This window comes from Anser anser (assembly GCF_964211835.1).
Source record: "Anser anser genome assembly, chromosome: 2".
NCBI lineage: Eukaryota > Metazoa > Chordata > Aves > Anseriformes > Anatidae > Anser > Anser anser.
In genome coordinates this window covers 128,695,587-128,811,083 of record NC_139721.1, presented here as the reverse complement: position 1 = coordinate 128,811,083, position 115,497 = coordinate 128,695,587, and the positions used below count along the sequence as shown (strand labels likewise).

The 115,497-nt window shown below is 43.6% G+C and overlaps 1 protein-coding gene and 1 long non-coding RNA gene across 3 annotated transcripts; one reads left to right on the top strand and one right to left on the bottom strand.

Annotated features, from left to right (window-relative positions):
• Nucleotides 1–2,498: 2,498 nt before the first annotated feature.
• On the bottom strand, nt 2,499–113,942 carry IGF2BP3 (insulin like growth factor 2 mRNA binding protein 3). Of its 2 annotated transcripts, XM_083825971.1 has the most exons (16): nt 113,607–113,942; nt 112,895–113,116; nt 111,867–111,927; nt 90,185–90,233; nt 47,061–47,112; nt 46,905–46,968; nt 37,831–38,115; nt 35,263–35,397; nt 34,581–34,703; nt 32,099–32,234; nt 30,235–30,366; nt 15,051–15,170; nt 10,949–11,023; nt 7,453–7,584; nt 6,041–6,154; nt 2,499–5,107 (listed from the first exon to the last, which is right to left on the bottom strand). In XM_083825971.1, exons 2-16 carry the CDS (start codon nt 113,067–113,069, stop codon nt 5,006–5,008), a joined length of 1,755 nt encoding a protein of 584 aa, XP_083682097.1. In that variant the 5' UTR covers nt 113,070–113,116; nt 113,607–113,942; the 3' UTR covers nt 2,499–5,005. The 2 variants fall into 2 exon arrangements, with proteins under 2 accessions (XP_083682097.1, XP_083682098.1); XM_083825972.1 differs by lacking the exon at nt 113,607–113,942 and having other exon boundaries at nt 112,895–113,249.
• LOC310895120 lies at nt 47,126–67,702 on the top strand. The gene is made up of 2 exons (XR_014580467.1): nt 47,126–58,433; nt 58,671–67,702. It is a non-coding gene; the product is annotated as an uncharacterized lncRNA (long non-coding RNA).
• Nucleotides 113,943–115,497: the final 1,555 nt, after the last annotated feature.

The window sequence follows — 115,497 nt, the reverse complement described above, 5'->3', positions numbered from 1 at the left end:
GTGGATGCTGAGGGTAGTCACCTTTTACCCCATAGCCTGCTACGCAGCAGCTGCTGGTTGCAGTGCTCAGAGAAAGTTTTTTGGTTTTGTTTTTGTTTATTTTTTGGGGGGGGGGGGGGGGGGGGGTTGGGGGTGGACTAGGCTTTGTTTGTAAACAAAGAACATCCTCTGCCTCATTTCAGCCTGGTTATGTTACCCTCCTGTATCCGGCCTCTTCCTTCAGGAAAAACTGCCTCTGAATTCATCTGCTTTCTGATAGAAGGCAGCAGATAGTTCTCCAAATTAAACAAGGAACACTTATTAATGCAGTTAAACAACGCAGATGAAACACATTTGACCACAAATTAAAGGTGGTTGCAGTAAACTTGCCTGCAAAAGCTTTGCAAAACACTTCACTATACTTTACAATAAGTAACCTACAGAGAGGAAAGATAACATTGTCTCTCCTATAGAGAGACAGGTTCTGTATCTGGCATTACCTCCCAGAAGAGATGTGGACCATTCCCCGAAATCATTTACCTCTTGCTGCTGCTACTGAAGATATGCACTGCTGGATGAGTAGAGGCAGATGCGGCATTACAGCATCATGCCATTATACGTACCTACTATACCTTACGTTTAGTAACCAGAACTACACGCAGCATACTGTCTCTCAAAGAGAATGGTAACAACAGGAGAGTCTAGAAAAGAACAGTAAAGGGTAGGGAATGGCTGCTGTGGGAACGGACAAGGACTTTTTTTTGTGTCTGTCATCCCTTTCCAACTGTAAAAGTCAAAATGAGACAACAAGCACTGAACTATATGAAGAGTGTAACTGAATTTACTGTCAAAGCATATTGTGAAAACGAGTTAGTTGAAACAGTCACTGGTTGCTATTAATCAGAATTTCCAGCTCAGGAAAAGCACTTCCTCACCCCTCACTTAGAAGAAACTCCCATAATTTGTACCACCCTACTGCAGTGCCCCAGCCAGGTTACCAGCCAGACTTGCTGAGGACCTTGGAATTAACAGAGATGGTCTGGCTGGTCACCACTGTGCAACACTAAGCCCATTTGGAAAGAGAAACAGTTGGGGCGGTTCAGCTCCATGGAGTTGAGTTCAGCTCCATGAAGTTGCGTCTTGTGTAAAATTATTTTAAAAATTGAAGTAGTTGGTCCAGGGAAGCTATAGATTCATCATTCAGTCCTCTTGGAAAGGTGCATGCAGGATCTCTTGATGATGGGATGAACAGGAGAAAGAAGTTCCAATGCGAAACTTGTCATATTACAAGATTTCCTGTGCTGCATTTGAGTAACTTGAGTATCAAGCAGTGTTTGCGTCCATAAATTGAGCTAACATCTGTTACAGCCCAGCTTGAGTGCTTACCCCATGATTTCTTACATTCATTTAAAAATCCCGTGCCCTAGTACCACATTGAGACTGTGTTGTCCTGCACAGCATACATGCTTCATTTAACGGAAGCTAACACAAAGAGCGCATGCCTTTGAAATAGCAGCTTAAGAATAAAAGCTTTGGAAGGTTAGAAGCGAATAAAAGCATCATGATTAAGCAAATGCTTAAGAACAGTCAGGGGTTGAGCTATCACAAATGCACCAGCGATACAGAGGAAGGCTCAACTTATGTTGCTCAAAGGACAGGGATGCCAGTTCTGAGAAGGTTTCTCAATATCAGCATGGGAAAATGAGCTGGAGCACCCTGTGAAGTGCAGAACCATACAGCGTGTCATCAACTATACATCATTCCTTCAACTCCCTCCTTTCAATGGTCAGTCCCTTTCAGTGAGCTGTGAGGACAAGTAGGAGGGTGCAAGAGTTGGGAAAACAAGCCTGGTTTTTCATTCCACTTTAAATGGTAGTTATATTATTGGTGAACACAACCCCGGTTCCCCAAATCCCTCCAACTCTGCCTAAAGCATTCACAGTTATGTATCTAAATCAAGAGGAGATGCCACCTCCCTGGCAGCTGGGGGGTGTTTGAGGGTGGTAGGAGCAAGATGCAAGTTACCGCATTTGCTCACTGTGGCTGGTTCTGCCTATCCACGCTCCTAAGGCCATGTTCCTTCCACAGCTGCACCACACGGAGCACCAAAGTAAAGACTGCGTCAAAAGCAGCCAAAAGCTTTTGACTACAATTCAGATCTCGCTTCAAACCTGTTAAACGATTCCTTCACGTTTGCCCTTGATCACGACTTGAGCACACGTTCCTTCCAGAGCAACCCAGCCCAACTCGTCTGCACGAGACAAGCCGTGAGCTAAGGATTGTTGTACAGACCGCGTATTGTTGGTATATGAAAAGGAGAAGACGAATTACAAGCCACAGAAGTCACTGCTTGTACTGGAAAGCGCAGACATCGTAACCTGGCTGCTGGATGCCTGTGGGTGACTGTTCATTCCTCCTCGGTTATTACTACAGACAGAAAACCAACCTGATCAAAGCACCACAAATACTTAGCGCAGTCAGTCATTATGCCTCATTAGTTTAAGAAAACACCACACAACTTTATCTGATGATAGGAGTTAAACTCTTTATTCCATTCAGAGGCATCTGGCAAGTGGAGCTGCATTGGGGGGCACATTACAGATGAAAAATGATCCATACCTTGTGGATATTGAAATCATTTACAGTATTTACTTTCTAGCTATTCCCAAATACTCCAAATTACCAAGTCTCAATTGAAAAGAAAAACATGATTTACCATACTAAGTCTAGAAATTTAAGAGATATGACAGTATTTAAATCAGTAGATGTAAATGCAGCGCCTATTTGTAAAGTAATTTTTTATGGAAAATAATGAAGTCAAATCCTTCTCAAATGTTAAGAAAGGAATGTCAGACTGACTTAAGCCTCAACAAAAATTAAAATGCTATGACTTTTCATACTTCAGTAATTTTAAATTCATTGTAAGAAAAAAAAATTATCCTAAAGGCTAGATGAAGGTCACTGTCAAAAAAGGAAAAGAAATTCATTTTTCTTTGCTAAATCTACAACATAAGTTTGTGGTTTTTAAACCAATTAGTAAGGAAGAGATGCAGGAAAAACACTTCAGACCATTTTCAAAATTATCTAATCTGTACAACAATGATCTTTGGGAAAATTATCTAGTCTATGTAGTAATGCCTCTATTTCAACATGAACCTAAGAGGTAGATAACAAAATGATGAAACAAATGTTTTTGCTCGTTGTGCCCCTCAAATCAGTGCAGCATGGTGATTCTGATCATCTCATGCACAAAAAACATCACAAAAAAAGGTTCAGAGGTAATAGCATGGCTCTGTCGACCACACACATACAGGCGCGCACGCGCACACACACACACACAGCAGTCTTTATGCACCATGTGTTGCCACATTTTTTTTTTTAAACTGAGGTAGACTGAAGTTTATTGTAGAAACTTGAATGTGTCACTATTACCACAATCATCATTCAAATTACATTCGGAAATTAAAAAATTTGGTAACTTTCCTGTTATCCCTGCCTTTTGACATTTTTTTCCTCTAATGGTTGGTTGCAGAACGTGCATAAATCCTGCTGCATCTATTATAAGCCAGGCTAGAGAGGTTGTTGTTTTGTTTGTTTTTTTTTTTCTTGTAATAGTTTTCAAAACCTTCAAAGTGGCTTAGTGTGGCCCATAACAGCGGCTGGATATGTAAACTTAGCCTTTCATTATCTTTCAACGTGATCAAACACTGTTTGACCTTCCCCCATCGTGGTAACTGAAAGCAGTATGATGTGATCTGCAGACAGCAGAGACCCCCGCGGCCTCAAATACGCTCTAGCAGATCGAGTGTTCTATCAAACTGAAGATGAAGCTTGCTCTTTGAACAAAATGGCAAAGTCCAAATGGGCTGCAAATGGTTAAATGTAGCATTATTAGGTAGTGATGGTCAAAGGCACAAAGGGTTCATGCATTCAATCAAGTAGCACAAAAAAAAATTCAGCCTCTTGCAGCCTTCTAAATTTTTCCCCCAACCCCAGCCTCTTGCCATCACTTCCTTGTCCTGTTCCCAAAAAAGTACCGTCACAAACTTTTTCATCCCATCTTAAAAGAAAACTAAACGGCATTGCTGCTATCAGAATGTTGGCATCATTCACTATCTTTTGAACATTCACTGAATTTTTTTTTAAACAAATGATGGTGTTGAAGCCCTCAGAAAATCTGAGGCTATGTTTTTTTTACCCACCTTACTCCCATCAGCCAGCAGCTAGAAGTGCTCTACTATATTTTCCCCGATAAGTCTGTAGTACTCCTGGCTGGTGGCTGATCAAATTTTAATTTTTTTTAAAAAAATAAAATGCTCAAGAACTATTAGCTTTATAAAGTATACAAAATACCAAAAAAAAGCAAAAAAGGAACAATTTCTCATTGAGGTACTAAATGCCTGAGGTAGTTTAGTAAAATGCATATTTATCTTTTTATGCCCTGGCCAACACCATTCAACACTTCCCTTAGGTTATTCATGGCAGTGTTATGTAAAAATGCAACCAAATTCTTTTTAAAAAATGCCACTTGTTTCAACGTTGGGACTAACACTTAAACTCTTGTCGATACCCTTGCTCTAACCCTAGCCCACCCACAATCCCACCCTCCAAATGTGTTTCTTCTTTTACAACTGGACCTATGAGAGCAATGCCTTTTCTTTTTTTCCTTTTTTCTTTTTTTTTTAACCAGTGAACTCAGAAGAGAAAGCTTCATTAAACCAAGTTCTAAAATTGTTGGGGAATAATAAGAACAATAAAAAAGACTAACGAGTTTATGTTAAATTGTGAGAATAGAACAAAAGGGAAGTGAAGGGGTCCTTATTTTAAAGCTGGGTTTCAAAAGTTTGAGAGAGCCTAAAGAATACATTCTCAGAGACAGCGTTCAACGGTTGCCTGGTCCTCGAACAGGTGATTGGCTTGGTGGATCTTCTGCATATAACTTCAACAGGTGCTCACCACCCGTCTCTCTGTTGCACAGTCTGTCTTTGGTCTGGCATCTGTCTCTGATGGGCCATTTCCTAAACCTTTATTTCCGTCTTGGCTGAGGCTGTCCGCTTTGCAATGTTTTTTGCTGTTGCTGCTGCCTTCTTACCTGAGCCAGTATTTCCTGAATTTTTCTCTGAGCAAGCTGAAGGATATAAAGAAGAAACAACGCATGATGATGCTATGCTGCTTATAACAGACTCTGTAGATGCTACTGGGATACAGAAAACATGGAATAACTAAGTCCCTACTACTCACTGATTACTCACTAGATAAAATACACTCTGGTTAGTCATAATGTAGTCCCAAAGCACAACTTATTTTAAACTTCTCTACTTTTTCCACCTGCAACAACTACCTGCACAGTCAGTTTTTCCATCTGTAATATACAAAGCATGAGCATAGGAAGATGACTACCAACAAGACTAACTGAAGTTTCAGCCTAATTTAATTTTATTCCCTGGAGATAGTATTTTTTATTTATAGGAACCGCTGCTTCACTGGAGAGCGAACTAATTTTTCCATACACAGATTCCAGGAGGTTTTACGTTTTACAGAACTCACCAGCCTTCCCCATCTCATTTCTAAACTACAAGGCACCTGCAGCAACATGACAAAGGAATCAATCTGAACTACAAGTTCGGTGACGGAAGGAGTCTTGTAATCCTTTTCTTTATGGCATTAAATCAACAGATCAGGAGACATGGACAGATGGTACATATATGTGCATTTCTTGCCAGGTTCTACGAGATGGCTTACACCCCTCTTTCATCTGCACCTTCAGTCCCATCACAACCTGGGTTTTCTTTTGCTTTGAAAGTTTTAACAGTGCCAGAGCCTAAACACGTCAATAGGACACTTGAAAGAAGATTGTTTTATGTATTTGAGAGCACAAAATTGCTATAAATCTTTCTCATAGGCACGAGGAAAATTTGTTCAGCAAGGCAACTAGAGAAGCCTGGCAAGCAGTGCTTTCTGTATCCTGAACAAGTGTCTTCCATCCCTTGGCTCTGCACACGGACAGAGAAGACAGACCATGGAAACAACAGGGCAATGTAGACATAATTTCCAGTCCTACCTGGCATGCATAGAAGTGACCAGTTATTTTCACAACCACCTGATCATTTTCATCAGGTGTCTGGTCACGAGGGACTACAACTTCTGCACTTGTCAAGTTTTGAAGCTCATTTACCTATAAATAGATAGAAGAAGTCAGATAATCTTGAACCACCAAATATCCCACAACATGCCAACCTCAAACATGCTGCAGGCCATAGAAACATCCTCTAAATTTTGCCTAAAAAAAGAAACCCACTACAGAAAGCATCTTCATGCAGCAGTGTACTTTGCAAGATGAGCCTCGTCTCTCTAACATAAATTAGCACCAAGTTCTCTGGGTTTGTAGAAGTGCTTTAGAGACCAAATACAACACACAGAAGGTGTTAAATACACCACTTAAAAAAGCAGATAGATGCCACAGTGTTTGCAGTTGAGTTTACAAGTCTAAGGTCAGAAAACTCGTATAATGTATAATGTAAGGAAGAACCAATGTAGAAATATTTATAAAAAACAGCTTCCACAAGATGGAGAACGATAAACAGAACAATGAGAAGCATCCAAACTATTTTCAGTAGCCCATCAGCTTCTGTATTGTCCGATTTACACTCCTTTTGTTTTAGAAATGCATAGCATTATATAATCCAAAAGTAATTCTGCACAGCCAATTTTTCTAAGATTTTAATCCTTTAATCTCTTACTACTGCGAGTAATAAGGAAGTCCATGTTGCCTCCTGACACACAACTTCAAGACCCCATTGTACTCGACGATAGCGACCCAAGACTGAACCGTTTCTTTGCTAATATCAACTAGCTCCTGATTAACAAGCATATGGAAAATATGGGAGTACCAGCACGCTTGCAGGGCTGAAGATCTCAGTTGTATTATTTTATGCAACAAACTGATCTGAAGGGATGCCATTAGTTAAGACAGAGCAAATCACTTTCTTTGTTGTTTTTGTCATATTGAACATGTCCTAATTTTCTACCACTTCACAAGTTACGCTTTCACTCATTTCAGGACAGAAATGCCACCTTTGCACACACTGGATTTGATTTGATTTAAATCAAATGAGGTCAGTAACTATTTCCCCCAGATTTGACACAAGGTAAGGTTCAAAGAAAGTGGTCTTAAGTGGGAATATAATGGAAGAAAGTGGGAATATAATGGAAGAACAACATTTCTATTAATAAAAGCCCTACAGATCTGACTGCAACTTTTTTTTCCACTTTTTAAATTAAATACATCATTCTGTGAGATTGTCTTGAGACAATAGAAAGCTTAACAAATACAACAAAGAAAATAACACCAGCTTTAACGTAACTTCAAAGGATTAGTTATTAGTTAGCTAAATCTTTAAAGTCTTATGTGTATGTATACAATGAAATAAGAAACATAACTGATTAACACTACGTTTTATTCTAGCTACTTACTGTTTTGCCTCCTTTACCAATAACTCTACCAGCAGCATAGGATGGCACTTTTATATGAGCCTCAAGTTTCACTTCTTCTTTAGGTCCAAAGAAATTTTCTTCTTTAAGTTTTCCATAGATTCTCCCTTGAGCCTGCAGAAGTGTTTCCAGTTAAAGAATGCGCTTACTGAAATCTAGTTAACTTCAAAGAAATTCTACAGAAAGCAGCGTTTTCAATGCACAACCCCAACAAGCCATTTTCCCCAATAAATGCAATAGCTAGCAATAGCTACTTTCCTAAAGTATGTCTTTGTACCAAACTAGGAAGCAGTGCTGTACAACCTTAAAAATTGCATGACAAACCAGTGAATCAAAGAACGATTTTAAAAAGATCATTATTACTCTATTTTTCAGTAGAAATGTTGCTTTTAAAATAGGCTATTACATCTCTATAGAGGTAAAGAGTAGTAGAGAGAAGAACCGTCTGGCTGATGCTTTTTTATTACACCCAGAAGCACAGAATGCAGTTAATTGGCTCAGAAACCCCCCCCCCCCTTTTTTTTTTAAGAGATGCTAAACTAAAAAAAAAAAGTCATGGGACAAAGACTTCACTTACAGCAAGCTGCTTAGTTTTACACTCAATTACAACATATTGTTTAAAAAAAAAAAAAACAAATAAATCAGCTAGCTCGATCTTCTGAAGTGGAAAATTAAAGCTGTCTAGATCTAAATGGCACCATGGGAACAGGATCACTCCAGCCTGCACACAGTTGCCTTTTCTGGGGAATATGCAAGTGCCAGGTACCAAGAAGGATGTCCACTGAGACTAAGCCACTGAATCTCGCTGATCTTTAAAAGGCATTTATTTCCTCATTGCCTGCCATTCATCAGTGAATTCCTGAGAAGTGACAACCGGAGTTTCGTCTCTGCATATCCTAGAAGCACCGAAAGATGAATTCTATTGAGGTACTGAAGAGAGATGCTCTGCGAAGAGCAGAAACCTGTGGTCACAAAGTCTTCCCAGTTCAAGTTATTTTTCTCCTCCTTTAAATGAGACCCACCAGCCCTGTCACTGCACACCCCCTAAGTGCAGCCACCATCCAGGCTGGCCAAGAATGCAGTGGAACACAAAGTTCAAGAAGACCATGTGAATGGATAATTAGGTTCAGTAGTGTTCAGTAGTGGCAGCTTACCTTATCTCACATCCTCAAGCCTAGTCAAGTTCACTCTATTCTAGAATAGGCAAGATGAAAGACATTTTGTGACCTCGGATCTGAAAGTACTTGGTATTTTTGTAGGTCTGACTCCATGTAAACAGTTTGGAAAAAAAACTATAATGTATAGCTTTGGCCTAGGTGGGAGATACACTATGGGAAAGAAGGCACACGTGCATTACTGCTGAATGATAGAACAAGGTGGGATGTTGTTTTTAGAAAGATTTGCGGTGTTAGAAATATATTTAATGTCTTCTCGCTGTTGAAAGAGTCTTTAAAGAAAGGAAACAACTGGGTTGGCAAGTCCTTTGCAGTAAAACAGTGGCTGAAATATGTTGTCTACACTCGATTCCACTTCCGCTGCACATGTCCCACATCCAAAGCAACGAGATCCCCTCTGAATGTTGGCATCTGGGCATGCCTAAACTCTAGGGAGTACTGCAGCAGAGGCTGTAAACAGCAGCATATTCTCACCCTTCTTCCAGCTCCCTCGCTAATAAATAGTCCCGCATACCACAACGTCCTCAGGCTACTGCAGCTGAGGAAGAAAGGGGTGCAGCCACTGCAGCTACCACTGACATGAATCACAGAACAGAACACAATGTAGTAGGGAAAGGATGCCAAACTCACAGGCTCTGCGCTGACACGGCCTCTCCGAGAGCTGGTTACTACTCATCTGAGCAGCAACCATTCCCTCTTCAAATTGCTGTGCGCCCAGACTGCATTCTTGTTGTGTAACAAGAGTCTGTGCTCAGAGATGGAGAAGACACACGGAGCTGAAGGACAGCAGTGCTGAAGCTTGGGCCTGGCCTGGCCTCCTTCAGGTTAACAGTGGTGATAAAAGAAAGGACTGAACTCCGCCTATCCCCAGCAAGAGGGCATTGCTCAAAGAGTAGTAAAGAGCTATGGGGGCTGGAGTGATGGAAGACCTAAGGGATAGTCCCTCACCTTCTCAAGGCCAGCATTCTCAGGATCACTGGATAGTACAGTGATCTACACATGCAAGCAGAAGCCTACGTGTAGAGAAGTAACTGATGCTTAATTGGATGTGGTTTTAGCCCAAGCAGGGGGTGCAGAGAAGGGAGACTTTCTGCAAAGGGTCCAGGCTGGGGAGAAAAGTTGGCAGAAGAGCCCTGTGGTACTCCAAGCCAACATTGTGGAGGAAGCCTACGGACAAGCCTTTGCCTACATGAAAGTCAGGATAAGGGGCACCCAAATCTACTTGGGACTGCTACTCAAGGGTTGGCTGATATCTGACAGAAAAGGTACTCAAAATTCCAACCTTGTGCTGATCCCAGGTCATGAAAATGCTTCATATGTGGAGAAAGCCATGTGACCAAGCCTACATGTTCACAGAAAACCTCCAGGAGGCAGAGCGTCTAAGTTATGCTTTGCACTCACTAGCTTTTCAAATCTGTGTGGAAGAAACTGAGCAACAATCCCAAATGCATCCAGATCACTATTACGCCTGTAAAATACCTGCCCTGATATTTCTCCAAAACTCCTGAAGGCATTCATGAAACTGATTCTAGATATGCCTGAAGTTTGTGTACCTTCTTCCTGCAAGATGCCCTGAAGCAAAAATACAAAGCCAAAAACAAGAACAGGCAAGAGAGCAATGCCAGGACATGAACTCTCAGGTGACTTCCTACCTGCTCTGGGCCTCATCTGCGATGAGGCTGGGCTGCTGCACTGAGCCATCTGCACCACTCTTACCGTGGTCAACTCCTTTTGGCGGTAACTAGATTTAGCCCTTGGCACTTAAGGCAGAAGGCCACTCCACAACTCAATTTGAACACAAATGGGATAATAGTCTTGGAGTATCTCCGTGCAACTGTAGTGTAAATACAATTACAACCCTTGCCTTTATCTGCAGAGCCACCCAAAAAGCACTTTCCAGTCAGCATGCAACAGTAACCTGGGGAGACTCAGTCTCATCTTGTTATAACAATTAAATACACTGCACTATCGCAGGTATTAAGACAGGCTAGAACGACTCAACTGTTGCACTCTTAGCTAAAAATGGAGAATCAGGAATGCAGTATGGTCATACTGACACTCTAGACTTGATTTTAACTTGCATGAAACTGCTGCCAGTTTGCAGATGACCAGAACATAGCCCCTGATGGTACTCATATATTCATGAGTATGCATTTCATATGCATTTCAGCAAAAGGAAAGCAAAAAGAGAAGATTGACTAAATTTCTGAATACACTTCAGTTTGAACTGAGCAGTTAGATTTCGCTATTGTCCCTTGCAGCACAAAGGCCACTACAGATTGACAAGTTTTTATATGGTATACCTTAAACTGAGCTTCTGGAGGTCCAGTGATGATAACCATTCTCAGCTTGGCATCTGGTCCTTCAGCAGGGGCAATCTGGAATGGATAAACATAGCTTTTGGTAGCTGTCTTTTGAAGGAATCATTTAAAGCCACCTCCTCCCCATTTCAGTCTCACATTCTGTTCAAGAGCGAAAAGTTATTCATTACTGCAGCAGCATTACACTTCAGTCATGACGGGTTTGTTCTCTTTAAAGTGCATTAATTAGCTGTAATGAAATGTGGAGAAATTGGCTAAACCATAAGCAAGCTTACTCCTGAAAATTAAAGGCATAACTACTTGTCCGCATATGGCAAAATCCCACAAGCAATTTTCATGTGGCTGTGAGGGATGCAAAACATGTAGCCTTCAAAAAGAAAAGTATGGTTAATAGGCTGAGATTCTTATCCTTGCCTGCTAACTTAAATAGTCTAATGAGTTTTGCTCATTAGCAGAAGTTTGCATCTGTCCCCCTGAGAGCAGAAGATCACTTTACTGTTGTAACTAATCAGGTCCAAAACATTCCTCCGCACTGGACAATGAGTTCACAGTTTCCAAGGGTTTTCTATCTCCAGACATTTGTGTGACCCAAATAAAAATTAAGCTCCACCAGAGCTGAGACAGAGACGCCTGCAGGGCCTTTAGCAGTTCATGTCACCACAAAAGTAAGATTTCTGTGGGTGTTGTTCTCAGACTCCATTGACATTAAATAATTCAAACTAGCCTCTGACATTCTGGATGAATCTTTTGTTTATCACAACTGACATTTCCATTGTTGCGTCTAGTATTACAGAGCTGCTGTTGAATGGGCAATATTTTAAACACTACAGGATTTCATCTTAGCTGTTGGCATGGGGATGTTATTCATATTTAACAGCTGTAGTTTATTTCAGACAAATTACCAGTCACCATGCATCATTTTCACTAAAGAATTTTGCTAACCAAAGTTTATATAATTATTCATATTGTATCCTAAGATGGAGAATATATTACATGCTAGTTATCTGGTTTGCATATTTATTTTTCATACCATTTCTGCATTGCAATCGGCTATAGCTAAAAATACACGTTCACTTTACAACAGTACATTTACTAAAACACCAAGATGGGGCATTGCGGTAAGGGCAAGCACAGGATAAATACATTCACTCTTTGGAACGCAGGAATTTTACAGGGGTAAAATTTTAAGGCACATTTGGAGTCAGCTGACTGAGCAGAGCTTCGCCTACCAATTTCCTTTCCAGTAAGATGGATGTTATAGTTTGCCTTTCAGTTAACTCATTTTTTCTTACTGAAAGTCTGCTTCTTCATTGAAATTTTAGGAAAAAAGTTTTCCATCAAGTCTTCATTATATCTTTGCATCTTATGCATATTTAAGCGTTCTGGGACATTTCTTGCTTTGCTCTCCTCTTGGGATGGCCTGTTCTCCACAGCTGGAGCAACACCTTGCCGAGGGCTATGAGAGAAGCACGTACCTACCGACTGGAGCATTTCCAAGTCTGAAGGGACAATCTAAGAGCCTTCAGTGTTAATTCTGTCTGCTTTTGGGAGGAGAAGCTATATACGTACAATTATTATTCAAGTGGTAAGTTTTTAACTTCTGAGAGAACACTTTTACATTCCTAACTTGGGGGGAGTCTTCCATATGTTGAGTTACAACCAGACACCTTCATACACCCAAAATCAGCAGCGCCCATCCCAGCTCCTTCAAAGACAGGAAGGGGAACTGAGGGAATTATTTTATAAGCAAGGAGATGCCAGTGTTCCCAAAAGGTCCCAGCACTCCGCTGTGAGGTGGAGAACCTCTGCCTGGCTCTAAATAATTCTGTCTACACAAGGCCCATGCCAAGCCTGCGCCACCAAGCAGCAGCCCCTGACACAGGAACACAACCCAAGGCCATCAGCAGCCGCGTGCGCCTCTGAAGCACTGGGCTGGCCACAGCCTTACGCAGAGCCCCTGTGCATCTGCAGTTTATTTCGTCTTATTTTGTGGCTAACTAGTTTCATCAGATCTACAAAGCTCAGCACGAGCACGAAGAAAATGCATGCGGATGTAAAATGTTTTCATATGTAACTATCTCCAGCACCACTCAAAACAAGCTCAGAGCATCGTGCACACACAGCCTTACTTCCTCCATAAACCACGATTACTCGTTTGGAAAGTTAAAAGTTACTCCAGCAGCACTCCCTCAAGCTCTTCACTAAAAGCACAGATTCCTGGCTTCATGATTTATTATTTTGCTCAGAAGATACGATAAAGGGCAGGCGGTCAGCACAAAGGAAGTTTAGAAGTTTCAAGTCAGTTTGTACTAGCTGTCACATTTGACACTTGTTTTCCCACAAAAACAAGAGTGCTGCTCCATGTTGTTTGGTCAGATCACAGTTGAAATTGTGCTTTTATTCTAATTGATGGTCTTAAACGAAGCCCGCAACTTCCAGATTTAGCAAGCATATCCTGTATCCATGCAGTTCTTTTAAGGCTTGATCCTACTTCCACAAAAATCTTCCTCACCTTACTGTTTATTGAAGGAACAAAAGACCGGAGCTTTAACAAGCTTAATTTCAACTAATGCAGGTACATTAAGCACATTGGGTAGATGGGGTGCCAGCTAGTAAAAGCAGCCTGAGGCCACCGTTAGCCAGATGTGTGAGAAATGCAGGGAACTCCCTTTCCATTAAACTGTCTTCCAAGAACCAACTAACGAACTAGTTTGGACTGGCTCTCAGATGTCCAGGTTATTCTGCATTTCTCCTCACCTGGCAGTACCCTTCCAAGTACCACTTCATCTTTAGATACAAACCAGAGAGGGAGAGGGAGGGAAGAAATCCACATTGTGATACATCACACCTCCGTGCAAGACAGATTCCATGAAGAACCACCAACACCTTGCACTTCCTTCCATTCCATCTTCCCCACTAAAAACATGACTATTAGTGCTCTTCTAACGTAAACCGCCCAGGCAGTATAACAGAAATTTAGTGTACTGCTTAATATCAACTCTGGGGTTCCTTAAACATTTTGCCCTGCACACTTAGATGAACACCTTCCAGGAGAAGCCAAGCCTCACTGGCTTCACCAAGCTTAACTCAGCATAACCAGCTCCTGCCCCTGAACTCCAGCAGATCCCTGCTCCATAGCACTCACTGAAGAGGCCATGTCTCCTGAGCAAAAAGGAGAAGACGCTTGTTCAATTTGTGCAGGAAAACTTCAATCTAACAGCAGATAAAGCTACAAACGGCACTGTAGAACACTGAATAGCTTAGGCCAAGACGTTATCTTTGCAGCACAGAATAGCAAAACTGGCCATTTTTCAAGAAAAAAAGCTCCAGCACCTAGAAAAGCTACCTGTAGTTACAATGGTATTACTAGCAGAAACCCAAGGCCTTCCTACAACTCCCCTACAACTGCCGCTGTTACTAACCCCTACAGACAGAGGAATCAAGGATTTCAGCAAACTGGTTCAAATTCAAACTTATGCTTCCACGATGTCAGCCTCCGCAAACCGTCTTGTTCTCCTCCCCACTGAGGTGGCTGACACACAAGCAGGCCGATGTTAAAAAGCAGGGCGCCAAGGTAATCGCGCTGCTGAAATGCGAGCTGAGCCAGGAGCTCAGGCTAAAGCAGAGGTTTTAACACACAAGTGCTTCACCATGGAGCCACCAGAGGCTGACAGCCCTGCCCGGTCCATCCAGAGCCAAGTGAGAGTGGTCACAGCAGCAGGAGACGTCACCTGTGCAGTTGTTTTTAGGAGGGGAGTTTACCTCACCAATTTTCACTTTACCAAAAGCAAGAAGAAAGCCTTTAAGCACCGCATCATTAAGACTTAAGTCTGTTTCTAAGAAATCGAGACCACCAAAGTAGCTTTCTTTGCAGCTTATATTTCACACCTCAGGAGACGTTTGAAAACATGCTTCTAATTATCTTGTCTCAAGGAAGATTAAAAGATGATTTATAAACAAATGTACCATTTATCACATCACATTCTAAGCACAGAGTGGGGGAGGACATTCACAAAAACATGGCTTGTACAAACTTGCTGGAAGTGTCGTGGGGAATAGACAAAGTTAGTCAGTGTAATAATACCTTAATAGATGCGCCTGCAAAACGAGAAAGTTGTTTGATGTGCTGTCCCTGCTTGCCAATAATAGCTCCAACTGCCAAGGCTGGGATGAACAGATGAACAGTCTCAGACTCGGGCTGTTGCTGTGGGGAAAAAGGAAATATGCAGTGAATGTTTTTGAACATTATGAATCAGACTGACAGGAAAACTGGTATGGAACAAGCATGCATGGAAATGAGGGAGCGATCTTATGATGCCCTCTGAAGTCTGAATATTAAGGGTCTGCCTTTTTTCTGGAAATCATTGAATTCACAGAACATGAAAGAACAGTTTGAGCCAAAAGAGGATTCTTCCATCTTTTATAAAATAATTGCAATTTTCATGCCTAGAAGTTCTTCTAAAAACCATTGAGTCTTTGCTTCTTCACGAGGCATTCGTTCTTACCTGTCACTGTCTTGATGCGTTTCCACATGCAAGACTCTGCAGATGAGGCTGCCACAAGTGAACGGGCTACAGTCAGAGCAGCCAAACTCTTTCTAGTTTTCCTAGCTTTTTTTTTTTTTTAATTTTAGATTGTGCTGAGGGCTGCACAAAAAGCCTCAGAGTTACATACATGCTACAATTTCCTTTGTGTGGGAGTAATCTGGAATGATAGCCAGCGTGAAAATTGCCAGTGGTTCCTCCTGTGTAATATTATGCAACAGCCGGGGTCCTGGCGGCGGGCCCGAAGCAGGCCAGTAAATTAAAGGCGAGATGAGGCGTTTGTACGAGTGAGAGGGCCCAAGCGCTGCGCCCACTGGAGACCAGGCACCACCGCGGTTTTCTATGGCTTTCAAGCAGACGCCCCAGCTGGAGAACACAATCTAACACTCGAGCTCCTCTTTACGTGCTGCATAGCAATGATCAGACCGCAGGGCTACATATGCCACGCTAAACCGTAACTATTTTACCAGCCTCAGAAGCAGCTTCTGAAGAGCTCGTCTCGGGCTAGCGGAGCACCTCCGAGTACCCACTACACTGCAGTACCATTAATCCATCCACTTACGTCAGGATTACTTCTCAAAAGCACTTCACACAAGCCCTTTCTGTGAACTAGAAGGCATTTAAGACCTCTATTGGAAAAAAAATACCTTCCTCTGAGTCGCCCTCGCATGCAGTTTCTGAATTTGTTGCGCCTTCATCCTTGCAGGAGGGCCAGCGAGCCCTCTTCCTGCAGGGGTCTTCGAGGGAAAGACCTTCACCTTCACACCTCCACCCTCGGTGCCTGCCCCACAGCCCAGCCCCAGCGCCCGCCAGCAGACCACGGGGACCAACCCCGCTCGCTCTGCTCTCCTGTGCATCGTGGTAAGGAGACAGGCCCACGTGCAGAGCCTCACCAAAGCAGCCTTTGCTGCAATACTTTAAGAAATAGACACCCTATATGCAACACAGCACAAAAAGCCTCTAATTTTGCTCTAATCCAACAACCACCACCACCTATTGCTACTTTAATTTAAGTGTCTCAGGAACTTCTTGCAAGGGGAAGCAAAGTCCCAGCGCGTTAACCGTAAACAAATCAGAACGAAATGCTTGTTTCCAAGTTTTACCGCTTTCTTTCGGTAAACACAAGTCAACCATAACCTCAGGGGAAAAAATTCCAGGCACAGCTCCACAGACCAGGTGAAGAAACCCCAAAATAGGATATTTAGCATAGAAACGCACTCTGCCAGTCGCTTTAGGTGATTGCAACCGTTACACAACTCACCCCGTGTTTCCACACGTACGAGACAGCAGCATTCACAGGCAGCTCGCACTGATCTCAGCCCACGTTTTGCCTGGACACAGGATCCAGCCCTCCACAGCCAGCCTCCCCACTCCTCCCCGCGATTTGGGGCCAGCAGGATTGCGGCTCCGGCTGATTTGTGGTGCCGGCGGAGGCTCCCTGACCTGAATAACCACAGAGCCACACAAATGGCAGTCCTGGAGCAAGGGAGGACGCAAGAGTAACTAGGTCGGGGCATGGGAAAAGGTGGAGCAGCCCTTTTAATCTGCCTAAAGAAAGGTTTAAAGTGATCTCAAAAACTACGCCCTGAAACTACGTATTTGTAATGAAAGATAGCAGTCATTTCGGTATAGATGTTAAACCGCTTTCCAGCAGATTACTCATTTTCTCCTCTTATTACTACCAACATCCTGTGAGTGTACTCAGAGTAAATCCTTTTACATCTTCATCGTGAATCCAGCAAGATTTCCAGTAATTTGGAAACACTACCGTGGATGCTTGGCTGATGTCATCGCTTTGGAAAAGTTTCTGAAGGGATACAAATTGGTGAGACATTTGTTTGTTCCAGTTCTGTTGCAAGGACCCACACTACCTGCACTGGGTGTAGGCGCAATGACTCTTTCCAGCCAAGCCCAGACAGCTTAACAGAGCTTAGTTGCTCTCTGCAGTGACCACTACCTTCAGTTATCCCCACACCAGGAGTGTGCAGGAGTCCTCTGCCAAATTTTTCTTCCCCACATGCAGATCCAGCCCCCCCTCTTCCAGCTACACTTTAAGCTAACTCATACAACGCTGCTACAGATCAAACGTGCGGCTCGAGCTGGTTGTCAAGAAGTTGCACAGCTTGTACCTCAATCCACCTCCAGACATCTCTCTCCCATACAAACAAAGCAAACTTCATTACTTTTGTTTGCAGATATTTCCTGCCTTCCCTCTGTTGCCCATCTGCCTGCAGCAGCGTTTTCCCCTCTTCTTCCCAAAGCTTGATTTCCAGCCGCTCTCTTGGCTAGGTTCAATTCACCACTGGAATTCCTTTCTGCTGCCTCACCCTTAAACATGAAACATGGGCAACAAAGGCAATGAAAGACAGAAGACATACACGTGCCTTCCCAACCCTACAGCCAGCTCACTGCAGTTCTCTCTCCCCATCCATCCTTATAATTTTGACTGGCTGATATTTATTTATGCATTGTGAGTGAGGTTCCTTAACGTTACAACTCCATTTTGGTGTAATAGAGATATATGTTTATAAGGGAAGGGAGGAGAATTTGTCCATACTGAGCTGATTGCATATCGTCATTTTTCATATTCTTGTTTGCAGAAGTACATTGACACATGTGTAACCAAATTCATTTCCAGTATAATATAGGATTTAGAGAAATTATGTCCATTTCCTCACCCACACCAATTTTTAACCACTCAAAAGAAATACTGTTTGATTTGTTTTAAAGCAGGAACATCAAAAAAGACAGGTCTTCTTTTTTTCTTCTGGCAGAAATCAAGTATAGCAAAGACTTCAAGAGCAAATAAATTGAACTTGGAGTTATGATAGTCTGTTCACATCCTTACCCACAATAATTTAAAAATAATTTTATATTTACTGGAAGACTGTCTTCCAAAAGAAACACATCAAAACATAATGCAATGACTGCACCACCCATCAATCTCACAGATGCTTCTGGTGAGCTTAGGAGGGGAAAAAAGTCAACTATAATTTAATCTTCTCCATGCCATGCCACATAAGTCATGTAGCTTTCCAGGAACTTCTAGCATGAGTTATATCAGAAATAGATTCCTAGATCTTAAACATATGTTAGAGGCACTAAATTTAGGAAACTCATTTCCAAATGTGTCCAATCTGAGCTTCACATTCACTCCCATAACAAGGCCAAAAGCAGCTTCCTTAAACGTATAGTTAAAATTTAAGGACTAAAATGCATATATTTTGGAGAATAATCATCCATTTGGACTCTGGAGAGCACCCCGCAGTTCATCTTACAGTTTTCTTTCTGAAAGAAGCGTGCTACTAAAAAGACCATTTCCAAGCTATTGGGGTAGGGAGAAAGATGCTTTATCAGGTCGTGTTTGTTGTGCTTTAACAAGAGCTGTAGCACTGTAAGATAAATTCGCTGTAAATATTAGTGAACCTATCATTTCGCCAGGTTTACAGCCTCCTTAGAGAAGGATGAATCATTTTTTTTCCAGAATTTAAAAACTTCTTAAAGATAGTCAGCTTATGATAGGTCTTCATCTTTTTTAATTTGAAAGGCCTTAACTGTATGGTTATAAACCTAAATGTTTTTCAGTTTAAAGATTAAAGTAGCATGCACTGTTGAAGTTGTGAAGTTCATTAATCATGAAATTGTCAGTAGTACTCATCAACTAGTTTTTGACACCAGTAAGGTCTCCTGCATGTGGAGAGTTCTTTGTACTCTGTTTCCCAGTTAACTTCATTTTCCACCCACATAACAAAATAGTTTGTTCAAGACCAGCCCTGGGAACTGACTTCACATAAAAACGTAGAAAAACAACTTTAAAAGTATGAATCTAAGCTCTCCAAGACATATATGGCCCGTATGTCCACCTTAACTTCTAAGTGCCTTTGAGGTCTGTGGTGCACAGAAGAGCTCTTTTGCCCCAGCAATATTTGTTAGATGGGCTCAGTACTAGTTGTTTCCTACCTGTAAATAGGTACAAATAATATAAAACAAGCATGGGGGGATTGTCTTTGTTTTGCTCGTTCCTGCTACCTGATGGAAGCTCAGCTGTTGATCGAATAGCTTACGTTCGGTTTGACCTGCATACTTCTGGGTGGTGGGGCAGGAAGCCTGTGCACACCTGAGAGAGATTTTGTCTCAGATAGGCAGGGCACACAGACTCTGCCAGAAGGTTTGCTCAGATGGAGAATTTCGCTTCTTAGAATAAAAAAAGAACAACTCCGGAAACTGAGATTTCTCAGTTCTAAGAAACAGATTCTTGAAGAGCATGCTGACCAGAAACAATTAATTTGGTTCATAAACAGCTGCTAATACTTGCTTTTTTTCTACAAAAATCAGCATGCTTTAAACAAAAACAGACTTAATAAGCATTTTTCATCCATATCCAGCACGTTTAACTAATGAAAACAATTTTAAATGCCATTTTTGTTCATTAATTGGATTCCAATTTCCATCCAAATGAAGTTCTAATTTTCATCAGTCTAAAAAATTAATCAAGCAAATAAGAAAAGCACCATTCATTTAAAAAAACACACAGAAAATAGAGCAAATATATTAACAAAAGCAAACTAACCTGAATATTTGTTTAAACAAAGATTCACTATGTGAACAAAAGGTAGCTGTGGTGCTACAGGCTACACTAAGGCTTTCAGAAAGGTAACTGAAGTACTGATGTAAAATGAAATAAGTCAGCTTAAATCAGATTTCCTACTTGCTCATTTAAATCATGATTGAAGACAGTAATCTAATACATAGATGTAAGTTAGTCCTCACTGCTGGATGAAGCTAAGCAACTCCTGCATACCAGTAACTAACATCTTAGACTAGCCCAACTCTTTTTCCCCTAGCAGATTGGATGCGTTTCCTTCCAGACCTCCTACAAGTCCGCAAACACCAGCCCCAGCCCTCTGCTATCTGTCCCTAGTGTAACAGACCACACCAACTTTTTTTTTTTTAAATTTCTATTTAAATTCCCACCTCCTTCCAAGACTTAGCTTAATCTGATCCTAAACCCTGTAAGACCTGCTGCTTGCCTGGAGCCCCTGCGCTGCGGGCACCATAGGATGGTCCCTTCCCTCCACCCAGACTCTACAGCCCTAGAGAAGATTTTTCCAGGAGAAGCACTTCTCTGCTACCATTCCCTAACACATTAGAGTTTACTCAGAGCAACCTGGCTCAGCACAGAATGGTTATTTTTGTTTCCAGAGCCTCTGCTGGGGTGAGGTTATTCCCTTCACTAGGATATCTCCCATGCCCCTCAGTGTGAGGTCTATCACTCCTCACCACAGCTAGAAGCTGAAGACTCCCAGCCAAGCAAATCTGCAGATTCATTCTTCTTCCTGCACCTTCCTGAACTGCTTGCACACTTAGAAAGATCTGTACAGCCCCAAAGGTTTCCTGTGGGATAAGCTTATCTTGACTTTCTTCTGCCAAGGCCCAGTGCATCAGTCCTGCAAACTGTGCATGAAAAGGAAAGCATTTCCCTTACCTGCTACATCTGAAGAAGCAGCATTTGTCATCTTCTCACACTTGCATAACAGCCAAAGTGTGGACAGGCAAGAACAAACACTCAAAAATCAGAGATGATTCTTCAGATGGATGGTAGTAGGGAAAAGTAGGACCCAGATCAACGAGATTTTGGGACTGTGCATTACATCTGGGGATTGGTCTTGGCTTTTGACATTGTCTTTGTGTCTTAAATGGAGTTTTGCCCCCTGTTCTTCCCCAAGATGAACCATGAACCCCTCTCTTGCTTTCAGCTGAAGCTGCTGATATGTTAGTCCTCAGCCAGTATGGGTGTGTTGCCACCCTTCGAAGGGCTAGTGAGGGGAAATGGGTTTTATTTTATGTCCCTCATGTTAACTTGAGCACTAATCTCAGTCTTTTTCTACAAGCCTGCCAAACAGCATGATTTTTTTCCCAGTCATCTTTTTAAGCGTCTCCACAGACCCCTTGCTCCATCAAACGTATGTGGTTGGTAAATCCATTGCAACATTTGGGATAAGGCTGTAAATCTTTAAAATATTGTACCCACTGAAGTAAATAGGATTTTGTGCCAGACATCAGTGGGAGCAGAATCAGATCACTGTTTTCTAAGCCTGTTATGCATTCCCAGTACATGTTTTCATTTACTCTAAATGTGCTGCAAATGAATTACCTTCGGATGAGGCATTTATTTTAAGTCACAAAGTCATGTTATCCATTTCTAGCCAGCATCAGTTTTTAGCTGTGAGGGAAATAAGAACTATTTTAAGACTGCATGAAACAGTTTCAGCCAATGTTTGTCTACCATCTAGCAGAGTGGGTTATTGCTTTTGCTGGTCTTTGTTGTTGTTTTCAAATGCTAAACAAATCCACTCAGTAAAGGAAAAGACACTAGAAGATAACTGCTTTAAGAAGTTCTCATTTGCCATCCCCCCTTCCCAACTGCCACAATCAGCAAGACCAAGATTGCAGTGATTCACTTGGTCTTCAAATACCTTAAGCTTTGTCAGGAAGCGATGCCCCATTTTCTTCAGATCCCCTACCAGATCCAAAGCCAAAGTTTAAACCATGTTTTGGCAATGCCTTGTGAAGAATTATTCTGGCCTACAGCTGCACTAAGCATTCTTATTTAGTTAGTAATAAAAGTTTGCAGAAAGGGGAAAACCAACATTAAGCCAAGTATCCCTGAAGACATTCCAGTAAGAATCAATGCATTAATATAAAACTAGCTTTCAGCACTGGTGAAAGAAGTCCTACTGTATTCATTTTCTGATACTAACACTAAAACTAAGCCCTCGTTAGAAACAAAAGGCTCATTAAGAAAACCTTAAAATCGTGCTAGATATGCCAAATCTGACCCAAAGCTTTATAACACCCTTGAAAATACCTTTTGGGTCACCATTTCACACATCAGTTGAAGTGGTGCTGCCAGTTTAAGTTAACAAACTGAAGCCCAAGCTTCCTCACTCCCCAAGCTTCCTGCATTTGTTTAGAAGAGATTAAAGCTTGTGCTGCAATTCTAAAACCTTTGCCATATTGCCTGCAGTCAGAAGGTGATGGAAAGTTCTCACCACTGAATTCATTCTGTAAAGAGCTAGCAAAACACGATTTAGAAGAAGTAATGCACATTTTTGGCTTAGCTTTGGACACCCTGCATTATCACCCACTTTCCCCATCCACACCCAGTACTGCCACCACCCACCCATGGCTGCATCTTCCCATGAGCTCCAAACTGGTGCAAGGAGTGGTATGAGATGTCTCCAGCTACAACAAGGCACTCCCCCAGCAGCTTCACCACCACAATTGCAGCAATTATCTCCTACTGTGGCCAGGAGTTCATGACACCACCTTTTTCCACTGCCCAGATCAATACAACACACTGTATTGGGTATCGACTCCCTCTTGCCCCCATGGGCATTACTGCTTCATCGCAGACCAAGCTGGTTATTGCGCACTAGCCATACCCTAAAATATTCAAGATTATTTTAAGAGTAGCCTCTTAGTAGTACTCACTCCACTTCTTGGCTCTGAACTTGAGTGCTTTTCATCACCATGATCTTCTACCTGGCAAGCCAAGGGGATCTCCTCATACTACTAGAAGTCACTAACACAACTACACTTATCAGAAGTGTTTCCAATATGGAAACCTAGCCAGGAACAGGGAGGATAGCAATCACAAAAGCACAGAGGGAACATTTTCTGGCAGGCTGGTTATAAGGCATTTCACAAGCAGGAACAGGTCTGACATATTTCTGAACACGGCATGAACTCTGTTTTTGCAAAATCTGATTGGCCGCTACGCCAAAAAAAGCAATCTGCTACCTTTTGTTCTGAACAGATAGCCAAAACCAAAAATCAGCACAAGGAACAGATTCTGAAACTACATAAGAGGGAATTTTGCTGGTCATTCACAAGCAGAAAATATAGGTATTCAGTGCTATAACACCACACAGCCACGAAAACAAAAGCGATGTTTATGTATAAAAGCACTTCCACTGCAAAACTCGTGGCTGTGACACACCAGCCACACGGACGCTGCAGACTCCTCAAAGGTACGCATGAAATCAATGCCTTTAAAAGATACAGGTACCCTTCGTTCCTGCTTCATAAAGACAGTGCTGTCAGAAGCCTTAGAAGCTGCAGGGAAAACAGGTTGTGAAGACACAGGGAGGTCACTTGTTTTTCCATCACGTTTAACAAACAAGAGATGGAGCCAGCTACACCAGAATGAGGACTTGACCTATTTTTGGTTTTGGCCTGAAGGAGCTCAGCACATTGTAGTAACAAAGCATTATTTGGTACCTTAAGGAATTAAACTTCTCATTTAGCTTAATATTCAGAAGATGCTGAGCCTGTTAATTAGAGTTCGGGTTAGAGTTTAGGAGCCCGAGATGTTCACAAATACAACAGAAATCTTCCCACCACAAGAATATGGGAGCAGGGCACCAGCACAAACTCTCATCTCTGGTCCCAGGGAACTACAAAGAAGAATACAAGTATCCAAAACTGCAGGGAGGAAGGTACCATATTTGTTTTAAAAATAGTGCATTCCTGGTTAGCCAGCGACACCATTTGCATTACGACAACCTCAGACCCGTACAAAGAGCTATTAAGAATAGCTGAAGACTTCAACACCTTGGAAAACATGCCTGCCATCAACTTGACAGATTTTTGTACATCGTACGGTGCCAGCTGCATTTCTGCTCCCCACCATTCCCCTCGCTGGGGACCATTCCATCTCCAGAGGCAGAATAGTTTTTGATTGCTCCAGACGAGGGCCCCTGCCAACACAGCATGGCAGGACAGGAAACTTGTAGGCAGGGGGAGGACCAACCATTTTCTCTATGGATAGAACAATCCCACAACATTATGCAACCTGGAGCAAGTTTTTTAGGTGTCAAAGAAGTTTTGTTCATAAATTTAGAAAAGTAAGCAGGAAAGGCGTAGTCAAGGCACCAAGGTTACAATCTCAAAAAGAAGTCTGATGGGCTAGCAGCCCTCTTCTGTTTTGAGACAGCGCTGTTGTCCTATAGTGCCCTCCTCAATATTGTGTGTGCTGCACATGCATGGTTTTCATTTCACTGATATAAAACCATTTTGTAAAAACACTGCCAAATCCTCCTTCATCCCCCCTCAAAACCACATCCTCTTTTGGCTGGAGGACAGCTCCTTACAAAATCATCTACTGGTTAACAAGCTCACCAAATGAGGGCAAAGCCACTTAGACTACACAAATTATAGATGTACATACATTACTACCCCAGGGTAGTTTAGACAAAACAGTTGCACAAGCTAATCCTATCAAACCCAGACATCCAAAGGAGCCCAACTCCACCAAGAAAGAGTCAAAGTACCTGGAAACATAGGACAGTTTTTCCTCTTCCTTGTCTCTCTCATCTATGCTCAGGGCATCAAATGACGGCCCTCAATGAAGCAATTTTTCATTTTAAATTACTTTTCTTTCCTGCCAAAAGCACAATACAGTTATTTCTTCTCACATCTATGCGATATAGAAGAACTCTTCTTTATTATTTCTGAAAATTACTGGAGAATAAAGAAGGAATCTGTCTTGAACACAACATCTTCTAAGAAGAAAGTTTTCCATTGGCATGTTCCTCACCTGCAACAAAAAGCCTTAAAAGATAGCGAAAAAGGAAAGCAACCCGTCAAGCCTAGCTGCACAGGATGATTCTTCATCATTGGAGAAAGGTGGTTTGATTTTGTTTTGTTTCCTGTAGGAAACTGCTTTTTTTTTTCTCCCCCCTCCCCCAGAAGTCTCTATGCATATCCCACAACCTAAAAATTAACCATGAGGCTAAAGAAAAGGTTAGAAGAATGCATTTTGAGGGTAGAGCTCCAAGAAGCTACCATCGGTGTGCAAGACTACCAGTACAGAAAGCAGCTCCTCACCTCAGCTAATTCTCACAGAGCAGAAATCCAGCTGATTCCTACAGGAACTTTTAGAACCAACTGGCATGGCCTCCTCTTGAGGAGGAAAGCTGTCTCCTCCTCACCTTTTGATGCATTTTGGTACATCTACCAGGTGACAGAGAACCTTTAACAGGAGCATTACTTCTACCTCACTGTTTCAGAACATTCAAGGACAGGACGAACTCTCAACAGGTTAGCCCTCCCTCCCCATCCCTTGGGATGCCAACTTTCAGACCCAAAGGCTACAAAAAAAACGCAGTCAGATGTACAATTAAGCACAGAATTTCAATTTTAAGAGAAAGGGTGCAACCCACTTAACCCCAGCAGATTAGCCAAGTGTATTTAATTGAATGACTGTACATAGTTGGACTTCAAGACAAGGATTTCTTGTTTGGTTGATGCTTTAAACGCTTCAGCTTCACACAAGAACAAACTTTTATTCTTGAGAAACAAGCACGTTCATATCTTCCCCAAAGTTCAGAAGACAAACAGAAAGTTCATCACAACAGCTTTGAGCAGTACAACGCTGTCTGAAGCGGTTTGTCTGGGATACTTCCCAAACGTTTTTCTTGGTAACGTAACTCCTGGAAAACGTAAGCATGGGCGTACTCACTTTTACAGAATCTTAGTTTCCTCCTCACACAAAACCCAATTCTTTGTGCTGATGCTCAGCTTGTGACATGTCTACAAGTGACAGGAGGCGGACTACCAGAACTATTTGCAGTTGTGTCCAAACTGCGGCACACAAGCATTTAAGTGCAGAGCTAAGGAGAGAGATTTAAGGGTAAACAAAGCGGTGGTTCTTCAGACCCAACAGCAGCTGGACAAGACAACTACAAACAGGAACAGAAAGGCCACCAGTCCTTAGTATGGTCACACAAGGGTACCCATTCATCAAGAAAGCCATTAGTGATATCATATCAGGATTGTAAGAGTAAAATCATGTCAATTTACAAGCACCAAGAATTTTTACCTCAATATTCTCAACCAACTGATACATTTCTCAACTCCTACATTTTCCTCCAATCTTAAAATGTTTCAACAATTCCTACACGTTCTGCTTCGCCTGTCGTTTAGGAGGACAGAGAAAGCACACAGATCTTGGATTTTTGCAAGAAACAAAAATTCATAATAATAGAAATATGCAATGCTATTGCATCCCGTTCAAATGACTACACGAAATGAGTGCTTTAAACAGGCAAACAGAGCCCGGACTTTGCAATATAAAGAATTGTTGCTAGTGATAAGCAAATAACAAATAAACCTAATGGTTATCTGGCACTAGACCTGGTGCTCAGACACCATTAGCCACGTGCACCAGCCACGTGCCTGCACATGTGTGTTTACACCCAAACAGACAGATACCAAGGACAGCCTGTGCCTTCCTGTATGCACTCTACTGCCAGGACAAAGGGTAAAGCAACAACCAGCTTCTTAGTGAGACAGAAGCTACATCTGGTACCCTAAATTAGATAAGGCTGTAATAAGACTCCGATGCTATCCACCAGCATGAGTCACTGTGGAAACGGCCCCTAGAGAATAAGGCTTTTTGGGTCAGGTGGAAATTGCTCTCATGAACATGGCTCAGGCCAAAGAGCTAAATCCAATGCAGATAACGAACATCTCCTGTGTCCGATACTGGGCTGTTCCCGAAGCAGGTGGAGAAAGGTGTTCCCACTCTTATTGAGTATGTATTGAAGTTTTGCATGGAGAGATGGAGAGGAAGAAGCACCACCACAGCTCACAACAGCACAACCAGACCTACCAAACTACTCAGTTCCAAGCTCTTGAAAACTTGATTTTAGGAATACTTAGCCATGGCTGTGTAGTGGGGAGTTCAGACTTGTCACTCTAAGCTCTGGCAGAGGAACAAAACCCAAACCTGTTTGCTATGCGGATTTTTCTCTTTCCACCCGTGTAAAAAAGCAACAACAGGAATATGACAGACGCTTGTTTTGATAATTAAGATGACACCTCAGTTTCTTTGGGAGTCAAGTCCTACACAAATTCACAGCAACACCTTGTACCTAGAAAATACTACATCTGAAGGATGAACTGCATATGGAAACTTCTGTAGATGCCCCAAACCCACCCACCTACCTCATCTCCTCATCTGACCTACGGAAGAGACACTTGCAAGTCTATCTCCACAATAAGGTGAAGAAAACCTTTGCTAAAACAAGGAACTTGCTAACAAATAGTTTATAGGCAAACGGACATGAAGTCTCCCTCTGGTTTCTTTGTTACTGTTTCTAAGACCTTCTTTCCCTGAAGTCATTTTTTTAAACCTTTTTTTTTTTTTTAATTTTAATCTATTATTTGCTCTCCTAGATCCCCCTCTGTGGTTACCTTTAGCCTTTCAAGTTTTTTCCACTTTTCTAAATATAGCCATCCCTTTTCACTTGTTCTTTTTTTCTTCTACATGCCCCCAATACTGTATTTAAACAGTATTAAAAATATATTTTAAAAGTAAAATATATTACTGAAGGAAGTTAGAGGAGAAAAATCAGAAATTAACAGAAGCTAACCTCACACACAAGATTTAAGAGCCTTTGTGGAACAAAAAATAAAAAATGAAAGTTTTGTTTTTCAAAAGCATCCATTAAAAAAAGTAAAAAAGAGAAACCTCATCATTTTCCTTGTTTTCCTGTCCCCAGAGAGGGAGAGGTACTCCAAAATCAATCAGAGGGGCTGGCTTGCCAAAGCTCACAGCACTACCTACTCTTTGCCAGATAAGGTAAGATACAAGTAAAGAAAGTTGCAATAGTTTCAACTGTTCTTGCATTTGTGTTCCAGAAACTCTTTGCTTCAGGTTCAGGGGCTGTCTTGGTACCAGACCCAAGATCCCAAAAGCCATCGGAACTCATTCTTCATATTTGTGAGTTTATCCCTCAGATATACAGACTACCTGGAAAAAGAGCTTGTTCAAAGGATCGAGCCGATAGCAGGAACAGGAGCCAGAGAGAGTTCAGACAGCAAGGTCCATCCAGCTCCAAACTCTCTACATTTTCTACAAAATAACACTTGTTTCTTGGTGACCTTTTCCAGATGGTGCCACTATCCTATTTCCAAAAACCCAAAAACTTCCAGATATCCTAGCAGGCCAACAAAGGTGCATCTGTGGGGGAGAGTGACCTACTAACAGAGGGACAGACATGCATAAGACTGAAATTGCCAAATTCAACACCGTTTGGGTGCATATTCAAAGCAAAAGCAAGAAAGAATCATGACAATAGAAAGAGTGGGGAAAAAATGAAAACAAAACAAGTGAGGAACAAAACCATATGCTTACACTATGAATCTCTCAAGAACTGTAAAGCAGTTTGCAAATTTGAAGAAACAAGAAAAAACTACACTCTTCATTACCAGCAAAGCAAAGAAAGTTATATACTGTTAACAAATCATCTTTAGTTCCTCTTAAATAGAAGAAATTGAGGCATTCCATTACAACAACAGATGGCATTTTACACAATACAATGAAGCCAAAACCTGAGGTCTTTAGTTAGTTTAGTCTACCACTAATTAAACTGGAAAGGAACTGTGGGGAGGGAAAAATTGTTTGTCATACACAGAGGCACTGCTATTAGCAGTAAGCTAACTGGGTATAAACATATTTTTGTTGTGGTTCTCATTGGAACCTTTTCCTGATAAAGCCACTATTATACTGAACATAGTTTATAATACATTCATATCACCCAAGCTGTTCATTCCCACAAACAATGCTGCAAGTGTGGAATTTTCTCTGTTCCTTTCAGTGACATTTTCTTGGCTTCTTCCTCTGGGAAAAATATTTAGGCAACAACTTCCCTTTAGTGCAATTTATGTAGGCCCACTTGAGTAGTTTGACGAAGTTCAGTGTGCTGTGCTGCATTTTCACTGTTCTGGTTCATGGGGTCTCAGACCTAGCTCTCTAGATGTTACTGTTGAGCAAAGAGGAGGGCAAAGTCAGCCACATCAGGGTTTGTAAAGCTCCAGCATCCACTTGTTAAGCATTCAATTTGAGAACTCATCTTAAACCAAGTTACTAACAACAACCACCACCAGAAAAAAAAGTTGAAAAATCTCCTCCTCCATGTCAGTTGTCTTTTCTTGAATAGCAAGCAGAGCACCTTCTCTTTCCAGAAAGGCTCTGGCACTCTGATACGAGAAATTCTCTTCTGTTCCATAGCAAAAACAACTCATTTATGACTACTGAGCAGCACTGGATTTGAATAAGATTCTACTGGGCCTTTTCACTTATTTCTTAGAGAACAACATGGCAAGTAAATCACAGATTTCTGGAGATTAATCCATGTAATTTAAATCCTATGTAGTTAGGAGTACTTCATTTCAACAGGACTTGTACCTTTATAAAACTACTACAATCAAACATCTTTACTACATACAGATCCCTGCTTCATGACTCATTTTCTACCTTCCAGGTGAGCAGAAATACAATTGCAGATTAGCATTTTGTTACTTGCAAACTTCCAGCAACTTTTAAATTTCATTTCATACCTGACTTCTTTGTGTAATAATTCAAGTTCTCTAGAAAACAGAATCTAATACATTTCCAAAAACACTGTTTGCTGGTTTCACTGAGCATTTCACTAAATGAACGATGAATGCCTGTTGTCAAACAGCAGCTACATGGAATATTTCTGGCATATAAAGTAAGCAGGAAGACAAATACTTAAAAAATGACAGAATGTAGCTACTAATACACTGTTCCTGGATCTTCGAGGTAACTTGACAACAGCAAATTTGAATGGCAGTATTGTACAGACTAACATCACTACCCACTAACCACCCGAAATCAGAGACTTGCCTTACCCCAAATGGTGGATATGAAGCAGCAGCAGCAGCGGAGGCAACGCTCACTGCGGGAGGTGGTATTCCTGAAGAAGAAGGTGGGAACAGACCCAAGGCATTCAGATTTAATCCAGGAATTAAATGTGCTTGAAGCTGCAATGGCAGAAGAGTTACTTTAGATTTACAGTTCCAGTTAAGTTTAATCAAAATGCTAGTCGACAGACTTTTTGACATAGTTAAGTTTTAAGTTTAATAAAAATGCTAGTTGACATAGACTTTTTAGAAGATGTCAGTATGTTCTTTAAAGTTTTTTCCATCTCCATTACCCCAAGGACTCAGCTTCAAACTCATTTCCCAGACACATGCACAGAGCAATAATGTTGAAAACATGACTTTACTAGGAGAGGCAGCTGAGTCACTTGCTACAACTTAATCAAGTGAAATATATAACAAGCTTCGTAGCAAGAAATTCGGGCAATAGTATCATTTACTTTCAGAGTGAACAAAATTACCAGAGAAAATCACTTTGACTCTATACTAAAAATACACCCAGTCCTGTATAGTCAGAGAAGTCTTATGCACTAGCCCCATTTTCTCATATATCCTACACTATAACCTCATCTTTCCTCCCTGCATGCAGAAGATCTTCCCTCCATGCTTGCAGAAGATGAAGATCCCACCAGTGCTTGCTGGGAAAGCATCAGCTTTGAAGTTTTTTTCAGTACCATTTTTGACTCTGCCAAATTATTGCCTAGTAATATAACTATGCTTTAGAAAGACTTCAGCTAGAGACTGACACCATCTCACGACATCAAGATAGCCCAGGTATGAGACATCAACAAAACACCTCAACACTTGACCAACTACCCTACTAACCACAACTAATTCAACTTGAAATCCATCCAGTAATTGAAGTAGTTTTCTGCTTACCACACCTTTGCTCAGTAGCAGAGCAGAAATCACTATATGAAGCAAAAATGCAGCACAATAAAAATTTTGTACTTGTGTCTATTTTGATTCCTGCCTTTGCACAGCATGGGAAAAAGAAAAGTGGGGAGAATATTCTCTCTCTCCACCCAGTAGTGAAGCCATAAGGAAGAGTCATTTCTAGAAAATGACACTACTGTAAAGTTGAAAAATATTTTCAGCCTGATCCTAGCCCATAAGATTTGGTTACAATAACACACAGGAAGCTTTTCATGGCTTACCAACAACTGCAGTTGTTTCCCAATATGCATTAGTAATACTTTGGCAAACTAACGCGGTGTGGTTTACTTGTTTTTTGTTTTTTAATACAGACAGTTATTCAAAGATGATTGATTTTCTCATATATATCAAGAAAAATCTTAATATAGCCTTCTTAAATTAAACAACTGAAAGCAGCAGAGATCCATCTCCTGTACACTATGCTTTTAAAATCAAGAGACTAGGAATCATGACTTTAAGAAACATACAATATAGCACAAACCACATCAGCAAACACATTCCTTTTAAGGCTTCTGCAACAAGAAAACATGAAATCCTCATCCATTTCCTCAATCTAAATGAATTTCTCAGTTTTCCTACTCAAACCAAACCGGCAGAGGAAGCCTGCATATAAAAATTATAATTTAAAGAAAGAAAACATACCCAAGCCCAATGAGCAAATGCAAGAAGAAACAGAGCAGTTGCAAGGGAGAAATTCTGATTCAATATTAGAAATCTTCCCCAGAGAGACTATGGACTGTACCCATGGAGATGTCCCAAAGGGAATAAGACACTACACCAGTTCATTTAGCTTTGAAACAAACCCTGGACTGAGCAACAGCCATATTGGGACAGATGACCTCCAGAGGTCCATCACAACCATCTGTGGTTCTAGCTCCCGTGCCACAAGGCAACTCACGTTCATAGCAGCAATGTCATTTTCATAGGACTCCCTGATTTTCTTCATAATTTCTTCCTCGGCCTTGGCACAAGTTTCGATACTGCCTTTAACTGTAATGGTCCTTTCCGGATTATAGAGTGTCAAGTCCTGCAACCTACAGAGGAAACAGAAGCACGATTAATGAGCAAACAGCAGAAGGTCATCAAGGTTTATCAGTTGTGTGTGACGACATCCAAACGTGTCGAGTTTGCCCTCCAGACAGCATAGTATCAGTTCACAACATGGTTCAGACAATTCTCAGAGAATCTGGAGAAACTCTACCCTCCCAGCAAACCCAACAAAAGTCACCACAGCGAGGTTTGGCTTCACATGCTTGCGATGCACCAAGGTGCAACATGAAATGGAAAATAGCAGACACTGGTAGAACATGAGCTAAAGAGCAGTGGAATACTGCTCAGCTCTGTAAGAGGGCTTCAGGTACTTTAGACATCCCAGAAACAGACTAAGAAACTTTTGTTCCTTAAGAACAACAGTGGTTTCCTGAAGGAAGAAGGGGGAAAAGCCCAACTCCCAGTGAAACTGCTGGAGAGCCTCCAAATCCTCACAAAGGGAGAACAAAATGCTGTGTGCAAGTCGCCATTTGCTGTGAAACACCAGTAACTGCCCACAGAAATGGAATGGTTACAGCATTAAGCTCCAGTACTTCGGTAAGCAACTTAAGCTGGGCCATTCTGATAAAATGGAAGATGGCTGGGAAGTTATGCCCGTGTACTGCAAAACAGTGAGCTGAGGAAGCAGTGAGAAATTTAAAAAAGTCAGAGCAGAACGCAGGAAAAGTAAGGAAGCTGATGATAGGGCAGAGACAGAAGCATGCCAGGCTCTCTTGCACAGCAGACAGCATGGCAACCTACGCATCTGCATCAAGCAGCAGCAAGCACAAGATGCAGCCACAAAGCAATCCTTCAGTTTCCAGTGTGAGCACCGAGTTACTGCCTCAGGGAGGAAAGTGGTGGGCAACACCCCCAAATAACAGGAAACTTTCCCAAACCAGCTGCCTTACTTTAACTTTATTGACAAGCTTACCCAAAGCCTAAATGAAGAGAGATCAGGAGAAAGACTAATTAGATGAAACAGAACCGATGGGCATACATGCTCTCTTTTAGGTACTGATAAACCCAGGTGGCTTCATGGAGCTATATTATCTTAATCTTTTTGCTAAGCCTAAAGTCCAAGATTTTAATGCACGTAAGCCATTAAGGAATACTATTAATTTCACAAGTTAAGTGTTTACAGACTATGTTATTTGTATCATCAGAATAAGGAGAAGTTTGTCTCATGGAATGAAGACCATTATCTTGTTTACCCTGTATATTTATTTTCCCTTTAAGAAACAGCACTAACAGCCTGCGTACTGTTTTCAAAAGTATTGGCATAAATATTTTGTTTAAGTGAGCATGCCAGCCTTACAAAACCTGTTCTTGAGAAACACTTGACATTTTGGTGCTTTTTCTCCAGTTGATTTCTCTCTTTTCTTTAGATTAATTCTGTAAAGTTTACATACCTTCAAGGAAGACCTCAAGTTCTGTCACCTGATTTTGAATTACCTCTTTTTGATGCATCTCATTCACTCCTAACTTCTTTGCTTTCATTTGAGCTGTTTCCTGAAGCAAACCCCCCTCCCTGCCCCCCTGCCCCAACATTTCTTCACAATCTTTTTGTTACAGCCTATAAACCTTATTCTCTCTCTTCTGGCTAAAGCTCAAGTCCAGGGTACTCAAATGCCTGGAAGTTCATGCCAGATCATTCATTATTCAGCATAGGAGGTTCTCTGAAGATATTACTTCAGGGTAAAACTACTATCAGCAGCCAAACTTCTACAGAGATGTTGATCTAATCAGTGATTTCCCTCCACTGACTTGCAGACACAAACATTTTCCCGTTAGGGTGAAAATTCCTGTTTTATCTCAGCTAAATTTAAACAGATCTGTTACCTTCACAAACTCACAGACCATAATCTATTATTTTGATGCATACTAGTCAACATACAACGTTCAGCTGCTAGTAGCCACACAGAGAGGGACAGAATTACTAGCACAAATACTCTTAAGCATTCATGTGCTTTCCCTTTTGTCCAAAAATCTGATCTATACCAGAAACTAAAACACCAGTAGTCTCACAAACAGCCCAGAACTACTCAAGGCTTATGGTTTATAAAACACTCTTCTTTGCATATAGCATGATATGTTAAAAACCACTTAAAATATAGTCTAAAGAGCCCATGTTATTTTTAGATTTGCTCTTGACTGAATCTACAATGAAGAATCACTGTTTACATTCAATGTATCTCGTCTTAAGCAACTGTTTAACCCACATCATGGAAGGGGCTCCAGGAGGTTGTCATCTCAGCCTTCAAAAAGCAACATTTCTGTAAAAACAAGGTACATAAACGTACCACAGCAGTGAAACATCTCATCAAAAGATTAGACCACTGAAAACTTACGGAGATATCGTGATTTTAGTATCTGTGTCCTGCTCAATTTTCTTCAGGTTTCTTCCTTCTTTGCCAATAAGTCGGCCAACAAAGTTGTTATGTGCCAATATCTTCAGGGGAATTTCTTCTGTACTGTAATAGAGGTTACACCCAGTGAGACTTTTGGAGAAAAGACTGCAAGCTTTTATGCATAAAATGTATTTTCATAGAAACGTATACCAATCCCATTCACTTGCACGTTTACACTAGATGCAGAGGAGTCCAAGTGCGATGCTATTTCAACAATATCGTCTAAAGTTTCATTGCAACATATCTGCTAAATAAAAGTCATACTGAAGGAGCAAGAGCTCCTGGGAAGGAAACAATATATCTTAAGGTTTTGAGGGAGATAACTCATTATGCTTGCTCTGATTAAAAGTTACTAGTTTCTCAAGAAACTTCACAGTATTTGCTCTAGTTCACCTCAAAATCACAACCACTGAATAGCTAGAAACATAGAAGGTATTGGAGCTAATTAAACAAGTAGACTGCCCCTGAAAGGTAAAAGACAACTTTTCTACTTAAGTATGGATAATGGCAACAGAGGAAAGCTTCACTACTTAATAGATTTCAAAGACTCTTCTTTACATGGAGTCAACAAGAATTCAGAATTAATTTTTAGTGCCTTCACAATGAAATGCCATTTACTCACAATTTAGTATCTTGAGCTTCCTTTTGCATGATCTCCATAATAATTTTACAAGCTGTTGAGCAGCCTTCAGGAGTTGAGTGGATGGTAATTGGTTTCTCAGCAGCACCTGCATTCTCTTTACGATGAATATCAATTCTTGAAAGAAAGAAAAACACTAACTGTAACCACGTTTTTTATGGTAAGCTTGCATATTTCCAACTCTCATAGAACTAATTAATTTTGAGCTAACAATGACTACACATTTAAGTGGTTTCATTTCAAAAAGAGATACAATTACTTAAACATCCCCTAAATATTATTTTTTTGTGTTATAAAGAGGCTTCCCTTTCCTGACTTTACCAGTTAAACCTCATCTATGTGGACACTGGGATTTTTGTTCCTTGGACTGCAAGACATTCAGAGGATACATTAGATAGACGATCTGAAACAAACCACTGAAGAGAACATTTCATCAAGATATCCCAAAGCTCTGGATGTTTATCTCCAGTCTCCTCGCTCCATTAATAGTGACTGTGCATCTAGAGTATAACAAAACTTTGTATGACTTTGTTTTTTCACGACATCAGCAGCAGGGCCTCCTAACACTTCTCTGCTAACAAAGTGGCATAGTAGTGCTTGCATTCATCATAAAAATTACTTGCTATGTGTTTTAAGCCTAAAATTTGTCCTGCGATTACCTTTCCTCCAACTCCACTCTCTACCACCCTAAAACTAGAAGCCTTAACCCACAGCAGTTTACATAGCTGTAGGACTAAAAATTCATCACAACCTGCAGCAAGACAATGCCTTGGATGCTGTTTGCGCTTTGCCAATAATTACAGGTCACATACTATTTCTACCGTTTCTGTTTTTGGCTTTCTTCCCTCTCTTTCCCCCCCAGATCACAGCTGTTTCCAAATTTAAGAAACAACCATGCTGCTCTTCAATAAACTTCTATATTTTTCCAGTTCTGATACTGAAAATTCATTTTGTTTCATGATGCAGCATTTTGAGGAGCCCATGGCAATCCTTGCTGCAACTAGAAGTAGACAACCTTTCTTTTCTTAATCCCCCAAACAAGAAAAACATCGTTCTTGAAGTCACATATCCTTCAAGTTAGTCGTCTGCTATTGTTTCTGCTCTATCCAGCCTTCTTTTAAAAGATAAGAGCTTTCCTTATGCCAAACTTCTAATTCATGTGCTATAAAAAACCTGGAAGCTTTAGATATCACCTGAAAATTGGTTGCCCATAGGCAAACTACAACCGAGTCTTGTTAGGACACCACAAATCTCTTAAATCTGTGTTGTTAAACACAGCAAAGGGTCTCCTGGGATACAACATGCTAATAAGAGGTTGGAAGTAGCATCAAGATAATCCAGAGCTCAGTGGGCAGGGGGGTCTGTTTGTTTTGTTTTACTCCTAAATGCACCATTTTCCACCCTGTGCTCTTAAGGGAATCCTAGAAGAGTTCCTTGAATGCGATCCCTACCTCCCCCTGCATCTGCGCTTATTTCTTCCTTGTGGGCAGGGATTTAACACACTGAAAACAATCTCCTTCAGCGTCTCCAGACCCTAGTGCTCTAAGCTTCTTAGGTCACTTAGTAGCTCGCTTTCTGCCTTCCATGCATTTCCTTAATCTGTGTTTTGGTGTGGTCTGCAATTTGATAGCAGTGAATGTATTCACTCCTATGTACTTCTGGTGAGGTGCAAGGAGGGGGAGAGACAAAGGCTCTTTTTTTTTTTATGCCCTCCCCCTCTTTTATTGAAAACATATTTAAATCCTATGAATGCCCCGAATTAAACTGCAGCTAGTATAAGCACTTACAGACTTGGTATGTCACCACAGTAACTGTACATTCCACAGACCAAGATATTACAGCTTTCAGGTTCAACTTCCATGCCCGGAGCCTTATCACTATATCTATTAAGCAACTCTGGCATCAAGTACTATCCTACAAATACTACCTAATTTCATTCAAAAACAGCAAGTCAGTTGGTATTTGAACATGTATCAGGGGCAGAATACAGTTCTTAAATCTTGCAGAAGATTTCCTAGTCACAGTGATTTTCATTTGTTGTAAAGTTTTACGTGTTTCTGGAGTGACTCCTTGCCACCCCAGTACAGAAAGCAATGCTGCTCACCCAAGCTGGAAAGCAAGGTGGAATACCAAAATTTGGTCTCCAAAGATGACGCTTCTGAGGAAACAGAAGCCTTCCAAAGGATATAACAGCATTATGGGAAGAGTGGGAGACAGATTTCTCCCTGTAATCAAGACCGTTTTCATAGCACAAATTTATAGAGGGTTATGGCTCAAATATTCCACTTTTTTTTGAAAAAGGAAAAAAACATTACTGCCAGTGTCTCCTAGCACAATTAACTTTGCACAATTTACTCCACCTCGAAAAAGTGCTGTTATATCTGTAAGGCTTTCTTCAAAAGTATCAAGACAAACACAAGCCAGAGCACAACGCACACAAAATACATTCTTACCCCACAGAAGAGAAACACAATTCACTTTTCCCTTTACACAATAGAAAAGGGCACAAAATTAAAGCTTAGAATGACATTTTTTTACAAGGTAACCTACTTGGACTGCGTCTGCTTTGTGATGTTTCTGATGGTTGCTCCTTCTTTCCCGATGATGGCTCCTACGAACTGCGTGGGAACCAGCATCCGCAGAGGGACGTCCGACTGTGGCTTCTGCCGCGTGGTGGCACCGGGAGACCCCTGCCGCGGAGGGCCCCTCTGCCCGAATCCACGTCTCCCCTGGGGATGCTGCTGCGGAGGTTGCTGGGCTGCCATTTCATCGGGGATATATGCGACTTTCAAGGAATAGTTTTCAAGCTGAAACCCGTTCAGTTTTTCTATTGCTCTGTTTGTTTACAAAGGGGAGGAGAGAGAGAGAAGGGAAAAAAACAGTCACATGTGGGACCTTATAAAAGGAGAAGTCACTCAGGTGTAGACTTGTGCACTTACTAAATCACACGACAAAGCTAAAAAGCTACTTCCTAGAAGAAAGGTTACATTCAAGAGTCTTTAGTCAAGATTTAGATTACACAGCTTTTTTTTTTTTTTTAAGTCACCATATTAAGAACTACAAGTTAGTTCTTGCTTGCTCTGGGCTTCTGTGCTCTTTAAACATTTCGCTGGTACAACCCTATCAGCAAAACCTCACAGGAGACAGAGCTTATACACTCAAAAGCATTCTTTTGCCTGATTTAATTTAAATCAGTTTCCCAAATAGAATTAAAGCTGCACCAGAGGGAAAACTTTTTCACTGCTATCACAGCACCTTCATTAGGGTTTTTGCCAGCACAGCTATTTGGCCGGATTTTTTTTTCCCTTCGATAACTGACATAGCTATGACACAAAAGAAAGGGAAGACAGCTTGTGCTTCATTCTCAGCAGGAAAGAAAGCGCTCAAAGCCAATAATGGCACTTGAAACATCACTTAGAGGACCACTGGAACACCTCGCAACTTAGTGGCCACGTTGCAGGCAGGATTAAAAGTTAACCAGCAAATTAAAGCACCAGTTAAGCTCTTGATGGATGCAAAGGCATTCCGAGACATTTACATGGTGTTTCAAGTTCTGCTGCCCTTCGAGGCAGAGCAGGGCCCCCTTCTGCTGAATATCAAAGAGGCATTTCACCCAAAGGCACACAACGTGCCCACACCGTGATCCATCACGCTGAAGAGCAATCCGGTGCTCTCCCCTCAGCCTCTCCACACCTGCTGAGCTCACAAAAAAACATGATGCTCCCTCCCCACGCCATCCCACTGCATTGGGTGATGTTGGGGAGCGTGGCTTCAGCTTCACACAACGCTCTGGTACCCAACTTCTGGGCAGCACCCGCTGAAAAGTAGCCCCTGCCCCGTTACAGCATTGAGGTTGTGATGATAGCACTGATGGGGGAAAGGAAGAAGGGGCATGGTCTGACAGCAGCCGTTTCAACGGAGCAAGGAGGCCCCAGGCTCACAACTCAGCCTGACCGGCAGGTCCTCCTCCTCTCCGCAGACGGAGCACGACTCTGGGGTTAAAAGTGACAGATTCCTGAAAGCTCGAAGATCTTCCACTCAAACACAAGGGAAAGCGTCACTAAAAGTAAAGACCCAGGCAACAGCAGGAATAACTAAGCTACTTGCAGCATGCTCATAAGGTATTAGCACAAAATTCATGCTTTTTGTCTGATGGACATTCTGAGTTTCAATCCAGAAGACATATTACTCACATTATCAGCAACCCGATACACCGATATCACCGAAACACGCATTGATTTGGGGTAGTTTATGAATGCCAGGCTTAAGAAGTTTACTGAGAGATTTTGTTTAAAGGCTTCATTTAAATTAAAAACACCCGGGGGAGGGCAGGAGGTTTCCATTTCATATTAAAGAACCCACCAACATTTTTTTTTTTTTTAAAAAAAAAGCTCATAATAACCGTATGCTCTGGAGCAAGGCCTTTGAAATGCCGAAACCTAATCCGGTCTCTCCCCTCACACACATTTGCATGTAGTTACAGCCAGTTTGCCACCCGCTGCCCTCTGCAACAGCTTCACCCCTGCCGCAGAGATAAGTGGGCGATGCTCGCCACCCACCTATGTTTTCAAGGGGAGGCAGCAGAGTACTGCTCATCTCCTGGGCGTCCTGGCCCTGCGGTCTCATACCGCTGCTGGAGGGGAGAAGTAGCCTTGTTCATCAGAAAGGGTATAGGGGTACTGAGCCTCAGCTGCAAAAAAGAGGACAGCCTACCCCTTCACCTCGCAGGGAATAGCCCCGCGTCTGTGAAATACTCCAGCAGGGCAGTAAAGAGTTTATAGAAGTAGTTCTCATCTTTGGAGCAGCGTTTAATAAGGGCTGATAATAAATAAGGCTGAAGGCAACCCCACTGAACAACAAGGAAAGCCAAGTATTGAATAACTGATTGCTGCTCATTAAATACTTGTGTTCACCAAATGAGACAGGTCCTTCTGGGACAGGACGGAAGGGTAATTGCTCCCACGATGGGAGAATCTCCTACAGCACGTGGCAAAATAGAGCTGCATTAAAATTTGCTGAGCCTATTTCAAAGGTGACATTTCTCAACTTTTACTGCATGGACTTTGGAGAGCATTTTATTATGCAAAATGCTGTGTTCACAAGAGCAGTAAGGGACCGTGAGCAGCACAGCTCATGGATCTTGCCGTCCTATGGATTTGCCTCTCAGGTTTGAGCTGCACGGAGTTGCAGTGCCCAAAAAGCATTTTCTGGGGAAGGGGTCTGGAGGCTTTCCCTTTCATGTAACCTGAAAATAACTTTTTTGGTTGCAAACGTCTTCAACCTCTTTCTCAGTTAAGTCTTACTGAAATGAGTCTTTCTGAAATCAGCCAAGAAGCTGAAGAGCTACTGGAGAGGAGCACGGCACCATCACGCAGTGCAGTTGCACAAGCCCTGTTTGTTTTTGGAAACAAACCTCAAGATGTTGGAGAGATGAGCACCAGCCTTTTTGCCAACATGCTGGTGGTAGGCTCCAGATTGACGTGCATCCCAGCTCATTCCCTTCCACGCATTCATTTGACAAGTTCAGACACTGCTGCTTTCCCAAAACGCTTCGAGCTTACCTGGCTTTAAAACATCTTCGACCAGAATCCCAGCACTAACACAAACTCTTACATGAAATCAGCGCAAGAGACTTCTCATTCTTCTTCAGAAGTGGCAGGAGAGGAAAAGACTAGGCTTTTTGTTTGCAGCCAAGCCACATACATAGGTTTCACAACAGATATTATAAAGCAACAACTAACATATACCACACTTCTCCTGGAAAGTTTTCCTGGAAAAAAGGTTGCAATTTGTCTACTTAGAAACAATTTCTAAATTGTCGAATGATTCTATATGACTACAAGTGCCTTAAATTCAAAGCAAACTGAAAAAAGGTCATTTTCCACTTCAGGAAATCAATCATGTTAGCAGCGAACAATCCCTGGCTACCAAAACCATATGATGACAGGGAAAATTAATTCCAATATTGAACAAGTTGGTTTTGAGTAAGTATTTGAAAGCAAGCATGCTTTAAAGTTCACTTCTCTAGCTTTATATTAGAGGTTAGCATCTAGAGATACTACAATGATATCACTTGTTTAACTAGCCTAGATATTTATAGAGAAAACCTTAAACTAATGAATTCATCCTCTGAGTCACAGTTCTCCCCATTTTACAGGCTGACTTGTTTTATAATCCGAGTCGATCAAGTGACAAGCAGCCAGAAGAGTCAGAAAACACTGCTCTCCCAGCCGTGCGTGGAACTGAGGTTCCCAGGAAGTGTCTCGCTCTCAGCTCTGAGTCACGCACACAGAAGCGAACGCAGCGATGACTGATTGTCAGTAATGCAGGCACAAAACAATGCCCACAGCTGCTGAGAGGTCACTTGGAGTTTTGAGCCTGGCCTTCAATTTTCTAACATTTGACAGTTTCCACTAGGTTCTTAATATGCTGTCATAGCACCTTTATTTAACCGTGCTGAACTTTTTTGTGGCCTAAAACAAGGCTATAATCAGGTAAGATTGCACTCTCTTCAGCAGTCCTTCAGCACCAGAACCACGATAAAATTTCAGAGACAAAGTACCGCTTCAGGAAAGAGAAGGATGAAATAGAAAAACTGGGAGATGAGCGATTAAGAGCCACCGTCTAGATTCAAAATTCCTGAAAAAAACTGATCAATGGATTTAAGCCACAGGGTCCCTAAGCTTGCTCTGGTGCCAGCATCATGGAAAAAAAAACCATCAGCGCTTGCCATCAGGAGAGCCATCTCCACTCCCTGTGAAAGAGGGAGCCTCAGAGGAAAGCAAGGGATTCTTCATGCCACCAGTGGCACCTGCTTGAGTGAAAGCTACAGGAGATCAACACACCATGCCTACCAGCCTTTTTGCAGTCCCCCAAGAAACACATTAAATTCAGCTCCTTTTGTCAAACAAATCCTCGCATAGGCTGACCACCTCAGAGACTTAAATCCAAGCCACAGCAACACAGCCACTGCTTTTCAGCAAAGACCTCTGCCTTCCCAAACAGAGCTGGGCATCTCCTCCACAACCACAGTTACAAAGGTCTCACAGGTTACCCATGTCATTACCGGTACCCAGTCTTTTAAAAGGCCTAAAAGCCTTCAAGTGACTCCATGATGGCAGAGATAGAGAAAACTTCCTCATTAAGAGGTAAACCCTCCTATCGCCCAACGTTTTTTTAATTAATATTTAGAAGGAAAAGGAAAATGTTTACATTTCATATGCCAGCAAGAGCTGGTAGACAGGAATCTCGGCGTAGTTCAGAAAATATTCCATAAAACAAAACTTAAAGACTGCAGTAACCACTGCCTGTGCTCTGTTAAACTGTACAGGAGCCTGGCTTATGGTCAGGTAAGTCCTATTCAGAGGAAGATCTCTGCAAGAACTAAACCTTCAAATAAATATTTTGTAAATTAGTCAGCTGAGTTTTTTCCCCCTCATCAAAATTACATCTCACTGCTGTCCTCTTATGAGCTTCCTATGAGAAGATACTTGCTCAGCCTTCTTCTCCCTTCTGATGCTAGCAGAGGTTAAATATCCTAAATAAATGAATACAGTAAGAGCACCAAGTCTTGTGCAGGAAATCATTCATCCATTGATAGCGTGATCACACTAAGCACTAGATGGAGAACATATTTCACTCCCACATGCAGCTTGTACATACACCATCTTTCATTTTTCCTCCCTAAACAGATATATTTGCATACCGAGAAGACAGATTTACATGGTAATTTTTCCTTGGCATAAAGATTTTTTTCTCACATTAAGTAAAAATATAGTTTTCATTAGTATTATTTGTGAAAATAAAAACAAAGCAAAAGACAAATCTAAGCTTATAATCATACACTACTCCAAATTTTCAGTCTTATCGTTCCTATGGCAACGTTAGTCCTGACCCATGATGGAATATAAAAGTATTAGTTATGTGAACTCTCATTCATTTGTCAAGGATACGTGTGGTGTGCACACAGCTTTGTGCCTCATTGAAAGGGTAAAAAAAATTGTTTTTGTATATATTCTAATTAAAAGGTGATCGCTAGCATCTTATAGTAATATATCCACCTGTATCTGCAATGACACAGATCCCGAGCTCCTCACGTTGCAGCCAGCAGCTAAAACACACCATCAGTTACGAGATGCAACCAGACATACCTCATTCCTGAGCTACAAAAAAAGATTAAAAAATGGACATCCAGCCCCATTCTAAAACCATAGGCACCACCTCCACAGGCACGAAGCCAACTTTGCACAAAACAACTTCCAAAACCCTGAGTAGAGCTGAATCCCATAGCACGCACTAGATGCCTACACACTACGTTTTGGGGAGGGAAAGAGGAGGCAGTGTGACTATGAAGCCAACAGCCACAAGGACATGGCCAACCCATCCTGGATCAACAAGGGGAGAGGAGGGGGTCCCCTTCGGTGAGCAGGTCCCAAGCCACCTCAACATCTACACGGCACTGGTTGTGCGTTCAGCCTCAACTAAACACGCTGGGCTCTGCCACTCACCCTCTCACCCAAATATTCCAAAATCCATTGCAATGGTCAGTAACTGCATGTGCAAGAGCAGCGTGCTTTTTAAGACCCTCTTTAATTTCTGGCGAAGATGGGGCTTCCTCCTTGCAGTCGCTTGCAGGAGGGCAGGTTTGGAGTCACAGAGCTGCCCAGGCAGTCCCAGTCTTCTCCTCTCTACCCATGGAGCAGGGATGGCTCTCCTAGGCCCATGCACGGCTTGGTGCTTGCCATACCTCCCTTGCAAACTTCCTGGGCTCCCTGCAAACCCCTGGTCTGCCCACTTAAAGATGAGGAGCAGCATCATGCCTGCTCAGCTAGGAAAGAGACAGCACGGTAACAGGTCAAAGCCACAGACGTCCATTCCAACTAGAAATCAGCAGCTGTGCACATCTTAGATTTTGGGTGCTATGTGCTCTGTCCCAGGCTTGCTGCTTCTGCTTAAAAGGACTGCAACAGTCTTCACTAATTAATCTCAAAGTTGATTTTTAGTCTCAAAGTTGATTTTGGACGCGGTGCTATGCAGTATATGCTGCAACCGCAGTACCAGCTGGGGGTGGGGGGGAAGACCTCTGCCATAGCAATTAGGCTTCAAGGCAGAGGAATGCTCAGTTTCCTATCTGGGTGGAACCAAGAGCTTTACACAGAAGTACCATCCTTCCAGCCACGCATACCGCACTTGTTTAGAACTGCTTATCAGAAACATCTCCAGGCTGTTCCAGCACCATCACAGCGCCGCATGCACACACTCCGGCAGGCAGGGCTACGCCACACAGCCTGTCCAGAGGGGAAGGAGCCAGCTCTGCGTGGTTTGTCAGCCAACACTTAGCTGTGAAGTTATGGCATGCCTTGCAAAAAGTTGGTGAGATGCTCGGTTACGCCCGGGAACCCACTGCATGCAGCACCGTAGGGAATGTATGGTCTCAGTCTTCGCACCAAATGGCTAATGGCATTATTTACCCTGAACAGTTAAATCTCAAAATGCAGAGCTTGTTATCAGCTGCTGATTCCCAGCCAGCCTAAGAACAGCTTTCACAAAGTCAGTTCTTGTTTCTCCCTTTACTGCACGGGCTGACCAACACTGACTTTTATCAGATGTCAGCAGTCATGTACTGCTCCCCTTCCAAAGCCATTGCTGCCCACCATAACCAGTTCCAAGAAGCAAAGCTAGGTCACATCTAGCAAAAACACCCAACTGAAACATCACCACAGCTACTACAGATCAGCCACACACGCACGCGCCCTGTTGTGATTCTACATTGCAGTTCATTACTGTTTTTCCTTTAAAATACCCTATCCAGTCACTTCTCTTGGGGGTTGCTAAACGGTTGTAGGCCTTCATCCTAAACCCAACCACCCTCATTTAACATTTTCTTTATGGAAAATGGGCTCGTGCCCTTAGGCAAACTTGAGTCCCTATCAAAGCATTCACCAAGCAAATCAAGGCTCCTCTGCTTGCCCTACCTGCTCAAAGCAACTGACACCGTGTCATCATTCAGCCGCTTCAGGTCCTCTACCAACACTCACGCTCGATGCTAATTCGCCTGCTTTGAACTCCAGATACCTTCAGTTATGTTCATGTGTTTTCTCATGCAAAAACAAATTTATCTCAGTTGCTTCCTCGCAGGCTTGGCTTATCTCAGCATTTTCTCAGTATTAACCTCAAAATTTAACAAGTACAGGCTGAGGGGGAAGAAATTGTACTTCGTTGTCTTCAGTTTCAGCATGGAATGCTCAAATCCAAGAACCCACACCACAGATGACAGATCAAAAATATGCATCATGCTTCTTTCCATGATATTTTAGGTACTTCCTTCTTACATTTTCAAAGAGGGAATTAACACATGTAGCATTTCTAACGTTGCACCATAGGCTTCTTCAGAACAAGAAATTCAACATCTTTCTTAATTATTGTGCAACAGAATTCCAAAAAAAAGAACCTGAAGAACACGTTGAATGATTCAGGTTTTGAGAAGTTTAATAGTGAATTGAAGAAAAATACTGTTTGCTTCAGCTCCACTATACATATTAGGCACACTGTTGACACAAGTTTCCCATCACATTTATTCAGAGTACACTAACAAGTAACCTAACACTTCGAAAGATGAAACATGTGTTGCATTCAAGTTGCACAGAAGTCCTAATTACTTAATTATGTGTACAAATTTATTTCATTTGTAATTTTATATTAATGCAAACCAGAAGCACAGCCTGCATCTTGACTGCTGGTTTTAGTTAGCCACAAGGTGGCAGAAATTTCAAAGTTAAAAAAAGAAATTCATTGCAGGCTATTCCCCGGGTTGGGTTTTGTTTAAACCTGCTATGGTTATAAAGGAGAAGGAAGATATGCTTATGTCCCCAGATTAAGAATTAAGAAAAAAAGACTTCTGTGTTTCTACCTGCAGTGGAAAAGCAAAATTAAACCTATAGCATAACACACAGTAACAACGTTGAAAGGGAAAGGATACACAACCGCTGATTAAGAAAATGAAACTTATTTTTAAGTTTTAATATCTAGATGAAAATTCCTCAGTTACTGAAGATATATAAGCAAGCAAAATTGGCCACCTAAAAGTTAAAAAGCCCAGACAAACTATTTCAGTTATTCTGATTATGACCTGTTTGGAAGAAGCATTAAATTTTCTAATTAAGAAATCATTTCTTGAGGGAAAACCTCAGCAGCACAGAAACCAACAGGAGAAGCCACCACTGTTATGCAGGAGACAATTATGCAGGAGACAAACACGAAATAACCAACACTGTAAAAATGACAAAGCTTTTTAAAAATAGATAAAATAATTAAGTGATAATTCTCATCCTCTGCCACTGGAAAAATCACTAATTTTCTGCCCTCCCCAGTCAAATAATTTTCCCTAAATTTTCAATTTTCTCATACAATCTCATACAAAGTGTAGGAAAAGTTGACGACAAAATAGCAATCTAAGCACACAAGACTTGGCAGGGGCAAGGCAGAAAGGCTTTCTTAAAATATTATTGCTCACATTATCATTTTGTTGGTAGATTAATACGAAGCAAAGATGCATATAAAATTTGAAACAATGTGAACTCCAACATGCAAGTTAACCTACAGTAACAAATAAACAAGACACTTACTGTCTAGCCTGGTCCTTATTGCCGTACGTTACGTTTACGACTGCAGTCTCCGTGTCAGTGTTCACTGGAGAGAAAGAGGCAATGGAAAAGGGTAAATTCAGCGTGCACTCACTTCCCACAACAAATTTAGAAGCAGTCTGAGATTGGAGAGCATACCTTGCTCACAGTTCTCCACTGTTCCATACTGAGCTAACAAACTGTCCAGCACCTATCATGAGGGGAAAAAAAGAAAGACACATTTCAATTTTAAAATACATTTTAATAAGTCTGTAATTACACCAAAAATTACAATCATTTTATCAGAACATGTAGTATTCAAGACAACTGCTGTGATGAGCTGTATTTTTTTATTTTTTAGTCATGGGACAAGTAAGCATGCGGTGCTTGTATTCTTTCCCAAGTTAGAAAATCCAGGCTTGAAACTTCATGAATGTGAAAGTGTAGACCACATCTCTGAGAAGTCACACTGCACCATGAGTCCTAACCTTCGAAGTTAAGCCTCCAAAACGTGTGTTCGCAGTGTGGAGTAAAACAGAGGCAAGAAGAATTTAAAAGGAACAAATCTAGAATAAAAGCATCCTCACAATTATTCAATCTAGCATCCTCACAATTATTCAAAAAAAATCACAGTTCATTTGTCCATTGGTAAAAAGATAAGGAGGAACAGGTAAAAACATAAGAATGGACAAAAAGTCTGAAAAAGCAGTTTCATCTGGCATAGTTAACTTAGTTCCAGTCATATGGAAAACGAAGAAGAAGCAAGAAGCACTTATAACTTGAGGAAAATCAGGGTATCAGAATATTCCAATAAAAACATCAAAATACCAACTGTTGTAACACCTCTAAAATCCAGGTGGTATACACTTCACTTTCTTCCCACTAAGAAATACTGTTGCAGAAAACAGTCGGCTACACCAGTAGCTAGCAGAGAACACAGGTATATCATTGTGCTCTGTTGCATCCTAATGTTTTGTGTCCATCATTAAAAGGTTGCTGAAAAAGTTTCCAATTTACATCAAGAAGTGAATAAGTCAACTTGCAATCTATTCCGTGGTAGAAGTGCCATTGCTCATTTCAGTTCGTCTCTTAAAACGAACTGTCATAGCAAAAGGGAGAAACCCCTTTTGGGAAAAGAAGGAAGAAAGGAAGCACGGGCAGAAGTAAGAGGCACGCAACACATCTGCGCAGCTTGCCACTGCAGCCAGGTTCCACTAGCTATAACCAGCATCTGAGCGTGCACAAAAGAACAGCCCCTAAAAACGTAAAGACTTGGAACCCACATCCCTGTGAAATTAACTATTCAAAATGATAGTTTATTAACCTACTGTATACTTTTACTACAATATAAAAGACGCTTTTAAAATAAAATGAAAGTGTATGCCCAAACTTAATGACAGCTTACATCAGTATAATTTCAAATCTTAATCTTCACCTCCTATTAAACCTGAAATTGCATGCAGACATTTCAAAGGTAATATTACAAACTAGGTATTTAAAAGGCAGCGCACTACTTGCCAAGTCTGAGCAACGCATTACTACCTCTAAGTGCAGAATTTCCCCATCCTTATTGCAAAGGGTTCAGCAAGTTTTCTTGGCAACAGGTTTCATAGACAAGTTGCTAATTGTCCTCTCCTCCTACAGCTAGGCATTAGCCTAGTCTTTGCAATCCCCTAAAATAGTTTTTCTGCCACTCCTCAGATTCTACAATTGGAAGCTGCTTAAGAAAAAGTTTACTCTGAAATTCACTAAATATTAACTGAAACAGAGATGTTCCAGGGGATTAGAGTAAATCAAGAGTCTGGGGAAAACCCTTTCGAGGCCATTTAAGCATTCACTGAGGCAGGCTGGAGCTATGAGGTCTTGCAGCTCAGAGATTGTGCATCGGCACAAGCCAGAAGAGTCACTGCAAGTGTGACCAGCAGAAAGCCTTCTACTGCAGATGGCCCAAAGGATACCCAAATGATAATTTTGCCTCAGCTGAGGTCAGCAGATGAGCAGGACCATAAGTGGTTTGAGTGTTTTAAAACAAGGAAAAGCAAAGCAAGTCCCTGGCTTGAAGACCCAGTTTGAGATGTTTATTCCAAACAGGATACTGAAGAGCCCATTAGTTGCAAAAAGCAAATTTTTGTCCCTACAGCATGTCAACACTAGTAATGCGTTACACAGCAGACTGTACTACAAGTATGAGCTAACATCTTTAGTTATTTATGACAAATTTTGATTACATTTGAACTCTACAGCCCACCCTGGCCCAAAGCTGCATCACTTCAAAAATCACGTCATTTTCAACAATAGAGAAGACAATAGTGGAATAAAAATTAAACAGCATTTTATAAGCTATTTCCATATTAAACTTATGTTCTGAGCTAAGAATAAAACGTGATTTTTTCATTAAAAGGTAAAGCCACCTGCTTCACCAAGAAAGGGAACACTTTCAAAGCTGGAACTAAGTAACCTTCCCAAGATACTATGCTCTCTCAGAACTACTGCTTCCAGCATGTCTACTATCAGCTATCATAAACCTCTCAGCAAGCTAGACTTGCATCTACTCCAAGAAGCCTATGAACCAAAAGGCTCTTTTACTGCTAATACTGAAGAATAGCCCAGGACCGTGCATTCAACATCCCACTCCTCTTCATCACAAGTTTTCCACTTACCCTACTCCTTAACCCTCCCCTCTGAGCTGCCTCAGACTGTGTCCATTCAGGTTCTAATCCAAGTGATTTTGAGTTCTCATTTTCTTAAAGGAGTTCCATCAAACCAGATTTGTGAGAAGTTTCCTCAAAAGACTGGAACTTCAACAAGAACAGGACACTATCCCTGTTGGGTCAAGGAAACTTGCTCTTTGCAGCACGGTACTCATTATACGCTTACCTTTTCATCACCTTGCTCATGCAGCAAGGTTATAAGTGTGAGCAACACCACAGGGGCAGCCATTTAACCAGCCTGTATTTAAAATGTACTATTAAAAATATATATATATATAAGCAGTGGTTGGGGCAGATGCATGTGTGCATCTATTTTCCAGTGAGCAGCGAGCTTTGTAGGAAGATGGATACTTTTAATAGAACCAGCTGATCCAGTTGGGAAAAGTTGTGTGTACCCAAAACCAGATCCTCTATTGTAACTCACTGTCAAAACACTGAACTCCACTCTTCCATGTGTTTCTTGCCTCACATGTATTTACTGCAACAGCCAGTTTCTATTCATATCCTTCCATTTTTTCATATTTCTCTTCATACTGTCTTTTTCTCTCCCCAAATTTTTCTCTCTAGCCCAAAGCCTCTAATTCTGCTGCAAAACAAACATGTTTTGTTTAAGCTGCTCTTCCGTAACACTCTTCGTGTACAGCCTTGTTGGGCAATCAGAACAAAATTCAAAGCCAAGTTGGTGGTGCAGCAGCAATTCTGATGAGCAGCTGAAAAGTTTATTTGTATAAACTTTTCATCTAAGCTAAAAAAAAGTCTTTCCTTTTCTTGAGCTCTTGTTCTAGCAGTTGTCTAAATTGGGTCTCCTGCTCTTGTTATAGCACAGATGTCTCTCTCACAAAAAGCCGCAGTCTTATGCTGTGGACTTTCATTCATCAGGCTCTAAAAGCCAGTTCTGACTTCATTATAAACAGCGTTACCCTACACCAAGCCCCACAAATCGCAACTGCTCTACAAGGGCTGCCTCGCAAGCAAACATTACCCTTCAGCAGTGCTGAGAGCTCAAAGCCCACATTGAAATATTCCAGTTTTCATGCAGATTCCACGAGTTTAGAAGTGGAGCCTTTGAAAAAGTCAGAACAGTCATTTTCTGCACTTTTAGAGAACACTATTTTGTACATCTCTTCCTACTGGGACTGTATGATTCCTGCCCTACACCATAAAAAATTAGTCTCAAGGCATCCTGTTCATAACAACAGTTTCCCTCATTGTTTCTCACAAAAAATGCAGGTACTTGGGTGTTACTGTGCAACCTAAAATTGTTTTCTCCACTCAAAGTAAATGCTTTAGACCACCACCCTCACTTCCACAACTCCGAAAACACTGTTGGCTAATTTTAACTCCCGATCACAACTGAAATCATAAGCAGCAGAGGCAGGAACAGAGACAGGAGGATTAGGGTCATTCAGTAAAAGGCCACGTGGAAGCTTTTGGCTGCAAACACTTCGTGAGTGTTCCAGGTGATTTAACAAAAAAGGGGGGAGGGATTGGTAACAACATGAGGAAAGAAGTTGCTGGCACAAGTGGCTTCTCTTTTTAGAAAGGAGAGGCAAGGTGAAAGAAAAGGAAAGAGCCAGGTGAGGAAGGGGGGAGGCAATGCTGGTAGCACTCCAGATATCAAGCCTGTTTGAACCACTGATGCCATCTGTACACCTTACGTGCTCTGCTGGCATATTTAAGCCCACAAAAAAAAGAAAAGGAATTTTAAATTCCATGAATGCAACACAACAGCCTGACGTAATCCCCACCAGACCCTCATGCACTTGAGGCACGACACCGGTGCGTGAAGCAAGACCTCGTCTCAGTAGAGGAACCAGCGCTCGCCCAGCCCCACAACTTACAGCAACAAAAGGTCTTCAGAGCAGCTTCCTTTCGGCTGAAATAATCTTTTCAGTGGTAAAACTTGCATCCCCACTAGGGGGCCCGGCCAGCATAGCTTACAAGGAAAATTAAACATGAAGCAGCACGTAATGAATCCCTGAGGAAGCAGTCATTTCTGCAAGGTGCAACCAAACAAGGCGGCGCCACCTGCGTGGAAGCCATCACAGGCCCCAGAGCTGGTGCTAGGCCAGCCTGGGCACTGCCACAAGTCAGAGCACTAGCACAGCAGCTTTGCCTGTTTTTACCAAAAAGGTGAGACCAGAGCAGCGTGGACACAAAGTATCCAATCCAACATGCGGTCTGCCGGGATAAAGTTGCTTCAAAATACTGTGAAGGCATTTGAATAGGCAAAGCCAGTTTGCTATGGCTCGGCACGTTGCAACATGTGGTGATGGTGTTTTTCATCTCGTAGGCCCTCCAATACCCAGTTTACTGTCTCATGAAACCATGACCATAATCTGGAAGAATCAGAAAAATAAGTCTGGAAGCTGCTGAAGTCATTGTTTGCACACACCAGAAAGGCAGCGCCTGAAAACAATAACTCTGGCTTATTTACCACATCCCATACAAACCCTGGAGTGAATTCTTCTCCTGGGAACTTACAGTTGTATCCAAATGTTCAAAACTATTAATAAGTTTACCCTATAATACAACTGTGTTTAGGTGGCATTACCAGGGTTTTAAGAATGTAAGACTGAACCACAGAGAACAAAACCAAAATTGTCAGAAGGAACTACTAATTGAGTGACCAATTTGGACACTGAGGGCTTGATTTTCCACAGTGCTCAGCACTTCTGGGCATCCAAAGTGCAGCTTCAAAGCCACTTCAGCAGCAAGGAGAACACTGCACTTCTGCACGAGAGGCCAGAGGCTCTTCACATGAGACAAACCAAACACAGGCCGCACCACAAGCAACTCACCACAACTCCTGCTCCTGTTTGCCCAGCACCAGGTAGCTAAGCCTAGGTGTGGAATTCAGTTTTCTGTGGCAGCATTCAACTCCCTTAATCAAAGGGGTTTGTCTTCCTGAAAATCCTCAAGTTACCACACACTTTATTGTAATTGCATGACAGAAGAGCCACCCCCCTGCCCCAAGCCAACATCCCTCCCTACAGTGCTAAGAACAAGCACTAGGTCCCTATTTATCTCACTCATTACTGAACATCTGAAATGTTTCGTCTCAAACATGAAAAATGATTAAGAGGTGATGTGGTCTATTTCAACTTCAGTGTTTCAAATTAAACTATATATATATGTATATGTATATATATATACACACATACACACAACTCAAAATAGATCTCAGGTAGAGCATCACAGACAATCATGCCTGCAATGATTGTAACCAACTCCACACACCACATGTGTTTGTAACTAATTCCAGATAATACTGTTTAACCATTTAAATTTATACACATGCGTACATAAAAATCAAAAGATCAGAGAACAATGCTTTAAAAAACGCTAGTATTCAGGAACAACATTTAAAGGATCTGCCTTAAATCTGCCAAGTCAAAAATTGCATAAAATATGGTTAACGTAATTTACAGATGGAAGAAGGTTAGCTTCCAAAGAAAAATTTACAAGGAATCCAACAAATGTAAGCAACAGGGTAAAACCATTACAGATGAATATCAGCACCAGAAACACCTTCCCTTTTTTTTTTTAAATATACAAATTCACATAATTGAATACTGTCAGTGATTTTTTCTAAGGAAGCTCTGAAAACAGGAGAAATAGTGGAAGAAATTTTAGGGACACAATGCTGAAGATGGAAATTAGGCCAGGTACTGAATTTGGCAGGCTAAGGGTTCTGTGTGCTTTTGTGTTCCCACATCACACCCTGAGCTGGAAAGGGTTTCTAGTACATGCGATAGGGAGGGAAGATTAGTGTGCATTACAGTAAGGAGGTATGGAATGCCAAAAAATAAAAGTAAAAAGAGAGGATCACAGTGTCGATGCTGACGAATGGTATTAAATGGTCTCCAAGGTTAAAAAAAGTGCATGAGAAATGTTTAGAGAAAGGCAAAAAACTTATTAGATGCATGGGTGGCCTCCTTCATAAAGAGATTAAAGAGAGCAGGATAATTCAGTTTGGAAAGGAACGAGAGGGAATATGATACAGGTATTATGAAATAACGAATCATGTAGAGATGGCCAAATTGGCAGCTTCTATTCACCCTTCATCTAAATTAAATGAAAACAAGTTTGAAAACAGAAATAACCATTTAAGCAATATTATCTGAATGCAATTAAGCGCTGCACAATATCTGCCACAATATTAATCTCCCCTGCCTTAAAACTGCAGGAGCAGCAGCGGATAACATCAGAGTTTACAAACCAGGTAAGCACTACCATGGACACCCGGTGCTCCCCACCCATCCCGACCGCTCAAGGAGCCAGGACACAGGCAGATGGCTCCTTGGGGCACAGAGATCCCAACTCCCTGCGGAGAGCGTCCCTGGGCAGCAGCAGCAGCACCAGCCCAGGCCCATCCTCCTCCTCCTCCTGCACCGAGGCAGATGGCTTCAGTGGCAATGCTCAGCACTGCTTCTACAGGCTCATTTGTAGCTTGACAAAGAACAAGGGGGTGGGGAAAAAAATTAGAACCCACTATGAAAGCATTACTAGCCAGTGAATATCTGTTGCCCAACTGTGATTAAATGATAGAATGCACAGAAGCATGGGAGCCAGCAAATTTTAAAAGCATGTTTCGAAAACAGACTGGAATAAAGTATGAGTTTTCTGCTTTATTCACAGCACTTTGTTTAATACAGCCAATGCTTCCCTGACAGGTTCAACACTTTGACCCAGAGGCACCCAGCAGGGCTGTCAGAGCACCTGCTACAGCAGGGCAGGTTTCCATGCCCCATTCTGTGCATGAAGGAAGTGGGGGCATTTTCCCCTTCCCCCCTTCAACCTTTCATTCTTCCCAATTTTTTTGGCTCCTTATTATAATGGAAAGCGTGGTCTTTTTAATGGGAAGGTGCATCAGGGAGAACTACATCTCCTATACACTTTACTCGTTTCTTGTGTGCACACATGTGAAAAAGGCACTTTTGAAAGCTATTTTCCTGGTGTTATTAAGAAGTCTTGATGCCATTTCATTATCACTCTACAGGGCTGGTGCTAGTCTGATATTTTTAGTTTCAACATAATAGTTGATTCATTTAAAAAGAATTGCCTTCTGTAAAGTTGGAAACCCGCAACTATAACAGAAAGCTGTCGAAAAAAATAAAAATCAATTTTTGAATCATCTTTTGAAACCAATCAACAATTACAAGTTCCAAGAAGTCTCCCAACAACACAGGGATAATTTCACAGAGAGGTCACACCTGTGAAAAATATTTCTCCTGGTACAGCTGTGCTGATGCTCTGCAGTAACAGAGCCAGGTCAGCATTCGATACTAGGGAAGACTTCCCTGGGAAGTTTGTCCCATATTCTAACAGTAAGCATTTCCTCTAGAATCTGCTTATAGCTATCTAAAAAATGATAGAGGGAATCAGAGAAAAATCCTGTAAAATGGATTTAGTTCTCAGATTAGTGCAGATAAAAATAAAGTACGTTAGAACTCAGATGGAGATCACATCCAAGACGTCCCCTCTATTGTACACAAGACTCGGGGTGACAAGTTTTCAGAAAAAAAGATAAGCCCTTAACAGCCACTTTATAAATACCTTAGCTCTCTTTATAACTTGGGAAAAAAACTATAAAAAGACTGAAGCATTTTACATGAGTTATATTCACAAGATCCACCCCCCACTTTTTTTCCAGTAGTCATCCATAAGATACATACCATGCCTCTGGCTTACCAGCAGTCCAAGTGAGAGCACTGCTGTGGTCCAGACAAACGTTTAAGAGGAGGTTTGGCCTCTGAGCAACTAGTCTCCAAAACATAAGGGACCACTGAAGGGAAGGACTGGTTATCCGCATTTTACAGGCACGGATTGCTGGATATTTTCACATAAAACTTTCCCATCAAGCTGTCAGTGCACGAAAGGTACTATAACCTACCTCACCTACATCATTATTTTGCTGGCATGGAAAACACCTATATCTTAGTGCAGGAGGGGGAACAGCCTGTAGTCTTGTCCCTGTTGTGGGTCCGGGCACTGAAAGAGGCACAGGAGGTCAGGTAGGTCTCAAACTGAAGCACAGGGTCAGACAAAAACACAAGCTATATCCACATTTCAGCAAGAAGAACAAGACCACCACCTTTAAGTGTTGGATTTACTTTGAGCCGCAGAATGAGGTCAAAATAAAATTTATAGTAAACCTCTCTACAATACTAAAGAGATGAGAGCTTTGCAAACCACCAGTAAGTATTGTCAAAGCCTTCCAGCTGGGGAAACATGAACCTCGGAGCAAATGGGAATCACACGATTTTTGAGTGTATAAAGTTTCTATGGTAAAAAAAAAAAACACAAACCACGGTCTAGCAGATAATAATTCAGATAATCTTAAAAACAAAATCTATGACTACCTGAATTTGTTTATGAATATTTTTAAGATTATCTGAATGCATCTAAAATACTAAGAAGTTAATTACTTTAAAAAAAAGTTATTCAGAAGACCACCAAGAGTTAAAAGGAGATGATTGGTAAATGTGTGTTTAACACAATTTCATAAGATCCACAAAATTTTGAAGTCTACCTTAAAGTATCCCTGCATTATGGTCAACTCATGTATTAATTTGAAAGGTTTGAGATCAAAAAAACACCAACTTTTGAATGCAATTAACTAACCTAGAGATTAAGATTGCAAGACATGCTCTACACTAATACCATCTGACCTATATATCTCCAAACAAAACAATTCAGTTTGAATACTGAGTGCTAGTTAACAGTTCACAGACTATAAATTACTTTTAAGTGTCAATTGCGAATGAGCAATCGAGTGACAAGTGAGATGACTGGGACAACTCAAGGAGAACAGCCACAGCTAAACGAGTTGCCCATGGCTTGCATTAGCTGTGCTTCAGAAGCAATCTCTGCACCCATCTTGAATTCAGAGCCTCCTACAAAGAGCTATTTCCATTCATGGCCTCACAGGGTGTATTCAGTCATCAAAAAGCTCTCTAAATTTATTGCACAGCTTCGTTATTAGTATAATTAGGATGTTTTCTAGAAAACAAGACCATAGCAAACGTGAAGGAGGCAAGCTTACACCACTCTGCCTGCTCTGCATTAATTAATACTCGATGGTTGCACAGACTGGAAAACTGAAATCCCTCACAGAGGCTGGAAATCATAGAGGAAAGAGGGACTACAAACCAACAAGGGTGCAAGATGTTTCTGTTTTTTTTATTGTTTTCTAATTTAAAGGGAATTGATTGCTTGCCTGGAAGGTAATTAAATCACTACAGCTACTCAGGTCTACATAGGAAGAGCCAAAGGAATCAAGCACAAGGTCTTCTCTGTTCCTGTTGGCTCCGTTGGCCCCAGGGGAAAAGTTTAGACATAAGCCTCAGCCTTACATTTTGTAGCCAAGTATTCATTTGAACTAAATCAGCTCTGCCCAGCTCTTCCAGTTTTACCAGGTAAAAAAGCCATTAGAGCTGTCCTTTGGAAAAAGTCACTTTTATGCAAACATTGAAGCAGTTTGGTAGCACAAGGTGCGAGACTGACACACTTTGCTTTAACCTATCATCATTCCCAGAAAGCTGGGCACCCAATTTCTGTGCGACTTCCCTTATGCTCTGACATGGACACTGCGAATATTCAGATAAAAGGCTCTGGTCCTGTTTCACTGCTACTCTGCTGTAAGTAGCTCTGCAGCCTATCCTCCACTAGAAGTCCCCCAACTCTACATCAATATTCCCTTGAACTGGAATCAAAAAAGTCTACAGTAGCAACAAATGAAGAGCAAAGGTGAACAGTACTGAAGGGCACCAAGAAGTTGCATGCCATCTACCAGTTTTACATTTACTATGGAATAAATTACCTCCTCTTGTCAAAACAACTCGTCCTCCTTAAAATGCTTACAATTTAAATTTTTGACATTTAAGAAGCCAGCACTGTTTAAAATAAGGAAGTGGGAGTGTAAATCCCCAGTACATGCCTGTTTGAATGTACACTTCATTCTGATTTTTTACTGATTCATAGTGAAATCCTCAGCCCAGCAGAAGGGGAACTAGATTTTAAGGCAGAAAAGAGCACTTCAGTGCTTTGCTATTGACATGAGAAGAAAGAGGAGGCGGTGTAAGAGGAACTAAGAAATCTTGGTCATTTGCCTACTGAATATTTAGGAAGCCACAGCTCTGAAATCCCTGTTCATGGCATCAGGATAAGAATGAAATACATGATGTTCAGAGTTTAACATAGCAAGTAGTAGTAGAGGGCTGCTGGAGCAGTGGAGAAATTGATTTCAAGCCATTAGCCGTGCACACCTCTTACATTAAACAGCAGCTACGCATAACAAAATCGAGAGGCAGCCCCTGCCTCAAAGAGCTTACAAAGCACAGCCAACATGTGCAACCACCAAATGGGGAAGTATTAGAGAAAAAAATGGGAACATTCACAAGGTCTTCTGGTTCAAGTTCAAGGTTGTCCTCAGCCAGCCTGGGCTGCAACTGAAGCCTGGATCACTTTACTGCCTGGCTGTAGAAGTGAGAAACGAGCAGCCCAAGCACCGAAGAAAGTCCAGCCCAGCTGCGAAGTCACAGCAGCCCAGCTGCTACCAGGACTCCTGGGGTTGGGAGCACACAGGAGGGACCTCACTGAGAACCAGGTCTGCGCTGGGTAGGAGAGGATAGTGGCAGAGGGACCACCTGCTGTGGAAGTACCAAGTACCAGAGGTGCTTCCAAAGTGTGAGGGGCAACATATAAGGAAGCCATCCAACAGCATTTGGAGACGAGCTGCACCGCACCCCAAGCAGAATGGAGATGGGGATCCCAGCTCAGCACCTGGCCAGTGAACCTGCAAGAGCAGCTTCTGGGGGTAAGTAACACAGGGAGAAAGGGAGGGGGGAAAAAAAAGGAGGCAAGCAGCAGCAGAAGCATCACCAATTAATTTACATTCTCTCCTTATCACATATTGCTACAAACCCCTTCACCTCCTCCCCAACAGTCCTCAGTTTCGGAGCAATAGAAACAGCTCAGAAGCAACCGCATACCAAAAGCCTTAAGGCTGAAAAAAACAAGACAAAGCACTGATGACATGATTTTCACTACCCAGGTACTCAAATGGAGGAAAAAAAATCAGAAGCATGACAGACGAGACCCTCTAACAAAGTGTAACAGAGCTACACTCTGTAGAGATGCTCCAAGATGCTCTTTAGACAAGAGCTGACTGAATAAAGATGGGCCTGCTGCACATGTTGTGCATGAAGACAGGTTCTTAAATTATGAATAATGGACACAAGATGCAAACAGCACAGCATCCCAGAGGAGATGAGAAATATTTAAAATGCCAAGAAAACAAACAAGAAAACCCAAAACACCCTCTTCCCCTGTGAAGCTAGAAACAAACTTCACAATAAGCAGCCAGAATTTGTCAGTAGCTCTAAAGAAAATAGAGATGCTGAACATGAGTAAGTGTTTGTGCCAGCCCAGCTCCTCGAAGCACCAGCAACAGCACATTTCAGCAGACTTGCTGCTCCTAAAGGCAGGAGGAGGTAAGTTGAGGACACCCCGCTTTTGGCTTGTTTTTTTAAACACTTTGTAAAGAGCCATAGTGTTCTGGAGACCTTTTACCAACATTTTTAAAGGCCTTTGACCAACGGATTTGAGAAGCCCAGGCTAGAAGGCTGCCATATTGCTCCCTCCCGGGCATCACAACACATGCCAGCCGCCTCTGCCCAGCAGCAGGGGTGACGGCCCCAGAAGCCATCTCAGGAACCTGAACGCCCTTTGCTAAAGCTCAAACCCCAAACACTCTGTACTGCCCCAAAATACACGCAAGCATTTGGCTGCTCTTCCATGTAGCAACTGTAAAATTACTTTTCCTTCTTCTTGTTCGAGAGCACGCTTATCTGTCAAGCTAGCATAAATAGTAAGCTCGGCCATAGCAGAGAAGCCTCGTACGGGATGGGGTAACATGGCAGCGTGTGCTGCAGCAGCCTGTGGAAAGCAATACCCCGACGAGGTCTGGCAGCAGATCAAGGGCAGTCGCTTCAGTTGCTTTTCAGATTATATAGCTCGGAGAAATTATTTTGGTAAGGTTCGGCCTTCTCAAAACCTCTCTATGGACCGTGGCCTTTGCCGGTCCCTTATTGTCGAGCTCCTACCCAGCGCACAACATGGTGCTGTAGCCGTGCCGGCTGTGTGCTGGCTACCACGCCAGCAGCTCCGTGGTGGTGCATGCTGCCGAACCAATGAGACCTGCCCAGAACAGGAGGAATGCCTCCCTTTCCAGCCTCCTCTTTAATTTTAGCGTGCAGGCAGCCCGGCTGCCAGGGCAGGCCATGCCAGGCCGCTGTTTGGTTTGTAAACAGACACCCCGGGCTCATCTCCGCCACAGGCCCCGCGGTCTCCGCCTTGCTCCCAACTGGCACACGGGAGGACTGCTGCACGTAGCGTTATCTGAAACGGCGAGCTTTCACAAGGAAGCAGATGATGGTTATGATGCATATTTTTCATATACGTGTGTTTGTTTTTCTTTCCCCGGTGACTATATTAGCTTTTCCTAGAAGTGGGGGGAAAAGTTCTGTCATGTTCCAGCCTGGGCTTGGTGAGGTTTGAGAACAAAAGCGCAGTTAAGGCAGACACTTTGCCTGTACACACTACAACACGTGCAGGGTGTGTCCTTTTTGTATTAAATAAAGGCTCTTATGCTTTCCAATTCGATAAAGGAATCCCTCCAGGGTTAACGCTCAAAAAGTGCAAACAGTGACAGGGAAACCTATCGCTTTCATTCCTTATTTTGACTCCAAACAAATACAACACTGAGCTTCTTTTAACCTGAGTTGGTGGTAGCCGTCACAGAGCAGCTCCTGAAGTGCACCAGGCATTGTCACAGCTAAAATTAACTTTTAAGTTGAGTTTGGTCCCCCTTTTTTTTTTTTGAGCAGCCATTTGGATATGCAGTTTTTGATATCCAAGTACAGCAAATTGGAATTTTCTGAGGTAAAACATTCAGCAAGGGGTCCTTTTATATTAATTTCTGGGTGCCCATAGACAAAGATTTCTCTTTCAGTTTGTTTCTTACCCCTTGCAGAAGAATCAGGGGGAGAACAGGACACACACAAAACCAAAATGGCAACAACCTAGCTCTAAGCTGGGGAGAAGCCCAGCCTCTGGGCTTCTGGTGGGCCAGGCTGCTCCACTGCAACCAGCATGCCCCAAACACACCTCAATACTATTTGCAGTACCTTTTCTTTCCCCTAGTAACACCATCTTTTTCCTTCTGTTAATTTTGCCTAAAACCTAAAGACAAAACCTTTTTCCTCGATATATTTACAAGAACACAGGATAGTATTTGGATCTCAGTGATACTCATGTGAAATTGTTCCTCACTCTTTTAGCTGCATCAAAACTATCATTAAAAGTTTCAGTTATTGTGGTATTTTAATACCTTCAGAAAAGAAATGACAAAATAATAACTCAAGAGATCTATCCAAATTCTGGAAGAAGGAAGCCTGATTTATCTGCACTTTGACTATATCCGTATCTGTATGTTGCATATATTATCAGTCCTTAATTTTTTAAAAAAAGCCAAACGAGTGCTACAACTTCCTCTCATCTGCTTCTTGTTAAGGTACAGGTACCAGTATCTTCGGCTGGATTTTCATCACAAGAGAAATGCTAAAGCAGGCTTTAACAAGAACAATATGTAGATAGCAGTATGCTCACCTCGAGCTGCACTGTGTGAGAATGAAAACAGGAATACTTCACAAGTACAAATATAGTTGTCACGTTAACCACGTTAATACCTTCTCCTGGAAGCTTCTCACAGAAACATTCAAACTGGTTTCAGTAGTTGACAGACTACTGTCCAGCCTGAGGATTATTTAAAAAAAAATACTCACAAAGAAGGTCCTGCCTCCCATTTCTCTCCACACTCTTGCATTTTTCACTACAGCTGCTATAGATGGGGATTGCAGCTGCTTGCACTTGAATACATACAGCTGACTGCTACATTTTTTAATATTTAGATACCTTTATTTTACATATATTTGTGTGTACATGGGCACACAACATATTATACATATTCATTCATATCCCACCCACATGCAGGATAGCAGGGCTACAGCATGGAAGAGCAATCTGGCATGAGTATGGAAGTTGCATCACAAGTGAAAATATAGGCTGTGGGATGCATGCAGAGCACACACTTCTTAAAGAATTAGTGAGAGCATAAGATGAATAATATGCTCATCTCACTTACATGATTGGCTCACTTAAAAGGTGTCATCTCACACAACATTCCATATGTACTATCAGACTTTACGGATTTAGCATCCTATCATAGGCTTAAACTATTTGATAAATACAGCTCAAGCTGGCCTCTTAATGATATCCAGAATGAAAACACTCCTCAGCCAGAGTGGAAAAAACATGACCAGAACTTGCATCAGCAGTCGAGAGCAAGTCAACCAGCAAAGTTTTGCAACACAACCTCACAGTTCAAAACAGTTTTAAGGCAGAGACTGCTTTGTCCCCTCATTTTCTACACCATCACTAACTACTAGATAGAAACACGAAGAACAACTAATTTGGAAATAGAAGCATGCTATCCTCATACAACAAGGCTTCATATTCGTCTTATGCTTTCTACAGAGAAACTCCGTACTTTGAAACCATCCACAGGTGTTCCCTTAACCTAATAAGGAGACACCTGCAGTAGGTTTCTTCCAACTTTGAGGAGGACAATGGCAATAAGGACACACTCAACATTGCATGCGAAGAGCATCGATAAATTCAGGTGCTTTTGATGCCTTCGTGTCCACTGAAGTCCAGTCAAGCTAACCACCAGTGTTCATATCAGTCAGATTGCAGTTGCAAGACAAGGTCTAGAACTTGTCCCAGGACAGCAACAGCAATATGATTTTAGAAGCAGTGTTGGTCTGGTGAACCAAAGCCTTGACTAAAATCGGTTTTGGCCTTTGGTGTTCATGACCCAAATTCTCAAAACAGGCATCTGTATAAGACATCACCACCACCAGAGCCATAAAATATCTCCACAAGTCATTTAACCTAGCAGAAGGTACAATCACACCTACAAACCAGTAACTAAGATAGAGTATCTTCAGAGGTAGAGATGCAAATATCTACATATGGATGACTTTTAGACAGACTCAGAAATACGCTTTCCATATCACTTCAGATTTCCTTATTGAAGCCCTTTACCACTTCACTTGTCTACAGCAGATACTAAGACGTTTCAATACTAAAACGTTTTATGTGCTCAAAGCCATCCATCTTCACAATGGACAGTCAAAAGACAATGACCCCAAGTCCTTGGAGGTCTTGATTTGGTTGGGTTTTTACTCTCCCTTGCTAAGATACCCAAAAAGCAGTCTATGTGCCTCTTACAATGGCACAAAGATCAAACCAAGGTCTCCAGAGAAAGACACTGCTAAAGAGACTAAGGTGACAGGACTAGATGAGAAGAGGATGTTTGTCTCAGAGGAGGTGGCAGTGCAAAAAGAAGGGAATGACCTAGAGCCACTTCCCTCAGCACTGGCAAAATACCATCTGCTAGAACTCTTGTCTCTACAAATATAATTTGAGGCATCAGTAACTGGTTTAGAGAAAGCCTATATCCATCAAATCCTTGAATAAATTTCACTTTAAAATCACCCAACATACTTCAGAAAGTGAATGTTCAGACTCTGCACTTCATCATTCTGTATTGCTTTAGAAACAGGACTAAGGCGCTTGTAAGCTCTTTAGTTTCATTCCCAGTTTGAGCCAAGTATAAAGTGCATGTTATGCAGCATTAAGAGACAAACTGAGGTATAAAGCAAATATGATTTGTTAAAACATTTTGTCTATATGCTCACATAGATATCATCCATCTATTACCCAGTTCACATACTGGGGGAGCAGACTTACATGAATGCAGACAGCTGTGTAAACACACTTGCAGTTAAAATACAAAACATGTAAGGAAAGAAAGCAACACTGCAAGAAGTTTTGCATTTTTCTTCCGTTTAGCTTCACAAAAATCTGTTTCTCTGCTGTGCTCATAAATGGAGTTGAAAAGCATCTTAAAAGTAGTATCAGGGAGGCACGCAGTGGTGTGAGGAAAGAGTGAAAAAAGCTCCAGATCTGGTGAATACTACAGAGAGCTTATTGCAGCTGTAAATAGTAAAGAATAATGAAGGTTTGGCTGTGTGTTTTTTCTTTTCAAGTTTTTTGTATTTACATTATGTTTTGCCATTGATTTTTTTAAAGCCCATTAATATGGCAATGGAAATAAACTGTAAAAAGCTTCGCACATGGAATGCAGTAGAACAGCAAGTGACAACACAAGAACACCAAAGCCACTTGAGCAAATGCCACAAAGCAACAGAAGACAACCTCAGTTTGTAGCAGAGATGCAATAGGGACTACAATATCCCCATATGCTTGAGTTTGATTGGCTTTTAAAAAAATGAAACTTACGGGAAAAATCTGAAATTCCAGCTTTAAAGCTCCAAGAAGCTTAAACTGCAATTTATGAGCCCATCACCTCCCAGGCAGCGCTGTGAGCACACTGGGCAGGAAGCTCGCTGTGTTTGTACTTCATTTGTTACACCACGAGGAAAGAGCAGACATTGGTCACTACAAACCATTCAATTGAACACTCATTTTCTAACCATTAGGGAGAGGATAAATGGTTCAAGTTCTGGAGTTCCCAACTGCAAGCCCAACTAGAACCATAATTACTAAATTCCAACTGGTAAATTGTGCATGGAGAGGATGAAATATTATGTTTTCTCATCTCAAATACAATCACCTCTTCACACTGGCCAACAACAACAAAAACTGAATAAATGCTCCATTGTGTATACTTCTAGACTACCACATGCAAGCATAAGTTGTGCTGTAACAGTGGTTACAAACCACCAAACTATCAGATCAAAAAGAGGCATAATTTTCCAACTTGGATGTCACAAGTTAAATTCCTTAATCCAGAACAAGTCAGCAAAAGAGCTCAGCACCCCTGCCCTTTTTGGCAGAAGGAGCAAGTATTCCAGGCCTTCAAAAGTGAGTCCAATCTAACTCTTTTGACTGGAGAAAAAAGCCCCCACAAATACATTGTATTTGTTTCGACTGCCCAACAAGAATTGCATCTGGGTAACTTTTAAATAGATGGGCAACTACAGGAATGCTGCTCGCACACAGCTCTGAGTCTGATACCCAACATGCGACCGTAAATCTGGGAACGAAGCAGACCACATGAGGATACAGCCATCGGTGTGACAACTGCGAAACATCATTGTTGCGGCGTGCGATGCTCTGCCCTCATTAAAAACACCAGCACAAAGCCACGCATGTGAAGCACACGCCTGTTCACAGCAATAACCTCCAAAGCAAAGCGAGGAAGACCACAGGGCCGGCATCAGGAGGCAGCAGTTGAGCCAGGTGCAGCTGGGAGAGGTGTCGCAAAGAGGAGCTCGTGCCCGTGCCCCGCTGCAGCCAGCGGTGCCAGGAAGGCTGCGCTCCCAGCACGGCATCGGACCTTGCTGCTTCCCACGGGGATGTCCTGGGAGCGGTGGCTGTGGCAGGCAGGTATTTCCATGCACCACGAGTCACCTTCTCTTTTCTTTGTCCCAGCCATGCGCAGCTTCTGCAGCTAGCTCAAAATGCCATGCCAGGGACACGCGTCTCTCTCATACAATAGGATTTTCAGAGTTATTCATGATTTAGAAATGCACAGATTAATTTGGGCTGCTTTACATCCCAGTCTGGCTTTTAATGCTGTGTAACTTGCTCTTTATATTGGCTCAAGCTGAGAAGGAAACTAAGCGCAGCTTGCAAACCCTGCAGTTGTACTTCTAAAGCAATGGAGAATGATGAAGTGCAGGCTCTAACCATTCATCTTTGCAAGGATTAAAGTGAAATTCACTCAAGAATTCAATGGATACAGGTGTCTGAGAATCCCATGCAAAGCTAAAGGTTGATGCAAGGCCAGATACAGTGCACACAGTTAATTTGTTTGCAAGGGCAATCGGTTTGGAATAAGCCAAATTAGGTTTGCAAAGACAAGACTTTTCCCAGCACTGATCCTGGAATGGCTTTTTCCCTCATGAGCAACACCTCTTCCCAGCCAGGTCCCTCCAGGTCTTTCCCTGGAGCCCTGCATGCTGCCATGTGCCACTACTCAAAGACACGCAAACTGCTCTGAAAGCATCTGCAGCATGGCAGCAAGAGCCCTCTATAGCCTTCAAAAGGGGGCCTCCAAGAAACAACCGAGAGACCTGCAGTCATGTCATTACAGAGGAGAAACCTGAGGGAAGAGCTGGGTCTTCAGATGCACCTGAGATGGTGGAAAGAAGCTTCTCCGGGGCTGGAAGGCAGCAGGGGTAAATGCAGAGTGCTCGCACAGCTCCTTGCCTGGCATCAGCCCACCACACATCACAGGGACCCTCGTCCCCTCCCAGCCCCACGCACCCAGCTCCCTGTATTTCCATCTCTGGAAGCACAACAGGCTCAGACTCAAATGCAAGCATCGTACTCTAAATCTTCAGTTCTGCTCTGAGGGCTCTTTTCCTGCACCATCATGCAAAACACCAGTCGGTGACACCGCAAACCGCATGGGGCAGAAGCATAAGTTTTGAGGAATGTATTTGAGAGCGACCTTCACACGGTGCACACCACACTGGGTAAAAAAAAGAGGCAGTGTGAAATGCTTTCATTGGCTTAACTGATTTGGATTTTTTTTTTTAAAGAAAGGTGTGACGGAAGCATAGTCAAAACCAGACAGCTTTGGCTACTACAACCGATTAGCCTGCCCACCACGTCACAACCACATCTGAAGTGCTTTCAGTAATAGTGACGATAACCAGTGCGAAGGGCAACAACAGTGACTTCACGAGCCGAGTAGCAGCACTTAAAATGCTCACAAAAACAGCAACACCATCCAGGAAGAGCTCCGATGCTTTAAAAAGGCTCAAAACCCCCTCTTGTTCTCTCCCACTGAGATTATAAAAAGTTACTGAGCATTATGAACAGACATGCCACGTACTTCGCTTTGGTCATGCAGTAAAGAAATAAATCGGGAGTTCCACGTACTGGCGTTGAATGCATAAAAATAACCAAGACGTCCGAGTATTTCAGATTATCTACTCGCTTTCAGGAAGAAAACGTGACCATTCATATGATTGCTTAAGCAGCGAAGCATCTTTTTTAGACAAATAAGAAGCCAGCGAGCCTGTAGCGATGTCAAGCAGCCCTATTTTTAGAAGCATGTGTCAAGGGCACATGCCTAGAAAGCGCTTTCACTGCTTCAGCAGTTTACAGGAAAAACGAGGTAGACGAGCACATGCGCATGTACGGACAGATGAGCCTGAGTCCCGTGTGGGAATAATCACACGGGGCCGCTTCGGTCCTTCCAGGTGACTCCCGGGAGCAGCGCCAGCCTGACACGGCCCCAGCGCTACTCGGGTGACACGGGACGGGAGCAGGCGCGTGGCGCTCGGTCCCTGAGCAGCACGGGAGGGCTGGGGCAGCACAGGCTGAAAGCAAACAGACTAAATTACGTTCTTTCACGTGAAAATTGAGTATTATGGGTAGGCAGCAGGGTGTCTGCAGAAAAAAAGTGAATCACTATAAAAAGCTTCACATTCCCAGTTGTTTTCTATTTTAGGTTCCACCTATGATAATTTTCCAAACTGTTCAGTAGCTCTAGCATCAGCTGTTCAGAAAAGCCCAGCAAATATTTCATCTGTGCATGTGTGGATGGACGTCTGCAGAGTGGCTTAAAGGAGGCAAGAAGCCTGATCATCTTGGCTCATCCTGGATCTTTCTAATACTGTTCAATGCCTCCAAACCTAGACCACAGCGCCTAATACTGCAGTGTATTTGTACGTAACACTGTAATACATTGTCTGGAAGGTCTTGTTTGTTAATAAAAAACAGTTACCAAGCAAAAAAAAAGTTTCACCACTACATATATGCTTAACCTGCTACTTTCAAGTAGTATCTGTACACCTGCAGCCACTGCTAATCAGAGTCCTGGGAAAGTTCCCTCCATTTTTCCATTATCATCAAGTCTCCCTTGTTTGAAATATAATTTGAATAGTTTTAAGCCTTTTTTTTTTTTTTTTTTTAAGTGAGCAACACTAAGACTGCCTTTAAATATGCTTTAGCTAGTAAGTTAAGCAATGAAGAAGCCAACAAGGACTGATTAATAGATGACAAAACAGCTCCGGTGAGAAGGGACCTCTAGAGAACATTTGGTCCAGGCTCTCACAGAAGAGGCTGCCTAGATGAGATTATCTAGCACCCTGCCTGGTCACATCTTGAAATGCACAAGGCTACTAGGAAAGTATGAAAAACTGGATATAAATGCATTCTTCCTCCATCCCGCTGGCACGGTGGTGCCAGATGAGCCCTCCTTAGGCTATCCACAAGCACTTAAACAAACGCTTTGGCCGAGAACCAAGGTGGGATAGCCAAATGCTCACTGGTCAGATCAGAAATCTGGCAAAGGAGGATGTGCCATATGTAAATGAACCGAAAGACTATAAAGCACTAAGCCACCTGAAACATGGTGATGCACGCAGCAGTAAAAACAAATTAAGAATCGAATAAGACAAAAGTGCAAGCTAGAAAAACAGCATTCTACCTAAGGGTATTAAAGGGCTTCTCTGCCCAAAAGCTAGTGTGCTATTACGAGTTACGTGGGTGCCTGTTCCACCAAGAAACCTTACAGTTTAGTACAGGGCTTACAGCAACCTCAGTGTGTTTGCAAGGAACAGGAACACCAGAGCAAGTCGGTGTCAGCAGCAGCCCATGGTATACTTGGCTCTTTCTGAAAACAGAGACCAAGTTACCAGCTATCAAGGGGAACTGTCACATCCCCCAGGGCCCTCAAAAAAGAGGCTGTTCAGCCATTCTGAGGACTGAAGCCAGAATGAAAAGCTTAACTATTTAGTTCACTCACGTGTACGAAGTCCTCACAACCACGCTGACTTCCATGAATCTATTGACGTTTACTGGTCTTGACCTCTAGTAGGTAATGAATCATTTAAGTGTTGTGTGCTGGTCAGCATGGTCACAACACAACTGAGACCCAAATAGCAGGCACCTGCAACAACTACATCCAGTGCCATACACACAGAAACTGTGGAAAAAGTCAACCACAAACAGTTTGGAAAGCAGGGCTTGGACAGCATGAGATGTGGACAGACCTGGCTCTAGAGCTACCAGAACAGTGCTGCTTATCAGCTTTGTATGGCCTTGTCCGGTGCAACTCTGTGTACTGGGCTCTTCTTAGGACAGGAAATAAGGACAGCACGGGAACGTGTGTGTAAAGTTACCATTGCCAGCAAAGCAAGCATACAAGCACAACTGGAGGAAAAAAGTGGAGATATTTGCATCTCCTTTTGGCTGCGTTAATAAATAAGCTGCAGAGCAATATAAATCCCACTAATTTTCCATAGGAACAGATGTTTGCCAAACAACATCTCAGTTTCAACACTTGCTTGTAGAGAATGTGTTACACAGAACACGCTACTAAAAGAATGACAGAAAACAGAATAAAATAAAAAAACAGTTCCAAGTTACAAGATATTTCTGTGCCTGTTTAAACAAGATGTGGTGTAGGCTTAATCCTCGTACTGCAGGTCCTCTCCCGAGACATCTAGATGTAACTGTTCTCCTGTGCCGTTACTCAGGTCATCTGTACAAATCAAATGGACCTCAACAAAGTCCAGCGTGGCTGTTTTGTGAGCATTCACGCAGCTGCGGTTAACTTTTTACATGTATTTCTGCTGAAAAAACACACTGAGAAAACCTGCTGCCCACAGGTGAGGGGCACAGGTAACCTGCTATCCAAGCCCGAGCAGCTCCTCATTGCATTTCTGCGCAGCGACCTACACCCTTCATCTCTTGCATTGCTTTTGGTTAGCCTTGCCATTTGTCCCCCAAGTCACACAAAGCACAAACCACCCCACCCCAGGCCACCTTCGCCCTCAGCTCCAGCCTCCCAGCAGCAAAGCCTGCCCTCCCCAGCTGGGCTTGCACAGGGGCAGGACACGGAGGAGCGAGTCTGTGAGTGCCGCACTCTGCTGGGTTGGGGTCACAGGAGAACAGCTGGGATTTGGGGAAGAGAAGCCGCAGCAAAGAGGAAAGGCAGGAGGAAGGTACAAAAACAAAGATGAGAAGTTGCATAAAGTTGAAAGAATCAAGGTTATCAAAGTTGTCACTTGCCTACTTCGCCTCAATTAATTTAAAAAGCAAATTATTAATTTTGGATTAATTTAGCTAGAAAGCAAATGTTAATTTGAAAGGACCACCTGTCTCTGTATTAAAATGCATTAACTTTCCAATGGCATCTGCTAAAGCTGCGTGGCAAGTGTTACAGACAGTTTCCAACAAGTCACTATCTTGCTTATAATTCATGGTCCTGTGTTTATAAACTAACATCAGTAAAATATTACATGATGTTATACAAGGAATTTAATTTTAAAACTTTAGTTAATACTCTAACAATTTATTAGAAATCTTCTGAAAGTTGTGTGTGTGTGAATACTCAGACAGAAGTTCTGACAGACGTTTCACACTTTTAAAAAATGCAAAAGCAGTGTCGATTTCAAGACCCGATTATATACACATGAAGAGGCAGGGCTGAGAAAAGGACACTGATTTAAAGCCACCCATGAATCACTGAACTTGGAATTCCCAGTACTTTAAGCCCAGCCCAAATGCTTGCCTACCTCCAGAATTAAGTTTTTGCTAATAGGAAGATGTAAAGACAACAATATTCCTAAGAGAAGCTTCCTAAGAGAAACGATGCTGGAATGCAGAACCCAACCTCCATTGCTTTTCCTACAACTCCACGCACAGACAAGCCTTTGGAGAGGAATGGCCAAGTAGTGACACATCTTTGAAATTTGAAGACATTGATAAAAACTCAATTGAACTCAGTTCCTATACCAGTGCAAGATGAAAAATATATTTTAGGAGATGTACATACTGCTTGTGAGCCCGATGCTCTCAGTAAAATGGCAAATGAAGCAGTGATTCATATAGCTAATCAAAAAGAGAAGCCTGACACTGAATAACTGGTATTACAGCAAACGCAGGAGAAGACGCAGAGCTTTAACACCATGCTTTTTCTCTATCTTTGTGACAGCTGAATGAATCTTTTCTTCTTGTTAAAGGTACTACCAGCGTTCAGGAAAATTTTCCCTGCATACAGCTGGTCAGCCAAGGAACGCTGAAACAAAGGGAGGGAAAACTACACGCACTAAGTCAGCCAAGCCAACAACTTCTCTCACTGAGATGACATCAGTTAGAAACCAATTGTTAATCCTGACTTCAGTGCAGTAAGACAACATGGTGTAGTATCGTAAGGAATAACAAAAAAGTTACCAGAACACACTTCATTCTCGCGCTGCCTTTAAGCAGCACATCTGCCCATGCTTTCTGTGTGAAGAGCTTCACAGCCCTGACATCAGCATTCCCGTCTGCCTTTAAGGCAGCAGCAAAGAAAACACGAGGTAGGCAGTCCCAGCTAAGCTGCAGAGGATGGTTAGGAGTCCACTGAAAGCAACTCCCAAAACTACTTTCGAAAAAAAAAGAGACTCAAAATAGCTCTCATACACACGACCAAGTATCATTTTTTACTCAACTGCTTTTAAACCATTAATGAGTCATCTCTTAAATCACTGTGCTATTTTTATAAGGAATTATTCACACAGTAAACTAGACTTCATAAAAAGGAACTCCACACATTTCCAATACAAACTATTTTGCCCCTTAACCTAATTAGTGCCACACTGAAATCCACTGGTTTAGTTTTGATTTTAAACTTGCTCGCTAATTAAAACACTAACGTGCATTTATCGTAGAGGGCTGGTTTTGTTTTCCACCTCACAGCAAAAGCTTACTGCCTTCTACATTGCCCACACAAGGTTTTCTTCTCTACCAGAGGGGCTTTCTACCAACATAAATGGCCAGCGACCAAGCGAACGTGGCAGAGCAGCAGAACATAAAAAGCAATTAGTGGTAAAGTTTTTGTAGGTTGTGTCATTTCTTATTCCTTCCACGCCTTCATGGGGCAGCAGAGACTTCATTAGAACGAGCTCCAGGCGAAGCCAGCCTCCTGCCCGCTTGGACTATTCTTAATCTTAGTGGAAGCCCAGCAATTTTCCCTGATTGCTTGTTTGAGGGACGCACAATTTCTGCAGTGTTTATTTTGGGCCGCGGCGGAGGGAGGGAGGAGCGTGGCCAAGTGGGCAGGAGCCCAACCCAGATCGCACAAAACGCGGCGTCCGCACTCGAGGAATGGCTCCCGGCCTCGCTCGAAGCCCCGGAGCCTCCTCCCCGCCTCGCCGAGGGCTCCTGCGGGATGGAAACCACACGGCTACGCCCCGGCCAGCCCCGCCGACCGCAGCCAGGTCTGGAGCAAGCCGCCTGCCCGTCCTCCCCCAGAACAGCGTGGGCGATGCCGGTAACGAAGCGTCCCAGGCTGCGCCGCGAGGAAGGCAGGCGTCCTCCAGTGTGAAGAGCTGCAAAACACAAAGTGAGCTCCTCACGGGCAACAGGGGACACAGCCACGGATCTCTGGATGAGCAACGCGCTGCAGGAATATTTAAAGAGCGTGATCCTCACCTAAACCAAACGTGGAACCCAAATGGCAAACACCTTTCCTTGTGGAGAGCCTTGCACCCACACACAACATCAAATTCCACTGAAATCACCAAAACATCTCGCTGCCCTTTTCGCAGGGTGCACGTTAACAAGCAAAGGTCATTCAAACAACTTTTTAATAATCCCAAAAGAGTTAATGTGGATCTTAACGTGGGTCATACCACCTCAGTGCAAGCGCACAGCAGCATCTGCAGCCTACAGAGTGCCTGCTCTCTGTGGGCCAGGTATTTTGGTGGTGGAGCAGGTCCTCGCAGTATTCAGTGACCATTTTGATTAATTAACCATTAAGAACAAAAACAAATGTAAAGTTCATGTATACTCCAAAGCTACTGTATATATCTTGCATCCCAAGAAAAGTGAAAGGAAGAAGCCATGTGTTTCAGGTTCCCACAGTTCCTCTCCAACTTTTTGTCTCTTCTTCCCTAGGAACGAAACTCTTCCCTCCTTCCTGAGGATGTGTGATGGGGCAGACTGCCTAAGAGACACAAAGCACAGGAGACAACAGCTTGGGCAGTGGAGCAGAGTGAAGACCACACTTGAGGACCTCCTAATGGCTGCAATTGGATTCAAGCAGGATTCCCTTAGCACTGCTACATCTGGATCGCCCTCAGAAGGAAATGAAAAGCAACGCTCCAGCAAGATATGCTGTCAGATATGCCAAAGCCACAAAAGCATGCAAGAGGCAGCTACAAAATGAATTAAAGTGTTTGCAAAAATAACAGAGAAAAGCGAATGCGTTAGCACAAGTCACCGCTCTTCAAGCAGATCAGAAGTGATCCCCATACCTTGAAGCACAAGCAACAGGCGCCACATTGATCATTAAAACTTCGTTATGACCAGCTGGGGGTAGTTAAGCAGCACCACATCCAGTGCTGTGAGAAGCAGCTTTACCAGCACAACAAGGTAAGCCCGACCTTGAGCAGCCTCAACAAGGACCGTATTGCTCCTGCTTTTTCCGTACCGAGAGGAAAGCTGCAGAACTGAAAGAAATCCCACCAGAATCTGATTCCAAAAACAGTTTGCAGAAGGCTGCGATCCACAATCAGGTCTGTAGGGAGCACGTGTAGTGGTGGTAGCCACTGCATTCTGGAGGGAAGGTTATTTTTCTAAAACCGTAGGGCACTTTAAGTTGCTAGCCATAGCATTGGACAGGGAGCTAGCAGATGTAAGGCTTACTAACGATCATTTCCCTCCTCTATTATTTATTTCTTCAAATGTGTACATTTTTTCAAATGTGTACATTTTTTGCATTCTTAACGCACCACAAGCAGTTGATGAAGGCTAGATGCTGGGTAGGTTGTAGCTTTCCTCACAGAACAACCACAACATACCAAGAATTGATTTTGGTAGATAAAAAGCCATAAATTGTCCTGTAAGGATCTCACGTGCAGCTGATGTACGGGCTGACATTTATCAAATGTGCAAAGACTCCTGTTGTGGGTTAGCATGGAATATAAAGCCTTCAGACTAAGAGTACCTCCTTTGATCAGCACAACATAAAGTTTCCTTGCAGTTCTGGTTATACAGAAAATATTTTTTTGTATATAGCCCAATTAAAATACCTCTGTTTTTTCTTAAACTGAAATAGAGGCAGGAATTTTATACTGAATTCATAGAAAGCATCCATGAATAATAATAGTGAAGTAGCAGTTAAGTTTAAGGAAATATTTGCAACACTGTAGACATAAAGAAATCCACCAGCACCAACAACTACAGTGTTTTTAAAACCATTTCAAGTTATGTTCTTAATAGAACGAGAGGAAAGAGACCAAAGCCATCTGACAATGAAAAACTAACTTATTTTTGTGGAATAAAGACTCACAACTATATAATCCGGGCTACTAATTCCCCAACAAATAGTAGGTTTAAGATTTCCCCCTCTACTCCAGGTGAATAAATGGCACCTATTTTCAAGCTCAGTGGGTATGGTAGCTGCGTTTATATCCTCCAGCTGTCTGCCATCAGATTTGGAGACCACCTAGTTCTTGCAATATCCTGATGCACAGAAATCCACACACAAATCCAAAACTCTTTCCTTCAAGCTAACAAGCAGCTTCTCCCATGAAATGCCCACTGGTCCCTGGCAATGAGGGTGAGGATGAAAGATGCCCTCTGCCCCCAGACCTGCCACAACCACTGATGGAAGCAAGAGCCCCAGGGCAACACGTCCTACAAACCTCAGGGTGCTCCCTAGTGTCAAGGGGATTCAGCGTAAGGTTGCTGCCACATCACTGCAGCGTCTAGAAGACAAACAAGAAAGCAGCTTCCACCACCCCACCGAGGTGAAGTGGAAGCAAAACAGCAACTAAAAAGCATACTTATGTGCAAAGAAGGACAGGACCCCTGGCTCACAGGCTGGAAAGAGTTTTATTTTGGGAGAGAAAGCCTTCAAGTATGACATCTCACCCAAGAGTTCCAGTGGAAATTTGAAAGCCTAGGAGCCATAGGTCAAATTGCCTGCTGGAAAACAAACTTAAGCACACTGCAGGACCACGTGTTTAACCTACACTTGCTTTTCTGCTAGCATCAACATCAAAAAGGTCAGAACAGGTAAGCTAATGCAGGCTTGTTATTTGGCTCGCACTTTGTTCATCTCGAAGAGAAACTGAACTGGTAAATAGCAAATACTTTGCAAGGAAGAGGGCAGGGGCTTGGGATGAGGGAATAATTCATGGACAAACAATCGTTTTAGATAACATTATGGAAACATATTAGTAGGCTTAAAGACAAACACGGGTGGTTTTTTTTGTTTGCCTTTTTTTGGTATTATTCTTCACAGACAAAATTTGTGATTTGTCTCATGATAAAGGTTTCTTTTGCTGATTTATAGAAATCCCCCTGAACTGTTCAGCTGGAATCAAACTGCCTAGGAATGCCTATTTAAAACCTTATTATTATTATTATTTAAGCTTTAAATATATGTACATGAGATGTTGGAACTCATCTGGAGACTTGAATTTTCAATCTTTTTATAATCTACAGTTTTCTTTTGCCAAGCTTAAGATGTCAAAAACAAAAAGCCGAACTAATATAGCATCTATAATTAACTTGTTAGACACAATTTAAATTTGATGGTATCACTGTCCTGAAACCCATTATTAAAATTATCCTTCACTTGATTATGAAGTTACTATTGCCTGAACGACAAGAAAATCTTGATGAAGTAACTTGGTACCTTTATAATCTAATTGGAGCAGATAAAAGATTTTTTTAAAAGTTGGAAGAAATATTTCTTTTTCAGCACTTCCACAAACTTCGCATGTGCAGCTAACGTGCATTTGCCATGAGCAGAAGGAACAGCAAACAACGCCAACATGCGACAGAGTTGGTAGGTTTTGGGGTTGGTTGGTTGGTTTTTTTGTTTCAGAAGGGTTTTCCCCATGCACGCACACAGTTCTCTGGCAGAAGAGTCGGGGTGCCCACTCCTACGTTTTATGCACTGGCTGCATCATTAGTCATTGAAAAATTCCCACTGCAACTGCAGGCAAGTTTTTCTATTACTTGCAAAAAAGGAAGTTCCCTCTGTCCCACACCCAGCCACCTGAATTCAGTTAGCTATAAGAAGGCTGGAGATAACATTTTCTACCACATACACACTAGAAAGTAATTCTAGTGATGGTGCAGCAGCTGTTGATCACTTCTGGTTGCATTTACTGCCACCAAAACGGGAAATTCAAAGAGCAAAAGCGTCAGATGTCACTGCAGCTACAAGATTTGTCACTCCATCAGTGACAGCGTCCAGTCTACAAGTCGTTCACTGCCCAAACAATCTATTTTACGACCACATCAGCACAGAAAGCTGTTTAGCTTTACTTTTCCCACCATTTCACACAACCTGCACCATCCACTTCTCTGAGAGGAGGCACATTCTGCTGTAAGTCAGCAGCTCTGTGCCTGTTCATTTATACGTTTGACCCAGTGGCATTCGTGTTTATTAAAAACAGTTTTTAAGAAGCCTTAGCAATACCTGGAGACATGCACAAGTGCTCCTGGCTGTGACCACAGGGCCAGGGGAATGCATGCATGCCCACTTGGTGCTTCCCAGAGCAAGGTGCTTGAACACTGCTGTCAGGAGCAGCAGCAGCCAGGGCAGGGGAGTAGCAGGCCCTGCTGTGCTCTGCCGTCATGGACCTTTTCCTCCTCTGCCCAGGGCAGCAGCCTGGCATTGCCAGCAGCAAGCTTGCAGGAGTGCCAGAGGAAGCACACATGCTGGAGACCTGCAGAGCACTCTCCCTAACCTCAGGGCTCTGCTGCCTTCACCAACTAATATGCCTTCATCAACTAATAAAGCAGCTGGTCTTGCTGCAACAAAAATGCAAAAAGAAAAAATAGCATTGTAACTTCTTTGTCAAGCAGAAGTCAGATATTCAACATCGAGCTACACAAAACAGGGCAATTCTTTTACATCCCATAAAACTCGGAAACAAATACTATGTGGAAGGGTGGGGAACAATGCACAACAGGCAGTGCCTCCCAAAGATACTGGAGACTGCAGCTCCGACATCCCTTGCACGTTACAGTCTCAATGGCCACATACTTGGCTCACCTCTGGGAAGCTGCATTAATGCTATAATCGTCTGAATGGCAGGGAAATCAGTGCAGGTTTTACAATGGGAACATGAACAATCAAACTGAGGGGTGGCCATTAGGCAGGTTGGGTTTGTCAAGGTAATGGGAACTGTTGACATGCAGGTACACAAATTCAGTTACACCTGATCTCAGAAAATCAGGTATTCCTACTGTGAGAAGGAAATCAACTGTTCCTGCTTTGGCTTTTGCAGCAGAAAGCAGCTTCACAACATGACGGAGAAGAGAATTGCCTGCTGACTCTAAACACCAAAGCTCAAAGCGCAAGCATGTCAGTGCCTCACAACTAGGGGAAGCTGTAAGACCACAGCTGACATATTCTATGCAATGCTTTGTTTTAGTACCCTTATCTGTTTTGTAAATAAAACCACACCCCCACATGGAAGCAGGGTAACATATTTCATTAGTCAGGTAAGGGCACCACTTTGAAAGACCTGTTTCACAAAAACTAAAGTTACTTTCATAACAGTCACCAGAACACACATTTCTACAAAGCACAAAGGCATCACTTGACATCAGCATAGACCAAGAATTAAGTCACGTAGAAAAGCGGTGGAAGCCATGAACACTTCTCTAACACTGAGCAGCACCATCGGGCTTTTGTCTCCGCTCCTGAGCTGATGAAATGTGAGGTTCTCTCCCAACAAATTTTGGGGTCAGGATGTAATAAGCATCCTTTCTTTGCAAGCTCACATGAATGGTTCCTGTAGATTTCTACACATTTGAACAGAGGAAGAGTTACTAGAATACAACATGCCAAAGAGAAGAAAGATGTGCTGAGAAGGTAGGTTGTGTCTTCCATACCGACAGCCTGCTGAATTTGTACAGAGACGCTAGCACACGTGAACATCAACAACAGATGCACAACTAAGACCACATCGACCACATCCTAAAAGGTCAATGACTGCTCTACACAGACCGATGAAGATTACAGATATATACACACACACTATACACTTACTACACATCCAGTGTAACAAAGGACTAAGGAACACCAACCTAGAGGCCACTGGCACATTATAAGCCTCCACTTCAGAGTACGTAGTTGAGGTTGGCCTCCTGGTTGCTGCTCACACTGAGTAACTGTGAGTTCAGTGTGAGTGAATAAGTGTAAGTGTTGCATGAATAGTTATCTACTATTCACGTAACAGCCTGACTCCATTAACTAAAAGCAACCAAGAAAAACCCAACACCCAATAAAAGGTGTCCCAAGAATTGCACGTGCACTCAGTCCCGTATTAGGAAAAAAGGGAACTTTAGAACAAGAATGCTGTTTACAATGATAGTTTTAATATACCTTCCTTCCCCTCAAATTAATGGCGAGCTATAGTCTTCATAGTGTTTTCGTGTTTGCATTATATTCTAAAAATTCTGCTCATTTGCTCCACAAAAACGCATGTGCTTGGAAGTGGTTTTGATGGCTTTTAGTCACAACCCCCTCTTTGATTGCCACGACTTACAAAGCAGCTGAAAATAAGGGAGCTATTTCAAGTTACATTCCCTTCCTTCCCTGCCCACATGCACTTGGCTACCAGTTTGAGACAGAGGATCAGAGGGAGCTTCAGGCTTCAAAATAACAAGAAAACTTAAAAAAGGAAATGCATTAACACAACTTGATCTCCCTTCCCCCTGCTCAGCAAGCTTTGCCTCAGTTGACATCCAGCTAGGTCTCAAAGATCTCCGAGCTGTTCTTCACATCCTCAATCCAGCAGCAAGTGCCTGGCCCACCAGGGCATCCAGACTCTTGCACTGATCACCAGCTGCCATACGAGATGGCATTATGCAGCTGCAGGGCAGATTGTGTTGGCATTTCTCACCTTTCCATAAGCCCATGGCATTTTCCCTTGCTTGGTACAGCAGCCTCATTGCTTGCCTCGATCATGCCCATCTCCCTCTTTCTGCAGGAGGCTCCGCAGCTGAGCTTGTGTTGTTTTTTTCCCTGCACATGACCAAGGAATAACTCAAGACTTTCAGTACTACTAGATGAAAGCAAGTAGGAGCTGTAAGAGACACGGATGGGGGCTCAGTCTTGGGTGTCCAAATTAGAGATCACAGCCAAAAATCACTGAGGAGGGAGCAGAAAGGGGACACAGAGGCAATGAAGCAGTAGGCTTGCAGAGCTGGCAGCAGCCAGACAGCTTCTGCAGGAGTGCCAGCAGACTTGATCTCCAGAGAAGTAACCCGAGAGCCACTTTCCACCTCTCCAATCAAGAAAAGAAAACCTTACACCCCTAGGTGCATGTGTGAGGGGGGATGTGCTTGCTACCATTACGTACGCAATGCAGAGGGCTGAAACTGGCCGGCCCCTTGGAAATAAGCACGTTTTGTTTCCCTCCCTCTACACAAGGGCAAGTTGCATAAAGTTAGGTCAACATGTGGTACACATATGATTCAAATGTAACATTTCCTGGCAACCAACGGCAAGCCCAGAAGAGGATCTGCACTACTGATAATGTAGATTTTTCCCATGACTGTCATAAAAAAAATGTAAGTCTGTTGCTCTCTTGAGACAAAAGCAGCAATCCCCATTCCACTGATTAGCTTTCCACCAGCTCCACTGCAGGGTTGTTTTGTTTTTTTTTCCTTTTTAAGGAGCAAAACCCAAGGCATACACAGCAGTCTCTGAAAGCAAATACATTCATAAAGTGAAATAACTTTAAATGAATGACAAAACTGGCTGCAGATTTAGTGACTTGACTCAATAGAATTTGACTCCTTGACTCAAAATAGAATTTCCAAGAATGGGATGATGATAATTAAAAGATAGGTGTCAGCTTCAACGCGAAGGCAACTACACAGGCTACCACTCTTCACAGCCTGGAAAAGAAATGGTTGAGAAATAAAGGTCCTTAAAATAATAAGGGAAGTAGAGAGGGAGAAAATTTCATTAATCTACTACTACCCATTCTTTCTTCCAATACAGGAGCTCAGAGGCAGGTGAGACTAGCCAGCAGAAGTTCAAAGCAAGCAAGAGGAGATGGTTCTCCCTGCAACATGCCCTTAAACCATGCAACTCTTCACTGCAGTACACTGCGGATGCTGAATATTTGCATTAGTTCAAGAACGCGTTCACAGAAGCTCTAGATGAATTTTGCAACCCCAAATGCACTATTTCTGGCTTCTTAAGTTCCAGGGCTGCAAAACACCAAAAGCCAGGAGAGTGTAAAGGATCACCACCACATCCTTGCCTTTATTCCTGTACTCCTCCCAGGGCACAGCAGAAACTGGATACAGGACTACTCATATACCTTTCATCTAACCCAGCATTACTCTTTTTATGTTCTTTACGCACAAACTCTAAGTGGATTAAAAAAAATAATCATTGAGGACACTTGAGCATTTTTCTATTTCTTTGTCTACCGTCAACAAGAGCTCATAACACTTCTATTGTTGCCTAAAGAACAAGTCATTTGTGGGAGTCCTTCAATTCTTCTCAAATTATACAACCGGCAATTCTTAAGAGATGATCCCGGCTACTTACAACTTCCGTCAAAGCAGGTACCTGAAATGACTTGGGAACTTCTCCAGAAGCAGGACAAGAGTTTCTTAATCATGTTAATTTTACAAAACTTAAAGGGTATCTTTGTTTATAAAAACACGGCTTTGTCAGCAGCTGTATATGCACTTCCAAAACAAAAAGATACTGACATCTAACTCCACCTGGAATTTTTGGGCTGCACTCCCAACATCCTGCCAGCACTCATACAGAAGATCTAGCACTGCTAGGAGCTACTGGTTCCTCATTTCACATACAAAAACTAAAGTGAGCAAGATTGAACATCACAGACGACAGCACAAATAATTAATTAGGAGAGACTAAGTTTACATGCCAAAGACACAGAAAAGCTGTGTCAATAGCTTTGATAGAGATGAGAACACATCTTTAAAACGTGTATTCTTTCAAAGGTCACGAAACATACTTTGGGACTTTCTTTACAACTTTCCAAACTGAAGATGCATTTAAAATGGAAATGGTTTTCAGAAGCTACAGTTTTTACCAAACAATCCATTGGCAGTTTGCTTTTTATGCTGCTAGAGTCCCAGTTTCACACAATTATATGTGAAATTAAGAACAGGTTAACTCATCCTTAGATTTAAGGCAATTTAGCCAACCACGGCATGCAACTTCAGTTGTATCTGCAGAGCTGCAGTACAATTCACAGACATTTCCCTCTCATGCACGCAAGTGAGAGACTTGCAGAATTTCCAGGCCCAACATCACCTCCAGCAACAGCACTATAGCTGGTAACTGGCGAGACAGGCAGGCCCAGGGGACAGTCAGGCCCACGGGACAGCACTCTGCCTGGAGGCCAACACCAAGTGGTTTGTCCCTGGACCTGCCCTTAACTTTTTTATCAGTGCCCCGGAGGTGGTGTTACAGCACACCCTCCTCAGGTTTGGGAATGAGATCAAGTTGAGGTGAAGAGGCAACATGCTGGAAGGCCGGGCTGCCACCCAGAGGGACCCATAGAGGCCAGAGAAACAGGCCAACAGGGATCCGGTGGGATTTAACGAGGACAAATGCAAAGCCCTGCACTGGGAAAGTGCCCCCGGGCACTGGACTGGCTGGTTGGAGAGCAGATCTGCTGGAAAGAGCACGTGGGGTTTTGATGGACAGCGAGCTGAACATGAGCCCATTGCATCAAAGATCAACAGCAACCTGTGCTGTATCAACAGAGGACAGGCAGTGGGTGGAGGGAAGTAAACGAATGCTGAATAACGAGAGATGACGACACTTAAGTCGGGCATCCAATTTTCAGACCTTTAGTACAGAACAATGTTGATAACCTGAAGCAAGACCAGTAGAGGGCCTCTAAGATGGCTCAGGGCTGGAGCACTCGGCCAGTGAGGAAAGGCTGAGGGAAGAAAGCTTGTTCAACCCGGAGGAGAGAGGGCTTTGAGGGGGACATCACAGCAGGCTGCTCCAGAGAGCACTGAGAAGATGGAGCCGAGCTCTTCACAGAAATGCAGGATGGGAGGACAAGAGAAAACAGACAAATTTACACAGGAGAGGTCTTTGCTGGCTGTAAGGAAAACAACTTTAAGAGAATCATTAACCCTTGGAACTGGTCGCTCACAAGGGTTGTGCAGACTCCATTCCTGGAGGTTTCCAAGACTGGATAAAACCCTAAACACAACATAGTCTGAACTCAATACAGGCCTTGCTTTGAGCAGAAAGTTGAACTACAAACCTCCAGGGGTCCCTTCCAACCCGAACGGTTTTGTAATTCCGTGAAAGTACACATTGCACATCGCAACGCTGGATCAAGAGGTTGCACAATGATTAAAGTGACTCCTTTAGTGAAAATTATAGCTAAGAGATGCAAGACTTTGGCAACTGAGCCTTTGAACAAACAGCTTCACAGGGACAATCTGATCTAGTGAAAGGTGTCCTTGCCCATGGCAGGAGGGGTGGATCTTCAGGGTCCTTTCCAAAGCAAACCATTCTATGCTTCTATGCTTTTTATTTGCAGTTCTAGAAAGGTAAAAGCTGATGGTTGGTTTCACAAGAAATGCTTTGAGCCAAGCAAGCTGTGTGTATTTTTAGGCTTCTCAAGTTTTTGGAATCACTGTTAGTTCCATATACTAAACATAATGAAATAAGCATCCAAAAAAACCCAATACACAAGTAACCATATTATTCTAGGCTTGGGAACAATACACTCTTCTAACGCTGCCAAGCAATCCTATGGTGACATTGCCAGAATTCTTGCACACTAACAACTGTTTTAAGTACTAGAATATTTCTGACAAGTTGAGGGATCAGAAGTTATTCCTTCCTGTACCCTACAAGATCAAAATTGGGCACGAAAACAGATTTTTGCAGAGCAGAGCTCTGATCTCACCAGGAACTTCTTTATTTTTTACATAAGCAATACAAATTAGAAAAAAAAACCACTAGTTTTCTAACCTTAGAAGTATAATAAAAGCACAGCAATGCATCTTCAGTAGCAGCAGCTGGAACATTAACTCTAAAATGGGGGCAGATGTTTGACAAGAGCATCACTATCAACTATAAAAAATAAATCAGGGTCTTATTTACGCAAAAAAGTTGGGTATTCTGAGCAGAAATCTGGAGTCCACTTTTAAAAGTAGAAGACTTTCCCCGTATCTTTCCCCTTGATTACAACTCCAAGCAAATTATCAGCGCTCCTATAGTGAACACTTGCATGAATAAGTCACTTCAAGTGAGAAATATGCTCATTACGTGCTTACCCAGAGACCTTCACTCCCACACCCTACATTTTAAACACCTGCAAAAGGTGTTTATTACCTCACATATACCTGTAAATATCGCCCCCCATAATTAAGCCAGGCAATTAAAACCCACCAGCGTAAGCCTGTGTGTTGACTTAAGTGCTGAGCCGGGTGGTCTGCCGCAGAGGTGGGCACTTCCCTGTATCAGGTTGCTTCACCTGCTGCTAAGCCCTGCTAGAGGATAGGAAACGTGCACAGCTCAGGCAGAACAGTTAAAGCAAACTGTGGGGCCCTGGTCAGGTAGCAGAAATGAGGGAAGACCGTCTTCTCTTTTCCTTTTGGCAGGAGAGCAAAGCCCCTGCGTTGCAGAGGTACAGATGCAGGACCAGCAGGCAGCCAGGGGCTGTGCATCGCGTCCTAGGGGCTGCTGGTGGAGGGCACAGACCTGCCCAGCTGTCTGGGAGGGAGCAGAGCTGGTGAACCTTTAACCATGAGAACTGTTACTACAAACACCACAGACAACCTGCCTTAGAAGTCCCATCAATCTTGGGGAGGGAGTTTCCCCTTTCTCCCCTCCCCAAATACAACAAGGAGAGGCACCACTGGTCCCATCCCCTTCTGCCCACGTTCTCCCCTGCACCAGTAGCTCCCCTGCAGTTAGGCTACAGAAAATCCTGGCCAAATTTGCTTCCTCGATGCAGAATCCCACAGGGTGGTGATTACACCACCACTAAGAAAAGCAAGATCCATCACTTGGATGAAGCTTTTTGCAAAGTAACAGAACCATCCAAAGCACAGAGGCGATGGGCAGTGGAGTTCAGTATCTCAGGCATCAGCTGAGGAGATAACACAGCTGTGAACACCTATTTAGAGGAGCCACTGGACAGGCTGCCAGTGGTGCTCTCCAAAACGGCACAGGAACAAGAGTATGTGGTACATGAACAGATCACAAGAAGCGGGGAAGAAGGTGGAAAGTAGGTCACATTATTTAAAATAAAAGTGTAATACGAAGAGGAAAAGCAAATAGGCGATGACCAATATCATGATCAACATTTGTTTGAATGTGTAATTCTTGGTAAATCTTTCTAGCTTCACGTTATAACAGAATTAATCTACACACACACACAAGACGAGCCACAGACCTTTTCAGAAGGCTCTCGACATTGTCACCCCACAGCAGACTCCAAGATAAATACCAACACTACAACAGCAGGTAAGTAGTTGACCTTGTAATCAGATAAGTCATTACCAGTCTGTCCAACTAGAAAGCTCTGTTTCATTTCCACATCCAGTGTTGTATCAGGTGTATGTGTATTAAATCTGAAGATAACATAAGGCTGAAATGGAGTGCAAATATAACAGAGGACAAAGCAAGAACTCAAAGTGATCTTAAAGTACAGAAGCTACTCTGGAGAAACTTCAAGGGACATCTCCCGAAGACTGTCACAAGAACAACAGATTGCCTAGGAACAGGATTCCTGAAAAGAGACTGAAAGAGCTTCAACTCTCCTCACCCCTCTCTGCGCGTTACAGACCTCCAGGCATGTAAAAGACTGCTGCAGAGAACAGGATAACGCGTTCTCCATTCTCCCAAAGAGCAGGACTAGTAGCAACAGGCAAGAGATACACAGCTTAGTGCCTGATGGAGCACGCTGAGGAGGGAACAGAAAACAAGGATCCCTACCAGAGATTGCTGCACCTAGACAGCAGCAGCAGATAAAAGTTATTTGTTCGTGCTTAGCATTCTACTAGCACTTTTATAGCTATGCATTATTTTTATGGCTTGGATGCTTGGAGGAGGCTTGAGGTAAAAGATCATATTTCAGTATATTTTAAACCTCTTTACTGTTGATTCTTCGTGTAGCTCAGCTCATTCCTGCACCTTCCCTCTACGTCTTGCTTTATGAGAAGTATCTGCTTTGTATAATTCTTATTCATTCTTAATTGCAATGGTTCCATGTTTTTCCTTTTTTCTTACAACATGTTAAGTTCCTCACCTGCCCATTCTTCGTATCCTTGGTAATCTAGAATAGGCTGCGTCATGAGCAGGTACCGTTCAGCAAAAGGTAGTTTTTACACTGTATTTCTATGACAAAAGTCACAGAACTAAAAAAGCCACCACGCACCAAAAAAAGCGAACCAAAAAGCTTGACACAGCTCAGCAGTTTTGATCCAAGTAATAACTACTACAGATCACCAGGAGAAGTAGTGATATGCACTGTAAGATATACTAACTTTTCCTCCCAATCACAATCAGTCTCACTTCTTTTAAAGAAGCTGAATGCTGTCTTACAGTATATGCAAATAGGTTTGTGCTATCTCCACTCTTCTTGCGCTGCCAAATCTCAATGCAGAACGTGTACTCACACTGCAACTCTCACCCAGAAATCCTTCTCCGTTACTACTTCTGCAGAGAGAATCGAAAGCATCAGAGGTCTCAACAGAGCTAAGAGACTGTTTTTTCATTTCCGTGGAAGAGCGAGGAAAAGCAAACCGTGGTTAGTAACAAACTTTTACCTTTGGAGGAGTTAACTCAGACCTCCCTTCCCACACGTTCCTATCCCAAAAAGCAACCTGCAAGTCTCACAGCAAAGCTAGAAATACACACTCACTATGTTTTCCTTGCTTCTCCGCTCACTCAACAGGTTCACACTCCACAGGCTGGGCTTTTAGTCTACCTTTTTTTATTACAGAGTTCATCAACACTGTATCTGTTTATCTGCTCCAAACAAACCGATAAGGAAATAAGCCTGCAGAAGATAAGTGAGAACTCTTCAACAGCTACCTTCCCGCTGAGCCAGCAAGTGCTGCTTCTTACACCATCTGTGTTCTGAAAATCTGTTCTCTAGCTCTCGATTCACTAAACACGGAAAAAATATTTGGAAAGTAAATTTCTTGAAGCATCTTCTACGCTGAAAAAGCTCGTTTTAAAATGCTTTAAAGAGTTCACGTAATGGTTCTTTCTCAGGAAAAGAACCCTACTTGGATTCCCATCATGTTGAATCCGTCAGGAACAAAGTCTGGATACTTCAGTTTTAAATCTCCACACCTAGACCTCTTTCTGGAGGGCTTATCATTGTCTTGTAAATACACCTCCAGCACCGTGAATGCTCACAAGCTAAGATAGAAATTGTGATTACAAATTAAGACTCAAAACAGTACGTTATTGTGCAAGAGAACACAGTTCAGGAAAGGGTAACACAGCTTTTAAGTTTTCTGCAGACTATAAAGCCAGGGTGTTTGTTTCCAATGAGAGAGACAAGATGGTATGTGTGGAGAACAGGAAAAGGCAGTATGGCAACGTCTCCTCTTGCCTCAATTCTTAGCATCCAATCTGGACTTTGTATTTGATAAGTACGGAGAAAAAAGGGGAAAAAAATTATACCCGCCCACTGTCACTAAAAGATGTGCACTAATTGTGGTTTTACTCCTCCAAACAATCTCAACAAGTGAAACTTTGCTTTATTTAAAAAATAAAATCTGTTAATGCACATGTCCTTCAGATTACTAGATGGGTAAAGTAACTTCTCTATGCACTTCATATGCGAGCAGAATAAAAGGAAGAAGATGTATCCAGAGAAAATCATGCTTTTATGGAACACAGGTGTTGTGCCAGAGTCCTCAAACCCAAAAAGGCCAGTGAGGGAAGGGGATGCCAGTGACCTCCTGGATGAGTAGAGAACATGCTCACAGACCGCAGTCCATACTCCAGCCTCAGTCTAGGGCAAGCACTCAGTTTAGTTCATGCAGCTGCTGCCTTCCCTCCACTTCCAGTATCTCCTGGCTGGGCAAAGAGTACAAAAAAAATCCAATCCCCAGGTACAGAAACTTGCAGAACCTTGCCAAAAATCCTTTTTTGAAGTTCAAATTAATTACCAGGCTAGTTTTGTACAAATTTAACCTTAAATGCCTTGAAGTACACCAGAATATTATCTTTTATAGCTGCACTTTAAGAACAAGCTCTTCAGGGTAAAACGTTGTGGTCTTGTTTAAATGTAGCAACTCATCAGATTACAGCAGGTCATTATCTGCCTTTCTTCTGCCACTTCACCCTGAACTTGGTCTAAAAGGGTTATCTTACCTCTTTTACTTACACCACAATGGTCTGATAAGTACACAGCAAACATTATACAGAAGGAATGAACACAAATCCACTTGCTATGCCTGGCTGTAAAAGTATTTTATTCAGGAACTTGTTCAACCTCTGCATAGGAGAAAACCTGCTGGCACGTTTTTCTCCAAAAAGACATCCAGAAAAATGCATAGTTAATCTAGGAATTTGTGCACCTGGTTTATGAAGAGTCTTATTAATAAATGCTTGTTACTCCCTGGCCATTTACACCCACTATTTTCTCTTTGGAATAATTTTATGGGTCAAATAAAGTCTTGTGTGAGTCTTCAGGATAATCACTCTCTTCCAAAGGGAAGACAAGCTTTCCCTAACACTAAAGTTTTCTCTCTCACGCAAGACCAGCACCCTCACCACTACTCCAGACCACAGGTAAGAACCTGCTTTCTCTGGGCCCAAGGAGCTGCATTGGAGAACACTAGGGGTGTCCTCCTTATCATAAGTAGTTTTCTGGGAGATCTTTTTTGGTATAAGTCAAGGATCCCTCTGTTGTGTGCTCACAGAGCCTCGCTGGTTCCAGTCCTACAAGGCCCAGGACTCAGATAGCACTGCATGACAAGCGGGCAGCAAGCAGAGCCGGGAGGCACTGAACTGAAGGCACACACCATGACTGCTAGCACCACAGCTGCAGGATTTCCATGTTTGTCTTCTATAAAGAGCAAAACAAGACATAATTCAGTAGAGCTTAAGCCAATGCCTCTGCACAGAATGACAAGGTAACCTTCATAACAACGATTACATTAGAACAAATTCTCCCCAAAACATTACACTTTCTTCAGTCCGTTTCACATATCCCTATGTCACCACAAAAAGAAACGTGTTGCAGGGTAATGAGCGTGTTTTGTATTTCAACCCTCCTGCATGTTTAGTGGTGACTGACCGAACTAACCCAGAGACCTCTCATCAGTTGTTTCTAGCTTGGCTTTAAGGAGTTCACACCCATTAGAAGAAGTCAGTCTTGATTCAAGCAATTAACAAAGGAGTGATGAAGCAAGCAGATTGGCACAGAGGGACTATAAGAAACAATTTACGAAGTGAAATTGCTCCAGCTGCCACACACACACACCACCCTCTCAGAAAACATTAGGCAAGAATGTTACTCCAATATAAGCCCCTCTCTGTCGGTACAAACTTACACTCCCTACCAAGTAACTGGCTGCAAGAAAGACTCACTTTTAGGAGGAACCATCCAAAGCTTTCTTACAGTGCTCAAGAGAAGTTTTGGCAAGGTCCTTCAGCACCACAAGGTACCAGAACCCAAGGAAAGCTTGACGTAAGACAATCCTCTGATGAACTTAATCACCATCTGCCCTATTTTGTCAGTAGTACTTCTTAGAGAACCTGTGAACTTACCTGCTGAGTGCAGAACAGACCTCCAGCATTTACAAAGCAAAACTTCAGGAAGTTTGTGGACAACCTGTACTTGGCAAGCAGCCCCGATGTCGTTAGGAAATGCAAAAGCACTGTACAGGTTATCCTGGGGCCTAATCCCTCTAAATTCTGTGCCCAGACCAAGGCCCAGGTCTGTACAAGCAACTTCAGGACACCTGGGCACAGTCAGGGTGGTGTCAGGATGGAAAATCTTAACTCTGGCTTTGTAACTTTAGGAAGTTACAGTGTTTTGAATAGGTGGAGGAGAGGGACCATCCCTGCAGTGGAACCAGAGGTCACCACAAAAACTGTAGCAATAGACAAGGAAAGGGAAAATTTACAAATCAGGAAGCAGAGCAAGATCAGGGTAGAAAGCTGTAACATGCTAGCACTAACAGATACACACGTGTAAGAAGGGCCCAGCAGGTGAACACCTTTTGATGTTCTTTGCCCTGTGCTTACATCATTTATTCCCCTTTTTCTGAACCGTATGCCCCTGCTCTGATACTCACTCCTACCCCAAGCCCTCAGAGGCTACTTGAAGTTTATATCAAAAAAATAAACTAATCCTCAAACCAGTCACCCTCAACCATTTCTATTACTCCTCTTCCCAAGGAGTTAATAGCTGGTGCCAAGGGCACGACAAAAAAAAGAGTGGCTATGAATTTCAAATAAAAATGTATCAAATGGATATGGCTCAACTGAGGGGAGCAAAAAGGTTCAGCAAGTGCAGAGGAAACGCTTATACTGAGAGCACACACCAGAAGGACAGACATCAGCAGTGAGAAAGGTGGTGTTTGCTGCTACCCTGCAGAAATCATCTGGTTTAACAGCCTAGATTGGACAAGTAATGCCTCCATCTTTCTTCTAAGCTAGGAGACAATCAGAGTGTAAATGAAGAGGAAGCAGCAGGCAAAGTTGGATGAAGTAGGTAGACCAAGAGTAGAACACTACCAGCACTTTAAACTCAATCCCTCTGCCCACCAAGCTCCCTCAGGTGAAAGGATGTTTTCACATCTTAGTAGTGGTAAGCCGATGTTTTAAACACATACAAGGTATAAAAAAAGAAAATGATCTGTTCTCACAGTAGCCCACTTAATGTAAAAATAACACCATTTTGCAGAGCATTAACAACAAGTACACAATATACTGGGGAGAGTCCATAACCATAATAATACGAGCAAATAATTTGCTGTAATTCCACTCACTAAAGAGAAACAAAAGATGGGGCGGGGGAAATCAAAGAAAAAAATAGATCTGTATTAATTGTCTGCTTTTGTAAAGGTTTTGTCCAAGTATTTAAATCTGAAGACTTAAATCTTTAAATCTTAAGACTACTGAGCCCATACACCAGCAAGGTCTGAAATGGACAAGCTTTCAGTCAAAGCAAGTGACTGCATCAGGAAGTCAGCGTTCACCAAAGAATCCATTTCAACATTTTTTATGGTTAACTCGAAGCACAGAAATGAAGGCAGTTATCTGAATTGCTTAGAAGGCTCTATTGTTCCCTCTTCCAAAGGATTTTTCCCCAGAAAAGAATGGGTGGTGTGTGCACAGCAAGTGAAAGGTGGGGGAAGGGGAAGAGTCTTGGGGGTGAAGAGAGAAACAGAAACACCATTTTAAACATGAATGTCTTAATTTTTAAAGTAATTTCCTACCTCCCACTGCAAGTGTGGCGGTATGTTTCTGATCTGAAGTTTCCGACTCCTGCAAATAAATCAAAGAACACAGTTAAAAAACAGGGGAAAAACATTACAAGGTAGACTATACATGGCAGTGTCCACGTTTAAGTATTTTCTACTAAAAGAGGCAAAACCAAGCACACAACAAAAAAAAAACAGACCGCCAGGGGGAATGCCAGGTCAAAACCATTGCAAGCCCAAAGAGCTGTTACAGGAGCACTTGCTCCACGTTGGACAGCCGCTATATTTCATGGAGTCTCCACTTTTTGAGGACTATTTCTATTTCAGCTTTAGGGCCTTCAGTACTCAACTCTCCCCATTATAAACACGTAATTCCTTGCATCTATACTGGGTTCTCTTCCACCTACTAGTTTTATTATTTTTTATTTAATTTTTATTCACCAAGATCCTTTAGGATGCCACAGCCTTTAAGGAAAGGATTAGGAGCTTAATAAATACATTTACTCTGATGCTAAGCTCCCCATTAGCCTAACAACAGGCTATATTTTAACACATCTGATACTCTTTGTCTCTGGTTGGAGGGCAAAGGGGGGAAGGGAAGAATCAGCAAATTCATTGTATTTTTCACCCCAAATTTATATCGGTTTTCACTTATCTAGCAAACAAAATCTCCACTTTGAAGTGCTACTGCAGAGCCTGGCAGCGTGCTGGCTGCCTTCACAGCCAAGTCCTTTGTCTGCTCCCTTCCCCCAAAGGGAGAGAACAAATAAATGCCGGAGATGCCGCAAACCCCTCGGGACTCGCAGGAATGCGCGGATTGACTGGGCTTCAGCTGGGCCCAGGTACTGCTGCCTGGCTCCGTTGGGCCCGGAGAGGGGACAGCACAGAGCAACAGCGCTTCCAGGGCCACAAACACGTTTTGGGTCACCAGAAGAGCAGAAATAGGAGTCTCTCGTTCAGCCACGTTTTCCTTGGTGCTTCAATTGCTCAATGCTGACCTCTCCCAGAAGAAACCCCGCACGTTTTAAGGGCCTTCTATGCCAGAAGTGTGTTAGTCGTACACAGGCCAGTAGAGTCCTGTGACGGAGCAAGTTTGAGACGTTCCTGTCTAGCAATAAACCCAAAAGCTTTTCATTTTCCCCCTCGGCTCCTTTTAAAACACACTCCTTCCTTCCCTTCGCACCGCCACCCACACACGCAGCCCTGCAGGGAGTGGTTTTTACATCTCGAAGCGCTCTCCTCCAAAGGCTTCGCTCAGGGTGCAGCTCCAGCTCCCTGCTCACGAAGCTGCTTTGCCCAAATTTCCCTTTCTGGGTAGATTTTACCCCAAATGCTCTGGTGCCTGGGAGATCCCACAAGAAATGTGCTTTCTCCAGGTCTCGGTGGTGTGGCGCTTGCTGGCTGCTCTCAGCCCCTCTCAGGCAAGAGCTTATTTCAGTACTTGATCACAATCGTATAAATAGGCACAAACCCAGATCACACAACCCCTTTTAAGCTGTCGTTTCCAAGAAAGCAGAGGCAGGAGCTGCTCCACAGTGAGAGAGAGGGGAAAAGAGTTGCAAAAAACTTCCTTACGCTGGAATCTCAGCTGGAGAAACCACTACGAAACAGCCACCCTAGATTAGTGATACACTTCTCTGACACATCAAGGTAATCTCACGCAGCAACCTGAAGCTTGAAAGTTTAGTCCCGAAATGGAACAAAAAGGGGGGGGGGGGGGGGGGCAGTTCATTCAACCTTACAAACACTGGGAAAGCGTAATGCCGAAAAATCCCAAAGCACAGAATTGGCAGTCAATGCGCTATTCAGGGCGCCTCGAATGGTGTCACGCCGGCAGTCCCTCGTAGATGCCCATTAACATTCATGAGGGCTGCGCAGCCAGCGGTGCCACTCGCTGAGGGGCTGGGAGCTCGGGGACAGGAACAGGACACCTCCTGTGCACGCCCCAGCTCTGCGCACCCTGCGTTTCCCTTGGGAAGGGAAGCCCGGGCATCTCCCTGCCCACTCAGCACCCAAAGGATGGACCAGAGACTTGGGAAGCTGTCTCTCTGCCTACTGAGCTAAAAAGGACCTAAAACCACGCTTTTGGGGTTTTCTCGCTTTCCGCACGGCATCGAAGGACAAAAGCTTCCGACGCAGTTTAAAACTCTGCCAAGTGGCACTCAGGGCACAGAAATAACGTGGGTATCCCGAAAGGGAGGAGGAGGAAGGGGGAGAAGCACGGAAGAAACGCCACCTTAAATTGCTGGCTCCTCCACCCCGCTCGCAGAGAGCGAAAGGGAACGGGAAACAGAGCGGGCACAGTGCTGCCGTGCACCTCGATTTGTGGCAATAGTGAGACACCTATTGTACGACGCTGAAAGGTCGCTTTAGAAACACCAGGGTGGCTACGGGAGCCCCTTCCTCTGGGGCTATGGACACCGCAAGCAGACGCCTGGCCGCACCACGAGCGATTGTATCTCCTTGCCCAGCGCACGAGATTTCAGCCCCGTGGTTGTGGGTGCACGTGACAAGTTTAAAGCGTCCGCGTTACCGCTACAGCACCACTAGCAACAGCGGGGAACAGAAACGGAGCTCTGCGTGGTCGGAGGAGTTACACCAGCGTTACATAAAAGATCACAGGCACCTCTGAGACTTCTCCACTTCGGTTACTATCGGCTCCCATGAAAAAATCCACATGGTTAAGGCTCCGAGCTTTGTGTACGTCTAGGTAATCCCTCTCCCCCTCTGCCCTTTTCCCAGGAAGGAGGAGCAGATTACAGCAGCAGAGGTGTGTCTGAGACCCACGCTGCCCTCCCGGGACCAGCGCAAGCCCCCCAGGACCAGAGCTGTGCTGCACCAACCCGTGCAGCTGCCGCAGGGCGGGCTGCTCCTCCCTGCACGGGAACCCGAGGGGCATCGGCACTCGGCTTCCTCCAGAAACAGCCCAAACCGAACGTGAGCGTAGAGAGCAAGGAGCGAGGGACAAAGCGGGTCACGCTGAACTTATTCGAGAGGCAGCTGCCTCCGCGAGGATGGGCTCTGACTTCAGAGAGCACAGGAACAAAACTCCACAAGAGAAACAGGGAAAGCAGAGAGAAGCACGGAGGCACCTTCCTGGAAATACCCTTCATCTCTGACAACGTCAGCAATTTTGGGTGCTTCCCGTCTTCCTCCTAACCCCGCTCTCTTCAGCTCGGTGCAAGCAAAGCTCCCATGGCTATCACACCCCGGGCAGCACGAGCCCGCAGAGGGTGCTTTGTTCTTAATTCTCTCGGTTTTGCTACTTTAGAGAACTACTTGCAGTCACACCAGGCACGTAAGACCCGAAACAGTCGTTTCAAATTCCACAGAGGTACTTTACACTACAAGAGTTCAATTTAATAAATGGATCACCTAAAGTTTTAATAAATGCTTAGTAAAACACTGCCGGCATCTCTCATCTAGGTGACTCACAGAAGCCTTGTGCCCGCACCTTCCCCGCTGGAAGCAGGCTTCTTATTTCATCCCATCCACCCCAACTAGGCATTGCAAATAGCTGTCAACTGACAAAAAGTCTTGGCAAATGATGCTCATGCTCTGTAGCACTTGAAGGTTTCTGAAAGCTATCTATAGTTCACAGCATGGGAACAGATATTCCCACTTGTTTCTCTTTTTCAAAGATGCCCCAAATGCCTTTTACTGGGAAAGCAAACAGACTTCACTGCTTTCTGAGGTGGCCATAATCAACTAGTGGGCAAGAATTTACTGAACCCAGGTGCTCTGTAGGCACCTGGGTTCAGCCACCTCGAGCCACCGCTGCTGACCATAAACACGCTGACAGACACAGGCTGCGGGTGTTGAGGCGCACAGCCCTCAGCCCAGGGGACACGAGCACCTCGGGCACACAGCGTGTGGGACAAGTATGTGTGCGCAGAGACAGAAAAGGTGAAGCAACATGAAACGGATAAGGTAGCAGAAGCCACCTTAGCACTCCCTGGACGCAATCCCCTGTATGTCAGCACACAAAGCATGCCCATGGACACCCATCAACACCCATGACCTGAGAACTCTCCACATACTTGAAACAGCACTGAACACTTCTTAGGGGAAAATGTCGGGGGGAAGCCCACAGTTTCAACATTCTTTTACATGCACCCTCCTTCCTTCTCTCTGTCCCCCCTATACACTTTTTTTTTCCCCTTCAACCTATCAAAATCCTATTAGACTGTCCTTTATGCACTCAGGGTGTACAAAAGACCCCCTCCTCCCCCTTCAGGGATAATAACTTAAAAAAAACAGAAGAGGTACATCTATAAAGCAAAAACCAATGAAGTATCATACTTTTGCTCAGTCCCTAATTTTTTTAAGTAATTTTTAAGTCTCAGAGGTCCCAAAATTTCCCTGTCTCAGTAAGAAACAAAAGTATCAAAGCGGCTGCATTTCCACATGGTCACCGTGCCCAGGCTCACCACAGACCCTTCTCAGCATCCTTCCCACCCGCCCCCCTACAAGGACGCTGCTGCTGCCTTTTCCTTAATTCCCATTTCTCACCAATAACCCCATGTAATGCCTGATTTCATTTCAGCAGCACTATGGGCTACCCGCATCATTACTGCCTTTAAAAAAAAGTCACACAACTCCTTTTGACACACGCTTCCGTGGAGTAAGAGTTAAACGGGTCTGAAAACAGATCAAGCGCACATCGACAGCGCTAGTCCATTCAACTGTTTGAACTCGATACCTACGGGATGGAAAGTAAATGGTCTCCCCTCTCCGTTCCGAGGAACGTGCGGGGAAGGAGAGCTTGTTCATTTCATCGTTTCATCCCTCCTAGGTAGGTGCTGCCGGACCAGCTACCTGGGAAAGCCCTGGCACATTACGCCGAGGGTGCAGCTGCAGAACACACCAGGATCGATCAGCGCCAAGCACCATCAGCCCCCCACACCACAAAGCTAAATCTGGGCAAAAAGTCCCCGTGCAAACGGGCACAGAAACAACGTTGGGGATTCCTGTGCCCCAGTAGAAAACTGCTGCTAATAAACTGGATTTCTGGGGGAAGGGAAAGAGGTATCCCTATGTTTACTCCACAACCAGCAGAACAAAAACAGGCAAGAAAAACCCCAAACTGAAATCCACCCTCCCAACCACACTTGATTAGTTTCTCCCCCTCAGGTTGCTTCAGGCTGCTAATGCTTGATCACACCGGAGTGAATCAATGGTTTTAGTGCTTTACCGGTGCAAAAGGAAAAGCTGGTTTACAGGACAAAATAAAGAGTCCTTAACTCGTATTGGCGTGGCTGGGGAAAACAAACAGAAGCGGTTTGTTTTAGTCACAATACGGGGGAGAGGTGCGGGGGGTTCTGCTTATCGTATCCTTATAGCAAAGGCAGGCAGAGCAGCAGATGAAGGCACTGAACAGCTTGTCCTGTAAGAGGTGCTGCAGCCTGCGCCTAGCTCCTGGCTTCTCAGCGAAGCTCCGCTGCTTTTGGCAAGCTTCGCAGCCTTTTCAAGTTGTTTGGATTTGATTCCTGAAAGCACCTACCGTGGTGATAAGTCCATCTGAATAAAGCTTCCAAGCCCAATTTTAAACATACATAAAAGTGTATGTAGGTATATTATGCATACTGTATACTACATACATGATCGTGGTGTAATGTAAATATACTTCTATAACCTTTTTTTTTTTTATTTCTAACAAGTAGTTCTGATAAATACAACGGCAAGGGGTCACAATCCTTGCTTAAAAAGAAGGTATACTGAATTTCTGTTAAAAATACTCAGTGAAGTGACAAATGGAGGTTTGTATATCGCTTCTGTTAAGAGGTAATTAATTTCTAGTGCATTCTACAAGGCATACTGGTGATACTTACTGCATTTTATCAAATCTACCCATTAGCTTAGGAACCAGAAAGTTCATCTTAACACCTTACCTGTCTAAGAAAGGAAGATGGTTTCAGATACCTACTTGTTAACAAACATCACCTCTTTCTGTGTGTTTTTTTTAAACATCTCTTTTTGTGTTTGTTTTTTGTGTGTGTGTGTTTTGTTTGTCTCATTTGTTTTTTTGTGCATTTTTCTTTTTTTTAAACACTTTCTGACCCGGACAGTAGAATATGTTAAGAAGAACTGTTATTGCTCCCATTTCAGACCCAACTCGGCAATCCAAGCAGACAAAGCTTGGCTGAGCCCTGAGCCGCAGGCAAACTGCAGCAATACTTCACTTGGTGTTGCCTCAGTATTTCATCACACACCTGGATTTAAAAGCACTGTTCTACCACTCAAAATAAACTTTTTTTTTTTAATAGTATTTGAACTTTTTCCCCCTCAAAGCTCATGCTTTATAACCATTATGAAAACGGTTGGATCCGACCACCCGTCCCATCTCATCTTGCGCACACAACCCACTGAAGCAGCAGCTTTGGAGAGGCGTGTTATCTAGGCACTCAACACGAAAATCTGCCTCTTGGATTACCTCACAGATTCCTCTGCGCTGATGATTAAATTTCCTCCCAGCATCTGCAAAACATCGCCTTCGCTTACTGCTTTCCACCAGAAGGAGCAACCGGAGCCGGCTGCGCGGCTCGGCGCTCCGTAGCCACCGGCCAAACGACCAGGCACCGTGCTCAGCTCCCATTTCGGGGCAACTCACCCCAACACGTGGAAGAGGCTGGATATTTGTGGACAGGAAATACCCCAGGAAGCACAACCAGAAGATTTAACACCAGCACATCCACGGCACGACATACAGAGTAGGTAAATCAACCGGTGCACTTGCATGGATAAGCCAGAGAGTAGGCTTTCGCCCACAACCATTTGCTTCAGTATTTTGTTTTGACAATTGTTCACGCCACTGATTAGACTAAAAGCTTACATTCATTATCTGTAAATTCCCACGAGTGGTCCATAAAGACGTTTTTAAAAGAGAATTGGGGAGATTCTGCCATTACCACATTAATGCTGAATGTCTCGTTTGGAAAAAAAGTCATTTTCCAGGTGTTGTTAATGACTGAAGGCTGTTAAGACTTTGGTTCTTTAATTAAAGAATTAAGCACTGCTCCAAAATTAATAGGAAATTCCAGTACCTTGCAGGAGGAAAAGACTTCATCTACTTATAGCTTGGTGGCTTCCAACATTTTGAGCCTTCTCTCCCTTCTCCAAAGACTTTGGAGAAACTGAAAGGGGGTGGGTATAAGGGAGGTGGTTTTGTTTAAATGCCAGACTTTCTCTTTCCCTCTTAGAGCAGGGGTCCGCATCCCTCAAACACTTATTACTGAGCTGACTTTGCTGACCAACCATTTTAGGGCTACGGTCACTTGCCATTTATTCTCCCACCCCACCACTAACTTGCGGTTAACCGGGATGTGGATAACACTGAAAACACTCAGGATGCATATGAAGGACCAAAACTATCTTTAAATGTAAAAGCGCTTCTAAACGTGTGAAAGACTGGCCAGAAACTACCTTATTCAAGCTGAATTAATAATCCCTTAATGCCGGAACCGAGTCCACCCTCCTCCACTCCCTTCCCCTCAGCCATCAGAGCAGCCAAAGGCTCCTTTTACCCCCTTACCTATTTTCCTGGTGTCCATAGGGCTGCTCGCTGAAGCAGCCAATATTTCCATCACAGACTTATTACAGAGTGCAAGCCTGAAGACTGCACGTGGTGTCCCTGCAATACACGGCCGCGCTTGGGGCTGGGGAGCTCTGCCCAGAGGAAAAAAGCTTATTCTTTAATTTTCAATGAGTCTAGCTTCTTTTCAAATGCCAAGAGGGAGAAAGAAATGGCGTAGGGTATTTCAGAGCCATTTCTAAAGGAAAAACGGGCAGCAAGACTTGGGAATTGGGAAGCCAACAAGATGCTTTGTTCCACGGTGCAGCTGCTGGACAGCCCTCGCAGCGCTTCCAGCTGCACACCTTCCTCCACCCATCTCCTTCAGGTGTCCAACAAGGACGCACGTTTCGGTGGAGTAAGTGACACAGATTTCATGAATGATGTGGAAGCATTGGCAACTTTTTCGGGACGGGAGGTAGGGCACCAGATTACATCTCGCCTTAACAATAGCTCAGTGATTCATCCTTCCCAGATTAAAATATCTGAACAAAATTAGCAGCGTTCGTAGCCAAACTCTGTGGTCGTCCTATTGCCAGCACCAATTTGCTCAACCATGAGACAGTATTTGTGGAGAATATTGGAAATGCCTTCCAGATTCCTTACATCACCAGCACAAACCGAGTGTAACCCATTTCAGCCTTTTGCAGGTCAGGTTCAAGCGGAGCAGAGGGTGTTTACACCCAGGTTAAGATCACCATATGCTCCAGATTAACCATTCCAGTTCAGATCTGGTCTGGGGATGCTATAGAAGGCTTGAAATAAAATAACAAGAGGTGCTCCTCTTATACCACTCAGCATGCAACTGGTAAGCAGGGAAACTACTCACTATGTTTTTGCTATTAAATATCTGTTTTAAACCTTCCAGGTACGCTCTAGAGCTTAACCTAAGAGAAGTTTTAGGTATTCGGGGAGCTCAGGGACACATCCCAGTGCACATCTCTCTGCTGCCGCACCATTTTACCCTACACGTGGGCTTTTTAAAGAAAATCCTCTCTGTTGCCTCTCTTGGGCTACTCTTTGAAGAATGGCACAAAGCAGCATCCAATCCCCAAAATTCTCTCAGTAAATTAAGATTCCTCTGGGGCCCGAGAACTACAAGGCTGAGGCACTAGTGCTGCAGAGAGCACCACCTAACTCCACAAGGCTTACCTGCTGCAGCTGGAGTTAGGGAGAATTCACAGCTACGGCAGATTTTTAAGCAAGTCTCTTCCATGACATAAAAAGGATGTTAAGAAGGACAAACTACTTCGCCTTTTTTTTAAGTTTTAAATCTAATTCCTCATTACTGCTGTCCAGCCTTCAATCTCTAGTCAAACCAAGAAAAGTTTAAAAAGGGATGAATGGCAAGACAAACAGCTTCTTTTAAATCCCCTAGACCAAACTAACAGGAATAGATTTAGTTGAATTTATCCTTCACTAGTCTTACAACAGCAGATGTGTCAAATTCACCACACACTTCCCGTTATTACTGCTTTAACATATTAAGATCTTCCATCCCAAAGGATTCACTGCAATAAACCTTATTCACACACCTGAAAAGTTTTCTTAAAAAACTCAGAAACTTTCCAAGTATAAACTGATGCACATAAGGCATTGCAAAGGTATCAGCTCTCGTTTTGATGCCCTAGTAATTATTTTACTAGCTAACGCACTGAAATACCTGAACTCCAACAAGAAATAGTAACTGGAATTCTGCGTAACCTTAAAGTGATTAAGTGACAAGGTCCACGAGATGTAACACCTCCACGGGAGTGACAGAACGTGTGGGTTTTGTACTCTCATCACCACATGTTTTTGCCTTCCTTTCCGCTTGCCCTGTCAAGACCCAGAAGTCACAGGAATTGACCACTCTGCAGTTTGGCTCTGTCATTTTTATGCTGAATGTCACCAGATGTAGGACAAAAAAGCCAAACCAATCAGGCTTACGGTTTTCAGATGCTATTGTGTTTTTTGTTTAAAGTTACATTTTCCGAGGAGTTCTACCCCAAAAGATAAAATCCCCTTCAGCTGCATAAAAATTGTGGGGACAGAATAGTACCAAATAATTTTCTCTCATACCTGCACTTTCGTTGCAAGTGTTACATGCTGTTTAGAGCTGTATCCTCTCCCCTTCAGGATCTATCCCCCCAAGGCGTAAAGCCCCCTGCCTTTCAGCTGGGGTGCAACACACGATAGCATACACACTTGCCACACGTGCACAATTCTATACATAAAACTTCAGACCAAAGACTTTACTGAAAAATGCACCTTTCTGATTGAGAAATGTAGCTTCTGAAGACATATCAAGTAATATCCATACAAAGCTTTCTAGGAACATGGGTCTACATGGCTTATTCCCTCCCCACTTTTTTTTTTTAAAAAAAAGACATTAATTTTGGTCATTATAATTACACCTACACTAGTAAATGTATATCATGGTAAATGTTTCATAGTAGTATAGTTGATCTACACTAGTAACTGTATATTCATGATAAATGTTTCACAGTAGTATAGTTGAAACATCACAGCTTGTGCATAAAGTCTCTTGCAATATTTTATATTTACTTGATCAAAAATCTTGTTAATTATGTCTTCATTAAACCTCACTTTTAAGAATCATCAGAGCAATCTTATGCACTTCCATCACAGCAACTCTGTTTAGGACACACGGACTTGCATAGTGTACTGTACAAAAATAAGCCTTGAACTTTCATACCAGACCTTCACCAAAGCCTCCTAGTTTCATTTCATTCTGTCCAACCAAAAAAGCCAAAAACTAAAATACAGCTGTTAAATTTTAATCTTTTAAAGAAATTGTAAAATTGTGAAATGTTGCAATGGCACAGTTATGTTTAAAAGCACTTGTATACAAGATGTGTAAGCCTATTTTTGTTGGTAACCTTTATATTTAACATTTTTTCCCTACTTTCGTAACACTGTAAAAGTCTGCCATGACTTTAGGAAGTAGCATAAAAAGCAATCATAGGACAGCCACCATCACCTTTTAAATAACCCCATTATTTTCCATTTCCTTTTTCACAGAAAACAGAAAATAGCACATGCTGTGAGGATGAGGATCACAGTAAGCACCGATTTTTTTCGCTGCAGATTTAAAATACACTGTTATGATTAGAGAACAAAAAATAGAGTTTACACTTCTGCAGCCCTGAAAACTGCACTTCATATATATATATAGTTTAAACATTTATCTGCTATACTATTTCAGTTCACTTTGTATTTAACTGAGCATTGTAAATTTGGATAAAGCAGAGGCCTATACCATGCTATAGCTAACTAGCTTGTTCATTAACAGCAAGGCTATTTGCATCTAGTAGCTTGGTTTCCAACACACAGCATTTTGAGATATTTAAGTCAAGAGTAGGAGCAGAGTTCATATAAGTGACAATGATAATTTTGACCAAGTTTAGTACATTATTTAGGAGTTGTTTCGAATTTACTTTGTGTACAGTTTTGCAAGCTTACTGTCACATCAAGATGGTAATTGGCACTTTTTTTTTTACAGTCCTACAGTACAGATGAAGTGACAAGGACACCTAAGTTAGTTGCTTTTACCTGGAGCACAGCCTAGCATAGCTGAAATAGGCCTTCCAAAGCTTTGAAATTCAACCATTCCACCTGCACCTAGACATGCCCAGCAACTGAGGATTTAAGAGCATTTTAAAAAGCAATGAAGAGCAGAAGCTAAAAATACCCCGTTACCAAAAGAAAAAAAAAATCAGCATAAGGAGGACTATGATGTTATAAGGATTCAACCACAGAATGAAATCATCCTTCCTTCGGAGTCACTGCTCGCTTTCTGCTAACACCAGCACTTATACTTCGCCTTCATTCATTTCCCACACCATCACCCCAAAATTCAGCTCATTTCGAACCCTGCTGGCACCAGTTCCCCATTCGCTCTCGGACTGAAGAGCAGGACAGCCCCGGGCACCCAGCAGAGCTGAGGCTATTGTGGGGCTCATAGCCACCACCCCTTGCCCTGCCTCCTCCCAGACCTCTGAGAGCTGCTTCAATACCTCTTAAACCACGTGCACATCACCCACGGGGTGCAGGGGACAGTCAGGGCTGGATGCTAGAGGGAGAAGCAGCCGGTCAGGGCACCTCTTTGCCCTCAAGCCAGCCACAGCTCTCCTTCAGGCAGCACTTACCCAGCCCCATCAGGTAGCACACACACCGGCATCTCCAGAAAACCCCAACAGCTTCAAAGCCACTTCTTCCTCAGGAACTTGCAGGGCTTCGTCATCGTGAAGCATGACTAAGTTTTGGACAGACTTTTCCATGCCTTGCCTTTATTATTATTATTTTCCCTTTTTTCCCCTGCCTTCTTAAAGGGTACCACCCAAAGAGACCCACCCAGTGACACGAGTCAGAAGCCCGGCATACAGAAGCTCGCTGGAGGAGATTCACACAGGATTTCCACCAACACTTGGTGGCTAAAAAGTTACCCTAATAACACAGCTTTTATTTGGAGAGCCATTTTGAAGAGCTGCCGCGCAGAGCGGAGCGCCGCTACGCAGCGGGCTGACAGGAGCACACGTGCGGCGCGGGATCCTCGCTGCCGTTCGTGCGTTCAGCAGCAGCACTGCCATGCCAAGATGCTGAACTTCAGCCAACGTACGCGAAACCAGTAACAGTCGGACTGAGGGAACCGTTCGGACCAGGTGAGGTGAGCACAAGGGCCGGGAAGACAAGCCACGCACATAAATATTTACTGCAGAGCCAAAGGAAGGCACGGCAAATGAACGCAATTTTGTAATTTTACTGAAGCTAGTCCGACACAAAGGGAAGGCAATCTTTAACTCAGTCCTAAAGCTCGAAGGGCTCTGTGAATGATAATGATAAATCCATCTTCCGAATTCATCTCCTCAATCTTTCTCCGAGATTCTATGATTGCTTTCAAGGAGCAACGCGTAACTTCACCCTTACACAGGTAAAGCACGTGCTATGTACCTGACAGAAGGCTTTTGCTCATGACTTGCCTTTAATTGAACAATTGTCATCAAGTCCACTTGTATAAAGGGTGCACACCCTGCAGGTTCAGGTAAAAGCTTACAGTTTTATGTTAAACACAGGATTTGGGGCATGCTTACACGCCACCACCAAACGTCATTTCTTGCTTAAGAAACCAGGGTGAAGGAGGAGGTAGAAATCACATTTATAAAAAAAAATCCCTCTCAACAGCATAAGAGGAAAAAACTCTTCTAAAAAGAGGCGTACAACCTAGCTTAATTGAACACTTTGCGAAGGCAAAAAAAACAGGCACCCAAATAGTTACCAGGACTAATAATTAAAACAGGACTTCGCTGTTTGCTATTAGGACTCAGACCACTGAGTACCAAACTTAGCATTTAATGAATAAACGAACAAAAAGGAAGTGTTACCTACTTTGATTATCATAAATTAATCTTTTATCTTTTCTCTTAATCTTAAAAAGCAAACACTGCTGTATCAATAAGCAGTACCAATAATCCTGGTGCATCTTTGGATGGCAGCGTTAGCAGCACAAGAGGAGTTTTACACCGCTGCTGCTGAGCACCGGCATTAAACTCAGAAGAAATTTAATGCTGAGTGTGCAAGTACTAAAGAAAAAAAACCTCTCCGCTCGGGCTTTAAGAGCTGTCCGTTTCTCATTTATTTTGCACAGGTTATTAGAACCAGCTCCAACACGCATGCTGAATCACAGAAACCTCCGGTTCCTCCACTGAGCATTAGTAAATCCACAGAGCACATGTTAACCTACATGCTTACTGCCTCTTAGGCTGTACTCGAAATGGAAAGATAACCCGTATTTCCATAGTTTTAAACAGCTAGCGTCCCTGCAGGACACGCATTTCTTCTAAGCATCCCGCCTGACTAATTGCGGGGCGGCCGCAAAGTTTGCGCAGTCGGGACAGGAACAAATACCGGGATACCGCAGCTCCCCTGCTAGGGTCAGGAGGAGCACGTGCTGACCGGCAGCGGCAGCTTTTAGCGCTCTGTCACAGAGCTGTGCTGCTCCCCCCGCACGCAGGACCTGCTCAGGTAACCCAAGACAAGGCTCGCTGCACGAGGGCTCGCACCACCGGGATCCCCTGTGACCGGCACCATGAAGAGACACTTCAGCGTTGAAAAGTTCTCGCTTGACCCCCGAGAATGGACATGCCTCTGCACGCCACAGTAACAGTTTTCCAAAGGAAAACGTGGCTCATTCAGGTACCTGGTGGCCTCAGTGGGAAGGACCATGCATGGCAGTTCCCACCTGTGACCAACCAGCACCGTGACAGCCCCCCCTTTCCAGGATGCCATTAGAAAAAAAAATATTCCAAAATTGGAAACTATATCCCAAAACTCAGACAAGTAAATTTTATACACACCCCCCCCCCCCAACTGTTACCTGCCTGTGGTTGCTGTCAAGCTTTCTCTGCAAAGTCATTTAAAAGAGTTTTTACCAAAATTTGCAACAGGAAAAAAGAGAAGAGACGCGGTTTACGCTGTAAGGCTTTTCTCTTACCTTGGACTAAACTACTGCCTAAATTCCTCATCAAACATCCTACAGGTTATTGTTTCCGAGTACTGCCGTAAAGACACATTGTTCTGATGTTTTTATTCTGGAAGCGGGAGGAAGAAACGAACTGCTGTCCTACGATAACTAGGAAGCCGCCATCACATAAGGAATCCCCCAGAAGCGTACAAACCAAACAGCCCGCTTTATCACTAAAACCAAGCTTCTGGAGGATCTCTTCTGTAACAGTTTTAAAACCACTGTTGGTCATCGCGTTCAACACCCCCACCCCACGTCTGCTTTCTTTCCAAGAGCTAGCTTTTAGCCTTTGCTGCCTGGCGCGTGCAGTTTCCCTGTCAAGGCTGGGGCAGTTTTGCAAACTCAGTTTCCCGAGAGCCTCTCGGCGGCGGGGTGAGGACTTCCTCCGAGGGCAGGGGGAGCAGGAGCAGCGAGCACGCGGGATCAGGCCCCGGGACGAGAGCCGCCTGCAGTAGCCATGTGCCGCAGCTCCACGTCGGTGGGTTTGCCACCCCCCTCCCCTTCGCTAGCCCCCTCGCCCTGCCGTTTCCTCAAAAACGAGCCCCTCTTCGATGCAAACAAGCTGCGTCTTTAACAGATCACTCCAAATCCAAACTGCATGGGTGTTTTTTTTTTTTTATTCCACCCCTAACCACTGTTTAACACGAAGCTTCAGGAAAACGAGTAACTGCAAACGCGTCTAATAATTGAAGATACGTTTTTGTCAACACGATGTTTTGTTCACGCAGACCGGAGCTCGCTCCAACTGGAATTTTAATTCCTGCACCACGACACTTAAGGCTCCGTTAGGGCGCAGCGAGCTCCATTTTTGAGGGAAAGCTTACTTTTAAATTTTAAAAGTCCAGGTCCTGTGAAATCAATTTCCCAAAAGAATACAATCCTGCCATTTTCAAAGGGGAAAAATGTATTAGACACGCAGCGTAGGCTACATATTTTAAAATAGCGTTCCTAAAGTTCAGCTGAGCATGAAAGTTAATCTTTCAAAAGTGAACATTCAGCTCCAATTGTGTTCAAGTGTACCAACACTAGCAAAAAAAATGGACTATTTTTATAAGTTCTCCAGATATTTTTAGCAGGTCTCTTCTTAAACTGCAACTGATTTTATGGTAATATGTTCTCCTATATACACATTTTTAAGGATACACACACGCGGTTTGAAACATTTCTCGAACTACAGCCACTCTTTCGCTACCAAGACATCAAAAAATTAAGATGGAATAAGGCCCTTCCCGCCTGAAGATCTTTCATTTCAAGACTGTTTCATTTCAATACTTAATACCATACCTAAGAAGTGTCAGATGCGTTTTGTTATCCATGCTCTACCCCGAATTTCAACTTGATTAATACAGAATATGCCTCATCTTGCCCGTTAGAGGCAGTTTCCTATTCAGATGGGCAAAAGGACGGTTTTAGGTGATGCTGGCTCCAGTGCACCACGAAGAGGCAGGCAACAGGGGAAGCACATTGCTGCTGGGGTTACACTACACAGGAGATGGCTTTTACACTGCGACCGTCTCTTGTGCGTGCTGCTGCGAGAATGCACTTCGGTGAAATAACAACTCACATTATAGCTGGGTACAATTTTCCTTTCCAAATTTCAACACACGCAGAAAAAAAACGCACCTTTTCTCCACCCTGCTTTTTTATTGCTATTAAGTGTTACATGCTCGGTATTTTAATATTTACCCTAATATTGACCCTATACTTGGCAAATAAAATGTGTTACTAAAAATATTCAACTACAAACATCAAGATTTTCTTCTTGGCTAAACGTATGCATCTTTCTACACACAAACCTATATTGCAGGTTTGGAAAGATGCAAAAACAGGAGATTATATAGATAGATAGAATTTGTTATATTTTTAATTACCTGAAACACGCCCAAGCATACAGAAGCTCTTGCTCCTATACAGAAACTTTCCAGAGCCAAATTGCTTACTGCAGGTGAGGAGAAAAAAAATAACGGCCACTGCAGTGCCCACACTGATAAGTGAGCCCAGGAGCACCAAATCTGCTTCTCCACAGCACACCCCAAGCCCAGAGACCCTCACAAGTTTCAGATGGCACTTTTAACAATATTGTCTTTATTTGGACAGCAAATGCAGATAAATATATAGAGATGTAACACACTGCATTTATGGTGAGTCACATTTCTAGACAAAATAAGGAAAACTTCGGTTTTTATCTCAGCTTTCCACCCTTAGCATTTAAGTCCACATACCCCTCTATACCCTGCATCAGATAACCATTTTGCATACAAAAACAAGTTGAGAGAGCACCCATGAGAAGAGAATTGCTCTGAAGCGCCCCGGAAGCACATCCTACACCTCAGTACTGTTAAGTGCATCAGTTCTACTCAAACTTTTCCACCTATTTTTCCCCCCTCTGCAAAAAGTTACCCTCACATTTTATAACATTTAAATTTTGCACCCATTCCCCATCTGTTTTCTGATTTAAAATAAACACATTCCAATCACAAAGCCGACTCAAACTGCGAGAGCAGAAATCCCACACCCATACAGCACGGTGCCTGTCTCGCTGGACAAAGTCACCAAAAAAAAAAAAACCTGAGCCCCTACCCATGCTCCATACCACTGTGCTCTCTTTATCAAGAGCTCAGGAGGAGAAAGCCCTGAAAGTTAAGATGAATTCAGGGAGAGGAGGCTTAAGGAGGGAAGTTTGTTTTTGAGCCCTGCCCACAGTTAAGAAGGTGTATTTTAGTACTGCCTGGGTCCCTGCTCGTGGGCGTTATGGGAAGCTTCACATTTTCTGTTAGGTAGGTAAATCCCAAGCTATTCACGATTTTTTCGGGTCAAGACTAAGCATTTGAAGTCCACCCAAAAGCTAACCAGAAGCCATTAAAGGACTCCAGCACTGTAGAGTCCTATGCTGTGCACTTAAAAGAGTGACTGAAATGAATGCCTCCATTTTACAAAAATACCACCTTCAAGGGCTCAAAAAGGTGGAAAAGTATTTTTATTACCCTACGCTTAAAAACAAAAAGAAAAATTTTTTAAACATTTTCTGATTATACTTTACTACCCATGAATTACACTCCCAAAAAAAAGTTTTTTTTTTTAATCCATCCCTACAAAATTTATCACATCTACACAAAACTTAATGTCTACTACAAGTATGCTCTCAGAGTACCTTCCACAAAGGGAAGGCAGAAAAAAAGAGAACAAAACCAAACTTTCAAGATGTAAGTTTAGAGACGTGTTTCATGTACTTCAGCCTACTTAAAAAAAAAAATGCAACAAGTGATTTTGATGACCAGACAGTATGAGGAGTTGTTATGAAGAATTTTCTGTTCTTGCATTACAACTTGTTGCCTATATAAGAATCACAAAATTTGTCCAGGTTTTCCACTATAACTGTGACTTTCAAAGATATTTTTTTTCTCAGAAAAAAAATCCTGCTCACATCTGCAAAAGTAATGTGAGAACAGAGACTAAGCCCCCCAAATTCACTACGTAAAATTTTGACCCTTAGCTTTTGAAAACAGTAACTTGGACCCAGGCATGGCCCTCAGCCTCCTTCCACAGGAAAGAGCACGAATACAGCTGGTGAGTGGCATTTTCTATCACGTCTTCTTACATACAGCATGTTTCGCCCTGCTTCATATTTACAGAAGCAAAACTAAAAATGTCTGCCACTAATTTTTTAATTTTTTTAAATAACCCTGACTGCTGTAGCCACCAGACATAGGTTAGCCCTGCGAAGCCGCTTCCCACCGCCTCGCGCACACAAGCCACAAACCCTAATTATACAAAAAATTAGCAACACAATTCAACGCCCATCCCACAGCGCAAGGCTCTCTCCTGGAACAGGCGGGTTTTGTGAGGACTTTGAGGCCTGTTTCCCTCAGATCGGCCTTCCTTCGGCTACTTAAGCATTACAGGTGAAGCAGAGCTGGAAAGCCATTACCTGTGCCACGGCTGTCAGGAGGCCACACCACCCGCGTGGCACACCTCTGTCCCTCTCCTCTCCCGAATTAACCCCCCCCCAGGAGAGACAAACTGAATTTATTTTCTCAACAGAAACAAAGGACCCCAGAGGCATGGGGGAAAAAGAATTGGCCTTCCAATCAGAAAAAATGCCTCGTCATTACCACAGTTCAGTTCAGGTGCGGCGAGCACTGTAGGCACCTGGAAGGGCCAGGCACAGCCCCAGGTGCCCCCAGTTAGCACCATCCCTTCCCCCTCATCACACACCGGCGACATCGGGGCCATCTGAATAATCAGATTGCAGCACACATGGCCTTGCGAGGTGCCAGCTGCTCCTGGATGGCCATGAGGTAGCACCCAAAGGCCTGTGCCACAAGTTTCATGGGCTCAGGGCTGTGGCCATCCTCCTGCACAAGAGGAGAGCTAATCCAAACCACGACTGTGACCAACCGTGCCCCCCGTTCCTCTGCCGAGCGTGACTAGCAGGCAGAATTATTGCAATGCCTTCGCCGAGTTTTAAATAAAGTGACCTAAACCTTTAAATATTGCCATGGCCTTCCTCCATGCAGAGGGGTCCGAATGCAGAAATTCTGCATTCCTTTTGCATTCCCTTGAGATTTCCATAGTAAGTCAGGAATCTACTCCGAGCTTATTAAAGACTTTGCACCTCCCCCAAAATAATTCCCCACCCTTCCATCAAGAAAACCTTGACCAGGCCCCTTCTTTCAGCGGCAGCGTATCCAGCCCTCCCTCTTTAAATACTTCCAGGGGGAGGGGAGGCCGAGAGCCACACACAGGCTCTGCACAGCAGGTAGAAAGGTAATTTTGCAAACCTGGGTGTGCCCACTCCAAACGTGAAGATCCAGCAGGGGCTGGAATGCAGTGACTACGGGGCCCAAGAATCTCCCTCCCAACAGCCCGCCAGGCACCCTCCATCGCCTCGGCTCCACGGCAGCCCCGACCAACACCACCTCCTGACCTCCTTTTACGTGACAAGGATATGGATTGCCAAACTCTTACCCTTTCCTCCCAGCCACCTCAGCAGAGAGATACCCACAAACCACCTCTGGGAGCAATAAGATACACACACACACACACCCCAAAAAAAAAAAAAAAACAATTTAGGAATTTGTGAGGCAGTGAGCTAGAACTCCCCACGAAGCACCCTCACAGCAATAGGGGGGGCAATACAACGTACTGAATAATTTCAATACAACATACTGAATAATTTCAAAGCACTACAAAACAAATTTTTGCTGCTGTGAAGCATCTTTTGACCCAGCTTAATTGTACACTCACACTTTAAGACAGATTTGATATATATCCGCACACACATTTAAATACATTTAAAATGGTGTCACTTCCCTGCCCGTTTCAGACACAGTGGAGCGCGCAGGGCTCCATGGAAGGCTCCCCGGCCCTGCAGCGTGCAAACGCACTTGGTGGGCCTGGTGAGCAGCACCCCCCGCCCTGGCCGTATCTGACACCCTCCCCTCGTCCAAAAAGGATACAGGGACTCCAGATAAGTTACTTTGAAAACACGTTAGTGACCATTTGCACCAAAACACTCAACCCTTGAAGGCTGTGCTTTTATGCACATCCAGCAACTCTAAATACACACCCAGTAAGCAACGTCTAGAGCCATGGAAAAATATCTCCAACTTCGTGACACCACCCCTCAAAAAAAGAAAAAGTATTGTACATCTAGAAAAGGAACAAGAAAGTTACTTTAACGTATGGAGGCCACTGAATGAATTTTACGTGGCTTTCTATATTTGATTTTGGAAAAGGGGGAGTGGAAACAAAGGGGAAGGAAGTGCAGTTATGAGAAATGCAATTTAATTTTCTGTTAAACAGCAGTATAAATCCGAACTGTGTGTGTTTTAACAAGTAAGATCTTTGGGAGAAACAATGAAGGTATATTGATACAATTGTATCTGTTTTTTAACCCCCCTCCAGTATACTGCCTATACGTAGGCAACGCGTGCCTAGAGAAGTGCTAAAGTTCAGTGTACAATTCCTCTCAACCCAAGTTACAGACTGATCCACATTTCTGATAACTGCTAATTCACAAATATGAAGACACACTACCAAATATGAAGAATGGACTTTTACACTGTTTCAGCTGACGACTGAAAGGACAGGAAAATACATTTAAACACATTAAACAATGATTCAAAAAGTTGGGGGCGGGGGGTGGTGGGGTGAAGGGCACAGCTATTTTTAATTTACCTTTACCATGAGTGAAATGAATTTGTTTTCAACAGCTTAAAGAAAATGCTCTTTGTGCAAGCTTGAGATGATTAAGCATGATAATAAAGTTCATTTATTATGGAGACTGGTAGGAAGTGATCAATTCTTACGTGTGGCACGGACTTTTCCTCCTCAAAACTAGAAAATATTTTCTATCTTTTTATATACAAAAGATCTGAAATACAGACTGCTGTAAACCAAAGCCATATATCTTGCATTATAAATAAGAAAGAGCACATATAACATATTAATTTCCAATGAAAAGTATCAAATATAACCATAAAGATTACCATGCTATGAAATGGCCCAGAGAGGGGCTCGCCCCCTGCCTTAACTAGATCAAGAATCCTCCATACTTTCTCAAGCAAACATTTCCTCCAACACTAAATAGTGATTAAACTTTTAATTCTCAAACACCAAGTCACAATACCCAGCAAGACAGCTAATTCACCTTCTCAAATCAACTACGTTGAAGAGACTGCCCTTTTTAAAACAACCCTGAAATAGCAGAAGCCCCTTTTAACAAAGTTACACAGACAGACATACTTCCCAGATTGAATAATGGAGTGCAGGAACAAGCACGTGGAAAGTTTGATCTATTTTGCTATTTACTATCTAGTGCACGCCAGGTTTTCTCTGATCTAAACATTTGTGAAAGAAACACGCTGAATTGCTATAGGCAGTATAAAAATACTACCCTGCTATATTGCAACTATTCCCTCTTTACATGAGGCCCACAAGAATTACTACCTTGCAAGAATTAAACATACATTTAGAAATTAAGGATGCATAAACCCTGTCCTTATTGGGAAGAAATCATCCTCCTGCTGCTTCTCTATACCAGCTCAAAATAGTGATGAAAAATCCTCCCGAACACAGATATTCAAACACAGACCTACACTACGTGTCTATAAAATGCTGCGGACTCCAACATGGCAGGATCAGAAAATATGTACACCAGGATATTTACAAAATGCCTTTTGTTGCTGGAGCAGGGCTCATGTGCTTGCCCGTTATACAGTCCACAACACATTTTATTTCCTGCTAACACACAGATTTCTAACTCCTCTCAAGAACTTTAAAATTTAAAATCTTTACAATCCTCTGCCCTCGGACCACAATAACCTGCTTCTCCCACAAAAAGGCTTTTTTTTTTTTTTTAATCCTACAGTGTTGCTTGGCCAATCCAGGCCATTAGAAATACATGGGGCGATTCTAGAAAGCCTTTAGGACAGCGTAGAGAGCACGGCTGGGTGTTTAAGAAAGCAGCCCATTTATCTACGGGGAATAGAAACACAAACCTAAGCATTTTTCAAATCGCTTCTCACTGGGTAAATAAGGGTAATCTGAGGAGGGAGGGGGAAAAAAAAATTAAAAAAAAAAAAGAAAAACGAAGAAATTACCTTTGTCTTTTAGGGACCGAATGCTCAACTTCTATGAGTTTCCCGTGCAGCTCCACTTTACCTGCAGAGCCGAAGAGAAGGGGGAAAGATTGGAGGGCGGCCGCGCGCCTCCCGCGCCTCCCCGCCGGGCTCCGCAGCGGCGCGGGGCAGGAGCCGGGAGCGCAACACGTTACGGGCCGGCCGCCGGCGGCCGAGCGGCCCCGGGGCGCCGACACAGCCCGGCTCCCGGCGCTGCTTCGGGCAGGGCCGGGCCGGGCCGAGCCGTGCCGAGCCGCCGGGCCTCGGACACGGGCGGAAGATAGGAAGGGAAGCAGCACCGGCACCCCCGAGCTGGCTTTCCCAGCGGGGGATGCATAAAGCCGCTTCGGGCGTATTTTATTTTTTTTTTATCGCTATTCTTTTTTTTATTATTGTTATTTATTTGTAATATATATATTTTTTAAAAGCCACCCGAAAACAGGATGTCGGGGCCAGGAGCCGGCGCGCTGCTGGAGGCGGTGATGGGTGCGTGAAAGCAGCGAAAAGAAACCGAAATAAATCCCGGGCGGTGCGGGGAGGGCAGCAGCGGCTTCCCCCCCCCTCCCCCCCCAAAACCCCAAGACTTTGGGGCCGGGTGGGCGGCTCGTCCCCAGCCCTGCGGGGAAACCTGCGGCCTGCGCCCAGCCGCAGCGATGGGGGCGGAGGGGGGGGGGGTCCTGCCCCCCCCCAGCCCCAGGCTGTGGGGTGGGGAAAAAACATGGGGGCCGCCGCAACGCGGGGCCGTGGGCCCAAGGCTGCCGCCCCTGCCGGCCCCATGCGCCCCCCCACCCCCCCCCAAACACCACCGCCCCCCCGGGGGGCCGGGGAGCAACGGGGGAACGGCCCCGGCCGTGCCTGAGCTGGTGCCGGGGGTGGGGGGCACAGCGGGGACCCCCCCTCGGCCCCTCCATCTGGGCGGCCGGAGCCGTCGGGGAAATTTGGGGGGGGGGGGGCTGAAGGATGGGGCCGGGAAATTCGGAAGGGGGGGGCCGAAGGATGGGGCCGCTCACCTGAAAGTGCCTCGATGGCCTTCATGGCCCAGCTCTCGTCGGGGCAGTCCACGAAGGCGTACCCCGTCTTGACCAGGAACTGGCCCGAGAAGGGGATCTTGGAGTCCTTAAAGAGACTTTCCAGGTCGAGGGGGCTGACGTTCTCGCCGAGGTTGCCGATGTAGAGCTTGTTCATCTTCCTGGCGGCTCGGGGAGGCGCGCACGGCGGGCTGCAACCCTCGTCTTGCGAGAGGAGGTGGGGAGGGAGGGGGAAATAAAACAAAATGCGATGGAGGAAGGAGAGAGAGAGAGAGAGGACGGGAAGGAAAAAAAAAAAAATCAGATCTGCAGCTCGCGTCCCTCCCTCCCTCTCTCAAGGGGTAAAAAAAAAAAAAAAAAAAAAAAAAAAAAAAAAAGAACGTGGCCAAATGGGAGCCCTAAGTGCCTGCCGTGCTACCCGGGCGCATGGGGGGCGCGGGGGAAACACCCAGCGCCGGGGCCGCGGATGGCGGGCTGAGGAGAGGAAAAGGAGGAGGGAAAGAGGGAAAAAAAAAAAAAAAAACTACTTTTTTTGTCTTGCCCCCGAGCCCCTTTGGCAGCAGCAGGCGGACTATGAAAATGTCACACTACGTGCGTGCAGGCGCCGCCTCTCCGTATAAAAAAAAAAAAAAAAAAACACACAGAGAAGGGAAGGGGGAGGGAAGGAGAGAAGGGGGGAAAAAAAAAAAATTACTTGAATATTCCGGCTTTTTGAATGAGCCACGTGTTCAAACTACAAATCAACTTCTCACGTGAGGAATCCCAGCTCTTCAATTAGCGAGCGGCCGGGGCGCGCACACAGCCGGAGGAGGAGGAGGAGGAGGAGGAGGAGGAGGAGGGGTGAAGGCCGGGGGGGGGCTGCCCAGGACAGGACAAGTTTAGAGAGGGCCGGGAGCTGGGGGGGGAGGGAAGGGGAAACCGGAGCCGGGTGGGCGAGGGCCCTGCGCCGCCTCTGCCCTTCCGCCGGGGGGGCCCCGAGCAGCGCCGTGCGCCCCCGCTACCCGAAAACGGCTGGGGCGGCCGCGCCTCCCCCTGCGAGCTGGGGGGAGCCCGGCCACGGAGGGAGGGGAAAAGGCACCGCAATGCCCGCCCCCCCCCGGCCGCTCCTCCCCCGGCGGGCCAGGCTGGGGGGATTGTTCATTGGGGTCGCGCCTGGGCGAGATGGGGCGGGGGGAGGAAGAGGAGGAGGAGGAGGAGGACGGATGGGGGTGGGGATGGGGGAAGGCGGAGGGGGTGGGGGAAGGTGGGAGGGGGAGGGGGGGAGGGGGCGGGGGTCTCTGCAGCCCCGGCGGAGCCCCATATGGTAATGTTTCTGCAGGGCTCTGCCGAGGAAAGGAGGGAAGAAAAGGGGAGGGGTAAAAAGGAAAAAAAAAATAAAATATATATATATATTAAAAAAAAAAAAAAAAGACAAAGGGGTGGAGGACGGTTGGCCGGGGGGAGGATGGGGAAGGGGAGACCCGCGGGGCGAGGGGGCCGCGCTGGGTCCTGCGGCTCCCGGGGGGGGGTCGGGGTGCGGGGGCGGGGGGGTCCCCGCTCGCTGCTCGTCTGCTTGGTGGCGGAGGGGGCCGGGCGCTGCCCCAGGCTGGCGGGGGCACACAAAGGGCTCGGCGCCCCCCTCCCTCCCTCCTTCCATCCCTCCCTCCCTCCCCCCCGGGCCGGTTTAAGGAACCATTCATAATTCTCCCCATTCGTGCGGATATACAATGGTGGGCTTGTGGGGGAGGGGCCGGGGGGTGGGGGGGGGGTGTGGAGCCCTTCCAGCGCAAACAAAATGTTGCCCGAAAAGATGAAGAAAGGAGACGGAAATGAAAGCCAGCGCTGCGCTCCGCACAGCCAGCTCGGAGGGCTTGTCTGAAGGATTTCGGAGCGCTTTTACCGGAGGGCTGCCCCTCTTTCGCCCCGACCCCCGCCGGCCGCGGACGGGCTTTCCACGCGGCCGCCCCCACGCGTGGCCCCGCTCCGGCTCCTCCGGGGGGCCCCGGGTTTGCCCCCGAGGTGGTGGGGGGGGGGGGCGGCCTTTGTTCCCCCCCGTGCGTCGCCAGCAGCCGCTCCCCCGTCGCCCGACAGCGTCGCGACATCGCCCCGCGGGCTCCTCGCTCGGGCCGGGGGACTTTGAATTGTCACCTCCCGGCCGGGGCAGCGCGCCCCTGGGCGCAACTTCCATTTGGGAGCAGATCGGCAAACAGTTGTCTCGGGGGGAAAAAACAGATTCTCGATATATTATTTTTTTTTTCTCCTACTCTACTAACCCGGTGGCGGCTCGCTGGCGCTGGCCGTGGCATTTTCCCTAGCCGAATTTGGGTTTCGTTAGCCCACCCCGAGCAGCCTGCCTAAAAGGAACAATTCCCCGTGGGAGCTGAAAGCAGCCCCCTCCAAACTACCGGCTCCTTGGTCAAACTTGGGAGGGGAACCAGCCGCCCTCCTCGCAGATAAATTGCGTTCTTCGTAAATCTGACTTTGTACCGAATTTCCAAGGCAGGCTGCATGCGCTCATTTCGACGTGGTTGCTCCAGAGCCTTGTCTGGGGGCTCCTCGTAAAGCTGCTAACCAGGGTGCACACATTACATTTACTATTCCACTTT

Excerpts from the sequence above, each read along its gene's own strand:
- IGF2BP3 (XM_083825971.1), bottom strand. The coding sequence starts at position 113,069 with ATGAACAAGCTCTACATCGGCAACCTCGGCGAGAACGTCAGCCCCCTC. Across the intron at positions 15,171-30,234 it reads CTTCATATCCACCATTTGGG|CAACAGCCCGAGTCTGAGAC; the intron begins GTAAGGCAAGTC and ends TTTTCCCCACAG. Across the intron at positions 7,585-10,948 it reads CTCCAGAAGCTCAGTTTAAG|GCTCAAGGGAGAATCTATGG; the intron begins GTATACCATATA and ends ACACTTCTGCAG.